Genomic DNA, 144,179 nt, shown 5'->3' on the forward strand with positions numbered 1-144,179 from the left:
TCCAAAAATGTCATTAAATTAGTTTCCTACGGATCGTTCTTTATAGAACCTATGTTGTGCATTCCCGATCAGACGTTTCAAAAATAACCATCGGTGGCGAAACAGGGCAATTTCAAACACTTTCGGAAAAGGCCTCTGAAGTTATAGGTCGGTATATAGTGACGTCACATGAATCACCAGATTAATGTACAGGAACAATTACACCGTTTTTCAGTAACTCAGGAAAAATTCCGTTCGAAAGAGAAACGTTGAAGATATGAGTCAAAACGGGCACAAATATTATGCTGAATTTTTTAACTATGCATCTAAGAATATCAGCCAAAGCGAGCGAGAACTTTGGTTTCAGTGCTGATGTCGCCGCTTCTTTATCACATTCGGAAAAAGAAAACGTGTGCAACACATTACCGCTGTCATTCGAAGGAAAAAAGGTACCATGCCTGTTTGAAGGAACGGTTTTGGTAGACAGGACAGAATGAAAATATTTCGGAAAGCAGTCAGCCACATCCTTAGGCTTGTGCATCACCGTTCCATCCTTGCCTAACGTGATGCTCGTTCGAGGTGTAAAAATACCTTTCACATCTCTCCAAAGTATTTTTGGCTCAGGATTTAAATTAGATTCAACTGAATGTAAATGTACTTTCTTATCACGTTTGTAGGCTACTTTTACTAGTGCCCGGGATTCACGGAATTTTTGGCACCAATATTCGCTTCGCGTACCTTATACTTTCGGAGATATCGTAATTTTTAGCGTTGCAAGTGTTTCAGTTCACGTGAAAACCATGGAGGATTAGTACTTTTAAAACATTTATGTTTTGGTATAAACAACCCCAATGCTTCATGTACAACGCTTATGAGGGCATGGAAAGCTTCGTTTGCATCGCTGATATTAAGAACACGTGACCAATCATAATCATGTAAATACAGGAACAGGCCTAAATATTCACCTTTAGAAAACAATAATTTTTCACCGTCAAGATAGTTCCTCTATGGACGATTAATTATAAAGTTGAAAGAGAAGAAAACGTGCCATGCATCAGGCGGGACGAGTGGGTCTGCACTCGTCAAACATTGGCTGAAAGGAAAGTTTCACAACACAAGATCAAGTATATTACCCGCTCGATTTTCTATGTTCTTGCGTTGAGTATGATTTAGCAAGTGCATGAACTGTAGTAGCGACTCCCCTTTTGCGTCTCCGCTCTGCTATGGGGTCTCAGTAGAATTCCATTGTATCTGGGGACTATTGAAGTCTCCAGCTATCATGAGTCGGCAATTTTGGTTGTTCAACGTATGACCAAGTTCAGTCATTTGCTCGTTGAATAAGACAGAAGAATATCTTGGGGGATAGTAAAACTTACCAATGAAAAGTTTGATCTGTCGTGTTTACTTCTACAGACACGCTCTCTGCATATACTTCCAAAGCTCGACGACGTCTTGCTTGAAACACCATTCTTAGAGTGATTAGGGCACCGCCCGCATACTTGACAGAAAGCGTGTCATAGTCACGGTCAACCCTAAACACATCGTACTCCCGCGGGAAGTATTCAGCAGAATTGAAATTGTGATTTAATCATGTGTCTGTGATGCAAAGAACATCATATTCATTTTTAAAAACGTTTTCCAAGAACTGATTACACTTCGTCCGAATGTCACGTACATTTTAATAATAAAGGGAACAGTTCATGTTTGTAAGAAAAGGAAAGAAGGAAGCAGTCAATTATTCGTCCTCGACACTTTTTTGGCAAACAGCTCACCCCCAAAAGGCCGAAAGATATATCCCACAGGCCACACATTTGCTTCATTAATCAAATCAAACTGCTCAGCTTTCACAGACATGAAAAGACGCATACACGGCATACCTCGATAGCAGTTTTGTGTACGTGACTTCAATTTCTGGAAGGGTTGCAGCAAGGTCGTCCCGGATGTCCGCAGCAGTCGTCGCCGGGTCCAGCTCGTTCTGTTAAAACACGGGGTACAGAAACAAGCTTGCACTTTCCTGCTATTCCCACGCTGGCTTTTTTGTAGCTTCGTTTTGGAGCGAAACAGTTCACGTCACCAAAGCTTTGTAGAGCATACAAGTACGAAGCACGAGAACTGAAAACATGTGCACTGTCATTTTCAGGCGGACACGCTCCCACCGAAAAGTGGGCGTTTTTAATTGACTTTGGCGGCACGTGCACAGCACCACCCCCTTTGCAGCTTGCCTCTGTTCAGAAAACCGAAATATCAGCCGAAGCAGCGTTCGATGCACACAATGAGCCAATATGCTTGCGCAGTAAGTCAGTGTTTTTGGCGAGGTGAAGGCACAATGACTCATTGTGACTCTTGAGTCATCGCACATCCAAGGAAAGCGCATCTATCTTCTCGAACAGGGCAACGACCAGTTCTCACAGCCCAACGTCATCACCCACGCCAGCACCTCTGGCGGCAGCTAACGACGCATGCTCCCCAGCCAGCCATAATCCTTCTTCATTGTTTCGCCGCGTGCTGGAATGGCACTGGTAGGTGCTCTCCCCGGTGACCATGTAGGACTAACAAACGTGTTTTGTTAGTCCTACTGCCGGCGTCCCTGTGCATGCGACCAGACGTGTAGCCGACCGAGTAGTCGTACTGCTGTAGCCGTAATGCCCAGCGACCAAGTCGTCCAGTGGGGTCCTTAAGAGTGGAAAGCCAGCATAACGCAAGGTGATCCCTAACTACGGCGAATGATTTGCCGTACAAGTACGGACGGATCTTGCTTACAGCCCATACAAGTGTGAGGCATTCACGCTCAGTGATAGAATAGTTGCGCTCGGCGGCGCTCAAAAGGCGACTGGCATACGCTATCACTCGGGTGCGACCGGCCTGTTCCTGCACCAATACAGCTCCTATTCCATGCCCACGCGCATCAGTACGAATTTCTGCCGGAGCTGTAGCATCGAAATAGGCAAAAATCGGACAACGGGTCAGACGGTCGGTGAGAGAGGAAAAAGCCGTGGCTTGCGCGGAGCCCCGCGAGAACGAGGTATCGGTTTTCAGAAGATCCGTGAGAGGGCGTGCTACGTCAACGAAGTGCTCGATAAAGCGGCGGAAGTAAGAAGATAGGCCAAGAAAGCTTAGAACGTCCTTCGCAGGTCGAGGAACAGGAAACTCTTTCATGGCGATCACCATGTCACGGTCAGGTCGCACACCATCAGCGTCTACTACATGTCCGAAGATCTTAAGTTTTTGGCCGCCGAAATGGCATTTGGGCGAGTTGAGCTGAAGGCCGGCTCGGTGAAAGACCGCAAGTATGTCCGATAGACGTTGATGGTGTGTCTCGAATGTTGGGGCAAACACGATGACGTCATCCAAGTAGCAGATGCACGTCGACCACTTGAAACCGCGCAAAAGCGAGTCGATCCTCCATTAGAATGTCGCAGGCGCATTACAAAGACAGAACGGCATGACCTTAAATTGGTACAAACCGTCCGGCGTCACGAAAGCGGTCTTTTCGCGGTCTATGGCGTCAACAGCAACCTGCAATTAGCCAGATCGTAGGTCGATAGACGAGAAATAGGACGCGCCGTGAAGGCAATCGAGGGCATCATTTATACGAGGGAGCGGGTAAACGTCCTTCTTAGTGATTGTATTCAAAAGCCGGTAGTCAAAGCAGAAACGCCACGAACCATCTTTCTTTTGCACCAAGACGACTGGTGACACCCACGGACTTCAAGAAGGTTCAATGACGTCCTTGTTCAGCATTTTCTCTGCATCGTTTTGGCTGATTGCTTGTTCCGTATGAGACACTCGATATGGTCGCCGGTGTATCGGGCCCGCATCGCCGGTGTTGGTGCGATGCGTTACCTCCGATGTCTTTCCTAACGGACGGTCGTCTAAATCAAAGATGTCCCGGTAGGATGCCAGTAGCTCAGGCAGTTGGCGAGATTTTGAGGCGGAAAGGTTTGACGACATCACCTTTGTTAAGTCATCGGAGTCGGCGGATGATCTTTTGGATCGTCGGGCGCACTTGGAGAGACATCAGTAGACACAGAAGAGAACTGGTATTCATTGAGAGGACAAACATGGCCAGTGACATTCGCTGTGGGAGCACTTCGCAGGACGGACCAATATTCAAGAACGGCAAGCTTATTTGATTTTGTGCGACCGTGACTATGAGGAAGCGCCACGTCATGTCGTAGGAGACCATTAGTCAGAGGGGAAACAATGTATACGCCGTCCGGGACAGGTGGGCATGGTGACAAAGGGACGTAGGTTATGGCGTTTTGAGCTAATCGGAGGTGTTCGGCAGAGCATAGACGGTGATGAGGTTCAGTGTCGGCAACAGGACCTATCGGCAGGTCCAGACGAAGGATACCGGATGCGCAGTCTACGGTCAGTAAGAAAATAGAGACCAAGATTAATGTCATGAGGGCATGCGTCCAGGACGGTGAATAGGACTGGAATTTTGTGATGCCAACTCAAGCTGTGCAGAGACCTGATACGGTGGCCGTCCGGCCGCCGTCGGCGACTCGTACAACGTTGGAAGGAGCAGGCGTCATAACTTTGTGCAGGCGGCGGCGAAAGTGCGAGCTCATGACCGAAATGTTTGCACCTGTGTCGATTAGGGTGTCCACACAAATACCGTCAATATTAATTTCCAAAAGATTGTGTTTCGTCCTATTAGTGAAGAGAGGATTTTCGGGCCAGGTCGGAATGGAATCATCACCTCCGGGAGCGGCATGAACTAGTTTCCCGGAGAGGTAGCGACGTAAGAAGCAGACAGGGAAGGGCGGCAGGGTTCGAGCGAACCAGATTGGGGAGCGGCCAAAACGGATGCTTAGAGGGCTGCCGGAAACGTCACGATGCTGGTAACCAGGAATGAATTGTTGGGTCTTGTCGCTTCAGTAGCTTGTACCAGGAAACCTTGGCGGCAGCGGCGACGACCAGCGGTAACGGCAGTAGCGAGACACGTGCCCAACGTGAGAACAAGGGAAGCAGATTGGCCGGTTGTCAGCCGTGCGCCATTCTGTAGGGCTGCGGCGGCGGTAACGGGGTGCGGCATCGTTGCGGCTGGGCATTCCGCTCCGTCGAAAGGGAGAGGAGGGGCTTGCAGCCGTGTGCGAGCACGTCAGAGCACACCCAGGGTGAATGCCCAGGCTGGCAACTTCTTCCCGCACGACTGCCTGGATGAGTGCTACAGTCGGGGCATTTCGGGCATCGCCGTATTGAGGCGCGATATCCGGAGCCATGACCTCTATTCCGCGGCGCACTATCGTCGTCAGAGGGTCGGTAGGAGTCGCCAGGTCATCGGTCGGCGGTGGGCGGGGTGGCGTTGCTGCATCTACACATGACGATGTTCCCGCTCTGTGAGGGAGGCGGGTGAACGAGTGCGCTACGCGACGACACTGTGCTTCATCAAAACTGCGGCATTCCTTCAAGACGCACTCAACGGTAGTGCACTCTTTGCAAATCAGCAAATTAAAAGCATCGTCCGCAATGCCCTTAAGGATGTGCGCAACCTTGTCGGATTCAGGCATGCTGGGGTCTACTTTTGAGCAGAGCGCCAAAACGTCCAGAATGTAAGCCGCGTACGACTCGGTTTATGACTGGACGCGAGAAGAGAGGTCTTTCTGTGCGGCAAGCAGGCGCGCCACGGAGTTTCCGAACAATTTGGGCAGATCCTGCTTGCATTGATCCCAACTGGTCAGCCTGGCTTCGTTGGTTTGGAACCACAGCAGAGCGGTTTTTTTAGATTTAAGGGTAGATTTGCCAACATGAAAGTGTCATCCCACCGGTTGTGGGTGCTAACGCGCTCGCACATGCTGAGCCATTGGTCAATGTCCTCATCGTCAGCGCCAGAGAAAAAGCCGAGGTCGCGAAGTGGAGATGGGGGGGGGGGAGGGAAGCGAATGGGGCAGGAGGTCGGCGTCGTCGTCTTGTCTGGTCGCGGCTTCTCACGTCTCGGCTGATTTGAGCTCATCATAGGCTGACGGGCTGGGGAACAGATGTCGTGATGGCTCACCGGGGCTGGGGCATGCCGACGCGGTCCAAGAGCCTGGAGAAGATCGCTTCAGGGGCCAAGACGGCGCAATGCTGGTGGACAGGATGGGGATGATCGTCCCGCAACTCACCAAATGTTACGTGGTGGCAGGACAAAGGACATAAACCATGAGATGAACGAACGATATATTTTCACTATTTACAACATGTCGGCCATGAGGCAGAACCGGCGCTGGTTGCGCGCCTGCCCAGCTTCTTCTTCCTGGTTGATCGCCTTCTCATCGTCGTCTTGTAACAATATCAACATGCTCAATAGCGATTTAGCAATGTGCACAAACACGTAACTTGTCCCATATTTTTATTCGCCCCATCAGGTAGCTATTAAGAAAAAACTTTACAACGTAGAACCGGGCTTTAGAAAGTGCTATCTCTTTCAACAAAACCACATTTCTCAACCGGCTTTCCATAACTGAAGAAATTCCGAAAAATATTACGCTAATACATTTTATATTCTGCGTAATTTATTTCAGACATTTATGGGTACGCAACAACCCAGAATTTTGTTTACCTCTGCTCGATGAATTAGGCTTCACCTTAAAATTATAATAATTAGTTAGTAGAGTGAGAGTGAACTGTGCTTCCAAAAATTACAATCCCAGAGATAGCCGTTAGGCTCGGAGTGATTTCACCCGTTCACGTTTAATACTCACGTTCAAAGCATCACTTTAAACGCAGGACGAGTGCTAAATGTCATTAAACGGAACTTTAAGCGCGCGCCAATAGATGTCAAGAGAACACTTTACCTAAGCAACGTTCGCCCGATTCTGGAATACGCATCGGTTGTGTGGGACCCGCACACACAAATTCTTGTCAATAGCTTAGAAGCGCTACAGAAACGTGCAGCCCGATTCATAACCGGCATTTACTCATTCCGAAGCAGAGTCACAGCAATAAAACGGCACATATGTTTGGAAGACCTTTCACTGCGCCGTGTTGTTTCCCGCCTCTCTTTCCTTTGAGATGCCGTCTTCAATCGCACACCATTAAACAAAGAGACTTATCTACAATCACCAACATACATATCCGGGCGCCGCGACCATTTACTTAAGATAAAAGAAATGTGCGCGCGCACAACCACATACCAAAACTCCTTTTGTCCCCTTACAATACACGAATGAAACCTGCTGCCTCCTGAACTAATCGAAGTTGCTTCTGATGTGACGTTCCCCACTGTCCTTCAAGAATATATGTATAGATAAAAATTTACTCGCCATTTGAAACTTTCTTTGATATTTATGCTTTGCAACGTTAGCCAGCGTCCTGTGTAATTGAATGTATCTTGTTACCTGGCCGATACTTGTTTTTAGTGCTGTCTCATGTGCTCCCTCAGAATGTACCACATGTGGGATTAGTATTGTACTCACGGTCTGCAGTGTGTGGCTTACTAACTCAAACCTTGTATGTTTTCTTAATATTGTTTTTTTCTTTAACCTTTCAAAGAGTGTGCAATGTTGTATTCTATATCGATTATTTGTCCCCCCTTCATGATGCCCAACGAGCGAAGTAGGTATGCAAATAAATAAATGCTTTTAAATCGCAAGGAATGTATCTAAAGTGCTTTATGTCGTCTCTTGATGGTGCATTACAGCAATATCGTAAGTGCAGAGCACTTTAGGGGCTCACCGTCTCGTCGTAGTTCGCCCCACGGTGTACCGTCGTCAAGGGGTTCTGCAAAACCTTCGAAAAACAAGCAGTTTTTCTTTTCATTACCGCTCGAAACTCGTAGACCGTGGGAGACCAAACTCGTACACCACGGGAGCTTGTACATCCCTCATTGTTTAGCGAAAACAAAGCTGCAGGTAGAATTGACGCAAAATACATGTAATAACCGGCTGCCCCCCGGTTCATTTAGTTAAGAACACTCGGTTGGTTTGTTTTTTACGATAGTAAGCGGAACACAGCGGCAGTGCAGCAAAAAGGGCGGGTTCTAGGCTGTTGAGTAAGGAGGCCGGCACACGGTGATTGAAAAGCAAGCTTAAAATGAAACACCTGCTCGCGCTGGTTGAGGTAGTGCGATGCATTGCAAGCATTACGAAGGCGGGAAATTTCAATTGGGTTCAGCAAAGCTCTGTTTGATTCAAGAGAAGAGCAGTGAGACAGGGTGGCCAAGAGCATGATGTGTGATAGCAGTGAACGCATAACGCCGGCAAAGCGCATTACGGCGAATAACTGCTCTGCACTTCCGAGAGCTTGCACCCTGAGTGCAATGCCCCTAAAATTTTTGCAAGTTTCTTTTGGTAGCATTTGGCATTTACCGTTTGGTTACGCAATGTGTTAAAATGAATTGGTGCACCCGGAAAAACACTTTGTCATCATAATCATCCTCATCACCAACACCACAAGCCTATCTACGCCCACTGCAGGGCAAAGGCCTCTCCCATTATTCTCCAATTACCTCGGTCCTGTGCTAACTGCAACCAATTTCTCCCTACAAACTTCCCGATTTCACCTGCCCATCTAACAATCTCCCGCCCCCTGCAACGCCGGCCTTCTGTAGGGATCCACTGTTACCTTAATTACCAATGGTTATCTAGCCTTAGCATTACATTCCCTGCGCACGTTCATTTCTTTTTCTTAACTTCTACTAATATATCCTTAACAAGTGTTTGTTACCTGACCCACTCCGATCTCTTCTTGTCCATTAATATGCACCTATCATCTTCCGCTCCATTGACCGCTCAGACGTTCAATTTAAGTTTAACCATCTTAGTGAGCCTACAAGTTTCTGCCCCGTAGGTTAGTACCGGTAAGATGCAGCTGTCATACACTTTCTTCTTCAGGGAAAATGGTAGGCTGCCATTCATTATGTGAGGATATCTGCCGTATGCACTCCACCCCGTTGTTATCCTTCCATATACCTCTGCCTCATGGTTGGGATCCCGGGTCAAAACTTGGCCTAAGTAGATATATTCGCTTACCACTTCCACTGCCTCGCCATCCATCTCAAACCACTGTGTTGTCCCGAGTTTATTTATCATTACTTTGGTTATCTGCATATTAATTTTCAGGCCCACGGTTCTACTCTGTTCATCCAGTGCGGAAAGTATGCTTTACAATTCGTCCCCCGTGTTACATAGCAAGGCAACGTCGTCAGCACATCTGAAGTTACTGAGATATTCTCCATTATCCCTTACTCCCACCTGTTCCCAATCTAACGTTCTGCATACTTCTTGTAAACATGCTGTGAATAACACTACAGAGACTTTATCTCCTTGTCTGACGCACTTCCTCATAGGTATTCTACAGCTCTCTTTATGGAGGGTGATCGTAGCTCTGGACCCATTGGAGATATCCTCTAGTATTCTTACATAATGCTTTCTACCCCCACGTTCCCTAATGCCTGAATGACTGCTGAGGTTTCGACCGAGTCAAATGCTTTCTCATATTCCTTGAAGGCTATAGGGTTCAGGGGTTCAGTATATTCAGTATCTCTATCTATATATTCAGTATCTATATCGATATTCAATATGTATCTATATATCTACATTCGGTATTTACATAGGGGTTCAGTATACTCAGCACACTTCTCTATCGACTTATTGATGGTGTGAATATGGTCCATTGTTGAATGGCCCTGCTTGTTCTTAAGGTTGACTGAAATCTAAGGTTGCAGAAATTCTGCTAGCGATTTCCTCGGTAAGTGCCTTGTAGACGACTAGCAGTAAGCTGATCAGCCTGTAATTTTTAAGTCCTTCATGTCAACTTGCTGATGGATTAGAATGATGTTCGCTTCCTTATAAGATTCCGGTATACTTGCGGTCATAAGGCATTGCGTATACAGGTTCGCCAGTTTGCCAGTAGATTTCAATAAAAACGAGTTGGCTATATTCGGGAACGTTGGGGCAAAACGCAGAAACTACAGTTGTAATAATTTTGTGGGAATACCTATATCAGCAAAAATCACTTCGATGTCTCATCAGATCGGGAAAATAATCACGCATATATGAAGCGGATTACCTGTTTTTCGATAATAGAATTTTCGATAATGCAGCATTACTTCCATGCTACGCCCCGACAAAAAAGTTCTGAAAGTTTATGGATCCAGGTCGTCGACTTTCACCTTGTCTGCAATGAGTCAATCGGTCAGTCAGGCAGGAAATCTGCCAGGGTGAGTCAGTCGGCGACGTATTTTTTCTTATGGGTATATATATCACGCAAACTTAACTTTGGTGTTAAAAATATCAATGAACAGAGCCGGCCAGAACTAGTACGTAATAAAAAATGCTGGTGACCATTTGAAGAATTTTTTACTCCTCCGTCTGGAGTAGGCGGAGCAAAAGGAAGCATCGCCCATTGCTGACGCCACAAGAGGAAAACAAGTATAAAATTATCAAACGACTGAAACCATATTCAGCTAGTGGGAATGACATTTTAATGTGAGTTACACAACGCCTTTATTAATAAGTGCATGTGCAGGGTTGGAATCAAAGTCGTCTAACCACTCGTAGACTCAGAGAACATCGTAGAGACTCGATCCAGTGCAGCAGTGTGTATCTTGGGTATTGCTCTGACCCCGCATCTTTTAAAGAATAAACTGTCCTTGGCTCTAAGAAGCACACCAGTACTTAGGCGTATGAGCTCTCGTATGCTAATTCTCTTGGCCATAGCGCAGCGGCTGCTACTTGAATATGCGAATACCGTGCCTACTTGCTGGCGTGCCTGCAGAAACACACACATGCATGCGTGCCACGCAGGCATGCTGCTCTATAGCCCGAGCTCTGTAACCCTGTTTCCACTTTCAAGAAAACACGCTTCTGGGCTCAACGCAGTACCCAGTGTGCCATGGCTTGAAAACAGGGCCTAGGATGGCTACAAGGCGTCCTATTCAATCAAAAGGGGTTTCAAAATGCGTGCAGTACCGCCGTGTAAATTAAGCGCTAAAAATCCACAAGCAATCGCCCACATCTATATTTATTACGAGAAGTACCTGAATGACTGACTGACTAACTGACTGACTGACTGACTGACTGAATGAATGAATGAATGAATGAATGACTGACTGACTGACTGACTGACTGACTGACTGACTGACTGACTGACTGACTGACTGACTGACTAACTGACTGACTGACTGACTGAATGAATGAATGAATGAATGAATGACTCGCTGACTGACTCACTGACTGACTGACTGACTGACTAACTGACTGACTGACTGACTGACTGACTGACTGACTGATTGACTGTCTGACTGACTCATTGACTGACGAACTAATTCGCCAAAGCCTAGCCAAGGCAGTTGCACCTAGAGAATTGCAATTTCGGGACCACATTCGCGTCTAGACGTAGGGGCTCATTAAGGCAGGATTTTCGGAAACCGTCCTCCTAAGCAAGGAAGTGGGGAAAATGGTGTTTTCTTAAGTTACCATTGCCTCGCTCACCGTTCCCATATCCATGTTTTTTTTTGCTGTTATGTATAGCCTTAATAACGTCTAAAAAATTGGGTTGTGGTTTTCCCCTAACCAACAGTATTGGGCCGAGTCTACATTTCGCTAAAGAATACACTTTCTGAAACGTTTTAAATGCTGCACTGATTGATCTGTCCAACTGGTTTTTGCTTACAAATGTTTATAAATCAAATGCAAAAACAACTTTGTTAGGAATGCGTTATGCGACGCAGGTAAGCGGGCGAAAAGAACATTTTCTGACAACTTGAATACAGCCCTAAACGGGGGACATCAATGCCTAACCAAACTAGTCATAAAACAGATTCAAATGTTATGACCATATTCTACTTATAGATTAGGCGCTGAATATTGCCGAATTTTTAAATAATTCGCACGAAAGAAACTGAAGAGCGCTAAAATATTTTTACATAAATGAATTTTGTATCGTAGGCCTGCTAAGATATTGAACTAGTTTTGGGTGGTATAGATCCCACATACAGGCATTAAACACTATTTCTGATTTTTCATAATACCCACCAAATAGGGAAAATCACGATTTTGTGGAAATAACGTTTTAACGAATGACTCAATGAGTAAAATCGGTATGAGTGAACCCATGATTTTTTTTGGCTTCCAAATGCTGCCCATACAGTTGTCCAAAAATGAGTTTCACGATTTTATCCTATCCCGCGTGTAAAGACGGGAGCGGGAATTTTTAGGCTACCCCACTCCTTGATCTGGAACATAGTTCTCTTTTCCCGCGTTCGCATAACGCTCGCCATTTCTCGAGATTTTCGGCAACCACGCCACTCTCCGTACCAGACCATGTTATTTATTATGGAAGAGCAACTGGTTGGTAACCTTCATGCCAACTGAGGTAACGCTTGCCATGGATAAGAAGTTGTAGCGTACCGGGGGGTCGCAGCGCAGCGCAAGAGACCAGGTACCAGCGTGGCAGGCTTTCCGAATCGAACTGCCCGTGCCGTGCTGGCGCACCCAGCACGCGCCGCTCGTTTCTTTATTCTTCTGTTTCATAGCCGGCGCCAAGGCACCGGCTAAGAGCACTAACCAGAGGGCGCTACAGGGCCCCCCGCCCAGGCGCTGCTGGAGAATAGCGCCGATTGCAACGCTGGATGCATCCACCATGATGCGAGTGGGGACGTCGGTTCTCGGGTGGATGAGGAGCACCGAAATGGCGACGGCTTTCTTAGCAGCGTTGAAAGCGGCTTGAGCTTCGGGAGACCAGGAAATCGCGGATGAGGAGCTCTTGGTTGTGCGTAGAAGCTCAGTCATTGGATGCAGAAGCTCGGCGCAGTGGGGTATAAAGCGTCGCGAGAAATTCACCAGGCCCTGGAACTCACGAAGCTGGCGGAGGCTGGTAGGTTCGGGGAAATCCTTCACGGCTTGAACGTGAGAGGGTAAAGGGCGAATTCCCTGCGCCGAGATGTGATGGCCCAGGAACTCGAGCTCGGACGTCCCGAAGACGCATTTCTGGGCGTTGACAACCAGGCTAAATTGTTGAAGGCGTTCAAAGAGTTCTCGAAGGTGACGCTCGTGATCTTGTGGAGTGGTACTCGCGACGAGGATGTCGTCAATGTACGCAAATACAGCCGGAAGGCCGCGCGTCACCTCGGCAATGAACCTTTGAAATGTTTGAGCTGCGTTGCGTAGCCCAAAGGGCATGCGCACATACTCAAACAAACCGAAGGGTGTAGTGGTGCCCGTCTTCGGGATATCGGCAGGCTCGACGGGGATTTGGTGATATGCCTTGACAAGGTCCACTTTGCTAAAGATAGTGCACCCTTCTAAATGGCTTGTGAAATCCTGGATGTGGGGTAGGGGATAGCTGTCGTGGACAGTCTGAGCGTTGAGTGCCCGGTAATCGCCGCACGGACGCCAGTCTCCACTTTTCTTAAGAACCATGTGCAGTGGAGACGCGTGGTTGCTGGACGACGGGCGGATAATACCGAGTTCCAGCTTGTGCTCGAATTCGCGTTTAGCAGTCGCCAAACGCTCACCGAAGAGGCGGCGCGGCCGAGCAGCGACTGGTGGACCACGCGTGACGATGTGGTCGGTAAGTCTGTGCTTGGGCGGCTGCTTTAAGTTGCAGGGTCTCGTAACCTCAGGGAAGTCTTCGAGGATTTTTGCGTACGGTGACGAGGGAAGCAGCGTGCAGATGCCAGTTGGAGCGACAGTAGACAGTACGGCCAGGATGGAAAGGCGCGTCTTGCTGTCAATCAAGCGATGGTGACGCATGCTGACGTATAGGTCAAAATGGGTCAGGAAATCGGAGCCGAGGATGGGCTGATTGACGTCGGCCACCACGAAGACCCACCGGAAGGCACGCCGCAAACCAAGGTCGAGGGTGAGGGACCGCAGACCATACGTGGCGATAGAGGTAGAGTTGGCTGCACGAAGCGTAGGCCCAGGTGACTTAGAAGTACGCTCATCCTTGGTGGCTGGTAGTACACTGACCTCAGCACCCGTGTCTACAAGGAAGCGCAAACCAGAAATGCGATCCGTGACCAGGAAAAGGCGGCCGGGTTATAAGGCGAGGTCACATGCCGCCATCAGTGATCTTGCCTCGCGTTTCCCGACCAGCTGCATGTGGAAGTGCAATGACGGGCGCGGTGCTGGAAAGGGCGATGGTACCAGCAGACAGACGAGCTTCGAGGGCTGCGCGAGCAAGAACCTCCCGGGGAAGACGAACGACGGCCAGGACGTGGGGAGGAGCCCCATCGGTGATCAGAGGACGTCCTAAGCGCTTCAATGGAAGCGGCGAGTTGATCGATCCGAGCCTCTAAGCGGGACACGGCCGATGACTCTGCTGTCGAAGCGAGGGTAGTGACTGAGGGACAAGTCGCGTCGTGAACTCTATCGGCAAGCTCGGCGGCGCGGTCGAGGGTCAAGTCCCCTGCAGCAGCCAAAACGATGCGAGTGGACTGTGGCAAGCGCTGCAGAAAGAGCTCTTTTAAAAGTGCACCGTTCGAGTCCACGTTGCTCGCGCCTACGAGCTGTCGCTTGGTGTTGAGCAGCTGGGAAGGGCGGCGATCTCCAAGCTCTTCATGGGTGAGCAGGTGCCGGAGGCGCGCGCTCTCGGACGCCGTGGTTCGGTCCAGAATACTCTGCTTGAGCCACTGGTACGGAGCATCGTTCAAAGGTGCACCAATGACGTCTGCCACTTCATCAGCCACCTCAGGCGGCAGGTTGCAAAGCAAGTAACGAAACCGAGCAGTCTCTGAGGTGACGCGGTGCAGTACGAATACGGCTTCGACCTGGGCGAACCAAACGTGTGGGTTCTTGCGCACGAAGGTGGGCCGACGGAGCTGTATGACTGCGACGTCCGGCGGCCGCGAGGAAACGTCAGGCAAAAAAGGGCCCGAGGGCGTGAGGTTGCTGGGGTCGGTCATGTCTTAGTCCGGAGTCACCACTGTAGCGTACCGCGGGGTCGCAGCGCAGCGCAAGAGACCAGGTACTAGCGTGGCAGGCTTTCCGAATCGAACTGCCCGTGCCGTGCTGGTGCACCCAGCACGCGCCGCTCGTTTCTTTATTCTTCTCTTTCATAGCCGGCGCCAAGGCACCGGCTAAGAGCACCAACCAGAGGGCGCTACAAAGTCATTTGACGGGACCATCTTGGTAGAATTTGTTTTGGGAGGGTTCTGATTGCACACACTTTCTAGCTGATTTTCAAATTGCCGCCTGCCTCCGGTACGATCACTTGTATTTGCAGCACGCGGGAATTCCTAATTGTGTCAACTTCCCGGCGAGCTGCCTAGTTATGACAAGAAATAACTGAACAGGTGTTATGCAGAATACTTTTATTACTATAGTGGCCCACCCAGACATACTCGGGTTTTAGTACTGGTATAACACACGAAGCGGTCTAAAGGAAATATGCAAAAGAGATTTAGTTTATCCTAATCGTTAGGTAAGTTTCGTCGAACTCAGGTGTATTTTATTTTTAGATAGATCATTCCACAAAAAAACGAGTCGTACTGCGCGCAGCAAGTTCCTTAACCACGCGATGTCGTCTGTAGGTGTTTAAACTACAGTAGGCACAAAGGTCCGCCAAAGTTTTGAATATTGAGTATTCCGACAACCTATACAAATGAAGCGGACATTACATATTTAGACGCATTGTTTATGTGCGGATGCCAGAGCCGCGCTGTTTATTTCCCATGTTGTATAAAGTCGCCGATCAGTTCCTAATGAATTTATTTCAGTATTTACTTTATCTCCAAATGAAAGAGCGACTTAGGCTGCCAAGGGCCATGCCCTTTCCTCCACTACGTAAGTGCGAAAATTTGAGGGCGAAAAAGTTAAATATTAATGTTTTAAGGTCGTAGGAGGAGTTAGGAAAAATCGGGTACGTGTCAGAAAAGGAGAATAGCTGCGCGGTAGGAGGGATCTAAGAACGGCGATTGAAGGATTCAGGAAGCTGAGCGAAAAGGCAACGGCGGCGAAGAAGGACACAAAGAGAGAGAAAGACAGATATATATATATATATATATATATATATATATATATATATATATATATATATATATATATATATATATATATATATATATATGTAGAGGGAGAGAGAGAGTGACCAATGGACAAACATTTTGGAGTCGGGAAGCAAGTAGTTTTCACGTTATTTTTGAACTATTCGCACTTTTGCGCATGTGGAGATACGTATTGCGATCTGCGGTGCACTATGTAAAAACACATCCTATGACACTTTTAAAGGAGTTATACAGAATCAACTCATTTCTGAAAATCCTTTCGAGTACTCTTTGTTTCAGGCGAGAAAATATTGTAAGATTCAGTAGCTAGCACGGGGTCAGTCGGAGGGCCGAATGACGACTTCACTGCAGTACGAGGTCTCTGCGGCAGCGGAGAAATGAGGGAGTAGCGCAGGTAGGGAGACCCCTATTACCTTGGGTTCTGATCGTGTTGTCCATTCGGTATTGATTCCACGTGCATCATCCTCTCTTTATCAATTGCGGCGACGAAATGAATGAGTAAAACCGAAAGCGAGCAAGAACTTCAAGGGCGGCGCCTTCTCCCTATTAGTAATATAGGACGTGAGAGAGTTTTTCTGGGAGAGTGCAGATTTTCACCTTAGCCCATAGGCGTACGCTGCTGTCTTGAAAGAATAATTTCGGGTCTTAGAATTTTCGCGAAACATTTTTGGACACAAATAAACATCTCAAGCTGCATCACTTTAGAAGCAAACATCAAGAAAGTACCCAAGGAACTCAAAAGCACCATGAAGTAAGGTACATCGGAGAGAGTTACAGCTTTGTGATGCTAGATTTTCCTCAATTGTATTACGCTTCCAATGACACCCACGACACCCATTAATGGCATACTATCGTTGGCCCTTTGCCTAAAATCACATGCCGTTGTTTTAGACTGTTTTTACCACACAACAGCTACCGTGGCTCTTTTTATTCTGAAGCGTTGAAGGTTCTGAAACAAGCATTTCCATCTGTGTCAAAATTTACTATTTTGTGGCAGTGCATCAAGCAGGACACGTACAGAAAAAATATTGTGAATTATTCCTTGCATAACAATGACTACAATTTATCCCCTCTGTGAAGGTTTTTTTAACATCTCATAGAAAACGTTCTTGGAGCGCGGTTTGTGGCAATGTGATATGATTAGCAGCAAGCGTCAGTCTTCACAGAGCTTACTTGGGACGTACACGTACACCCACAGGCTCCTTACGTACGTGAAAAGAATATCAAAAGCATATTTATCCTGTGAGGGAAATTGAAACATCTGAAGAAATAACCGAGAACTCACAAGAACGGTTGAATAGACAAGTATATTTGAATGTTTCACTCATCTTTTATCATTTCGCACCATAATCACTAGCAAGTGACCAGGCTCGGCTCACGTCTAGCTCTGCCACCCAGCCTTTTCAAGCAACAAGACACATCCGTAGGCTACCACGGTAAACTTCCAAGCCTCCTAAATGCACTTAAATACGTCCTGGCACACTACGTTTATATTACATCTGTATTCAGGAACGCAGCGCTGCGGAAACAATTGAAAATATCTTACGACTGATGATATGACGACGACACTGCCTCGAAACCACATTGACGCCAGCCGCACACCCGCATGCAGTCAGTTTGCGCAACCCAAGGTGCATGCGGCTGCCACATCTCTCGCTGCGGAGAAGGAACACTTGGTGGATTGAAGCAAAATTACGGTCCGCCGTCTAAGGCCACGGTGGCCGCTCAATATCCAAAAATGTTTTCTTGCTACAAACAAACGGTACTCCAAATGCCTTTCATACTCCCTTCCAAATGAGCCCAACCCTGTATTTTTACACAGGCGCCACACAACGCGGTTAGCTCTTGAAAGTGAGCAGTATTGAAATAGTAAAACTTTAGGTGAAATATACTCGGTTTCCGACTCTTGTATTTTCTCCCGCGCTTGCTGGAAACAATATCAAGGAGATATGCAACTGTGTTGTCACTAAAAACGTAGAACCTGGAAGCAATTGTTAAAATTTGGTCCCGAAACACCGCATTTATTCACCGAAAAGTGTAGTTTGCGCCACGGATCCGCCGCGGTGGCTTAGTAGCTGAGGCGTAACGCTGCTGAGCGCGAGGTAGCAGGTTCGGTTCCCGGCCGTGGCGGCCGCTTTTCTGATGGAGGCGAAAAACAAAAACGCCCGTGTGTGCGAGATTTGAGCGCAAGTTAGAGAACCCCAGGTGGTCAGACTTAATCCGGAGCCCTCTACTACGGCGCACCTCATCACCTCCGTTGCGTAGGCGCGTTAAACCTACAATCAAATAATTCGCGCCACGGAAGCAGCAATCAAAGCGTTGGTGCAAGAAGGCGCGTCTCCTTTTCCAACATGCGGAATTTCTTTAACGTGATGCGGAAAATATTTCATTTTCGCGAATCCATTTAGCATTAGACGTTTTGGTCGCAGCCACGATAATTAAGCTGCTGTAAGAGGAGGGAAAAACTCCTCCGAAGATCAGTTATGAGAAAAATCACCGTGTTGAAGAGATGTGCCATTATTTTGTGAATGGCATTTAGGTATGGTCCAGCGCAGCGCCTGCTACGTTCGGCATGGAAAAACACAGATAGTAGTCATAAAAGTTTGATATTCTCATCAGGTAAATTTTGCTACTTAGTTAAAATGGTAATGAGGTTGAAGCTACAGCTACGATAGGTAAATTCTACTAAAGCAGTAAGCATTGAACTTATATGTTCACTCTATGTAGCTCCCAAGGTGTGCCAGGCGTGCTTCCGTCCAAACGACCATACATAACATGTAGAAGCAACCTTTTTGTAGACCGCAGAGATATTTCACTGGATCAGGCAGATCCACTCTACGGACGTAATCCACCAATTATCGGCGGCGCAAATATACGGTTTATATGCGAGTGCCGTGGAACATCTGTCAGAAAGGGCGTGACTCATTTATGGGCTTTTCGCCATCGCCGACGACTTTTCCATAGGTTTTTTACCCCACGCCACCGTCGCCGACTCATTGAAAAGTTACGCGATGTCTAGATTGCTAGGTTAGCGCCAATATCAGCCGTCGCACTTTCAAATTACTATGGGATGAATGTGCGGTGCTCGCTTGGTAAACTAGAAACAGCGATTAAAGGAGCGTCTAAATGCACACAAACGCCAGTGGGCTCGGAAAACAAAGGACAGCCACTTCCGCAGAACCCGTAGCCAACGACATTGCAAAGTGTGATCAGTGAAAATATTATAATACAGTGGAACCCCGCTGCTACGTCAACCGGAATTATGACGACCCGCTTCTTACGACAGATCACCGCGGTTCCGGCAAACTTCCCATAGAAACAATGCATTAAAAACCCCGATGATATCACGCTCGGGTGCCCGCGAACCGCTTCATACGACGGACCCCGGCGGCCCGAATAAACCGGTGTTTTTCCCATTTTCCACCGCTTCGCCACCTTGGCCGGAACTTCTCTATTCTTTCCCCCTCTTGACGCTGCTTTATATTCAAATGTCCACAGGCGGGCCAGCCTAATGGCTGAACAGGCGCAAGCAAGCATGCGGGTCCTCATCAGCGGGAGTTACCCTGCGCCAACCCCGAAAAGTGTACGTTCAGGTGACAGGCGGACCGTGAAATTGATGCTCCTGTCGAGCTGCCGAAGAACGCGAAAACACGACGCATATCCACGGCGATGACCGAACAGCCCCGTTACCCGCCCGCTCGATACAAGTTTCTTCCTTTCATTACGCCCTCTCTCCGTATATCTCTGCACTGTGCTTATCAGTGTCTTTCAATGCCGCCTTGTCACTCCGCAACTTTATTTGCTAGAGTGCCCCAATTCACGTGCATCCGCCGCAACGGTGGAGACACGTATGTACCCGTGGCACAGCCAATTTTGGTCACTCGCTGGCCGTCGCAGCGAGTGTATTATTGCTAGGAAGAACTCTTTGTTTTCGCCGCAACACGGTGTAATCGCCCCATTTGAATAACCTTATTTATTTCGCGCTGGTTCGTCTTGTGGGAAACGGAAACAGCTAGGTGTTGAGCACTGTGACCCAATAGCGACGGCACGGGACCATTCAAAGGGTGCCTCCAACATGTATGGCAATGCCGTTTTTTTTTTTTTCATCTTCGCCTTGTACTATCTTTCGTTTTGTTGGCCTTGGCAGTTCCACAATCGCCTTTCCCCTCTCAATTAGCACGGCCACGTCGGCCGTACCTCGCATGCCCAAAAACGGGGCTGGCGGGTTAGCTGGATGCAATGGAGGGGAGGGGGGCACAACGCAGGCGTGCCTTCTATTTTAAACTTGGGATTTCAACTAGGGTTTGCAAATCACGCGGGAACACGCTAAATATAGAAATTTAAATTTAAATAAACAAGCCCTCCTGTTGTGTGACAGAGACTACAAGTCCGGAATTTACCCGCACTCCGTTCTTACGACAACCCGTTCATACGACACTTTCTCGCGGTCTCTTGGAAGGCCTATTATCAGGGTTCCTCTGTTATTCCATACAAAAAAACTGTTTATAGAAAAATACATCATGGCTTCAATTGCATCGGCTGTAATCTTAACATAGAGGAAGTGCTGTGAAATCTTTATTAAACGCAACCTTTTTCTTGCATTTAATGAAGTGAAAACCTTCGCTGTAAACATATAATGGCAAAGTAGGTGTCTCCGACGAGATGGTTCACACGCAGCACAAAATTGGGAAAACTTACTTGATTGAGAACAAGTGCACTGGGTTAGCCATGAGAGGGGCGAGAGGAGAGGAAAGAGCCTGAAGGATTGGAGAAATAGGTTAAGGCGTTGTTGAGATTCAGGAGTGGTTGGATAGTATTTTCATTTGAGGCAGGAAATTTGTAGCGAAAGAAGCGGGAGCACGTATAATTTTTTTAATAGACGGTTTATTGTGTCTCGGTGGTCTTGTGGTTGAAAATTAATTTTCTTTGTCTAGCATAAACACGCAAAAAAGTGGATTTCAACATTAAACCGCTACAGTTTAACCAACGGCGAAATAAACTCACGCATATAAATATGGCCTGCGCCCATAATATATTTTTCTTTATATTGAGAGAATATTTGGAGAATGATTGGTGACCAGCTCTAGGTGTTTTTGAGTGCCCGGGTATTCAATGGTATTGCTTCTTATAAGCAATGTAAACGGTGTAGTTTTCGTCTCCTCTTGGGAGCCTACCTTCTTTCCCTCGAATCAGCAGAAGCAGGAAACGAAAACAAAAGCGATTTCTAACACAAAATTGCGCTTTTTCAGTACCAATGGCGTTGAAAATAAGAAAATATAAACAACTACTTATTATTAGTCCCCAAGGAACGGACAAATAGCCTAGAAATGAAGAGGTACTGGATCTGCCGTAGTAGGTCAACAACAGAGACTCCGGTGAACGAGGCACCCAGCTACATCCATTGGACAGAACGCTTGTGCAATTTATATGTATTAGATGGACCGTTAATCCGGAAGTGCCTCTCTATTTGTGTAAACTACGGCTACAAATATGATTTAACTGTGCATAGTTTAATTTTCAGAGAAATATGCGGCTGACCACATAATTTGAGAATAGATGGTTACTTGCCTTGCCAGTTGCGGTGCTTTCTTTAGTCGCCAACAGGAGCAAAGAACGAGTTAAAGAACCCAATATTGAAGCAATGGCTGCTTGGTTGGGATCCAACGTTACGAGGGCTCAGTCATCGACATCTTGGAAATGACTACGCAAAGCACACCCGAAAGGCAACCAACAAGTTGTTTTATAACGAAAGTACCAGCTACCCATTTCCGTTTTAGCGCTGATTCGGGCTCGAAAGATGACTAAGCTGCTGAGAAATCGGTAATGTAAGGCAGATAAACTGAGCGCCATGGTACACCGGAAGTATGCGAGACAGCTGTGATCTATTTGGCTGTATTCAAGAAAACGAGTACAACGCTATCAAGTATCGAGCGGTACCAAGAACCAATTTCGGTCAAATTAGTCCTGCTTTCCCGAAAACCTGCGTCATTCGATCTCCGGACAACACAAAAAAAGGTTGACGCTGAATACAAGTCATTTAGTACTTGTAATCAGCCTTAACGCTTTCGTAAAGAAAAGTCATTGTCTTTTCAGTCATCGTGAGTGTTGGCGTAGAACCAACCCCTTCTGCGTAGCCGTTAAGCTTCGTCCAAAAGCGGTACCGGCTACCCACGTATGGGGAGTATTAGCATCCAGCTGCAGCCAGGAAAAAAATTAAGCATTTGAATGCACGTTTCGAGGTATAGACCATGGCGGCGGCACCTGCCTTAATGATTTCTCTCTTTTCTGCCTCATTTCAAAAGTGCTACGCGTAAAAGTGGTATCTTTGGGCTCTGGCGTAGATAACGTATTATTAGAGAGGAAATTGTATTTTGACTTCTTTGTTCCCCTTAAGTCTGGGTGGCAGCGTAGTATGTTTATATTAGGAGGACAGCGTACGTGTGCTGCCCATTTTGCAGCAAAACAAAAAAAAATAGACCATCGTGCCGTAGGAAATGCCTGAGTAGTGTGCGAAGCAGCCATGGGGTCGACTGAAGTTCCCATTAGTTTTCAGTTCGTCGTTTGCGTTGACGTTCAGCTTCGCGTGCCTTCGTTGTATCAGTAGCTTCTTGACGTAGTTTGAAAGAGTGAAGGACATAAGGCGCGTTCTTAGCACATCCTCCCGTCTCGGTTTGTAGCGGAGTGGGTAGAGCGCCACGTACCTCCCGTTGCGGCCAGAGACTCGTGGCATCAAAACCGGGCGCCACCTAACTATTTCTATTTATAGTGGACTGCGCTGACGTCAGACCAAACGCTGATGGGCTGAAGAGACGCGCATGCTCAGTAGAGTGCGGACGGCGGACGACAACGGAGGAAGGGACACAGCCCCAAGCATGAGACGCTCCGCATCTAAAAAATGCCTTCCAGTTCACTCTGACTTATCCGTAACACGAAACGCTAACAAAATAATACCAAAGAACCCCAAGTAACCCCACACAGCCTGTGAGGTGTGGTAATCTCACCTAATACACTCTCCCAGTTTTGGGACCTATCACAGAAACATTCAAGAGAATGCTTTATTATTCTAAATAATTCTACCTGCCTAGTGCTACCATGTAAAAAAAGTCGCTATGAATTGACGTTGGGTAGGAGAAAGCTATTTATGGAAGCTTTGTGTACTCAACCTTCACATCTCTCTCAGCTCCCCTGCAAATGACACTGCTTATAGTATGGCGCGCAATTTCATTCTACATTCTACATAAACCGAAATCATCAAACCATTCGTTTGAATCACGTATGCTGAGGGTTTCAGAAATTCTTTTAGAAAAATAGGTTTAAGTTGCGTAAGCCGAACAGTATCAGACGGAGATCACGAGCCAGGAAATAGTATCACGAGAACGTGAGCAAAGCAGAACGAGGGCTCCGCAAAATGTCCCCAAAGTGGCTGCGAAAGGGTTACTGCTAGCGAGCGAAACGAGCTTCAGTGGGCGCTGTCTAAGGTGTTTATTGTGTTTTAAGAACGCCAAGACGCAAGTTGTAGAAAATATTAACAACACATCAAAATTCCACTCCTGTGCGTTTCAGGAGAACAGCAAGAACTCTCCAGGCTGCTGGCCAAGGGGCTGGTCATGTGGTAACGGTGCGGCTGCACTGTTTACCCGAAATCTCTCCACCGTATATAAGGAAGTGCAGTTAAGTTTTTCCGCTAAGTAGAACGGATCTCCAAATTTTTGTTGCCTTAAGTACAAAAAGTTTTAAATTGGCCATAAGCGGCAAAATTACAATAAGCCAGGAAATAAGAGCACCGTTATTTTGAAAAATTTGTAATACAAATTATAGCGCAAAACATAGCTTGCAATTAAACAAAACGCGAACTGCGCATCTAAAAAGGACTAATGTCAAAATTTGGCAATGTAAGTTTTTCTGAAAAACATAACTTGTTTTTTTTTTACATCATTGTGTTCCCAACTACAAACAGCGCTTGTTATACTCTGTCGCTAAAGAAAAGTTTTTCACCAGTTGATTCTTATCGTACTGTGCATCGGCGTATTTGTAAGGTCCTGTGGTGCCAACGTTCCCACGATCAGTCAACGGAAGGATTGTTATACGGTGCAGTTCTGAAGATACAGTGTCTAGCCATAGCAGTAACGCGCGTCAAGCGCCCACACAGACGATTCCAAAAGATCACCTGTTCTCCTGGCCGGGATTAAAATAAAGTCCCTCGCGTTATGAAGCCCATATCAATGCACTGAGCAAAAGAGGCTCACGTCCCTAACATGCAAAGTGTTTGTGGGGATCATTTAGCTGTGGTGTAGCCACAGAGGCTGACGCTGCTTGGTCGCAAATCGAATGCCGTAGAGTATAAAAATGCAACACATCATACATTAACGCAATATTACAGTAAAGTAATGAAAAGTCAATTGATGTCAATTTACAGGTCCTCTACGGAGCTGTAGCAGTCTCCCTTAACGACTTTCAGTGTCAGTGCCAGGTCGAAAGTGAGCGACGCCAAAGCTCCTCTGGTGAATCATTGCTCTGCACTTGACAGTCTTCAGAAAGTGTAGAACACATTTATTGTTTATTTGAAATTCCTTATCTTATTGTTCAAGGTACATTCCCACGGTGCAGGCACCCTTGACATTTATAGTTCTGCCATGTGAGGTGAATTTTCCTGAGGAGATGTAAATTATCATAGACCTTCGATTTATTATTTCCAAATACCTTTTTGTTATACAGTCAAACCCGGCTATAACGAACCCGGATAGAGCGAATTATGCTATATATCGAACAAAAATATTTCAGTTACGGAAATACATGGGAAACATAGTCCTTATAACGAAGTTCACATCCGATATATCGAACTCTGCGCGCCGAACATGGCCGCCGAAATTCACGGTCTCGAAGCGGCGATTGGGATGCGGATTGGCCGCGACCGCAAAGCAAGAGTTGCGACTGAGACATTGCGCCTCGCACGGACGACGTGACGCCAGACACTTGCCGTAACTGTTTCCAACGCGCGGGACTCACGACGGAACGCGCCAAGAGAGCGAGTCCGGACCAAGACAGCAGCATCGGTGAACTGCGGGAAGAGCTCCCCCATGTTCCCGATGATGTCTCGAGTGAAAGCCGTCCGACGCTTTTAATGAAGCGCTTTCGGGAGACGATGTGCTTGGCCAATGCGTCTTAGATTTTGGAGGACGCGGACTCGAACTGAGGTAACAAGGTTTCGTGTAGAGAATGCTATGCTAGTTGAAGCCGCCAAACGAAAGTGAAAACAAAAATCACCGCTTTGTTCTTTGCAAAGTAGGCAGTTCAGGCGGAAAGTAGCTTTATTACTTGCAGTAAAGGATTATTTTGGGTATGGTACTGGCTACTTTAATGTGTTTGTTTCTGCATGCGGGGATGGTGGAGTTGGGGAGGGCGAGAAAGGGGGGGGGGGGGGCTCCCGCGGATTGCGAACTTGTAACAATAGGTTCGTTATAGGCGGCTTCCGCTATATCGAACTCTTGGATATATCGAACTAATCCCGGTACATATTTCACTTCGCTATAAACTGGTTTGACCGTAGTATTGGCCTGATTCTAAATAATTGTTTAGTTCTGCACTATTTCCGTACATGTTTTTGTACGGCAGTAGGCTGGAGTTGGGGAAATCAGATTTATTTGAGATCATGTGACCCACACCACTCCGGGTGCCCTACAGATCCCTTCGATTTCTGCCTTGTGCATCTACCCTACAAGGTATTCCTTTGTGAACTTCCATTTCGGAATATTGAAAAGGATGTACGCCGGCGATTTTCTTATACTGCAGTTCTCTTAGTTTATGCAGGTGATAGTTATCAAGTCAATATTGCTAGCGGAGTTTCTTGCGCAGTGCTTTCCCCTAAGGCTAGGGCAATGAGTGCGTCCTCTAGATGGGGGGCTCTCTCGCACTTATTATTAGTAAGCATGCTGCTTGCTGTTGGTAATGTAGGAATACAGGCGCCGCATACCCGATGGTGGTCTGTAGTGTTGAGACTGTATAACCGACGCCCGGGCACTTCCTGCACAGTTCCAGTTCTTGCATGGCTTCCGTTGTACCTAGCCTTTTATCTATGTCCAGTTTCGCGTCCTTGTTCTGGTAACGAGCCCGGCATCAATCATTCCCTGTGTTTGTCGCTCATCCGGGTGGTTTGTTGCAGTGTGTCAGATGAAAGGAACGAAAGGAACGTCCGCTCATTGAGATGCAAACCAAGTGACTGCCCCGTGAAACTCGCTCCTGCAGTGAAGTCCAGCTGGCTGTGCTCGTGGCCAGCTCCTTTCTCTTTATTCAACGCAGTGCAGCTTCCCGAAAAGTGATCAGGAACATGCGTTAAAATAACAAAGCTGCTGCACTGGTCTCGCCGTACTTTCTATCCAGATCACAGGCCGAGGGAAATCCACTAAGGGAGCGAACATAGGTTCTCTACTCCGACGCATACGGGAAACATGAAAAGGCATCAAGTTGCTAAGAGTAAGGTAAGGAACGGTCCGCTGCGCACACTACGCCCGTTCTTAGAGCTTGGCTTGCGTCTGCGCTGTCACCTCGTGCGTGAATCGAAAAAGCTGGAGGTACTTTCGTTTTTCACCTCACCAAAGACGCTCCGTGAAGGCTTGGCGTTGCCGTTATCGTAGCCTCACCTCTCTGCGAGCTGACAGGCGCTCATGAAGGCCGAGTTTCGGTGGCAGAAACGTCTTGCGTTCCCTTACCCCGAAATGCACTGGTGTTAGTGGCTATCCTCCCCGCTTACCCACAGGCATTGTAGAACCAATTTTCTGCTGTCATGACGACGCCCCATCCCTCACCAGCGTTATCACCCAATCTGCGAGCGCGACAGTTCCTGTGCCAGCTGTGCAGCACTGACCTCTCACCCAACCCAGCCTGGTGAAGATAATCGGGGAGCCAGCGCGACCGTGGGTTTTTGGAAGGGAGAGATCCCACCCTCCTGGTGCCCAATCATCAGCACCTGAAGCTTGTCGAAATAAAGTGCATCTACTCTCACTCACTCACTCAGCAACTCCTAAACGACATGTACAAGGTACAACATGCAGCTCACAAAACAGCACTCGAAAATAGATTGTATATGTTTGAGACGGCGGTTGTTTCTTGCTGTTGAACTTTTCGTGCTTTTTCGATGCCTTCTATGCACAGTCATCTTTAATGGAAAACAATGGCACACGCTACAAAAATGGGCTAAATATTGTGTGGCATTTCATCAACCACAACACCGCGATCACAATTGACAACCGGTACCAAAAGCACAGGGAAGAACTCTTTCATTTCGGAATATTTCACTGTTTTGGGGGAAAGAGGCCAAATTTCCCCCAGTCGCTAAACGGCTACAGCGTTGCGCTAACAGCGCGGCTGGGGAATCGTATTGCTGGCGGACAAAAAACAAAAAAAAAATACGTCGGTGCCCGACTTTGCACTAAAGGTAAATATTCGCTTACATTAACCTCTCTATGACATGATCAGAGAACCGGTGAAGCCTGAACGAGCAAAATATTAACATTGGACCGTAACGTGCCATTCTAACCCATCGGTATGATCATATAAAATGCCTCGACATGATTATTACAAACATGGTGAACGCTTAATCCTACACAACCCTTCCAAAAACCATGCAGGGCGGAAAGCACGCATGAGAATTCGTCAGAATCTACACAAAACATTGCGATGATATAACCATATGGACAACCACGGGGTCAGACGGAGAAAAGAAACAAGCCCTACAAGCAGAAGGGGGAGGGGCGTGCAAAAGCAGTCCTCTTAGTGCGGAATAAAATATAGGAAAAAATCAGTTACTCCAAATCCTAGAAATAACACCACCAAAACGTACGTACTGCGCGCTCCGATGACAATCAACCTAAACGGAAACCTATTTCAGCAGTAAAGACACTAAAAGTTCTCTTGCTTGGACTAGTTAAACTAAACATTCTTACTACCTTATTGGCTGAAAATGGTGTCAGCATTTTTAATAAGGATGTTGATATACGAGAAGAGGCTAGTGTCTTTCCAAAACCCTTTTTCCACTTATCCTATGTTTGTTTTGGCCAAGAAGAGTTAAAAACGTTTAGCGTGTACAGGTGGACAATGAATGCGCAAACGTCCTGGACCATGGAATGAAACAAATGGAAAAAACACTGCGAATGATTGACTCGCTCGCGGGCAGAAGGAACGGTATGAACAAAGTTGACATTCTAAAAATTGTCAACACTCACTAATTTCACGAGAGGGGTACTTAGCCCTATTACGTTTACAGCAATTAACATGAAAACGCTACACGCATCACTTAAAAAGGCAATCAAAACGGCGCTAAAATGTCCCAATGGACGTCGACACAAAAATTAAATCAACTCGGAATAACAATATTGTCGAAGCAATACTCGAGGCATATAGAATCGCCAATTTTGAAAGGTTAAAAACCAGTCACTCGGGTAGGGAAACCATTAGGCGACATGACTTTCGAAGACATTGCACCATGTACACACCTGCCCACGAGATTCCTGATTGCATATACAGGGCCCTTAAAGTAGCACCCCTACCCAAAATCAGGATCCTTGCACGAAACCACGGGAGAAGGATTGACAGGTGCCGTAATATCGAAAGATTAACGGGAATCCATCGTGCATGCGGTGCACAGATGCTGCCATACGAGTACTGGTGGCATAGCCGCCATCTGTGCGCACAACCCAATGCATTGCTGCATTGTACCACAACCGTGCAGACCATAATCTCTCGAAGCAGAAGAAGCGAAAATCACTCTAGCTATCATTTCAGGTGAACAAGATGCATGAATGTACGTTGTATCTGACTCGCAAAACGCCTGAAGTTATTGGGCGAGAGGGCGTATTGGCAAAACCGCCCACAGATTAGCAATCGGCAAAAAATCAAGTAACGCAATCAAAATCATGATGGCCCCTGGTCATGAAACTGTAGAGGGCAATCAACAGGCTAACGCCTCTGCTTCGGACTCCCTTCCCCCAGCTGAAATCTTTCGAGCAGAGTTATGCCTTTTTCTTCTTTAATTCTAAGCTACTACATAGCAGCCCGAATTATTTTCACACGTCCGAATCACAATTTTCCAGAAAAGGATGAAGCATCACTCCGTTAAATCCAAACGAACACCTTCTCCACCCCTCCCGAATACACAAAGTTTATCCAACCCAATACCGAAAGCTGTGTCCTGAGTGCAATTACAACAAGCCACCCTCTACCATATGGCAGCAGGGTACTACAAAACTGTCAAATACCCTCTAACAGCGGAGCACTTGATCGAGAGACTATCAAGTGCCGTTTACGACGAGCAGTGCCGATAGATCACCAGAACAGCCCCCGTCGCTCCGAAGACTGGAGCCCTGGAATGAAGGCACCCACACCATCGAAAAACCTAAAGAACGGCAAACTTTTTTTTTCTCTTTCTATCTGTCCTTGACAAATGGAGATTGTTATTGTGGCTCCTTGCTCCCCAGAAACTGCTGAAGCCGTACTCTACTCGGGTGTTGTGTGACTTATGTTGGTGATTTTGTCGTTTCGACGGGACGGAAAAAAGCGTGGAACTGATTCCGCACCGTTGACAAACATGGCCACAAATGATTAGGTGCATATTTAAGAGAACATACAAACCGGGATGGGCGTTCGTTTTGATTGGTCTTTAGGTTAATACCTGTCCCTTATCGACTTGGCTGGTGCTGGATGTATTTTTCCTAGTTCCTCTGTTATTTCTATATATGTGAGTGCAGGGCCGCAGCCAGGAATTTTTTTCGGGGGGGGGGGGGGGGGACCACACGCTGTAGGCCTTGACTATTTGGATAAAGTACCCATTTCAAGTAATTATTTTTGGTAAAAATCTCAGAATATATTTTTTTTAGTTTTTAAGGGCTATTCCGCTCTTTTATATCTTTAGTAATCTTCCAAATAGTTCAGTATTTTCATACGGACAATATGTCTCAACAAGTTCCGCTTATAAAAATAAAACTACGTTACTCAGGCGCAAAAATGTAAGGACGAATAGCCAAAATATTTTTTTACGTTTTTGTTTGCGAATATAACAGGTGAAAACCACTGCGGCAGAAATAAAGTGGGTTGAGGTGGAGGAAAACGGGGACCAGTGTCCACTTCTTTGAAGTGGGGCGGTCTTGAGGCCGGCTCTGCGAAGAAGCGCCCAGGTCCGTCTTCTTCCTTAAAGCACTGAAGAAATGCCTGCCAGAGCCGAAGTGTATACGATGGGCCGATGTGCGATCGCGGATCGAAGAACTCTCGGAAAGTGCGAGGTCGATGTCCGCCGAGGGACTGAAGTGATGCTCACGGAGCGCTGCAAAAGCATGGCAACCCCACAGGAGATGCTCGGTAGCGCCTTTTGCAAGGCATGATGGGCACGGTGGGGTCACATATCAACGCGAGTTAACGAGGTGCAACAGTGCTGGTGAGAGTCGTTAATAAGTCTGGGCTCGACAAAGACGTACCGCCTCTCCACTCCAGAGTATACTGGGCGGACGGCGATAGATTTCCTTTTATAGAAGCACGCTCGAGGGCTTCACCCGACGTCTGGCTTTGAACGCTATGGGGTGATCCTCCGCACTGGCGCCTTAAGATCGGAAGCCTAAAACACAAGTCATCGTGCCTTCATCGCAAACGTTGCAATTACATTGCTCACGTCAACGGACTCCCTGTAGAGCGACATCAAAGCCAACCGATTCAACCGTTCCTCAACAGAGCTTTTGCGAAGGTAGGTCTTAAGGCGCTTCAACATCGAAAAGCTTCTCTCAGCTGCTGCTGTGGTGACAGGAAGTGTAGGAAGTATCCTGAGGAGAGTACTGATATTTGGAAACAGGCTGGTGTTGCACTGCTTCATGGCCTCGGTCGCATACCTTGGCAGATCTTCTGGAGGTGTTGCTTGCCACTTCTGCTTCCATATTTCCCACTACGGCTTGATCACTCTGACATTTTTTGGTTCCATGTCCGCCATGTAGAATTCTACTAACGGTTGTAACGACTCAAAGCTGCTCTCGGCGGTGTAATTTGGTAGCACGAGTTGAATACTCTTCAACATAGCCTTCTGACCAGTAAAACGCTCGTTCAATGCAGACTGCAGATCATCCAAATACGGGATAAAACAAGTCCGTCTGTAATATTCTTAAGGAGAAGAGGAAGCATGGTTTTCCCTGTACTTCTGTGAACCGATTTTTCTGGGAATCTCTGGCTGAACGCCGAATCCTCTCGCCGTTGCTTCACATCAATAAAAAATCTCCTTGAACTGATCATTGGCATTTTTTCTGATGTCAATAAGCTGTTTCAGCACCAAGTTGTTATGCTCGAGGGCGACGCTCACTTTGACGAAATACCCTTGCAGGTACTGGGACAAACCAAGCGTAAGACTGAAAAACCTTTCGTTCACTGTGAGGGAGACGAGAAAGTTGAAGCTTCACAGACGAGTGTGAACTGCGGAAGCAGTCGCATTTCTCCCTGTTTCTCTTTCCATAAGGCCTTCCAGCGACTGGACAATGCCAGGCAGCGCTTCACTGAAGAGAATCACGGCTTCGTGCCGCTCAACCCACCTAGTCTCGCAGTACTTATGAAGGCATGAAAATGAGCACGAAGAAGACTCGAGGTGCTTCTTAAGAACATCGGTTCTTTTCGAGGAGCTTCTGAAATATGGGCAAACTTTCCCAATCGTTGCGAAAGCGTTTCGGATGTCGCTTACCTTAGATGCATCGTTCAAACAAAGGTTTAGTGAATGCGATGAGCAGTGCGTGTACACTGCTAAAGGGTACACTTCGCAAATCAGGGCCTGCACTCCACGAAATGAGCCACTCATGACGGCGGCTTCATCATAGCCTTGACCTCTCATGCTATGAAGGTCTAAACCGAGGTGAACAAGCTGTATTTTCAACGTTTCCTCCAGACCTGATCCACTGAGATCAGGTACGAAAGCGAGAAAATCTTCTTTGATCTCCATAGTTTCAAGCTCCACATACCGTACGCAAAGGGAAAACTGTTCTGTCTTTGTCCCATCAGTTGTTCCACCGGCGAGAACAGACAAAAATCCAGACTTGTTCACAGCTTTAACAATTCCATCTTGAATTTGCTTGCCAATTATGGCAATCAGCTCATTTTGAATCGTCGGGCATTTGTAGAGGGCATTTCAACCAGACGTTTTTATGTGCTCAGCAAGAACCTCATTGCCCCCCCCCCCCATTGTAATGTAGCAGTGCTCTAAAGCTTCCATCTGTTTTTTTGCGGGTTCTTCTAGTGCAAGTCTGCCAGAATCTCTCTCTCCCTTCAGCGCGATTTCTTGACGGCCACAAAAAAGTACGTTTCAATGACTGTATTCAGCATTGCATTTTCTTTTTATGATTTTATCTTTGCTTGCTTGTTCAGCTGCAATCTAATGTTGCCCATTTTCTGTGAGCCAGAACAAAATGAGTGTGCAGCGATTGTTGCGTCTCGGTGGTACTCTGTTTTCGCGTTGTTTTCGAATACTTCAATGGCGTTTCTCCACTTCGTGAAGGGTGAAGTCACGAGGCTCCGCGCAGTTTCATGGGAACCTTTTTCTGTTTCGTATTTTACGGAAAATAGGACGCACACCTTGCAGAAGGCGCCTTTTTGGACGTCTGAGTAAACGAGGCACTGGAAGCGTTGCAACCAGTCCAACTGGAATTTTCGTGTTTTCCCGTCCTTTGACGCGGAAACCTCGAAATCCTGTTTAGAACAATGTGTGAACGTGTTCGTGTGGACACGTTCTTTTGTGTCTACGGGAAGGGTGGAGCAGCGTACGTATATTCTAATATCATTTTCTTTAGGCGGTTCATTCAGCTTCACAGGAAGTCTTTCTAAAAACGACGATCTAGCGACGTTCTCGCCGTGGACTACCGCAGCAGTGGGATTGGCACCCGTCTCGTCCTCTTCCTGCGACCGCCCAGGCACTGCATGCAAAAAAATATTACCGTTCGTAAGTAACAAGTGCGCTGCTCAAGTCCTCCTCACAATATACGTCTAAAACCTAAACTTTCTGTTAATTGCGGAAGTACGCTCGGCATAAGAAATGCTCATGCATTGTATACGCGTTTTGTTGCGTTCTCGTACTTAAGGAAAATTGCACAAATCTACAAAGCTTACCTTCGGAAGCTTGTTGAAGTAGTTCATCAGTGTTCAACCTTGCCCCTGGGAAAGTTTACCAATATCCTGTTTAGCCATCGTGCCCACTACTTCTTCTACACAGTGAGTGATAATGCGTGTAGATTGTCGCTGGCTCCTTGTGTCGTAAACTCTGCTTCCTCGGTAAGAACTGAATGTCGGTACTGCAGTGCGATCCTGAATTCTTCAACTTAACGTCTTACTGTTAGCTCATTAATCGGCTTCTTTCGTACTAGCTTGCTGCGGTGCCTACTCAAAGTAGCCTTATTCGGCCTCTTACCATTCGGCGTGACTACACCTTACCTTTCCGAGCACTTCCACATCCTGCACTACGGCAGGGTTATCGGATAGTATGAGGTCAATTTCATTTTCAGGCTCCCCATTCTGGGTCCTCCACGTCCACTTCCGGCTCTCTCGTTTGCAGAAGAAGGTATTCATGATGCGCAGATTATTCCGTTCCCCGAGCTTAACTAGTAGGTCTCCGCTGCTATTTCTACAGCCCTGACAATAGTTCACAACTGCCTTCTCTCCAGCCTGATTCTTGCATACATTAGCATTGAGGTCTCCCATAGCTATGGTATACTGTGTTTTTGCTTTAGCCATTGCCGATTCCGCATCTTCATAGAGGCGTTGAACTGCCTCATCGTCTTGGCTGGATGTGGGCGCGTAGCCATCTACCGCCTTGAGTTTGTACTGTGATTGAGCATAATTACAAGACATGCTATCCTTTCGTTCATCCTATGGTGTTCTTCCGTATGTCCAGCTATGCTTTTATTCACTAGAAGTCCCACTGCCAGTTCTCTTCTGTCCACTAGACCACCTTAACAAAGGACGTGTCCATTTTTCAACGCTGTAAGGGCTTCACGTGTCCTCCTAACCTCACTAAGCCCTATGGCATCCAATTTAATGCCCGTAATTCCTCGAACAACACCTATACACCCGCTTCGCTAGATAAGGTTCTCGTGTTAGGTTTTGCCAGGTTCAGATTTCAATGGCGGCCTGTCCAGGTCCAGGGATTCTTAGCACCCTCTGTTGCGTCACGGGTCTGACCACCACCGTGATCAATTGCTTCGCCGCCACTGGAGACTGAGGGCTGTAGGTTAATTGGCGTATTCATGGGAGGTTGTGGCCGTTACTACACCATGGTGGCCAATCCTGCTCTGATGAGGGAGTGCGTTGCCGGCAATGGTTGCCGGGGTCAGGCCGCGCCCCAATCCTCATTCTGCAATGATACTTTTTTAATCCGTGGGGAATTCGAACCACAGGGATTCGAACCACGGCCCTTCTGCACGCGAGGCAGGTACTTTGCCTCTACGCCCCCCGCTCCAACTCTTGAAGTTTTAGAATGAATGTTTATTTGCATAGCTGTAGTGCCTATAATCGTCGTCATACGCATCAAAGATGTCATCATCGTCTTAGCGGCGAGGGGTAGATAAAAAGTCATCCACAGCATTGGACACTTCCATTAGCTCTTTTTCATCCACTCGAGGCAGTGGTGGCCTGATTTGCATGTAACCTTGGAGAAGAGGGGCACATTCGTAGCCATTCTACCAATCATCCGTATTTATTTCTAGAGAATGGGGCGGCCGCGGTGACGTCTCCCACGCAGTGTGTATTTTGGGCGCTGCTGCGGCAGGGCTCTATTAGGGTGTGGAGCGCATGCGCAGGACGACACGAGCACAAATGAATCAATGTGTATAAGTATGGGCTAAAGGTACCTACAGAGGTCAAAACTGTTAACAACAACGCGCGAACGCGTGGCTTTCGATACGTGTAGCGCAACCTGCTGATAGCCACCGGCGGGTCCAGCGAGATTAGGTGACGGCGCTGAGGCGGCTTGGTATTTGAAAGGCATTGCCAATGCTTCTGCATTTTGGGGGGTTAGGTTCGACTCCGAAAGTCCTTCACTACGACCGCCGCTAAAGTCTATATGAAACGTTATCTTTCGCTGATAACCAGTGCAGTCTTGTTATCGCTTTGGAATGGTTCCGATATAAAAAAGGGGAATGCGGCAACCATACCCAAGGCAGAAACAAGACTGCGCTGGTAATCAGCACCAGATATTGTTTGATATAGGCTTTGGTGGTGGTCATGGTGAGGAACTGTTTCCGAATCGCTCCCCCCAAAACATGGAGGCGTCGGCAATGGCTTTCGCATCCCAAGCCGCCGCACCGCCTTCTCCTAATCTCGCAGGTCCCGCCGATGGCTATCAGCAGGCTGCGCTGGACGTATCGAGAGAGAGAGAGAGAGAGGTAATATTTTATTCACAGGTAGAAAGTGAGGAGGAGTTGTAGGGAGCGCTGCGAGATTCAGAGGCCTCGGTCCAGGCTTCTGCTGGCGGCTTCTTGAATCAAGTCAATCAGGCCGTGTTGCTCCTCTTCTCGTCTAGGTGAGGTCAGCCACTCTCTAGTGTATTGTTTTCTAAATTGGATGTATTGGAGGCACTGCCAAATAATGTGGTCTTCGGTATTTGTAATTTTGTACTTTGAACATGATGATAAGGGTGTTGTTTTGCCATATCTGATGAGATGTAGCTTCGCAGGTGTTTCGAGTGTTCCGGCTTGTGCTTGTCGGAATAGGGTTTGCTGCTGTCTTGTTAGGTTCGGGTGGGAAGCTGGGAGTAGTCATTTCGCTGTTTTGTATTCTTTAAGGTGACGTTACGGGTGAGTTGGCTCCTGAGAGGTCGGACTTTGGCAGCCGTTGCTGGGAGCCCGGATGTATGCGTTTCGGGCAAGCTGATTAGCCTTTTCGTTTCCCAGTACCCCGGCGTGGCCACGAATCCAGTACAGCTTCACAGTTCCTGGAATATGCTTGAACAGGTGTGCCGCCGAGCGGGATATATGACCGGAGTCTAAGAGTCGACATGCCCTCTTGTTGTCGGTATAGATATTTAGGGGACGGGCTGGTTGGGAGAGGTGGATAACAGCTTTACCAATGGCGTATAGTTCCGCTTCTTCTGCTGAGTTGAACTGTTTGTTCCCTTCTGTATAGGATCTGTTGAGCACCGTCCAGTACGCGACAGCCCACGAAGTGACTTTTCCGGCCGCGTCCGTGTATACATGCATTTGCTGGGGTTCTCTTTCCAGTTTCTTATTGAAATACTTGGCCCTGATGGCTCTTCGCTCTGCGTATCTAGTGCCGTCCATATTACTGGGAATGGGTGCTATCTTTAACTGCTGTCTGTCTATAGGTTCTATCTTGCAGTAGTATCGAAAGCCACGCGTTCGCGCGTTGTTGTTAGCAGTTTTGACCTGTGTGCATCACTCACCGCGGAAGTCCAAATTTACATAAAATAGCCGTATGATTATTGTTGCAGATATTATAGTGAACGCGGAATAAACACGCCTCCATAAGTGCTTCTAAATACGATAAAACAAATGCTCCCGGCCGGCGGCACGCAACCAGCCCTAATGCGGCGCAATTGGCCTTTTTTCCAGTAGCGTAGCCCTCTGGGGGCGCCCGCCCTTACAACAGGGATTACAGAAGAACGCGTCCACTTTTTTCCGCCTGCACTGCGTAGTTCAGGAAGCCGTCTCATTCGCCGCGCAAGGATTTTGTGGTAGAAAAATGTTTCGATGGCAGCCGTCACACCTACCTGTCACCTGCTTTCATGGATCGGGCAATGGTTCAGTGCATCGCTGGCATGGCGTTCTCAACAGGCTAATGTAATATGGAGTGGTTTTGTTTACATTTTGCCGCCGAGAATGGCGGGGCGGAGGGGTCTCTGGAGCGAGATTAGCGCATGCGCCGAGCGCTACTAGAAAACGTTTCATTCCGTTTAAGCAAATTTAAGTCTGCATCTCTCATGGGATGAACATAAAGGAAGAGAGCAAGGCAAGAGAGAGAGAGGCAAGGGAAGGGGAGCAGAGAAAGTTTTGTATCAAGGACTGAAAAACACTGTCGTCTTTCGACGCAATGCGCCAAAAATAAAGTCGATATGCGGCGAATTAGTTATGAACTTCGGTTTTACTTTTGGTTTGCTTGCTTTCCCGATGCACGTGGGCGGAGTAGCATTCGTCTCGTCATCTTCGTTTCCAACAGCTGTTTTGGTGGCCTTGTTCTCAGGATGCGAAAGAAGGATAGGGTCGCGTTCATTCCCGTCACTTTCACCTTCGTTGTGTTTCAGACTCGTATGTCCACCAGGAGACCCTGAGAAAATACCATCACTGTGGTACCATCTCTGCAGAAGAGAGCATCTCTGTGAAACGCTTATCACCGCTTCCGGCTACGGCTTAAGAACGCTTGTTCTTAGCATCACGAAATGCCCCTGGAACGTGTTGCCATAAATATGCAACTGTATCTTATGTACACTTTGTTTATTATAGTAAAAAAATTAAGCATAACAGGATATGTCAAATTGGTTCTAAATTTTTACTTTTTTAGCTTGTAGTGAGGTGAGATAAAATTTGTCGTAAAATGCAGTTGAGAGGGTGGGTTGGCAGGTGGCATGAGGATGACGGCGAAAGATGTGCCTAGGTTCACCAGGCAGATATGGATCCCCGGATCAGAGCTACCGAGCTCCCCGTTCCACTGCTCGTCGCATGCTAATAAGGAAGGGAAGGGATCATAAGCGCATGCCCGTATGGAGTGGGGAGTGGTGGGTAGAGCCCCCCACGAAGGGCAGTTGGTGGGGGGGGGGGGGGGGGGGAAAGTGCGGGCTGAATGTAGTTCTGTACAGCACGACATGGAAGAGTGCGGTCTGCAAGAGCCGGCGCGTGCGTTCCTGAGAGTTATTAAAGCTGACATGAGCATGGCGAACCGAGCGGCTGGAGAGCCGGTACTGTATGACGAAGTCGTGATAGCTGAGGATTGCCGCTGGCTGAAGGAACAGTCTTTCATGTGATCGTGCCACACTTTCTCAGTCCTCAATTTTACGTGTGTGCTGTAGAATTAAATAATAGAAACTGTCTATGGCTAGGGTTGCGCAGATATTTTATTTGCATGAGCAAAACCACTGGACGATGCACGTGCTTTCAAACGACAGGCGTTTGTGTTGTGTTCGTTTTACTCTTTGTTTTTTTTTGCGTATTGGCTTGCTTTTGCATGATTCCCGCTTGCTTAATTTTGGACGCCCTCTGAAATGTTTGCCGCTGTGGGACCGTCGTCAGCAATCTCCGCACTCTAAACGTCCTCTCTCTGTCGTGTTTCCAAGCGCATGCCTGCTCAGTTTTTTACTGTTCGCGGCTGAGGGGCTCGGGCTGTCGGCGTCTCATGTCGTCGTCGGCTCATGTCGTCGTCAGCGCTGGTAGTTACAATACTAAACCATCAGGACACTTGTTCTCCAACTTATCGCACTAGAACGTAGCGTGGATAAAAGAACACACCGGGATACCCGTTTTCCTACGCGTCGAGCTAGAATGTACGTGCTTCAAAGACACGAGACTTTTACAGCCAAGCTGTATACGTCTACTCTCAACTGTTTCATCTCTTTGTGCAAAAGGCCAAGGCCTATAGACTTCATTACACACTATAAACTTTATACACAATATACACTTAATTATAATTCATTCTGAGGGAGCAGCGCAAACTAGACAGGACAAAGGGTAGGACACAACACGAGCTCGTGTTGTGTCCTACCCTTTGTCCTGTCTAGTTTGCGCTGCTCCCTCAGAATGAATGTATACCAACTGGCCCAGTTCTCGACCTTGTTGCACTTAATTATAACTTCAAAACCGCATAGTAAACTAAAACCGCATAATATATCGAAACCGCAATCATATGCCTGTACATGCATGCGTCATCCTTCCAGAGGTTTCACATTAATGGCTAAAGCCCGGTTTTTTCAAGATGGCGAGCACATAGCCAGGCGGCGGTTGCGTTGAAAGGTTACGTTCGTGTAGTCGTGTCGGTTGCTTGGGGTGGCAAAAGTGGCCCAGTGGAAGATATTTAAAGCAGGGTTGTCGTACCGGATCCAAATCGAAACAGTATTTTTTGTCGGAACTCTACCGGAACCCCATTTGTTTTCTGGATTGCGCGGTTAATATAAAATAAAACTGAATGAACATGCTTACTACTACATGGCCTAATAATACGGGGAGGATAATCTACGGGTATTGACATTGGGGGCTCTGCCATTAACTCTGCAATCCGTCACCTACTTCTCCCACATAAGATGTATCACAGGCGACCTTTTTTCGAGTGACAACACGAGGAAAAATGCGCACCAATATTTCGCGATGTTATGCTGCTGCTGGTCCTGATCTGAAAGTGCCGAGTTCAGCACCAGAGAAGTCACACTCTGGGCATCCAGAGCGGGAATTGTACATCGACTTAGTCGGTGGCACTTTGAACGGTACTGTGGCAACATGGCCACAGTAGCGCTCCGATGCCATACGGCGAAGCTCACCCATTTGTGCCAAGTTTTCTGAATTACATCATTGGATAAAAAGACCGGGCTTAACAATTCCCACATTTGACAAGTTTGACCACCCACCAGGATTTCTAAGTAGGAATTTTTTTTCACTGACCACCGACCATGCCGTTTAGTTTGCGCCCGAGCAGCCGTCGTTCTGATGCATGGCAAAACATGAAAACTGGATATCCAGGTTTTGCCATGCATTGGTAAACAAATGACAGAAACACGACAATGCTTCTTCCCCAGATTACAAAATATCACATTTTGTCATGGGAAGCTATGGCGCTCACTTTGAATTTGCAGTGGCTCTAGACGTTGTATGAAATATGAAAAATAGCACGTGAAGGCACTGCCACCCACGTCATAAAACAGCGCTTTTAAATAGGTTGATTTAAAGCAGCTGCTATCCTTGTCATAAGCCTGAAAAGATAGCGCATGATTTTAGTAATGGCATTGAAGGAGAAGTAGCAGCAAGCCTGGCGGGGCGCATGTGCTAGACGAAGCGGCCAACTAAACAACATTGACTGCTCGATTAATCGTTTATTTCAACTCCCATAGTTTATTTTTTCAGCCTATCTATAAGGGAGCCATTTCGAAAGCATTGCATTCTAATGAGGGTTGTATCACCGTCACGTATTATTTTTCATGTTTTGCGCGGTTCCTTTAGTATTCTAAAATGGGTACGAAATTAGTATGCTGCTTCAAATACCTCGCTGCACCAGGTCGCCATATTTTGCACTGGCATCATAAAACTTTGGCTATGCTGTACAACAGAAGCACACAATCCATACGCATATACAGAAGCACTTCTTTATTCTCCTGCTCCTTCCACAAATATGCACTCTACGCACCACACCACTCGCGTTCACAACGCGTCAAAGCCCTACAAAGGTCATTCAGCTCTAGGTAGGAGGTGTTCAATGTCGATGCCGCTGCCCACCCGTCTGAACCGTCCCATGCCCTCACAGCCGTTACTTTGGACGGCCAAGTTACTAAGGCATCATCAGTTTCGTACCCTCAGCGGTGGCTCATTGGCTAAGGCGTTGCACTGCTGAGCACGAGGTAGCCGGTTCGATTCCAGGCTGCGGCCGCCGCTTTCCTGATGCAGGCGAAAAGCAAAAACGCCCGTGAGTACGAGACTTCGGCGCACGTTAAAGATCCCCATGTGGTAAAAATTAATCCTGAGCCCTCCACTACGTCGCTCCTCATCGGCGGCGTTGCGTCGGGGCGATAAACCCTACAATCAATCCGCATCAGTTTCTGCCACCTCTTCCGAGGAGGAAGAAGAGGCTGCCATTACGCTTGCAATGACCACTCCTTCACTCTCACAATTGTTGGTTACTCGAAAATAGCCATCCCGATTCCAGCGCCGGTAGTAAATTTCAGTAGCCCTACCATACTGCACTTGCCATCATCTCCACCCGGTCCCGAACCACGTTAAATTATCCGGACACCTGTACATGCAGTCCTCGCCGGAAATGAGGCAGACGACACCAGCGCCCTAGGGCTTACCTACCGACATCTGGCAACTCGGCAGCCACCGTCGCCGGAGCCATCTGCCAGCTCCCACGGCTACTTCCTCACCCTTATTGACATTGCATCACAATACCGTCTCGAACGACAGAGATACCTCCCTGCCCATAGCTCTACTGCGCGACACCGAGAGGTCTTGTGGCGTCAGCTTCAGACCCACCCATTTACCACAGCAGTTTTTAAGCACTTCATCCCGCCTGCCCTCTGTTCTATCTCCAGTCTCTTCTGCCCTGAGAGAACTGACCTGCACCACATAATGGGGGGTGCTCCGGATGGCCCCCTACTAACTCCCATTAAATAACTACGTTCGAGCAGTGCGAGGCTCCCATGCGCTGCTGAACTCTAACAAGCCAGGATAAAGTATTCGACTTGGCGGAGGTGGCAATGGCATACTATGTATAGGCTGTTTCCACTTACGACTCCCCCCCCCCTGCATTTTATCTAGCCGAAAGTAATAATGTCTTGACCATCGCCACGTTTCACTTTAAAGATGCGGATAGTACTCATCGAGTTAGATAAAGTATAAAAATTACCTAATTAGATATTATACAAATGATTACTGGCCGCTCTTTTACTCTACTGCCAATACTATGAAGTAGGTTTTTTCGAGTCACACCACTGGTATTTTTTATCATGATGGTTTTACATGATGATAAGGACACCCTGCAGAGTGTCCCAATGTTGATGTCGTCTAATACATGTATTAGTCGACACCAACGGAAGGCGCGGAGGAAAACCTATAGAAAAGAGACGCTTTCGAGAAAGAAGATGCTGAGGGATCCCGTGCGAGTTTTTTTTTTGCAATGTACTTTCAGTGAAAATATTGTCATCATCATCATTAACAATACCACCATCAACAAAATATTCAGGTCCAACGCACGACCAATTACTCTCCTATTGACCTCAAACCTCTTTTGTGCAGTGCTGCTCGAGTGCATTCTTCGCTCCCGAATCTGATTATTTCTTCCCCGCTGAGTTATTTGCCATGCCCTTCATGTATACCCATCGCTCGGTATCCACTATGATACCCAGGTGGTCACCGGTTGTCGCTTTGTCTAATTACGTGGGCATCCTAAGCCCGCTTCTTTTTATTTATTGAAGTATGATATCGTCGACATGAATTTGGTCCCCATCCCGGGAGCTCGTTTCCTGTCCCTAAGTGTTACTCGATTTATTCGTCCAGTAACCCGTTAAGCCGAACTAATTTTGCTTTCGTGTTGTTTAGTAGGGCGCCAAGTTTGCGATCCATATGTCATCACTGGCAAGATGCAGTGGTTGTACGTTTTTTGGCGGTATAGAGGCAGCTTACTTTTCACTATTTCAGAGCAGTTGCCGAAAGCACTCCAGGCCACACCTATTCTACACCAAATTTCTCTCTCGTGATTGTGGTCAGCTCTGACAACCTGCCTAAGATAGATGTACTTTTCTACCTGTCTAGCATTTCGTTACCTATGCTGAAGAGCGCACTTTCAACATTGGTAATCGACCAGATTTAGGGGAAATCCCCAAGGTGGAGTAATATTCTACTCCACCTTGGGGATTTCCCCTCAATCTGGTCGATTAACAACTGTCCTTCACTTCGAGTTCTTGATCAATTCGCTCTTGCGCTACAAACGACTAACCTCTTGGTTAGCTCAGTTGGTAGAGCGACTGCTCCGGCTAAGCAGTGGTCCCGGGTTCGAATCCTCTACGAGGACGAATTTTTCTTCAACGGCGAAGTTTCTGAGAAAGCTGTATAGCTTTCTTTTGTAGCCGTATGACTGAATTTAGGTGGATGTCAAACTTTCTTTCGCAGGACTTTCAGCATATTCACGCATCCACAGTTAATAATTAGTCGTATTTAACTTTAGTCCTACGGCCTTGCTTTCTGATCGTATTTCCGCAAACATTTTTCACGCGCATTCCGCAGACTGATTTAGCAACACTATTTTGTCTGAAGACCTAAAATGGTTAAGGTATCTCCAGTTTATCTTTAATCCTATGTTGTCCTAGTCAAGCTTTCTGAATAGCCCCTCTAGGCATGCTGTACAGTGTTTCCGCCAAACGGTATGTTCCGGTCGTACGCCCATTTGGATCGGGAAATTGTCACTTTGTGAAGAATTATCCTGCCCCCACGTCCCTTAAACGTGTCGTCCAGAAGTATTATCTGGGTCTCCTGTATTACCTGCTCTTTTAATACTTCCAGCATTGCTGTTGTGTGTACTGAGTCACACGTCATTTCCTAGTCTATAAATGCCTTACAAAAAGGTTTAGTGCACTCTGAGGATTTTGGTATTACATGGTTCATCCCCTCGATGTAGTCCATTGTTGAGTAATTTTCGTAAACCCCGCCTGACCTCTTTGTTGCAGGGAATCTCGGCTGCTAGTTATTTGCTTCACTATTTTTTGGTATACCATCCGTTTTCACATGAGTTGGCCAATAAATGTGTAATTACCTGGGTCTTCGTCATCTCCATCCTTCTGAATGAGAACTATATTGCTGGTTTTTCAGGCTGTGTGGACTTTTATACGTATTACGAATTCTGAAAATAGTTCCGCAATCTGTTCCTGTACAATATATCCTCCATTCTTTAAAATATTCATTGTTGTGCCCTTGTTACCTGCAGGTTTGCAGGTTTGCCTCTTTTCAAGCCCTCGACAGCCGTTCTTACTTTCTATTTACTACTAGTGAGATATCACACATGAAATTTTACGCTTGTTACTTAAGCGTGGGCTTACTTCGCTGCCGTAAAATCTGCTGTACAATCGTTCTGATAAATTTATTATCTCGTGCATGTTGTTAGTAATGTTGCCCTCTTCGTCTCTGAATGCGTATATTGTCTTTTCCACTAGCTAGCTTTGTCTTAGTTGCTTTTGAAGTCCCCCTAATCACAGCGTTTCCTCGATGACGGCCTTGTACGCACGCGTATCATTTGATTTACCGTATTTACTCGAGTAATGATCGCACTTTTCTTTTTGAAAATACGATACAAAGTTAAGGGTGCGGTCATTTGGCGAGGCAAATTTTTCGGGAAAAAGTTTCAGCGCAGAAAATGGAAGTTAGCAGGTGAGAATGTTTACGATAAGTCTCATGAACATACTAAACATAACAAATAAATACATACTAAAAATTCCACTGACCACCGAATGACCACTGAGGCATGCAAAATGCAGTGTTTTCCTTATGGAACGCGCCGGAATTACGGAATTACGGAACGCGCCTGAACGACTTTGCGGTCAGGTTAAACAGGTCGACCAATAAGTGACTGCTGGTGTCACAGTGTGGTATATCAAGACACGGCTGCCTACGCAGCAAGCAAAGCGTGTTTCTTACGTTTTTTGAGTACATTAAGTGCATATATTGAGAGTTTTGCCCGCACCAATAATGAACTCTTGCAGGCTTGCCGATATCGCTTCTATCATTAAGTCCGCGGAAATAACGTAGCCATGTCCGCTTTGAAAGATGAGGAAAGTAACATTAAGAGGACCATGGTCGTCTAGCACTTTGAGGGTCGAATTTTTTCGCCAAGTGCGACCACCCCGGGTCGATTTTTTTATTGCTGATTTAAATGCTTCGGATGAATCCATTTCTACAAAAAAGTATCGGAATTTTTTAGGGTTACCAGAAGTGCCAGAAAAATCGCTACATATATCTGACAAATTTATGAGTAACAAAAGAAAAATAAAAAATAAAAACGAGAGAGTAACAAGCCGGCACCTTTTGAGTGAATCAAAATCGGACAGAAATAAGTTTCGCGGGCGCAAAAAGCGTGAACCGACCGGAGGACGAAACCGCAATCAGCTGCTGCGCGCGCGCTCACCCTCGCAGGCGTATGCGGGAGTGATAGACGGCGCATCGCTCATAAAATACAAATAAAAGTAGAAAAGAGCCTCATTAGTTTCGCAAGAGACCTTGGACTGTAGAAGGTGCAAGAAGCGAGAGGCGTCTGGTCGCCCTGTGGGCGATACACAGCGCGCCCCATCGTTAGCGGATGCGCAAGCGATAGCCGACGCGCCGCCTAAGTGAATCATAAAAAAATAAACAGAAGATACATCAGCGCAAGAAAAAATTTCGCGTATTTTCGAAGTGTGGCAGCACATGTCAAGCAAAAGACGTTTGGGAAAACGACGCGCTTTTTAAAGATAGCAGCAATGCCCTACATGTGCGTCATTGACCATGTTGAAAGTGTTTTCCGACGCCCTACATGTACGGCCGTGACCCTCAAAGGGCTAGACTTGGCACACAACGACATATGGTTGCGGAAAGTTCTGGGTGCGCTCATTTCGCGGAAAATAAAAAAAAGTCATATTTTGATGACGAAGTTCAGGGGTGCGATCATTACGCGAGCGCGATCATTATGCGAGTAAATACCGCACATGTGTTAATTGCGACAGGTCTCCTAATTCGGTTTCAACCGCCGTAATCTACATTGTTAAGCGCATACGGTTCGCAATGATTTTCTTCGTTTCCTTAGTTAGTTTTCCTGTTTGTTTTCTGCATGTCTCTTCTCCCGTAGCTGCTGCTGATTCTGTCACTGCCGTTGTTAGTTGGTGATAAAGCCTGTCAACACTATCCTTGTTTTCGTCGTTTAGATATCGGAACTTGTTTTGAAAGTTTATTTTCTAATCGTTCAACCTGTCCCTGGCTGACTTCATGCTGCAGTTCTTGCACTAACGAGTTATTTGTTTGAAATTTAAGAATTACTGTTAGTTTGTATCGTACCAGTGTATGATCGCTGCTCTGAATCATGCGTAACACCAATACGTCCTGCACAATACCAGCGCTGTCACTTAAAATGAAGCCAATTTCATTTTTTGTAGCTGTGTTGGAACTTGTCTCTGTAAATTTCCAGTTATGTCGAGTAAAGATAGTTGTAGTTCATTTTCCCGAAGTCCGGTGTCGATCAGGAACCCAATCACCCGGGCTCCAGTGGATTTGGCAGGAGGCTGGCAGGGCGATGGTGTTGAAGTTCTTGGGGACGCCGGTCGAATTGACGAACTCGAGGCGTTGGGGTTGATTAAGTGAAACGAAGAGTGTATATACAGCTATATACAGTAGGAAAACTGGGTACATGAGTAGTAAAGGGAAAACTTCCTACTTCAGATAGACGCTAGCTCTGAGTGCGCAGAAATCACTTGAGCTCCTCAACTTCGTCCCACTCTCCTATTCTCCGAGCGTACACAAACCGCTCGATAAACGACGGCCGAGGCTCTGTCTCGCAACAAGATCCGTCTACTTGCCCGGTGCGGCGCTGTACCCTAAACTTCCGACGCTACCTTAACCTCTAGCCTAGGGGCTCAAAAATCCCAACCTAGCTTTAACAGTCGACACTCCTTGTCCCGCCGGTAACTGCCCAGCTCAGCGCTCAGACAAGAACGATTTCTTGTGGCCAAGTTCGGCCTTATATCACCTCGAGATCACAACCTCTCGGGAACGCCCCTGTAGCGTTCGTACACGCGTAAGGGAGTGCCCAAATTCACGTAGACAGCTGTCACTCAGCGCGCTACGGAATATTCAATGAGGCGCCGGCATCTTTGGGTCAACGGCATGCTCGCAGACGAGCAAGTGCACGCGACACCGCGGGGTGAGAGCGAAAGGCGGCGAGAGTGCACTGTGCCGACTGGGGCACGTTAACAATGGTGTCTCGCGCATGGCGCGCTTCGACACCGGTAATTCCACCTCCTCGGCGCGTCACGTCGACGATTCTCGGAACCCGGCGGCACCGTCTGCGTTCTCAATGGGGGATTATCCCCGCGGTATTCGGTGGGCCAGACAATCCGTCTCCCGTGCGCGCCGTGACGAATTGGCGACGGCTGCGGCGTAGAGTCCACAGTGTTGAGCCCCCAGACAGAGTGGCGGGTTCTCACGCTCAGGCCGGGCGGCTGGCCGCTAATCTCATAAGTGGACCTTACGTGTCGTTTGCAGAAGAATGTGTTCATTATCCTCAGACTATTGGTCTCTGCAATGGCCACTAGCGTATATCTTCGAATGTGGGGACTACATATTCCAAAGTTTCCCACAGACATTTCTCACATTTGCTTCTTATGTACCTCTGCGGAAACGTTCCTCATCAAAATCGTAAGCGGGGTTTCTCCATTTGTCATGGCTGATTCGACGTCATTGTAGTTGTGTATGGCTCCGCCGTCGTAGATAACTGTTGGCGCATAGGCTTGTACTGTCTTCAACTTGTATCGCTGGTTTAGCTTGATCACAATGGCTGCCACTCTTTCAATAATGCTAAAGAGTGTTTTGTTTTTGCGGGTTAGAATTACAACTCCGTGTTCTTTGTTTTCTTGAGGCATTCGGTAGCACAGAATATGCCAGCTATTAAGTGCCGTAAGGCCTTCTCCCGATAACCTAAATTCACTTAACCCTTTATTGTCCCACCTAATGCCAAGGACTTTTTGTAGTAGAACAGATAAGCTACTTAGCTGGGCTAGGTTCGCGCGCAGTACGTCACGACGTTCAAATTCCGAAGGCGGCCTGTATAGACCTAGAGACTCTTAGCACCCCTGCAGAGTTTATGCCCAGACCGCCGCCGTGATAGGGTGCTCTACAGCTGTTGGTGACTGAGGGCAGAAGGGTGCATTGTGCGGTCATATGCACGCGTTGCTATTTGCGGCGTGCAGGCAAGCAAGGTTGGGAGAAGCTCGGTAACAGCATTTTTATTTTACTAGGTTCCAAACGCGTCGGCCGGGAGACAGTGGTTAAATAATATATTCCTGAATTCTCACTGCAGGCATTGACTTGGAACGGCTATTACGCCAACTTTGCCTTTTGTTTGGCGTGCGAGCCACACCGAGTGAGCTTCAAAAGAACGGATGGCTCCAGTTACAGTGGAGACGCCTCGGCGGCTTAAAAGTTTGCGGTTGATTAGGGCTCCCTTCGCTGGAAAAACATTGTTTTCGTGCCAGAATGACGGCACTCCCCAAACCCGACGAACCTGTCGGAGCTCCTTTATATAAATTCAAGCCTTCCCTGAAATTTTCTGCGCGGCCAATAAAGCAGCTTTACGAAAACAATAGCAGCTTCTCGACATACAGACAAAGAAAATACAGTTTCGATTGTTTAAATAAATGGAAATGCTCGAAAATAGAGAATGTCAGTTGAGCGGGCATATGTTTTCAGTGTGGTTTAAGTGGGTACATGTAAGTTTACATAACTGAAAAGCGGGTCTAGACTGAACCGTATATTGCAGGAGCTGACCAGTAATACACGAACGGGTTGTACATTTCGGTAATGATTGGTACGACCACTACACTTTAGTCGAGCACTCCAAAATTTTATTGCCAACGAAGCGAATCTGGCAAGTTTGGGATTATATTTAACAACACCTTAAGGAACACGCCGTTGCTACACAGACATTCGTCGATCCGATGGCTCCTGTTGTCTTTGGTTCCTATGGGCAGGCCTCTACCTACAAAGCGGGTCATGGTAGGCTTACGCACCACCTCTAGCAATATCAGAACACCATTAACGAGCGGGAATCAGTCCACTCATGAAGAAATGAAACGCGAAGACGAAGCTATCAACCAGTGTACAGAAACAACGCGATTTCTTTCTGCATAAGGGTGAATAAACAGGTGCTTTTGCAAAAAACACAACATACAAAGGAAGGATGGGTTTTCACGCAAAGCCCGTGTTTATTCACCAAGAGGCACCGACTCAGCCAGCAACAAGTTAGTCTTTCTATAAAAGTCAAAATGAGGCCTGACTTAGTTACACAAAAGGGTTTGGCAAATGTGACTTTCATGTATATATTTGCGCGCCATTAATGGACGTCAACGAACCGTAGCTTTCAATTTTGAGGGTCTGGTTGAGATCTCTGCTTTCGCATTTCAGTCGTCCACGACTTTACCTGCCCATGCTCTTCCACCGTTTGTTCCGATCGGTAATGTCCCACTGCCGAACAACTTCGCTTCGTATGGCTGAACTTGCGGAGATTCCCAGACGTGTGTGTCCTAACAAGCTGTGGCCGTCGATCAGACGTTCCATCTCGAATTGTATAACATGGGTGAATTGGCAGCACAATGCCAAAAAGGCAGGTCAAGTTGTATCAGGTTTGTCTGGTGCAAAAATCTGGCGCAAGAACATGATCTAATACGGCACGCACATGTTTTGCTGGGAAAGAAGAAATGATCACTGCCACGTAATGATGAAAGAGATTTCGAACGACATCTGTCATTAACACAAATGTCCTCTATCTTTTCGTAAAACAGAAAAAAAATGAAAGCATGACTAACATTACCAGATGCGAGATTAGAAGACCAATTTTTGGGGTTCTGCGCAACTATGTTGTAATACGGGGCCACTTTCCTGGTTTTATTGTACCCAGCTGCGCACTGGATTTCTAGGCCACATTGTTTTCTATTTTGTGTGCACCCCGATTTCCGCAAGAAAATATCACCTTTACTCCTCCCATTACAACGACTTCCACCAGAGTGGCGAAACAGCTTCGATGAAGTTTTCACGAGTTCCTTGCCTTACATTCTGTCCCCAATGTATGTATGTATGTATGTATGTATGTATGTATGTATGTATGTATGTATGTATGTATGTATGCATGCATGTATGCATGTATGTATGTATGTATGTATGTATGTATGTATGTATGTATGTATGTATGTATGTATGTATGTATGTATGTATGTATGTATGTATGTATATATGTAGAGAGAGAGAGAGAAGCTCTTTATTAGAAAACAGAGTACTGTTTAGCCGGCGTACAAAATCGCCTTCATGCTACTCTGTTAGGGGAGGGGGAACAGGAAGAAAGGCCCAAGAGACAGGAGGGCAGAAAAGCGATACATGATTCGAGAGGGCCAACGACCGTAGGTAACAAAAGGCATGTGCAAAAGTCTCAGAGTAAAGAGATCTAAAGTTTTTGAATTAAGCCACAGTCGCTACGCATTGCTGACAACAAGAAGGCAAGGGCACTAAAAGAGTTTTTAAAGTCACTGGTCCTTGCGTATAACGTATGCGTGCAACTTGGTGTAGCAAGATTAATCTAGAGTCGTTGTAGGCAGGACAGTTGAGTAAAACATGCTCAATTGTGTCTTCCGATGCACAGTTGTTGCACCTGGAATCCGGAGATAGTCCAATGCGGAAACAGTAGCTCTTGGTGTACGCTGCATTAAAAGGATAGTGAAATGATTTGTAAATATTGCGGCATTACTAGCGCAAATTTTAGTCCAGAGTCCATAAGCCATGTTTCGACCACTCTAAGCGCATTTCGCCAATTTATTTAGTAGAAAAATTCATTCGAAAACGCTGTCCTCTTCTCTGCAACCTCGCCCATTTTCTGTGGCGTTTTTGTGTGACGTCAGGAGGAGATAACTTGGCTTGACGGCGCTACTGCACGGCTCGCCGATGTTCCGGCCGAGTCAGTCGGCCCAGCGTTTAGCCCGCCGGCCACCGACTGGTCATCGCAATTCGTTCGCTCAGTTCAGTCGAAGCCAGGACACGTTTGTGAATTGAAGAATGTGCATTCTTTACTTTCTTAGTTAGTACAGTATATCTAGCTCCAGGTCCAGGTCGCTCCACACCAGCGCTGCACAAGCGTGCATGCGACGTGCTTCGCTGATTGGTACGCTAGTGGGAAACTCTAAGGCCAGTTGAATGCGGGAGAAGAGTCAGGGGTGTCAATATAAATACTCAGGAAATAAAATCAACTGCAACTTATACTGTACAGCATAAAACTAGAGAGCAGGAAGCACTTTTTTGCGCTAGGTGAAGAAGCACAGCGGTAAGCAGCACAACCACACATCTGGGAACGCTTTTCCGTCAAAGAAACGCAATTGATAGACGTGAGATATTGTGGAATTTTGGGGGACGCATACTGCACGATCACTATACAACAAATAGTAACATTAGTTGCATGGAATGCTAAAAATAAATAAAAGTGTTAAGTGTTGATACGTTATATACCTTATACTTCGAATGCCGACAGTTTAGGACACACAGTTTTAATTCCGGAAATGCACGACGAACAAAAGCTGAAATTGGTTTACGGCTATCGGCCAATATCACTCTGAAATGTAGATTATAAAATTTTTGCAAAACTTTAATTTAGGCGCTTTCAACTTGTCATCACAAGTTTAGTAGGACTTCACTGAACTTGCGGTATTCGAGGTAGGAGCATTCAAACAAACATAGATGTTGCTTGTTCAATATTGGAGTTTGTGTCTGATCCGGCAGACGCAAATTGACCTTTCCAAATTATTTGATCAAGTTTCTCATGATTTTCTATTCGCACTATTGGCGGCGGCAAATTTAGGGGATATATTGTTAAAAGGCATTCAAATTTGTTAGAAACAGTGCACCACGCAACAGGTCGTCAACCACGTTCTGTGTAAACCAGTTTCGATTAAGTCGTTTGTTAGACAGGGCTTCCCCCTTTCACCCTTGTTTGACTGATATCTCGAACCCCTGTGCCTTAGTATTCAGCAGAGTCTGAGTACGGGGTATTTCCTCACTATGCTGCGAAGTTAAGGTCCTTGCTCACACGTATAAGATTGCCAATTTTTGCGTTGATAAAGAAAGCGTTAACGAAGCCCTTAATCTGACCATGCCGTTTTGTGGCGCGTCTGGAGCGGCTGTGAATATGGCAATAAGAAAGGGATTTTGGTTTGGTAAATAGGGTGCGAAATCCTCAATATGTACTGGCATTACTTAAGATAAGGACGCACTTCAATACCTAGGCGTACCTTTATCGCAAATAAGAAACACCGGGCCGCATTGGTCATTGGCCCTCCTCACAACCTGAGACGTCGCATAGATGCGGGCACACAGTCTCTTTATCTCAGGCGACAGGGAGAAATTACGTTCGACGATTACGCCAAGATACCTGTGGGTCCGGGCGTACGGGAGGGCGAGCCCACTCGGCAGAATTGGGTACCGATCCATCCGCTTCCTTGTAAACGCCATTGCTATGCTTTTTTCATGCGACAGGTGAAGTCCACGAGCACCCAGGTAGGTTGAAATGGAGAAGTGGGCTTACCGAAGACGCTGCTGAGTGGTGCGTCGGGAGCGTGATGCGTACCAGATACAAATGTAGTACCAGATACAAATGGCGGAAACCTTGATGTTGACTCCCCGCGTTAGGTACCGTTTCAGTTGTTTGAGAGTCAAATTAAAGAGCAGTGAACATACAACGGCTCCTAAAGGAAGTGCGTATGAAGAGCTGACGTCCAGGAAGGTAATCCTCCATCTAGGAGTAGAGTCTTCCTCCAAAGCCATGTACTGCTAGAGCAGTAAGAATGGCTGTGTGTAACAGAGTCGTAGGCAAATTTTATGTCTAAGAAAACTGCGATTGGCACGTTGTTAGAATTGTATTGCTCCTCGACTGACGAGATAAGGGCAATAATATTTTGAATCGATGATTTGTGCTTACGGAATCTATTGATCTCTTGTGGGTAAAGGCGTCTGCTTTCGAGAAACCAGGACATTCTTTTAAGTACCATCGTCTCCATCAGTCTTTCAGTACAGTTAAACAGGACTATAGGCCGAAAAGAGGAATAACACGTTGGCGGCTGGCTAGGCTATAAAATAGAATTAATCTGCGGGACTTTCCAATCAGATGGCAGCGTACCGCTCACCCAAGAGGAATTGTAGAATTCTAGGAGACGAAGCAGGGAACTGTGAAGCACGTGAGTGAAAATTGCGTGACTAACGCCATCCTGACCTGGACACGACTTTGCTTTTGCATCGGAAATTGCTGCTGTCAGTTCATGCAATGTAAAAGGCCCATCCAGTGCTAGAACAGCTGATTCGGGAGGCATAAGAGGTGGAAGTGTACTCAGCGTTCATGAGGAGAGGATCGTGCAATATCTTTCCGGTTCCACTGTCAAAGGGAAGGGCTCTTGCAGTGAGAGGGCAGTGAAAGGGCGCATCTGCTTAGGCTGCGTACGTAACCCTTTGGCAACACGCCAGATGTGCGTCAATGGTGTGTGAGTATTTAACTTTGCTCAAACGTTCCTCCACCGTTGTCGCTGAAGCTTGTATAGGTGACAAATTTCTTGTCTTTGAGCCCTTCGAGAACCTCGTAACTCTTCTGCAGATTTTGTACCGACGGCTTTTTACTCCGCAGGGTGATCTTTGGTACACCAATCTTTGGTACAGAAATCTGTACAGAAAAAAGTACACAAATCGTTGGTACTCAGCAAAAGTGAGAACGTAATTCGGAAACGACGCTGTAGCCAAGCCTTCGCCACTAGGTATGCAGGATGTATGTATGTATGTATGTATGTATGTATGTATGTATGTATGTATGTATGTATGTATGTATGTATGTATGTATGTATGTATGTATGTATGTACGTATGTATGTATGTATGTATGTATGTATGTATGTATGTATGTATGTATATATGTATATGTATGTAAGTATGTGTAGATATATGGATGTGGGTAAGCACGCGTGTATGCCCGTTTGTTTACCTACGTATGTACGTACGTACTTAGGTATATCTTGAAAACAGGCGCAGAAATGCACAGGGTGACGGGCTACGAGCAACTGGCAACATTTACTAAGAAAGAAAAATAAATAGGGCACCCAACCGACGTAACCCTATTTATACAGATGTTATCGATGGAGAGATTATACAGATATTATCTATATGCAGAGATTATCGATACAATTACCCTAGACACAAAAGAAAACAGTCTATCAGGTAGCCTGTCCTTTCATGTATTTTTGGTATTTTTATATCTTGGGCACATACATTATATACAGAGATACATTAAAACTAAGCAGCCGGTTTAAGAGAAATCAACCGTAGAGGAGGCTTCAATTCGTGGCAAATTGAAGTGGGGCAATTTTTACATGTTTTTGATATTGTACAATGAAAGGCAGTGCAACCGCCACTGAACGTATATTCAAAGCCTCACACAGAACTATTTTTGCGGATCTCGCTAGGCATGTATTTGAGAATGTTTATTCTTCACGATTAATATTTATCACCAGAGCAGCCGTATAGGAATTCCGCACGTCAGACAAGCGAGCCTATTTTGGAAATTCATTTATTTATTTCCAATACGGTTAACCCTTGCGGGCTGTTACAGAGGTGGGAGAAAATTATTTTCCACGAACATGTAACACCAGTTCCGCGATAGAAAAGCAATGCATTCAGAGAACACACTATGAAAGCTTACGCTCAAATAATTCAGCCGTGGGTGTGTCAATAAAGACATCTGCGTCAAGCTTGTTGCACTCAACTATAGTTTTTACAAGAAAAGAAGATTTGAAGACATCAACGCGTGGCACATACGGCATCACAGCGTGAGAGTGACCTGTTCGTGGCGACAATCGCCCTGGGGATTACAATTATAGCCTGGAATCCAAGTTGAATTTATTATTATACAGTTGATACTAGAATTTCAGCCTAGCTATTTTTTCTGCGCGCTCAGAGTTTGGGCAAATGGGCACGAGATAATAATGCAGATACAGACTGCGTTCTTCGGTACGCACCGAAGATAAACCTTGCAGCTAGCCTTTGAATCTGTTCCAATTTTTATATCTAAGCCACTTGGTGCGGATCCCACACTATGCTAGCGTACTCCAGTGTAGGCCGTATAATTGATGGTACGCCTGAAGCTTGACCTCGGGTGTACCATCTTTTAACTTTCTTCTTAACAGACCGAGTTTGCGTTGAGCAGATCCGCAGATGTTATCAATGTGCTCGTTCCAGTTCACATTGTCCGCTATTGTGACCCCGAGATGCTTAAGCTTACTGGCATGCTGAAGTGGATTATTATTTATTGTGTAAGTAAAAAGCAACGGGGTTTTCTTGCTAGATAGAGTAATGTAAGCCAATTTACAAAAATAAATTTTCATGTCCCATGTATTACACCAGTGGTAAACTGTTTGAAGGCTTTAGTTTAACAGCACTTGATCTTGGACATTCTTGACGCGACAATAAATGAACCAATCATCCGCAAATAGACGTAGTTCAATGTTAGAATCAATGTCATTAGCAATGTCATTCACATATAAAAGAAACAAAATTGGTCCTACAATCAACCCTAGTGGCACACCCGACAGAACGGGTACAAAAGATGATCGTTTGCTAGCTATTTGGATATACTGTTTTCTATTGCTAAGGTACGCGTGAACCCATTTCACGATTTGCTTGTTAACACCAAGATTATATAATTTCTCAATAGGTTAGTATGACACACCCGATTAAAGGCCTTTGAAAAATCAATGCTTATACATCGATTTGCTCCTTGTTGTTAATTACAAGGCCGAACGCATGGGACACTTCAAAAAGCTGCGTTACTGTCGACAAGCGTCGGCGAAAACTATGCTCTTTTCCGTAGAATAAGCCGTTATTTTCAATGTATTCAACTAGATGGTTCGATATTGTAAGTTCTAACATTTTACACGCTGCGCATGTAATGAAATTGGTCTATAATGTTCCGGCAAAAACTTATTGCCCGCTTTGAAAACAGATACAATGCGAACAAGGAGCCAGTCTTCGGGTACACCTCCAGTTCGCAAAGACAGTGAAATATTCTCAACAAAAAATGGGATATCCATTCGCAATATCGCCTCAAGAACTGATTGGATATTTCATCGGGACCGCAAGATTTTTCGGTATCCAGTTTCAGCACCAACGCTACAATGCCATCTCGGGAAATGTCCATATCATTAGTATCTCCACACCCTGACAAAGTATCAGTCGTATCTGGGGGGCGCCTATTACTGCTAGGTGTAAATACCGAATAAAACATACTTTTAAAAGCGTGAGAGATCAAATCTGGCCTACTACAGACGATTCCGTTTACCTTGATTTTATTAATGTCGCGCTTAAAATCCCATAAGTACATCCAGAATTTTTGAGGCGAGTTTTGCATATAATCCACAAGCGTTGTTAAAAAAAAAGGTCGCCTTGGCACTTTTTAGTTAATTTCTAACTTGCGCGCCGAGGGTAGCTATTTCTTCACTTCTACTTGGCATACGTTTACGCGCACGATTCAGTCGTAGCTTCAAATGAATAATGTCCCTAGTTACCCATGGGCTGCGTCTTCCCATGCATTTGACCTTTTTAGTCCTGAAAGCCACAATACAAGCGTGTAAATCCTACGTTGTTACCTTTGTGATTGTCCTTGCAGCGCTACTGTGGAGAGCTTAAAACAAATTAGAAGAGCCGGAAAATTGCCTTTCTAAACAACATCAAGACCAGGCAAAAAGTATGAACTTGCGCCACAGATCCTTCATTGAATATATTGTCCTCCAAGATTTGACAAACTGCTGCATTGGCTGCTGCGCGACGGCGCTCACTCGACTAGTGATACCCCATCGAAACGCATGTCGTGGCCCCTCCGCGTATCTTCAAGGAACTAGTAGCAAGGACCTTGAGCCGCGCGGCAAGAAACGATAAGGCTTCCTCGTCGGCTTCGCTCTCTTCTGTGATAGCTGAAGTTTAGGATCCGGCTCTATCACCAGCATCGGAGCTGCACTCCATGTGATAGCTAATGTTTCGGAGTTTCGGTATATGAGCCAGAGAACAGTTATAGAATCCCTCCATGCCCATAAAACGTCTTCGAAAAGTAACCTGCCGGGAAACAGCACGGGTGAAACCAAATGAAGGGCGCCCTTCGAGCAAGAACCCTTCTACTACTCATCGCATGGGGTGAGTACGATTTCATTCAAATTTTCCTCGTCAATGTGATTTAAAGAAATAAAAGGGAACTTGTGCTTCGAAGGAAAGTTACAATCCAGCCCCAGCAAAGCGGTTATGGTGACCAAATCCTCGAAACATCTGGTAGACGGACCAACCTATTCCAAGTACTTAATGTGTCCCATTCGTAAAACACAGATACACGTAGAAATGTTTTATTACCAGTCTTATTTAAAAGAGGTAATGCCTGGGTAGGGAAACGTTTACCCGGATATCACCACTGCAATACTCTGCAAAGCGCCAAAACAAATTCTCCGCCTAGCATTCGGCGTTCTCAGACGAACAAATACAATCCGAATGCGGCAGTTTAAAGCCGCTTCTTTTTATTGCTTTTACTAAACTTTCCTTGCTCACGCCACACAAGACTTGAGCGCAAATTGCGCTACTGAATCGCCTAGCGGTTCAGGTCTCACTGGCAGCTGCTCTGCGCAATCTATATCTTAAGAACTGAATGGGACACAGGTGCAACGTTTACAGCAAACTCTGACAGGTTGTCAGCTTAAATTCTGATCGTAGTTACGCGATGCCCGTGTGGGCCAATATACCGATAGGTATACAGATATTCAGTTATTATTTCGTGTACACAATCTGGAATTCGGGCCTGCTATCAAAACGTACAGTCGTATATCAGAAACGTGCGTGTTAGGCGGATGGTAATAGTTTTTTTCGCAAAGAAGTTTTAGCGCAGTCTTTTTAAATGAATACATGAACTATAAAAATTAACTATGAGTGACAATTTTATACGCAATAATGTAGGGTAATACGGGGGTCATATGATTCCATAAAGACGTGCTCGCTGTCCCAACAGACCGCACGCGAAGCTGTGCGAAAGAGGCAAAACTGAATGAATTTCACTTCCTGGAAGGTGAAATTAAGAAAATTCTGGTTGTCTTTTTCAACTATTGTCAAAACAGAATCGCGACATTGGTTCCTGGATAAGTGCATGAGTAGCATTACTAATCACAAGCTGATTGAATACATCTACTGAATTAATACCAAAGTGCAAAAACCCGTGACATATCTCAAATCCTGGTTTGACAATTAGGTGGTTGATAACAAAAACAATGTAAATCTGGGAATTCGAAAGGTTTATCTCTATCCAAACCACATGTCTCTACGTGCTTGAAATAAAATGAGGATTTCTCAAAACAATATTGTGACGCTTTTCACTATATACGTAATCTAAATGAAAAAATCTGTGTTCAAGGCACTGTAGGATATTTCGCTCAGAGAGGTAACTTTTGCCTTAAAAATTCAACTATACTGAATTAGATCAAATGTAATTTCAAAATTGAACGATTGTAGAGCCAGAGAGTGCTGTTCAATAATTTTACGGGTTAACAACTATCTTTCTGAAATGGATGTAATTCAAAACACTTCCTTTCGCCTTGTGATGGTGCATTAGGATGAAATCTTCATTCTTGCTTTTGCGAATTTGTATGCCTAGCATTTGGCAGAAAAAAACATACTCGGTAACATAATCAGTCGAACATGAATTGGTGGAATTTTTACTGCTTCTGATTATGTCGGCTTTAATATTAAAATACTAAAGAATATATAAGGTAGCATTGGTCCCATACTGTCCGCCCTTTTTTCACAATCCTTATCATTAGGTTGCATCCCACATGACTGGCGAATCGCCAAAGTAATTCCAATCTTCATGTCTGGGGAAAGCTCATCGCCATTAACTATCGTCCTCTCTCATTAACCCGTACCCTTTGTAAACTTCTAGAACATATAAGACACACCTAAGTAATTACCTACCTCAAAGATCATAACATTATACATAAATACCAGCACAGGTTTCGCTGAGGACACTCATGTGACACGCAGCCCGCCGGCTTCATTTATTGCATACATTCAGCTTTTGATGGTGGATCCCAGGTTTATGCTATTTTCCTCGACTTTTCTAAAGCTTTTGACCATGTCCCTCATCACCGGCTTCTCACCAAACCTTCTAGGCTAACATTCACCCTAACATTTTGGAATGGGTATAAGATTTCCTTTCTTCTCGAACACAGTTCACATCCGCTAAAAACTGTAACTCTTCCTTCGAACCGCTAACATTTCGGAGTCCCACCCCAGGCGGCACAGAAAGTGTGTCCCAAGACCGGCCCGTCTATGGCCGCTTTGTGGCATGTCCGGCCAGCATCCAGGTTCTGGCAGCCTCTGATCATACGATGAACGGCCAACATTCGGCAACCAGCACTTCGGTATTTCTCCGGCCGCCCGTGTTCAGACGCACAACGGCAGATGCCCGGTTGTTGCCAGAAACTCAGTTGCCTTTCGGCTGCCGATGTTGAGAAAGAAATTGGCCGGGTTACGGCTTTAGGGCATCCGTTTTTTCTTCGGGAATTGGTGTTGAGCCGAAGCACGGCAAGCGACCGGCCACAGGATGTCCGTATTCTTGTGGCAGTTGGTGTTTGAAAGGAGACCGGCCGTAGCGCGGTAGCCGCGCATCCGCTCTTTCAACGGTGAACCACGCGTCCGGTGGCAGAATATTCGTTTTCTCGGGGAATTCAACGCGTTCTTTCAGTCAGTATTTACTATGAACGCATCGCACGCACACTTGAATCCTTACACGCTTCGTAACCCCTTGCCCGAAGTAAATTTAAGCAAAAACGGTATTAGTCTTTTGCGTAATCTAGACATCAAAAAGTCATCAGGTCCGGACAAAATATGTAATGTTTTTCTCAACAGATACGCAACCTGGGTGGCCGAGTACTTATATGTCATATATAAAACATCATTAGAAACCTGTGTGATACCCGATGACTGGCGCGTTGCAAGGATAGTTCCGATTCACAAGTCTGGGTCCCCTTTAGAATTAAATTACAGGCCATTGTCCTTGACATCCACAACTTGTAAACTGCTCGAGCATATTTTATTTAAGGCAAGTATGCCACATCTAGAGAATAATCATTTACTTCATGCGCATCAACATAGCTTTAGGGCTGGTTTGTCCACCACAACACAGTTAGCTGAGATAACGGATGATTTTGTAAATGCACTGAATATAAGGAGTCAAATTGACGCAGTGTTTGTGGACTTTTCCAAAGCGTTTGATGTAGTTCCGCATGCTGACTTAATAACCAAACTGTTCTCTATGGGCATTGAGCGCAATATTGTCCGTTGGATAGCATGTTACTTGTCCTCACAAAAACAATACGTGGCTGTGAATGACTGCGTTTCCGATACATTGGATGTGCACTCAGGAGTGCCACAAGGATCAGTGCTCAGTCCTTCAATGTTCTTAGTCTATATAAATGATATCTACTTATCTGTTGAATCGTCTGTGAAGATCTGGCTGTTTGCGGACGATTGTGTTGTTTATGCCAATGTAACTCCACACTCCGATCAAATAAGACTCAATGATGCGTTGCACTCAATTAGTGTGTGGTGTGAAACATGGGGCTTGAAGCTTAATACTTCTAAGACGGCGGCTATTACATTTACCAACAAAAAAGAACCTTTGGAATTTTCTTATACTATTAATAATGCTTATATAAGTAAAACCCAGGGAGTGAAGTATTTAGATGCTACACTCGCAGGCAATATAAGTTGGGAACCCCATATAGAAAACGTTTGCAGCAAGGGTGTAAAACCTACGTTGTTACTTTTGTGACTGTCCATGGAGCGCATCTGTGGAGAGCCTAAAACATTTGGAGAACCGGAAAATTGATTTTCTAAACAACATCAAGGCCAGGCAAAAATATGAATTTGCGCCACAGATCCTTCGTAGAATATATTTTCCAGCAAGATTTGATAAACTGCTGCATTGGCTGCTGTGCGACAGCGCTCACTCGACTAGTGCTACCCCATTGAAACGCAAGTCGTGGCTCCTCCGCGTATCTTCAAGGAACTAGTAGCAAAGACTTTGAGCGGCGCGACAAGAAACGATAAGGCTTCCTCGTCGGCTTCGCTCTCTTCTGTGATAGCTGAAGTTTAGGATCCCGCTTTATCAGCAGCATCGGAGTAGCACTCCATGTGATAGCTAAAGTTTCGGAGTTTGGGTATATAAGCCATAGAACACTTATAGAATCCCTCCATGCCCATAAAAACGTCTTCGAAAAGCAACCGGCCGGGAAACAGCACGGGTGAAACCAATTGAAGGGCGCCCTTCGAGCAAGCACCCTTCTACTATTTATCGCGTGGGGTGAGTACGATTTCATTCAAATTTTCGTGGTCAATGTGATTTAAAGAAATAAAAGTCAACTTGTGCTTCGAAGGAAAGTTACAATCCAGCCCCAGCAAAGCTGTTATGGTGACCAAATCCTTGAAATATCTGGTACACGGACCAACCTATTCCAAGTGCTTAATGCGTCCCATTCGTAAAACACAGATACACATAGAAATGTTCAATTACCAGCCTTATTTAAAAGAGGTAATGCGTGGGTAAGCAAACGTTTACTCGGATATCACCACTGCAATACTCTGAAAAGCGTCAAAACAAATTCTCCGCCTAGCATTGGGCGTTCTCAGACGAAAAACTACAACCCGAATGCGGCAGTTTAAAGCCGCTTCTTTTTTATTGTTTTTACTAAACATTCCCTGCTCACGCCACACAAGACTTGAGCGCTAATTGCGCTACTGAATCGTCGAGCGGTTCACGTCTCACTGGCAGCTGCTCTGCGCAATCTATACGCTAAGAACTGAATGAAACACAGGTGCAACGTTTACAGCAAACTCTGACAGGTTGTCAGCTTAAATTCTAATCGTAGTTACGCGATTCCCGTGTGTGCCAATATTCCGATAGGTATACAGATATTCAGTTATTATTTCGTGCACATAATCTGGAATTCGGGCCTGCTATCAAGACGTACAGTCGTATATCAGAAACGTGCGTGTTAGGCGGATGGTAATAGTTTTTTGGCATACAACTTAAACCATATGCGTTTCGTGGCAACGGCATTGCGATGGGATGTACGGAACGTTTCTTGTATTTTTTTTGCTCGTTGTTTGGTTACGAATACGGCATGTGCAGGCTTTGAATCCCAGTCGTCTAACTGCTCGTAGATTCACCGAATGTCCTACCCACTAGGTCTCCTGCAGGGTTGTCTCTCTTGGGTATTTCTCCAAGCCCCATTTTTGTGAAGAATGCTTTCTGTTCTTGGCTTTAGCAAAAGTCCCTGACTTAGGCGCATAGCCTCACCTATGCTAATTCTCTTGGCCGTAGCCTGCCGTTCTTATGGCCACAGCCTGCGAACACCATGCCCCCTTGCGGCTGTGCCTACAAGAACTCAACGCGACCTGCGTGCCGAGCAAGCCGGCCGCTCGATAGCCGGAGTTCTGAAAAACTGTTTCCGATGTTGAAAAACCACACTTCTGGTTAGGACGCGGTTTTATTGTGCCGTGCCGCGCTAACAGGGCCGAGGTTTACTACAAGGTGTCCCATTTAATTGAAAATGTTTTATACATTAACAAAATAACGAGTGCTGCCCCAGTGCTAGAATTTGGGCAAAAGGGAGAAGACATTCATCTACCTATTTTAATAGGGCATGAGGCTACTTGAGAAAATTAGCCAGGAGGATGTCATGGTGATCTTGATCGTTTGCTTAGTTTCATTGGATTTTCTATGCGTAATTCTCAAATACATCAGCGCAATTCAGAAAGGTGACATACAGTGTGCAGTTAGTTGCTTATTCCCGCAGTGTCCTTTACTGGTGGCTAGGCGACACCACAGACACAAATGGTAAAACATTTTGTATCTTTACTTTGACGGCCCTCTATGCGAAAGAAACTGATCTATCATCTTTACACGTATTGGCTATGAGCGGATGGCCCAGTCTCGGCGCTTCTGTCTTTTCATAAAATTGCCCTGCACACATATATGAATATATTTGAGTGTTTGTTCCGCGCTCAAACCGGTGAGCGGCTTAGGCTGTTTAAAAGCGCATAAACTTTCCTCGTCTGTCGATACGCAAACGTTTCAAGGCGAACGACTTAGATACTTACCCGCCGCTGCTTCCCAGTACAACCAATACCGATAACATATTAATTACCCGTTACAATATAACAATTTAATACAACAAAACCACACCATAGCAAAATACAACGTCGCTATAGCTGCGCTGGCTTTCACCTTCCCTTTCACCTTTCACTTTCCCCTTCACCTTCGCTCCCTTTCCCTTCACCTTCACCTTTCACTGTAGCGGCCCATCTCTTCACCAAACGATTCATTGACAACCCGTTTGGTTTGGTTCGCACGGACGTTTTTATTGAATGCTCCGACGCGTGCAATCCATTGTCTAACGTTGATGCGTCTAACGGTGCCATACTGACGAAATATAAATAGCGACGTGCAAGTTCATATTGATGCGCAATACACATTCAACTGCTCCTGTGAAGGCACATTTTACTTTCGTGATTTACCGGTTCCTATGGAAGAGGCAACAACCACAGTTTTTATACTGCAGAGGTGGCGGTTGTGGTACCATTGTCTTTCAAGGTATTTCGTAGTAGAGGAAGCAGGCACAGGACCATTTTTGATTAGCACGCCCAACCTACTTTCGGCATTGCTAAGGTAAATAAGGTAAATTTTGATCGTCTAGAATTAGGAAAAAAAATTGACAAAAAAATACAGCCATTATTCACTTCAAATTTAGCAATCGGCAAAGTTAACCTGTGCAGCGAAGTGCGCCATTCACATATAACATTTGGCTTTTCACATTGAGGGAATACTTTGTGATTCAGCACACCCTTATTGAAGTGATTTGGGTTTCAGGAAGAGTGAACGTAATTGTTTTGGTGCCTTCTAACCGAAAATTAGCAACAGGAGAAAACTGGAAAAAGCAAAGCCCCTTATTTAAGGCACAAATAGTTAAAATGAGATAATTTCTCCAATGCAACCTGAGTCAACGTGATAGTCTACCATCCACAATGATTCCACCGTGTTAGAGTGGCGAAACCACTGAGACGCCAGCTTCATAATTCGAGGGACGCAGTTTCGAACCTGACCAAGAAAGCGTTTCTTCCTTGAGTCGATTGATGTTCCTTTGCAGAAACTGGTTTTAGTAAACTGGTTTCCCTGCTGTGCCTATTGGGCCTAATGATTTGGATTTCGCAATTTCACATTAACCAAGATATTGCAATTTATCATGGATCGGAGAACATACAGTTCTCGACAGAAGTTAAAACTTTGGGGGTAATTTTTAATAAGCATTTAACTTGGGATAACCACATTGAGCGCACCGCTAGATTTCTGGCCAGGACGTGTGGTGTATTGGGCAAATTACGACAGGTGTTACCGTCCAAGATTAAGCTTTTAATTTAATTTTAAGGGGGGATGCCGCCAGGGGGCCAAGCATGGCGACCGCGTTTCACATGTGCTCCCGGGATTTTTCCGCATAACACGGTGAAATCGGCCTAAATGGTGCTTCTTGCCCGCCCCGGGGCTCCGGTATCGAAAGCGATGGCCCGGGGCGACTCACGCTCGAGCTCTCCCGAGCGCGTGGGCATCGCGGAGAGCGGCGACGGCGGCCCCGGCACACCGGCGACCGTGGAGCCTGGCGACGAGCGACAGCGGGCCGGTGCGGTGCCCATGCTGGCCGAGATCGAGGGCTTTCCTGACGACACCGAGGAGAGCCTGAGCCCCACAACTGACCCGACCGTCTCGGAGGTCTCCTCGTGGGATATTGGGAGCTCCCCGAGCACCTCAGTGGACGTGGAGCGCGCGGCGGTGGACGCCGAGCGGCAGCAAGCCTACGCCGCGGTGAGGGCTACGCTGGAAATGCTTCGCCGGCAGCTCGAGCACCTGCGGAATCTGGATGGGCGTCCGACAGCACAGGGCGAGCGCGGCCGGCGGGCCATAGCGCTTGCCGCCGTCGTCATGGGCGAATTGGACGCCGTCCACATCGAGCAGGAGCGGGGCAGTCGGCGAGACGGCGAGGCGACCAGCGGCGCCATGTTCGACGGAACGGGGGAGGATGCCGCAGTGGCGGCGGCCATTCGGTCCGTCCTCGCGGCTGCAGCGGCGGAGGAGCCCCGCCCGGTGGTGACAATCGGCGCGCGGCCTGGGGACGTTCCGGTAAGCAAGCGAGCCGCCCGCCGCAACTACGCGGACGCCCTGCGGGCAGAGCTACGGAGGCAGCCGCGGGGAAAGGGACGGCCACCACAAGGGAGAAGCGAGAAGGTGGCCAGCTCCCGTCGGGACCCTCCCGCTACCGTCGGAGGTGAAAGCAAGCAGACGGGAACCGGCGGAGCGAGTGAGGAATCCGCAGGTGGCGCTGCGAGCTCTAAGAGCTGCCCACGCGAGGACGCAAGCGGAGCGCGGCCTCCTGCCGAGGCGGCCAGCGGCGGAAGCCGTAACCAAACCACACAGGACGGCTGGCAGGAGGTCGTGTCGCTTTCTAAACGTAAGAAAGCGGCACGAAAGCTTCGCAACGAGGGGAAACAGCTTCCCCCATGCCCCACAGCCCTCGGGACAGTCCTTTTTGGACCGAAGGAACCGAGGGCAACGTTCGCGAAGCTGGCGCGCGACGCAATCGCTGGGCAGCTCACGACGCAGCCTGGTGTGTTGGACGTGCGAGTGAATGCGCGCCGTAACGTCGTGGCGGCGGACGCGGGCACCGAGGAGGCCATGGAGGTGCTCCTGGCCATTACCACAATCTGCGGCATCGACGTGAGCCCGCGAGAGCCGTCGTCGAGCAGCACGGGCGTCATCGTGGTCGACGACATGGCGATCACGGCCGAGGCAATTGCCACCGGCCTCGAAACGCCCGTGCCGGTGCAGTCAGCTGTTCGCAGGGGAACTGCAGTATACCTGCGCTTTTCGGCGACCATCCCCCCCTGCGGAGGTTCGCTGCACAAGCTCCGACAGCCGGTGAGAATGTGCCGACCGCGACCACTACAGTGCCGCAGGTGTGGCAGGCTGGACCACGCCACCGCGAGCTGCAATCGCGAGAGGAGGTGCTGGCGATGCGGGGGTTCCCACCTGAAGGCGGCGTGCAAGGCCGCGAAGCCTTATTGCACCAACTGCGGGGGGCCCCACGTCGTGCTCGACCACTCCTGCCCGCGCTGGCAGGAGGAGCGCCGTGTGTGTGCAGAACTAATACGAGCCCCGGCGCCTGCCTCTCGCTTTGACGTCCGTGCGGCCCTGCGAGCGGCCACTCAGCCACAGCCAACGCCTGTCGCTCCCGATACGACGCGCCAGCAGCCAGGCAGCAGCAGCAATGCCGCCGGGACGCAGCAGACAGCCCAGCGACAGCCCAGCAGCCAGGCAGCCTCGGCGCGGTCGAAGCGAGGTCAGAAGAGCGGATGCAAGCAGCCGCCCTCGCGGCCACACACCGAGCCCCCCCATGGCTAGGAGCCACCGCACACAGCCACTCGTGCCTACAGTGCTGCAGTGGAACGTCAATTCTCTGCGATCGCGTCGTGCGGAGTTGAGTGCGTTTCTGCTGCAGCACGAGCCCCATGTCGTGGCTCTACAGGAGAGCTGTGTGCGTGCGGGAAGGGACGGCTCGGGGGTATTCGCCTGCCGGGCTACATCGGCTATCACAGCCCCACGGCGTGTGACAGTGCCCAGTGCTCGGCGGTGGTGTGTGGCGACCCGTCCCACCCCCCAGGAACCTCGCGTGCCTCATTGTTTGTGAGGAACGATGTGCAGCACGCAGAGCTGGATACCAGTGCGGTGACGACAGTTGTGCAGGAGTGCGTGGCAGTGACGTTAAGGCTGAGTGCGGGTGGTGCAGACATTACAGTGTGCAGTGTGTACGTGCGCCCTGGTCAGCGCTGGGACGCGTGCCTCCTGGATCGGCTGGTGTCCCTGTGTGCAGCCCGCCATCTCCTCTGTGGTGACTTCAACGCACACCACACTGCGTGGGGAGATGGCCGGATGGACGCTCGCGGTGAGCATCTGTTGGACGCCATGCTGCGCCTCAACCTGTCTGCGCTGAACACTGGTGAGAGCACTTTCCGGCGTGGCAATTCCGCAGCCAACGCCATTGATCTCACCCTAGTGTCAGCCGGGGTTGAGGCCACCCGGAGGAGGGAGCCCAGCACGTGGGGCTCCGACCACTACCCACTGCACATCGCACCACCCGACAGTACAACCAAGCGAGCCGCACTGCACCACGTCACCCACTGGGACCGGTTCCGGCGCTGCCTCGCCGAGCAGGACCTGGGGGAAGGAGCCGAGCTGTTCCGGGGCCTGGTTTGCTGCTCCAGGCAATCCACACAGAGCTGCACAGTAGCCGAGGGGGCCACCACGCCGGACCTGAAGCTGCTGCAGCTGCGGGCGGTGCGCAACCGCGCGGAGAGGAAGGCTCAGCGCTCGGGGGAGCGGGCGGACTGGACGGCCTACCGGCGAGTGGATGCGGCGTGCCGCCGTCACGCCAATCGCCTGAGCCGGCAGCGCTGGGCCGAGCTTTGCGTCAGCTCGGAGGCCGACCCACGCTGCCGCCACCTCTGGGGCATCTTCAACTCCATCCTGAAACCCCAGAGAAACCGCAACCCCCTGGCTGCCATGGCCATCCGCAAGCAGGCCAGCTTTGCGGAGTTGGCTGACCTCTTTGCTGCACAATTCCTGCCGCCACACCAGGCGGAATCAGGGCCCGCTGCTGCTGTTGCTGGGACGGGGGAGGTGCACTACCCCCTCAACAACGCCCCCATCACAGAGACTGAGCTCCGCAGTGCCCTCCGCAGCTGCAAGCGTAAGTCGGCGCCAGGAGCGGACGGCCTCACCTACCAGATGATGTGCAATCTGGATGAGGTGGGGTTCGGCCGACTCCTGGCCGCCTACAACGTCATATGGGACACGGGCCAACTGCCACCTGAGTGGCTGCTGGCCATCTTGCGGCCCATACCAAAGCCAGGCAAGGGCCTTGTGGCAGTCACGGCGTACCGGCCTGTGGCCCTCACATCCTGCGGCTGCAAGCTGCTCGAACGGGTGGCACTGCGGAGGATGGAGGCCATCGCTGCGGAGGAAGAGGCCATCCCCGAGCAGCTGACGGGCTTCCGGAGGCACCGAGCAGCCACCGACTCCATCGCCGACGTCGTGGCGGCCCTTGAACACGCCAGGGCCACCAAGCAGGTGGCGGCCCTGGCGCTGCTGGACGTGAAGGGCGCCTTCGACAACCTGCAGCGTCATGCCATCTCCCTGGCCATAGAGGAGGCTGGCATTGCGGGCAAGCTGCGGGGCTTCGTCGAGGCGTTCCTGACGGGCCGCACAGCGCAGGTGCAGGTAGGGGACGCCCTGTCGGCTCCCCGGCCGGTGAACGTGGGCACCCCACAGGGCTCCGTCATCAGCCCCTTCCTCTTCAACCTGGTGATGGCAGTCCTGCCAGGCTGCCTGCCCAGAGGAGGGGGCCACCGAGTGTACATTTCGGTGTACGCCGACGACATCGCCCTGTGGGTGCTGGGGCCGAAGGGTCAGGGCCGAGCCATTGTACAGCAACTGCAGGCGGCCATGGAGGCAGTTCGTGCCAAGCTGGCAGGCGTCGGCCTACAGCAGTCGGCGACAAAGACCGACGCCATGCTGGTGCATCCGGATGCCGCCGCCCGTGGATGGACCCGGCGCCTGACCATCGATGGCGAGGAGCTCCAGTGGAGGACCAGGGTGCGGTACCTGGGGCTCACCCTGGACCACCGACTGAACTTCCGGCAGGCGGCCAAGGAGCTCCGAGCCAGGGCGCAGCTGGCCACCACAGCAGTGCGCAAGATGGTGGCCCGGGAAAGCGGCTGCTCGCAGCGGACGGCCCTCCGGCTGTACAGTGCCTCGACGGTGGGTCTCCTTATGTACGCGCTCCCACTGGTGACCCTGCGGAAACCCACCTGGCGGCAGCTGGAGGGAGACCACCTCAAGGGGGTCCGCGCTTGCCTCGGCCTGCCCCAGAGCTCGCCGTGCGAGAAGACGCTGTCCGAGGTGGGGGCGTGGACCCTAGAGATGACAGCTGACTTGCGGGCACTTGGCCAGATTGACCGGCTGAGACGCGCCGAGGGGGGCGGTCCGCTGCTGCGGCGGCTGAAGAGCCACCACCACTCGCGCATGGGGCGCATGCTGATGCTCTACGAGGAGGTGGTGGGCCCCGTGGACGCGGGACCTCGTAGCCGCGCTCCTGCTCTGGCAGCTGACGTGCGGCTGGACCTTCCGGGGCTGCACAGCAAGCGGCGGACACCCCACTGCGGGCAACTGCAGCTGGCCCGGGGTGTCGTCTGGGGCGACCTAGACGGCCACGCCCTAGTACACAGAGATGGCTCGGTGCGGGAGCAGCAGGGGTCAGCCGCAGCGGCCGCCGTGCTGGGAGAGGCCACCCGACAGGCGCGGCTGTCCTATGCTTCTTCCTCGGCCACGGCTGAGCTGGTGGGGGTCGGACTGGGCCTGGACCTGCTGCTGGAAATGGAGCCCTTGCCCGAGCGCTGCGCCCTGCTGTGCGACTCCCGAGTGGCCCTGGTGCGTCTTCAGGACGGAGACTCGCACTCCCTGTTGGTGCGTGGCATCCGGGAGAAGGCGGCACAGCTGGCGGAGCGGGGCACTCAAATGTGCCTGCAGTGGGTCCCCGCCCACATTGGTCTGGATGGCAACGAGCGGGCGGACGAGCTGGCCGCCGGGGCACACGCGCTGCCTCCGTCGGACATGGTGGCTCAGGCGGCAGCGGACGACGCCCGCCTGCTCATCCAGCGACACATCCGGACCAAGCATCCGGACCCGCGGCTGCGTGTCGGAGGGGGCCTACCGCCTGTGCGGGCCTCACGCCTGCCTCGACGACTGCGCTCGGCCATCCTGCGCCTCCGAGTGGGGGACGTCTGGACGGCGGAGCGGAAGCACCGTCTGGGGCGGGCGACCAGCCCCTCCTGCACCCACTGCCGAGCGCCCGTGCAGTCCCTGCCGCACGTGCTATACGAGTGCCCCAAGTTTGCGGCAGGGCGGGCAGAGCTGCTGGTCGTGCTTCACGGAGCGCGGCCACTTGAGGATCTGCTTTGGTCCCCGGGCAGTGCTAGGGAGCGAGACAAGGTGCTCGAGGCCCTGGGTACATACCTGCGGTCCTCGGGGCTGCACAGCGCACTCCACTACAACTCTGCCTAGCTGCCCAGATTGTGGAGGAGTGCTGCTGCTGAAGCAGCTTCTGTACTTGTGTGTGTGCGTGTGTGACCCCTTTTACAAGTGTGCTGTGTCCTTTGTAGATTCATGTGTTGTCTATATCTGTAGTGTTTCTCTGTAATGTTAATTTTCCCAGTGTGTAACCCTTTTTTTTCTCTTCTGTGTTTTATATTTACCCTTATTCCCCTTTTTCCTTTTTTTTCTCTTTTGTGTTTTATATTTACCCTTGCGCGAGTTACATGCATTGTAATGTCAACCTTCTCCCCTATCCTCCTATTCCTATGTATTCTTTTCTCCCTATCCTCCCCCTCCCCCGTACACCAGCAGGCGTTCCGGTGTCCGCCCCCTAGGCGAGACAAATTACGCCTGTTGGTGGCTTTTCCTTTTCTTAAGTACAATAAATACATACATACATATCATGCATTATTTTCTTCTCAGTTAAGTTATTGTTCTCTTGTATGGGGAACAACATCACGAACCAAAATACACAAGCTAGGTGTACTGCAAAAAAGAGCAATCCGAAATATAGCTAACGTACCATATGATGCGCATACCTACGAAATTTTTTGCAGCCTTAATGTAGTACCGATTCAGCATTTATATGAAACTAACCTCATGCTCAAATGAAAACAATTTTTCCAATATAACAACAAAGCCTTTATAGACCTGTGTAACCTAAATAAGCCAACTCTAGTACCGTATAGCTTTAGGGATAGAAACGTGTGGTCACAACCTTTGTCGCGTACGAACTACGGATTTTCAAGATTGCAGTATCGTGTACCGTGTTTATTAAACAAATTACACAGAATTGGCGTAGATTTAAGTAGTATTTCGAGGAAACGATTGAAATCGCATATGATTAAAAATGGAGGCCTTGCCTAAAATCTTTTGTGTGTTTGTCATTGGCTTGTTTTTCGGCGTTTCAAGCCTATATACCTGTGACTCTGGCTGCGGCCTATGTAACTTTGTATAATTTCAAACACCCAATTTTCTCTGGTTGATATTTCGTGAAGTATTGCTGTGCATTATATATAATGTATGTGCTTTTCAATTCTGCCCTTAGTGTGCAAAGCCTAGCATCGATGACGTATCTGTATCTGTAGTATTTGTCACACGTTTGTTGTAGTTTTACTGTATTTTTTGTATCTATGACGAATCCATACGCTGGACCCGTTGCCAAGACAACGGGGCGAGGACCTCGTCAAGCTGCTATACTGCGGCTTTTTCTTCTTGTCCCAGCACTCTTTTATGAAAAGATGGCTATATAAAAAGATGGCCTCCTCTCTTAAAGAAATTGGCTTTCAACTTGAGAAAGCTTAGCGTTTGAGCCATCTTTCGCTTTACCCTCGATCTTCATGTTAACCAGAAAAAGTGGGCCTTCGTGCAGTGCGTTCTTGCTCGTTTTGTTGCAGTGAGGCGTACGTAGCTTCTGGTTATAACTGTATTTACCCGAAGAAAGGTTCATTTCTGTGCCCATGTCAAGTAATTAAACAGTAACGCAAAAATCGCCGGAAAATAATTATGCACTGGCGGACCAGCCGTAGGTCACAGAGACCCAGGTAAACAAGGAACGTAAATACAAGAATCCGCAACAAAGACGGAACTACAGATACGTCTTAGAATTAGCGCTGTGACTGCAGTGCATTCGAAGTTGTGTACCGGCAACATATATTATTTACCCGTGATTTGTTTGCTAGTTGGAGAAGCACGCCACTGACCACCTAATTACAGAATATATTCTTTGCATAGCGGTGCCCGGAGTGCGGCCGTCTTTCGACTGCCCCTGCCGCGATGCGAGGGGTTACTGAACCAATTTTTAATGCAATGGCTGCCTGATTGTGGACTAAAGTTACAAGCGCTCACTGGTAGAGTTCCTTTAAATTAACAATCGAAGTGTATTCCGAATTTCTTTAGGCATGGTAGTGGGACACTGTTCTGGCGGTACGAGGACAGCATACGCAAGCCACGCAACTTGTAGTCAACAGAAATGGTTCCTGCTTGACCCTGAGTTATATAAGTAACCAGAAACGCTACAAAATGATTTGGAATGGGCGTACATTCAACAGATTACAAGCCGCCGCCGCTAAAGCCTCTTCCCTCCATGGTACCCCGAGCTGCCCCAGTTACTTTTTTATTCTTCATTGTCTTTTCTTTTTAATCGAGGGTCGATGTTCGCACTCACCAACCACCTCTAGGCAGCATGCCTCTCTTCTTTCTAACCACGGGCCCCGGTGGTCTCTTTTCTGCGTGCCGTCTCGATCATTGGAAGGGAGGTGCTCCTACGGGCACCACTTCCGCATTCCCCCAGCCCTCGACTTTTATCTCTACCCGCCGTTGCTGTTCTCTCAGCCTTTTTCGGCATCCCTTTCGCACGACGTTCATTCTGCGCGCACTCGCAATGCGGCTGCGGTACTCCCCAGTTGCAAACTCTCCCTCTTACCACTTTTAAATTTCCTCCTAATCTTTTCCGCTATCCACTTCTTTTATGTCCCCTTCTCCACCCCCCACAGGCCCGATAAGGTGTCAGCATCCTAAGCAAAAAAAGTTTCGCGCCATTTTCTCACATATTTCCCCTTAAAACCTCACAGCAAAGCATATTCACCGCTTAAGCAAGTCTTGGCGTCTTTCCGACCAAAGTTTGCGCGGTGATGTACAAAATCACACAGCCTCTGCGAAGGTTCTAGATGTGAAAACATTAACATTAGAATAGAACAGAAAGGTACCCTTTTACTATCTTGTCTACTTCACGTGGTGTAAAGGAACTTTGGTTTAAATAAAAAGACCACTCCACGAAACATATTGATTCGTTTTAAAACTGCAAATGTTTTAGCGCTAACAGTGCAATTCCTCCCTTCGCTTGGACTTAGCAGACTTGCTTGAAGGGAAAAGTGAACTGTATAGATTAGTGCACTTATGCTGAATTTACGAAGTGAACTTTCTTGTTCTTGTTCACTATTTTTAGGTTCATGCTATGAGGAGCAAGATTTTCCGTGCGCATACTCGGACTCATTCATTGAGAGCACTTCCGTCTGCGATGGCGTTGTTGATTGCGCAAATCAACCAGGAGCCGCTATTTCTAATGACAATTCAGATGAAGACGAGAAAATATGCGGTAAGTGTATGCTGCGCCTTTCTGGCGCAATAACGCCATCCCTCAGGAGCATATGCTGCCTGTACTAGAAAATAGACAGTTTACTGACAGGGAATACTACCAAGAGGTTCGCTGGTTTTGCCCGAATATTTAGGTTTATTGTTCGTAGCCTTAATGAGCATCATAATAATTTCAGAGCTTATAACACAGTGGTTAACAATCAGTCAGAATAATTTTCCTTCCCGGTAAGCAAAGAAGGTGGAAACTTCCTTCGGGTACACCAAGATAATTGCGAGAGTGACCGGCTACGCTACGTAAAAACGGCTTGCGCCAGCGCTTATTGTAAAATATTATCCTCCAATAGTGGCCCGGAGGTGCTGTACACCTGAAGAAATATCATGTTAATTAAGCTACAAAGTGAGGGTAATCTTTCCATGTACGTAATGTTCGCTTTAAGTAGTAGTCTGCCTGATTGGCTGAATAGGGCACTAAATGCACGAATTTGTTCAATACATGGTTCCACTGTAAGTATTTGGCTAATGAATGCTACTCACAGTGTTTCAGCTGCAGCGCCCGCTTTGGAGGCCCAGATTTCCCTCACAGCTACAAGCGTGCGAAACACGTCTCTCTTTCTAAAATGGACGGGGGTGGCTGATATTACAGCAGCAAAAACGGAAAAACTGGCTGGTTTCTTCATCAGCTGGAAGTCTGAACTGCACTCCTTCCAGAACCGGGCTGCCCGTCACATGCGGGAATTCGAAGTCCAAGGACTGATGCCGTGGACCTCTTATACATTCATAGTGCGGCCATTCTACACTGCCAGCGGCGACACTGAAACATTGTACAAGATTGGAAAAGCCGCAATCGTGCAGAGGCGTACACTTCCTGCAAGTAAGTGCGCCAACTAAAAAGTAGTCTTCAAGGTACTTCTGTAGGAATTATATGTCTGATGAGTCAATCTATCGCTTCATGCACAATATATTTTTCTAACGAGTACAAGTGGAGTAGAGATGCACTTATGGGCAAATGAGTAATAGAGAACCAGCTAGCGAATGAAACACAGTGTTGTCTCTATATTTGTGATGACTACATTACATTATATCTGTACATGTTTTCCGCTGCGTCAACATCCGGTTTTTTTTCTTGTACAGCAGGATATAAAGAACCTAATATCAGGAAACTCGGGGTGTTTGTGACAGTGTCGAAAACTGTATAGGAAAAATTAAACGGATACATGAATGGCTGCACGCACGTACAGGTGTGCGGAGTTTAAAACAGAAAAAAAAACTCATTTCTCCTGAGCGGAGTAAAATTTCGTATTTTTTCAATCTTTTGGGTATTCGTACATGGGTCGAGCGGCGTGCGAGTAAATGAGTGAGCTTATGTATTTCTCTGTTTTCTGATTACATCCAAGAAATAAAATGGTATACACGACGACATTGCTGTAATGATGAACTGTTTATTTGAGAAAAAAAGCCGTGACATCGTTCAACTCTACGGAAATTACATCCACTATCTCGCTTCAAAAATTTTAAAGTTGGAATTCAAGGTTTATTATACCATGATATAGAACTGCAGTGGCCTGGTTGAAATTATTTTAAGATTTATGTCAATCTGCCACATTTCACCGCACCAGGCGGACGACCTTTTGTCGTTCTCAAAAACCATGCGGACGAAAAAAACTTAGAAAGGAGCCGTGTTCAAGTTTTACAGAAATCCAGGCAGTTTTATTTTCATTCTCCTGAACGTAGAGGGACACCTTAGGTATGTCTTGGACACTACAGTCCTTTCGCTGCTGTTGCTGTAGTCCGGCTCAGATAAAAAAATTCGAGTGGTAGCCTTTCCATTACGCTCTGTAGTTCTGTCCCCACATGTCTAAGAGAGATTTACAGCAAACGTTTTCTCTGGCTGTTTTGTGAACTATTCCATTATATATCCATCACCCATAGCCCACTGTTCCCAATAAAATAATAAATATGCGATAAAGACCTACATTCCATCTCTACAATGAATAACATACATGATAGGTAATAATAAATTGAAAAATAATGGAAATATTTCATTGCTCTGAGAATGCTCTTCCCACTTTGAGGATGTCCTATTGTTTTTATTTTAAGCTCAACATAAACGACGTTCGTAGCTTTTTGAACTGACACAAGTAGCTTAACTGAATATTGTATTGCCGCCTTCCTCGCAGATGTTGGGCTCTCTGCTTATCACGTGACGAGAGGTTTTCAGGCATAGTATTCGGGCCCAAGTGTACTAAAGCTGGTACAGCTTTTGCAGATACAATAAAGCAACGAAAGCAAAGGAAGTATTTCAAAGGGGTTATTTCTACTAGTTATAACAGTTAAGCCTCTCAAATATATTCGCAAGAAGTTATGCCTCGTTTTAGAAGCTGTTGCTGAAGAAATAACCATGTAGACTGTTTTCTGCGAACAGGATATATTAGGTTTGCACATAAGATGCCTTCATGAGCTTTATTCCGCTGGGACAAGTTAGTGGGACACCTGAGCCTTCTTTATGGTGTGATCGCCAAAGCTCCGGTTCACTCTCCCAGATTACTGTCATGTTCACTCAATAGTAAAATATATACACTTTGCTATTTCCGTATTTTTGTTCTTTTGGTTACAGGGGCTCAGAGTTCGCCCACTTTACGCATGCTTTAACAAATGTACTATTTAGAGGTAGCATTCCTTGCTACCCTTTAAACCTCTTTAAACCTCTTTTAGGGTAGCATTCTTTGCAACCTCTTTAATCTGACCTTTTTAAACGTAGTCCTCAATTTTCCAGTTGAATGCGGTGTTTGATTTAGCATAGATGTTATACAGGCGTCATCATACAGAAGGAATAAATTGCAAAAAAAGGCGGTTTTCTTCACTGAATTTTGCGAGAATTTCAAGAGTAGTCCAAAACAACCTTGGTTTGCGTTTTCTTCGACTAGCACAACTGTTCCAGGCTGTGGCTGTTTACCTTTTTACTAAGCCGTCGTAACAAATCAATAAACCCCTCTTAAGCCACCCTCGGGACAACGGTGGTTCACTTTGCTCATAGACGAACCACCGACCAGTAATTGGCGACCCACAAGTTACTGGCAATCCTTTGTTGGGTGCACGATTGATACATGGGTCGCCCACGAATTACGGGAGTTGAAGTCGGAGACAGGTCGAACAGAGGAAACCATAGGAGTGGAGGTGGGAAGCGAATTAGGAAAACGGGAAAATCACAATGGGTGTAGGGGATATAGGGGAGAGGAATAGAATGGTCACACCTCAGCAGGGGCGGCCGAACCAAATTATTTTGATGTCATTTCTGATGGTGTGAGCATGTGAGCCAGGTTCCTTTTATACACAATGGTTTTATAGCACCCATACATTCATCCGTTACTTTTTTCGCTTTGCCAAGAAACTTTGACAATATACTCGTGGAGCTCAATAGCCGCGTGTGTAGACTAGGGCCGTTTTCTTTCAGTTTTTCTGGCTGCTTCCAGATTGGTGAGGTAATAAAGTAAATGTATAAATTTGTATCCCTCTCGTACTGTTGCGGTGCAGGTGTAGAGAGAATAGATTATGCTAGAGTGCAGTGAAGTGGTCTGTAACAGGGCTTTTTCAATACTTCTGAAGCAACCAGGAACTTTGAACTGCGTTCATGCTAAGTATCGACTAGCTTAATGTACTGACGATTAAGACTATGTGATCATTTGCCAGGTTTTGTAGTGTACATTTTGCTTGGGGGTGAGTTTTGGCCAAGGTTTTATGCTACAGTCTCTTCTAATTCAGTTAGCAAATCTCAAATCTTTGTACGACTTAGGCAAATAACAATTTTTGTGAAGATGTCCAAAATAAAATCATTTTCTTTTGGTTTCTTTTATTCTGGTAGCTTCCGAAGACATTGCGCTACATCGCATTTATGCTTTCATTTGTAATCTCTCACAACGTGAACTTGCAGACGAAGACCATTACAAACAAAAAAAATACCAAAGTTGGGTTTCGTACAACAATTAAAAGTGCCATGCCATTATCGCAACTGAAAGGGGAACCTTATGACAAAATATTGCCACTTTTAGTGCTACACTTGTCGTTTCTTCCCTAGCAGTAAAGGTATGGTACCACGTCAAGGTCTACTGAGGGGGAACGCGCAATTGAGGCTTCACTCTGAAGCGAAGCGCCGGTGTACCAACCGTAGCGTTATCGCAGAAACTGTGAATGGCTCTTCTCGTACGGTCTCCTCACTTTCGAGGACTGTTTGCGTCTAAGGATTATGTCAAAGCAGATAGCGCGTTTTGGATGTGTTACCTAAAGAAACGGTCATGTTGAGTGCTACGCTAGTTAAAGGCGTGACGATCCATGTTAAAAGTGCAATACTACTTTTCACACTCCTGTAGGAAGAATTGTCTATGGTATCGGCTCCAGTTTTGAAGATGAAGTTCCTAACTCCGACTTGTTTCAACAACTTGAGGCTGGTGATCATTCTTTAATGATATGCATTTGAAGCCACAGGCGAAGGGACTGCAGGCAACAATCGAAACAATTTTCCCAGCAGAAGTACGTGCAAGTACATCCGGGTTTCAAAATGCTGCGGCCCGAATAAACTGCTAGTGCAATTCGCTTAATCACTAATTGTCAGTCGGTAACCAATGATTTCTCCTGCCCGCAAAATTATACATTCCGACCGAGTTGAAAGTACAATATGCATGGCATGGCTTACTATTCACGATCACACAGTAAGTTTAGCAGAGCGCATCAATTTGATGGTTTGCATGAGAACTTCTGAATATTCATCCTTGAATACAGCCTGCGCTCAGTTAATTATTACACCTGCGTGCTTATAGGTGACAAGTTTACTGTGAACTTGGGACGTATAAATATTTAATAACTTTGGTCCTGCAGGGAACCTTCCAGCAGCAAACTTTCATTTAATCGACCTTTCAAAGCTGTGTCATACGTAAAGTTAAAAACACAGTACCTTCGCAGTCATCTAAGGAAAACGTCATGTGGAACCAAGGCACCTGTATTGTTAGTTCGTTAGGCAAAAAATGCCGTATTTGCTCCCCGAGCGCCACACTTGTGGCAAAAATATTGATTGCAGAAGCCCCACCCATGCAGCTGACTTTGACCCCTTCCTTTCCCACCCCTCATGCTGCGTCCCTCGCGTATCGTTTCTCCTCAGATAAAGGCTACATTGGTTTGCTGTTTTAAGCTGTTTTCAATTCATATTTTACATCTTCGCGCTGGTGGCAAGCCATCAGCTGCCCCATTTGGTTACCAGTTAACTTGCCACCCCAGCAACAACCTCGGGGCTTGCGCGGAGGCTGTTTTTTGTTTTTTGTGGATAACATATTTGTCAAAGGTGTTATGCTTAGCTATAGGAAATATCAAGCCACGTCCATTACAGTAAAGGAGACAGTGTGTGTATTGTTTCTCTATTTATAATTGTTTTTTAAAATATACCAAAAATTTTGCGGTTGCTGAACAATGCTTACAAGTGTGCATTCTGCTACCAAATTAAGGAATTTGGCGATGTTTAGCCGGTTCAGAAATTACTAAACTGCAGTCTGAGGCAGAATCCAGGAACAGTCAACAGACAATTCAGAAAGACTAGCATTTTTCGTTAAAGTAGCCGAAGGATGACAATCGTTTTTAAAACGCTCATAGCAGGGAAAGAGCCGACGAAGAGGCTTTACTTTTGCTTGAAACCTGAGTAATGACCATGTCGCCTCCTTTTCCGCAGAGCCCGAGCCCCCGCAATCAGTGTCTGTGGTGTCAACAAAGCAAAGAAATGTGGTTCTCCAAATCGTAGAGCCGTCGGTGTGGAACAGCGCCCCGCTCAATTACCACATTGAATGGAAAGCCACAGGCCGGGGCAGAGGCCCGCATGGAGACATGACCGTGGTTTTGGCGAACATCAACAGCTCCACCATCGAGAAGGCTATCAACGTATCGGTGCCCCTGCCAGGAGGCTGGGAATACATGCTTTATGTCAGCGCGCGAGGTCAATCTGACTACGGCGCCCCCCTGACCAGCCCCAAAATCGCGTTATCGGTCTCAGTGCCTTTGGGTAAGTGGTTCATAGGAAAGCTCGCCATCTAAAATCGGCGCGAAATAAAACTGAAAGTAGTTAAATGGGATAACAGGAAGGGACAAGTATGCAAAAGAAACTGCGCAAGCAGAAACAACGCGGAAGATGACACACGAGTGATAGCTCAGCCAAAAGCTTATTCGAAAAAATTCCCTAGGCATATGCATAAGTGAAAGGGTGGCCAAAATGCGAGGCGCAATTTTCACGCTTTGCCGGTTGGTGCATAAACAATTCAGCTCTTTCGCTGATAGGGCGACCCAAGGGACCTCACACATATGCAGTTAAGCCTGCATACTGCTTGCCAAATAAGCTTCAATTACCTGGTGTGTGGCAGAATCGGCGTTCTCGAGAACAGCTTCTTTATCGAAGTGAGGCGTTCGCATACGCGGCGCAGCGGAAGGACCGACAGCCGTTGCGGACATTATTTCCAAGAGCGTTTGATTAGGACCAAGAGCGTTCGATCAGACATCTGGCTTAATAGTAGAAAGGTTTCGACAATGCACAGGAAGACTACGTGAAATATGTGCTGCCTTATTATTATTTGTAGCGGAAATTTGGAGAAGATACGCATATCTGTAATTGTCATCCCTCCAAATGTGGACTAAACAAGTGGCCGTGTGCTTTCTTTGAACCTTCACAGAGTGTGAGGCAAGTGGACATAAAATCACAATTGATGTTGATTTTTTTCTGATGTTTTTTTAAAAACGTAGGTTTTATGCAATTTACAAACCGTGTTTTGAGCTTCTTCTCATCGAATCAGAAGGACCTGTGCCTATATTTGAAGGGCTTCAAAGGGGTGGAGGAGGCAGTCGTCTTGTTCGACTTTAGAATATTGCACAGGTCTCCGTGTCAAGAGTTTTCAAAGGCAAACCACTCTCGAACGCGACTTATAAACACAAGTCGGTTAAAATGCACTATAAGTTTCTCTTCTAACGTCCGGAATGACATCGCACGTATTTAAGACCCTTAACCTGTCTTCAGCAGCAACCGTTACACTTGTTTCGCCAGGCTTGTCGGCCGCCTTAAAACATAGGCGATGTGTTCTTCATTTTAGGAAGAGTGATAATACAGAGGCACTTTTAAAAATGTTCAGTTTATGAGAATCGTTTTGGGGTACCTGTTTAGGTGTTTGGAGAAAGTGAAACAATTCCATACGATAAAGAAAGAAGTATATGGCTCCTCCCGCTCACCCGACCCCCCTTGATTTTGTAGTCAAGTCCTTTGAGCAAGCCGCTTCATCTAGCCATCCTGCCTGCTAGCTGGGCCTTCAGTACGATTTCTGGCAACCCAAAATATTGTATACGCCCATTTTGTTACGTCTACGTGATGCCGCGTGACCAGAATTATTTACAACGTACTCTCTCAACAGCTGTATTCAGGCAGATGGATTAGCCTTGACAATGGCTTCTACAAGACGTTGTTTGTCAAGCGTGAGATTAGTGAGGCTGAGACCAGGTACAAACTTGTAACCGCGTGCCCTTTGGGTTTACAGTAGGAGTCAGGTATACGCCCATTTTTGTGTCTTAAATTCTATACATTCCAATAAATACTGGAAAGGTCCAACAGTGTTTTTAAGGCACGCATGTGTTACAGCAACCATGACTGCACAATAAGGGCCCGTTTTACAGATTTCCTCGTAATGGATTATTTGAAGCATTCAAAATCTGTTGCACCAACCTGTATCAAAAAGTGTTGGCGGCCTGTGACCCATGCCAAAATTAAAAATGGAGGTCAAAAAACCCACATGACGATGCAGGCCTTATGGTTGGCAATTTAAAGTATAAGAAAGGCATATCAATCTAGCGTTTGTGATGATGAGTACAGACGAGATTTTAGGCGAATGTCTGTTTGGTTTCTTGCATTCCTACAAACCAGCCTTGCATATGAGCACTGATTAGTGGGTATAAGGCCTTTGTGGTGTTCTTATAGTGCCTTTACAGCGTTTAAATGCCTAGTTACGAATGAGCGCTATCTGAACACTATAGTTACCCTGAAGTTACGCTTTAGTGTGCAGTTCGAGTTCTTTTTTCCTTTACTCAGCTTATAAATCGTTTTTCTTGTGCATGTCGTCGCGCCCTAATATTCAACTTGCCAATGACCTATAAAGTGCGCTTTGCCATCTAAAATTTGTTGGGCTCGTAAACCCCTCTCGAAGACTCCCCTTCAATTATGAGAAAGTGCATTTGGCGGTGTTTAGACGTATTTTTTAAGAAGACGGATTTTATTGACTCTTGTAAAAGAGGGAGGTTACATGTGAAGATGTATACAGACGAGGGCCCCTTAGTTGATACTACACCGGGACCATCGATATATAATTACATAGGAAAAACACAGTGAAAGCTACTAAAGACACTTTAAATAGTCATAAGTCTCAGAGAGGTAAAGTAACAACAGAGCAATACAAACCCAGAAGTCATGTCGCAACATTACTAGGCAAACTCAATTAACAGAAAAGAATGAGAAAAAAAAGGAAAAAAGCGAAGGAATGAAGAAAAATGAAAAAAGAAAAACTGTACAAAATACACTATTTTGTGCGGGATATGTCAAGTCAAAATTTTAAGTGAAACAAGAATTTAGAAAGTGCACAAAAAAGTAATAGACGAAACAGCGCATTTAAACAAAATCTCTAAACAATATATTGCAAGAGAGGACGAAAACTAACGCAGTTCAATGGGCGAGTCTTGCACACCTTCATATAAAAAAAAGAAAAAAGAAAGAAGAAAGAAGCCGTAGAGCCCTAAAAACACATATTTTTAATGAACCTACAACAAACAAGCGTACAACAAACTGAAAATAAGCACACGCTAAGTCACACATTTCTAAAACTAATATGTACGAAACAAAACTGCAAAATAAACTCTTTAACATGCTATGAAGATGAACGGCTATGAAGAACGGCTATGAAGATGAGCACAATTTATGCCAAGAGAGGCCAAAAACTAACGCAGTTCAATGGGCGAGTATTGCACACCTTGAAAAAAAAATCGAAGCAAAGGGAATTTGAATGTAGCTGACGCTGAAGCTAAAAATGTTTAATTTAAAAAAAATATTTAAAAAAATAATTTTAATATTCCGATAATATCATTGCTATTACTAACCGTCACCTTGTGCGAACATGGTATTTTCTTCACAATCGTATTTCCTTTTGCGTTTCTTATTTGCGTGCTTTTGTTGTTTCGTGAATTATTTGCACAAGTCAAATATAAATAAGGGTTTTTTATCACTATGTCAAACTTTCAAGTATCCTCTTCCATGCCAGTTTAACTATATGCAACGAATGGGCAAGCAACAGCGACCATTGAACATGTAGCGTAGCAATGCGCTTGTTTAACTAAGCCATCATAATTATTCCAGCAGTTTTGGGACAATAAACGGTCATATAAAATATAAGTGCCTTTCGGCCTTCCTAAACAGTAACATTGTTTGTTTTTGTTGTCGCAGACACAGCTTGCGCTCTTTCGTTTCAACCTATTTGCATTGATGTAGAAGTAGATGCGCCTATATATACGACGCTGGAGGCGTAAGACGTTGCTTTACTGGACAATGTTGGGCGCCAGAACGCGCTTTCTAATACCTACAAATGCGGTCTGTTGAGATGAGTGTATCATGATCCGATTTATCCCAACTTCAACACAAAGCTAGCTTATGCTTAAGAACAAAAAGCCATTACTTATTGACAGTTCAACTGTTTGTGCATAGTAATGGTGTTTCGGCAGCCAATGGGTGTATTTTTACGTAATGTTGATTTCTTTTCCCGAAAATATAGATACCTACGAAGTATCTGCATCCCCTATCGGCCCCCATCGTGCAGTTGTTTCGTGGCGAACGGCGAATGAGCACTCGTTTTACAAGGTACGTAACCAAGAGTAATTTGTGAGTGTGTTTTATTAAACCACGAAATCTATAGTTTTGCCCGAATTGCGTCTCGCAAAATTGCCCTATGGCTGTCACGGCGGGAACTGGCACATGCCATCATGGAGGAATATTGGAGCGCAGAAGTTACCATACTGAATCACGGGCATTGTAGCAAAGACGGCATGATGGCGCTGAGGTAACGGGTCACGTTGGCCAATAAGGCTATAGTTGATCTCTATTAGCAGCAATGGTCGCCGGTGTACTTTATTGGTAGGATAGCGTAAGAATTGGTATATAACTTCGCCCTGTAGCTGGTTGTGGCCATGAAGAACACGTGAGCGTATAAACACCACACCACGGTGTATCCTAATCAGTGTGTCGAGCCAAAAAAAATACGAGTTCGGTGACGGTTCTGGTTCAGGAGAAATGATTTCTCTCCGGTTCAGTTACGGTTGAACAAAATCACGTACCGAACCGGTTCACGAACCGGTTCGGTGAGTTGAACTATCACTGAAATTAGACAAAGCATTTAGTAGTTTAAAACGACAGTCAAATCAAAATACAAACAAAAATCCGAATGTTGCTGTTCCCCAAGGGCAGGAGCACAATTGCAAAGCAAACTTTAAACAATTCCGAGATATTAGAAACACAGATGAAGTGGTGACGATTTAAAACCTGCTTTCTCGCCCTGACTTTGTGTTGTCCTTGCGACTATTAATCAAGCAACAGCCAGCGGTAATGATGGCGGGATAAATTTTCTGCCCTTTCTCTTTTAGCGTAAATCGCCATAATCGTTATAGGAATCGCCCATCATGCGAACCTTCAAGCTATAAATTTATGCCTGCGTACTGGCGCGTTCAAATATCAGCGCTTAATACCAATGGCGCACATTTTTATTTTTGTAACAAAACAGAAAATTCTACAACAGGCATATAAATACCACCAATCAATTCGAATATTTGGTCACCTTGAATAATTTATTAGCTCTCACTTTATCGAATGTGTTAGCCAAACTTTTGCTAAAAGTAAGCATTAGTTAACGCTCAGTCACTGCATTACTGCTCTGACCACTGCGATTCTTTCTGTGATAGCTATAACGGATGTGTGCATTACAATAGGTATGCCATCGTACTGCCTCACCCCCGGCCATCATTCCGTTTGCTACATTGCGGAATCTTATTAGAGATTAGCTGTAACAAAATAAAAGGGAAAGTTGACGCGCCGAGCACGAGAAGGAACTTTATTGGGTAGACGCTCTTTAATTCGTCCACATTAGTGCTCCCTTCTGGAACGAGTAGCAGTAGAAGTAATGTAGCGAGTTGGGCAGTCAGGACAAGAGCACCTTCGGAAAAAAACCAGATCTGAAAGAGGCAAAACTGCAGAACAAGCAGAAAAGGTGATCGCTGAGCTAATGGGACAGTGTGAGGTACTGGCGTGCCTTTCTGCACGTGTCATCGGCTTTATTACTGTTTCTTCCTCCAAGACAAGGTCGAGGACAGCAGTTTCGTGCCAAGGGTTTAAGTGCGCACCATAACAGTTTTCCCTGACAAATCTGTTGTTACTTGTATCTGCAAAAAAACGGAACTTGTCCACTGTACTCTCCTCAAAAACACCGCGGAACTAACTCCCTGCATAGTTGACTGGTTTGGTTGTGAAAGGCAGGGCAAAGAAATGTATAGAGCAATATCCAGATTTTGGTGCTTTTTTACTTATTCGGTTTTAATTACTATTTCCGTAATATTTTTAAGCAACGTGATTCGCCTCTTTTTTGTTGTTTTCCCTGTAAACACATTAAAAAAACTGACGTATTTCATGCCCCGTGCTATATCTCTGCTCCGAGGCACAGCTTATGTTGCAGGCCCACAGACTTGTTTTAAAAAAAACTGGTGATATTAAACATGGGTAAAAATCTCGATACACGGATATTCTGTATTTCCGTCCACCTCAGAAAAATGCTTGTTGGCAAGGGAGATCGAGGCCACTTGTGGTGAGCAGCAAACGGCTTAGCTACTGAGCAGCTCTTCGGTCAAACTTGTCAAGAATTGACAATTTGCAGGCGATTGATTGATTGTGGGGTTTAACGCGCCGCCGCAACGCAGGCGATGAGGCGCGCCGTAGTGGAGGGCTCCGGCATAATTTTGACCACCTGGGGATCTCTAACGTGCGCCGAAATGTCGTACACACGGGCGTTTTTGCCTGTCGCCTCCATCAGAAAAGTACAATTTGCAGGTGTCGGACCTTTTAAACAAATTATAAAATACAAAAAGTCTGCTCACATCGGGTGTGGGCTTTCGCTGTTGCGCAGGGGAGCATTTTGGCAGCCTGATTGCTGCTCCAATACAGTCGCAGCTAGGGAAGGGCAAAGTCGTTTTACATCGTCTGCAAGCTGCCCAAAATGACATTTCGTTTCGTCAGCTTGCACTACGCTCACGCTTCCAGCAGTAACAGACCATCACTACATCGGGGCTCATTCATTTCCCAGGTTGCCACATAGAGCGTGATATTGTTCAATTGTCTGGAGAGGAAAGTGCGCGAGCTGGTACGAAGTTGATAGTACCTGAAAGAAAGAAAAGTCCTGAAGGGCCGAACAGTTTCGGCATGAACCGATTACCGCAATTTCTTTCTTCGGTTCATTTCCGGTTCGGGTTCAGCCTCCTCAAAAAATAACAGTTTGGGTTCGGGTTCAGCTCCGGCAAAAATACCGGCTCAGTTCCGGTTTTCGGTTCGGTTCGGTTCTGGTTCGATACGTCGGGTTCGACACCATGATCCTAATAGACGTGTATAAAATAAATGTGGATTGGACGGGTGACATGAGAGAAGGTAGGGTGCGTTGGCACGATCAATGAAAGAAGATCGGCCACGCTCACGTGCTCGAGCTAGAGCGTTCCGTGACCACCACGAGAACCAGACGCATGGGTCCTGCTTTCCCTGCTTGATCCGCCATAAGGTGCGTCATATAGCTTATGGGACAGAGGCTGACAAAAATTGTGCCCTTACTTGACTGTGTATGGTGAAAAACTTCACATGTGTATGGTGAAAAACTTCACTTACTTGGCAGCTTTATCTTAGTATTGGGTAGCCATTTTTTGGTTGCGTTTTCTCTCGAAAAAAGAGGTTGGCAAGGTGCTTTTGGGAGTGCCGATACCCACTTCAGAAGGGGATCGAAATTGTAGGTGACAGGCAAATTGCGCGTTAAACCCCACAATCAATCAATCGCCTGCAAATTGTCAATTCTTGACAAGACTGACCGCAAGAGCTGCTCAGTAGCTAAGCCGTTTGCTGCTCACCACAGGTGGCCTCGATGAAATTGTAGGTGACCTGGCAAAATAAACAAAACAGTATCAGCCAGATTCACCTTCCAGATATCTAAAAATTATGTGGGCGAAAACAACCTATGAAAATACACTAAGAAGCAATGTGCATCACCCCCACAAACATGCACGGTATATTCGAACAAAGGCACAATTGAGTGGGAACTTTTGAAAGCATGACCAAAAAATTCAAACCTGCCAGAAGAGACCACACTGCATTTTCGTTGTTTTCTTTGTGGTTGGAGACGTGGACAATGAAATATTTATTGAAATGAGACGGGTGACGATCAAAATTTACAGTTGGAGGCACCTCTGCGAACTGCAACAAAACTCACAATTGTTGTGGTTTGTTAAGGTTTATCTTAGTGAACGTCGATCAGCTTTTGCTATGGATGAAGTTTGAGAAGTCTCTCGCTGCATGGTACCTTCTAACATGAGTTGTCTCAGTCCACAGGCGTAGCTGGAAATAGTTCTGTAGTCGAGGACAGATTGATACGTAGAATCACATTTATTGTAACCGTGGTGGCATTAACAAATGCCGTTGCAACTGGAGGTTTAGATAATTGAGTGAGGAGGCAGTGATCCGATGTTGCATGTGATATCGAGCTCTTCGGATCCGCTACGTTTTATCTCACGCCTCAGCTGGCACTTTTTCATTGATAGGGATCCCTGCAGTACAGTTTTGAAGGCCTCAGCTAATAGCCCATCTTTAGCGTGGCAACGATATCGTCGTAGCTTACTCAAGTTGGGGTGCTTTGCTGAGCCAAGTAGCAAGTGATGTCGCAGGTTTGTCATCATCATAATCATCATCATCACCAGCCTATCTACTCCCACTGCAGGGCAAAGGCCTCTCCCATTAATCTTTAACTACCCCGTTCCTCCGCTAACTGCGACCAATTTATCCCTTGGAACTTTTTGATCTCATCTACCCATCTAACTTTCTGCCTCCCTCTACTACGCTTGCCTTCTCTAGGGATCCATTCTGTTACCCTCAATGAACAACGGTTACCTTGCCTTAGCATTAAATGCCCAGTTCACGTCAATTGCTTCTTCTTAATTTCTACTAATATGTCCTTAAGACGTGTTTGTTCCCTGACCCACTCCCCTCTCTCCTTGTCCCTTAATGTTACACGTATCATCTTCCATTCCACTTCCCGCTGAGCCGTTCTCAATTTAAATTGAACCCTCTTAGTGAGCCCCCCACTTTCTGCCCCGTAGGTGAGTACCGGTAAGATGCAGCTGTCATACACTTTCTTCTTCAGGGACAATGATGGGCTGCCATTCATTATCTTAGAATATCTGCCATATGCATTCCACCCCATTCTTATCCTTCAAAGTATCTCTGCCTCATGGTTGGGATCCGGGATTAGAACTTGGTCGAAGTAAATATGATGTTCGCGTTCTTCCGAGATTCCGGTACACTTGCGGTCATTAGACATTGCGTAAAGGATTGCCAGTTTTTCAGGTACAATTTCTCCGCCATTCTGCAAGAGGTATCCGGTTATCTGATTCTCACCATGTGCTCTGCCTCCTTTCATTTCTCTCAAAGCCTTCCTTACTTCTTCTGTCATTGCTGGGGCGATGTCTATCTCCTCTGAACTATTTTCTCGTTTGGCATTATCTTGGATGTCCCGGCTACTGTACAGATCCCTATAGTACTGCTCGGCTACTGTGACTATTTTATCCTTATTTGAGATGGCATTGCCTTGCTTGTGTTTAAGTGCATACATCTGATTTTTCCCACGCCAAGACGCCTCTTCACTGCTTTCTGGCGACCTCCGTCCTTTGCAGCGTATTCGACCCTCTCAATATTATACTTCCGTATGTCAGCTGTCTTACTCTTATTGACTAATTTTGAAAGCTTCGCTACTTCTATTAGGTCAGCTGAGGTGGAGATTGTCATAGTTTGCCCTTCCCTAATTAGAGCTTTCGGCTCCTGGGAAAGTTTACCAGTATCCTGTCTAGCGATTGTGCCCCCGACTTCTACTGCACACTCCGGGATAATGCGTGTAAGGTTGTCGCTGGCTTCCCGTGTCGTAAATTCTGCTTCTTCGGTATGAGCTCAATATCGGTTTTGAAGCACGATCCTGAATTCGTCTACTTTACGTCTTACTGTTACCTTAATATTCGGCTTCTTTCGTACTAGCTTGTTCCGGTTCTTCCTCAAATCTAGCCTAATTTGTGATCTTACCATACGGTGGTTACTACACCTTACCCTACCGAGCCCTTCCACATCCTGCACGACGCCAGGGTTATGGCATAATATGAAGTCTATTTCATTTTTATGATCCCCATTCGGGCTCCTCCACGTCCACTTCCGGATCTCCTGTTTGCAGAAGAAGGTATTCATGATGGGGCAGTAATTCCGTTCTGCGAATGCGACTAGTAGGTCCTCCCTGCTAATTCTTTAGCCTTGACCATAGCTCCCAACTGCCTTGTCTCCAGTATGATTCTTGCCTACTTTAGCATGGAAATCCCCCATAAGTACGGTATACTGTGTTTTTAATTTAGCCTGTACCCCGCAGAAAATAAGCGACAGCCTGTTTTTTTTCCCAGCTTCGGGATTTTGTTGGCATGAAAGTACAACCGAGGACGTCGGAATTATGTTCTTCAAGAAGTGCCGTTGAATTATCAGGACGTATCAGACTGTCCTGGCGCGTACGCCACCACTTTTTGGCACATTTTATTTACAAGTTTGTTGGGAATAATGTTTTTCTTCACAACGCCGTGGTCAGGTAATAGCAATCAGCGACAAGCAGACGCGCGGGGACGCTTAAGGTAACGTGTATTTTGATGCGAATACAGCCCTTTTAAGAGCCTCTTATGCGCCCGGTCCGGTGGTTTCTTGTCGTCCGTCGCTGTTGACCTCCTTGTAACTGAGAGCACAAAAAGGTATTGAAATAGAGTGAGCAGAAAAGCTGAGTAGGAGAGTATGTCAGAAGTTTCAGGGAAGATAGGCATATCGAGGGTGCAAGTGCTGCGCAACGATTGCGGGATACGAGATAACGCGAGAGTAGAGTGCTCCGTCGTGCGTTCACAGATGACGGGACCACTTTTCCTGAGGCGAAGTGATGCCAGAGATATGGCTCGGCATCGCCGAAGACACAATTCCGGAGTGCGCGCCACCAAAGCTGAAGGTATGCCCCGTCACCGAGAAGACACGGCAGTTCGCGCTGCGCTAACATTTCCCATAACGGATCATCGCAGCTCTAGAGAACTTTTCTGGCAAGGCCAAAGCCCGATCCCACAGCCTACGAACGCCCATTTGACGTCTTCCGGGGTAGGCGGTAGGCACTGGCGAGGGTGTGAGCATGAGGTTTTTGCTTGAACCGGGCTGCCAGAACGCTCCTGGAATTGACGCTGCCATACTCTGGCAGAAGAAGAACATTGGTTGGCCCTAAATATTGTTGTCACGATGTATACAAAGCAGCGGCCCATCACCTGTGCCTGTCTGTAACCAGCGAACTGAACCTAAAATGTCTAACTTGCTGTAAATATGTTCGAAATGGGTGCCACGATTCCAAATGGGGTTTCATTGTGTGTCCGAAACATGGCCACGAAACTAAAGTTAATGCGAATGAATTATTTCACAATTGGGGTAACAAAGGTTGTAAAGTATGCCGAAAATGGCCGAAATGTGAGTGGCTAAATATCCGAGACGCACCACTCATTTTGTCCGACTCCTGAAAGCATAAAGAACACGACAATGAATATATACACTTGTAAATTATTGAGTTAGTGAGAAAATTCTTCAATTGTGCGCTTATTGAGATTCGGATAACGGTTTCGAGTTTGAATTTGAAAATTGCGTCAGAAGTAATAGAGTCAATACTTCGGGATAATTTGGCATAAAAAATACTGAAATAGGTATCAAGGGTGTAAACAACCCCGTTCCCGCTTCAAGCGTATATGTACGCTTAAAATAGCTTTAGTCAAGGCTCCGGTCATAGTAGCTAAATTAGGAAACAAACATCGCAAAGGAAATATAGTGGCACTGACAGGACACATACGTATCACTGAACACGTTACACTACATCGAGAAAGTAATTGCCCACAGAAACTGAACGCACTGCTGTCCAAGCGACCCCGGCCTGTGTTCCCAATTTTGTTCCTGGCGTGTGCTCTCTATGACATCTGGGCTAGCCACAGAATGCAGGCCAGCAGCGGTGAAAACGCGGTGGCGGCGGCAGTAGCGGCATAGCTGTTTCCAAAATCCAAGCCAAGTTCTCTCGTGCTCACTCCATACCTCAACGCGACCTTTGTTCATGACCTCGTTTTGTGGTACCGACGGTACACGCTAAATACGATATGTTGCTGGTCACTTATACGTTCTGTTTGGCTCTGGCCTTCGATCCGTATGAACAGTTTTCGGTTAGTTCATATAGACAAAAGGAGTCTCTGTTTTCGAAGTACCAGGCTTTTATATGTGCTTTTAAAAGCCACTTCTGGTAATTTTTTCTGGACTCTCCCGTTTTTGTACGTTTTTTTTCTTCAGGAACGCAGTTGGAGAATTGTATTATTGATGCTGTATTTGGGCATTGCAAAGATACACGATGTTTACCCAGCTGGTGAAACCAGACATACGACCACCCGTGCCTTGGGCTGGCCACAACCTGTGACCACTTTCTTTACAAAACTGATGGTGATTGTAACATTGCATCTAGCGGAGGAGATGCTACGTGCCGTGTAATAGTTATGTTGTGTATTTGCGCTTGACATTACTATTTACCTACGTCATCAATTATAGCCGCAAAGTCCGCATAAAAGATGATATTATCCGATAGCCAGCTCCAAACTATTGTCGTCGCAGGACTTTCACAGAACACTATACAGTCAAATTCTGTAACTGCGAACCTCAGAGCAACGATTTTTCAGATTAACGAACATTTTGAAAATCCCCTACCAAATCACCATTATTTTATATGTAAAAATATTTCACTACTACAAATTTCACAACAGAAAATATTCCAGAATAACGTATCCAATTTTATCATCCTCTTATAAAACAACCCTTCAAAATAACGAATTCAGAGTGCACGAAATTACTCGTGTTGGTGTGAACGACGACTAATGTTGGGCATGCACAACTATTATCATCAGCACACTAAATGGTTGTTAGCTGTGTCGCCATCACCTGCTGTTGGGAGGTCTCGCCGCCATGCTAGCCAGTGGCAGCGAAAAGACAGTGAAGAATGAGATGCATGGGATGAAGTCGCAGAAAAGCTCGTCGTGAACGCTGCAGTCACCATTAAGATTACGTGCAGTGCGACGATGAAGCATGCACGTCTGCTGAACTGAAGACTGAAGACATCGTCAACACCGTTCGTCGCGATGAGGTAACCAGCGACGAGGACGCCTAGAGCGACTACGACGACGCTGAGACAGGGCCTGCAAGCCAAGGCGAATAAGCCGTGTCTAACGCCGATGCTTTGCAGTGCGTAGCAAAAATTCGCACTTTTCTTAGCAGGTGCACCAATGCCACCGAGGCAGTACACAAGAACGTGGACAGCTTCGAATCGTTCGTTTTGCAGTAGTTGAGTGGCACACGTCTGGCAAAGATCACCGATTTCTTCAAATAAACGTGCATCCAGACCCGCGATAGAGGCCAACGCGCTGGTGCACGTGTGCCCAGTAAAGATAGGTGGAGGCTTTTGTTACGTTCACAATTTTTACCGCGCATTTTTTATTTTTCCACCATAAGGATTATCCAAAATGAAGAACTATTTTTAGCGGTCCATTGAAATTTGTTGTATAGAGATTTCAATGTAGCCCGTTTTTTTTTGTTTGAAAATGCAGCATCAACCTATCTAGTTTCAGAATTTGGATGTAGCAGGAAACATATATTTTATGTTAGAATGACCGAACATATCTAGTCAATTTATCTGTTTCAATCTTTTTGAGTGCTCGAAAAGATTTCGCATTTTCTGAAACACAAGTTCCCACCTTAAGTACATACGTATACGTGTCGTCACTCTGGCCATAAACAACGCACAGTCACATCTGTTTGTGTGGAGGTTGCAATGGCTGCATGCATTCTTGATGTCGAGGAAAGGACACCACCTGGCTTTGTGCAGCTTTGATGCGCCACGCCGTCGTTTAGCGGGTGGTATTGGAAAACTTCTCGCCTTGTGTGCAAGTAGCATGCGGTAACAAACACGCACGCCATTCGGAATGCGATTTGGACGTGAAGCTTACACATGTCTTGTGACTTGAATACCTATCTTGAGAGGATTATTTTTAATACGAGGCGCTATCTGCACAAAGAAAAGGTGACTTAGCTGTCAAGTCACTACGTGTCAATGTATAAAAATGCAATTTTGATTGGAGTGATAATAAATAGGTACCATTTCCAAGAGAAATGGAATAAAAAAACGGCCGTGTATCTGCTCCTTTCGTTGCAAATGACGTCAAAAGACGATAGTCTTTATCGGCTTTTGCGAAGTAAATGCCTCCCTTCGCTTTACCGCTCACCTCTCAAGTTGTTCCTCTTGCGTCGCGTCCTCCCAAGGTAAAGACGCCAAATGGTTGCTTAAATCATTTTAGATTTCCCGCGTTCCACTGCTCCAAACCGGGTGTCTCGATGCGAACGCTGCCGTACGGCGAAGACGCGCGTTAATCGAGGCACCCTACTTCAACATATATAGAACAGCGTTTCCCTACTCCACGTACGTTGCAAGCAGAACGTGGAAACTATATAGTGGAACCTTGCGTAACTGTTGCCAGTTGATTTCTTAAAATGGCGCCAGCAGCTATAGTGGCGCGGGCGACAGCAGGCGACGGCGGAGTGAATTCTTTTTCTGCAGTTGATGAAGTATTTAATTTCGCAAAAGTCAAGCATATTTGAATTTTTATAAAGGAACACTGCAAATATCACTTCTGTATTGATTTGTTGTCTCATATTTGCGTAATGTCTTGTTCGTCTTCAACAATGTTGACAAGTACGAACATTACACCGGACCAAGCCGGGTAGATTTAGCTGTGACTATATAAGACTATTGCGCAAACATTATTTTCTTTGGCCGGGTGGCTGAATCGAGTCACAGACAGACAGACGGACCGACAGACAGATATACAGACAGACCAAAATTTCTGATTTTAAGTAGCCCAAGAAAGACTATCGTCTTTAAAACTTACGGCTAGTATGTGCATGGGTCATTGCTTGTAATGATCATCCAATGCCAAAGAGGAATAGAATTTGCTCCTACCTATCATCGAAATGTTTCGTCACTTCTCTGCCGTGCGCTAAAAAGATTTTGACCATTGGCCAACACAAGATGAATTTTCTTAAGACCCTTATTGGCACACTTAAAAGGCCTTAATTAGTAAATTTCTTATAGAAGCACCTCACATAACCGGGAATTCTTTGGCGAAATTTGCACAAAAATAAAATTTACACAAATACAAAATATAATAGAACCGGAGAAAACGCAATGCTGGTTCTCAATGTTTTACGTTCAGCATTACACGACCGGAGGTTTACTTTTATTTGACAGCGGTAATGCAACTTGTTCTTCGTGAGCTTTATGAACATGAATTTTGATGCAATAACGTCTGTGATATATATTGCGTGTTCTTTTCTCCTAATATCTTTCGCAGGTCACAGTCTACACTGATTTGGTGAGTGATATTCACGTTTCTAAACTGTCATGCGGTAGAACGCCGATTACTCATTACGGAATCATGTTTTTTGCCCAACATTTTAATGGATTTTAGCTTTAAAGATGACCGTATGACGTTTGCTCCGTGAAGCCCTCAAGTCAAATTGGTAACGTGAGTTTCAGAGTGTGAACAACACGGCCGGTGTGCGAACGTCCCGAAGCATGTCTAACACGATGCGTGAGCGTACGTTCGGAGAGACATATAAAGGGTGGTGAAATGAATCACCCGCTGCGTTCCCTTGCGGTGAGTCCGCTACCAAAAGAATTCGTTTTAGGGAATGTTCCCGGGATATCCCACGACCTGGTTTGGAATCGAAAAATGATTTATACACCAAGAGAGAAGGCGGAAACAAGAAAGCGGCAGAGAGGCCCGATTGGCCGCTTGAAGTGAAGGAAATAGGGTAATGAGCGTGGAAAGACAGGCACACACATATCGATTTCTCGACGCCAGAAGTGCAAGGTGACATGGCCGGGAGATGCATTTTGCTGCGAGCTCTAGTGCGCTTGCTAATTTTACCACCGGGTTTATATAAATACCCGCTTACAAAAATGCATACATAGACACGCACTAACATACATACATACATACATACATACATACATACATACATACATACATACATACATACATACATACATACACCCGCCGCGGTGGCTCAGTGGCTAAGGCGTTGCGCTGCTGAGCACGAGGTCGCGGGTTCGATTCCCGGCCGCGGGGGCCGCTTTTCTGATGGAGGCGAAAAGCAAAAACTCCCGCGTGTACGAGATTTCGGCGCACAATAAAGATCCCCAGGTGGTCAAAATTAATCCGGAGCCCTCCACTACGGCGCGCCTCATCACCTGCCTTGCGTCGGCGCGTTAAACCCCTCAATCAATCACATACATACATACATACATACATACATACATACATACATACATACATACATACATACATACATACATACATACATACACGCACGTATGTAGGTAGCGGTCCACTCAGAGGTAAACGGAGCACGGTTGCGGTGGCTGGAATGCATGGCTGCGCCGCCTAGGTAAGTCATCGGGTATGAGGGGCCAACGTCCTGAGAGTGTGTTCGCACTGTCGCCGCTCCCCAAACTGATATGCTATATCGTCGCTCTGTTGGCAAGTCAGACTTGGCGTAACAATTTTAGGAAGCGAAAGCTACGTTATAAAGTGGCATGCTGGCAATGCCACTCTGAGCCATTAACGAATACAGAATCCCTCCCCGTTTAGCTATGCAGAAGGTGGGCGCGCGCGTTTTATTTGCGTGCGATAAATTTCAAAGTTGTCAGAATTGCGTTCATGGGAGGCTTAGTAATGCGTGCCTCTCCACTTTTTATCGCATACCTTTGAGATAAAATGCATCTGACGCCTATTCTAAAATTTCCCACGACAACATGGAACGGACATTCACAGGATGTATCACTGGGGAAATATCCTTTAATATGGACGAGAACCTCGCTTTAATGTTTTTTGTGGTGTTTCCTGGCGATTTCTTACTGTAACTGAGTTAAGGTATTTTAGACTAAATAAAAATAGAAACCGCTAATGCCGAGAGAATTTGCTCCGTTTAAAGAAGAGTGGGGTAGTGGGGGAGTAAAGTCGCAGTGTTCTACTACAGCAGGCCTTAGAAGCCGCCGCATGGTTTTTTTTTGCAAATGAATCCCAGGTTATTATAAATAACGAGGACATTTTAACAGTTGACGAAAGGGTAAAGATTTCCATTCACGTCTCTGGTCCGGTTATGTGAATGGTAATAAGGTAACGGTAAAATTAATGCTTCCAAACGCCCGTTAAAACTTACAAAAGCGGGAAGTAGTGCTATGCCGCCCTTGAAATGGACTTCAGCAGTGCTACAATTTATTGTGTGCAAAACGCAACCTCTTAGCGACAGCCTATCAGTGCCATAGCGCTTTCTAGTCCGGCACACCACAAGAGCTAAATTAATACTTATTATAAGAAAGCGGAGATAGTGGAAGCGCACCGTCAGAACGCTTCCGGCGGGTTCATTTCATCCTAGCCTGGCGGGACAGCGATGCAATTCTACCACCCCTCTTTTGCTCGGTTTACTTCGGCGAGGACTGTACGTACTTACATACAGCTCAGCTTGTTCTCTAAAAGGAATAAATGAAATACACGTGGATACCTGGGGCAATAAAGCGTCCGCGTTTATGCACGAACTACGAATGCTCTGTTATCAGCATATGATCATCACCGTAAGAGTATGAACCAGTCCTAACACAAGAAAAAAGACTGACACGGGGCACGCTACAGCACAAAAGATACAACTCGGTTACGAGGCGGAAAATTGAAAAATAACCGTTATGACATATACTGTCTCAATTCATTTCGGTCTTCACAGTAATGTCATTGACAGCACGATTTGAAAGTTCTGCCACGATGCAACTTAGGCGCGTTTATCTGCGATGTGAACCTGATGCTCCGTGCTTACAAAGGCACAGACTACTTGCAGGCCTCGTTGTCCTTCAAGCCGTAGGCGTTTCCTCAAAACTTTTACTAAAGGAGAGATTTCTTAACGCACAGGCTGACACAGGGAGCCACGAGTGTTGATAAAATGTGGAGCATTGCAATAATTTTGTTGTTATTTGAAGGCGTTAGTATTCTAGATGGCCATTTTGTGAGATCTTTGGCATTCTTACTGCCAGCCTAACCGTGGTACTTGTTATCAATATGGCATTTCCCGTTGGGGCAATTGCAAAGTGTTTTGGGGGGTATCTGCGTTGTAACTATATGTACTATTGCCATTGCGTCGATTGCAATTCTAAGGTCATGTGAAGACTTTTAAAGTTAACACGTTATGAAACATTTGTTTAAAACGCCATCATGGGTCGTACGGCAACACCTCTGATTAAACAGGAGATGGGTGCACAAAACACCTGCTTTATTTCAGGGTAAAGGCCTGCAGTTCCAAACTCGAAGGACATTTGACGGAGGAATGCATCATTTTCGTAGACACAGCGTTGTAATCGAGGGCTTATACTCTTGGAGATATCATGTTATCAGCCTGGAAGGTTGTCACCTCGAAAGCTGTGAAGGGGCTGTAAACACGACGCTTGTGACGCCACCTAAAGGTAAGCATTTCTTGTGATATCACTAGCGGCATTCCACAATTCACTGCTCATCGCGTACCATGCACCGTTCACGAGCAGTATGGGGATTTTGTACTCTAAACGACGTAAAGCAAAAAACAAGAGCGGGAAGAGAAACCGGCAGCATGCTGGCATGCACACCTATTGCAATGGTGATGTCATGCGTCAACTGTGTATGCAGCGTTAGGTTTTGAGCTACGCTGGTCCCTCGCTGTCTGCACCCGATTTCAGTTTCTGTGCTTTCGGATTCTATTGCGAAGCGCTATAGGCCGATCGTTAACAAAGTTGAACGCAACGAACCACACCTAAGGGGTATCCCGGTGGTGCGACCACATAATCGCATTGGTCACCTTGTTAACTAACCCTGTAACCTTGTCTAAGGTACAACAACAAACGGGATGGAGTTGTAGGGACAATGCCTCCGTTTCGAAGCGCTTCCGTGAATCGCAGCGGATTGTCCGCAGTGCTTGAAGTTATAAATATCAATTTCCAATCCCAAATTGTATTACTACAACGCCTCTCCATCTCTTTCCCATACGTCGCCCACTTTACGGGCCGGACCAGATTCCCCATTTTCACTCATTCCTCCGATCTGAACGCTAGCTGCGTGGGGTGGGAAAAATTTGTTAAATAGACGCTTAAGTGAGCACAATGCTCTGAAAATAGCAGCCGACTTTTTATGAGCGCAGTAAACCTAGAGACAGACACAGCAGGTGCAAAGGCTGTAGTGACTTTTCAGCCCTCCGCCTTGTTTTATAAGCCTTGAGATTAATGCCAGGGAAACCAAATGGGTGAATCTACGTAAGACGAATATATGTGAAAACGTTAGTTCCTCTCTGCGTAAAATTTGTGGTATCGGCACAAGTTAAAGGCGCGCAAAAAATGCATGGACAAATAGGCGGAAATAGAGCAGCTTAACAATGGATGGAAATGACGATAAATTATTTGTTTAAGTTCATGATTACAATGAACCGTTAATTTGTAGGTAAATTGGGCAATGAATAACAGACCTCAAGACTCTGGTGTGCTTGAAAAGCACGCATTTCAAACCTTATGGCAGACCTATGGCTCTAGCGGAATAAGCTTGAATATTGTAAAAGTATTTGGCCGTGCGTCTTAATGAGGCCTACAGGACTTGTAGGCATTGTGTTGGGGGGGGGGGGAGGGAGGGAGAGCTGTCATTGCAGCCAAGTAAATATTTGAGAAGGGACCCCAAGCTTCTAACGGCGGCGGTCATATTCAATGTTAAATCTCCTTGAGAGTGTATGTGGCAAGTTTGAAGACAATAACAATGACCTACCTATGAGCTGAGAATTTCACTAGCGGGACACGCACGCAATGAAGCAGTTAAGAAGTGTCAGGCTAACACCACAAATTTTGCAATCGGGTGTTGTAAACATAGCGAAAGGCTATATGGAATAAAAATTTCGGCCTCTTCAGGGCTCCACTTTCCTAAACTCCACCGGAATGACTGAGCAATAGAAGATATAACTGTCTAAAAACCCTTCAGCACACCGGGAGCGAACAGCAAAAATTACCCATTTTTAAGCTGAAAATAAGACGGTCACGTCCATGACATCGGGGTTAAAGTGATGTTGATGTCGGCCAGCTAGCGGCCAACGAACTCGGGTAAAATCCTGGGCCAAAAATGTTTCCCCATGCATGGCAAACATCATACAGGCTGACACTCATGTTAGAAGTGGGTGTTCAAAGTTAACAACTTCAATACAGGTGATATCCCGGTCCTGTTGGTCTCAATCGTTCCTCGAAAGACGTCTGCCGAGCGGTGAAAGCGTACAGTGTTTGGTTACTTGCATATTTAGCAACGCTCGTACCGAAAATGGTCCCCATTTGTATAGTTTTATTTAAACCGAAATTATGTGGAAATTAATTGCTACCCGCTTCCAGAAGCACCGGGTTTTCTTTTTTAAAGGGCCAGAATGCTTTTGCAGTAATCCTATTTGAAGCCTTTGTAGGGACGACGGCCGTGTTATTTTAAACAGCGGGGAGGTTTATGGGGACAGCGGAGTAACAGGGGTGATTAGAAGCCTTCTGCAGTTCTCAGCCTCCGATGCGGAAGTTTTACGTAGACGGGAGAATGAAGTATTGAAGGGTTGGTCTGGTGTTGTGCCAGAGCGCCTGGCCCAAATGCGTGGCACGAGGCGACGCGCCGACAGCGAGGCTGAGTCACGCCTCTCCCTTTAGTCGCTGCGGCGCGGCCGAATCCCGCATCTCAGAACGACCAAATAAGGGCATGTCGCTACGCCCGGAGGCGATGTCACGGAGACGGCGGGGGCATCGCCCTCCCTTTCCCCATTGGTGGCACAGATGACTCACCGCTTCGCTACCATTCGTCGGAATTCAAACTTCAGGCAGCGAGAGCCCTGGTTGGAGCTATTTGAACTTCTCGGAGTCACAACAAACTTCCCGGGGTATAAAAGAAGCCAGGAGGCTCTCATCGTCGGCATTCCTCGGCGGCTTCTCTCCAGCGGCGCTTCCGGAGGCACCGAGTGAACGGGTGCTGTCGCCTTTGTGCGAGTCATGTAACGTTTGCTTACCCTGTACATACTGTAAATAAATGCTGCTTTAACTCTTCGTCGGCTCGAGGACTCCATCGCTCTGCTCTGCGCCGCGTCGATAGCGGACGGAGCAAGACGACGTCGCTACACCGGTGACTGCGCTCGGACGGTGTGTCGCAACAGTGGAGGCTGCGGTGAGAGGGCCCAGTCCCAACAGCGGTGACAGCGTCGGGATGGTCATTCCCAACACTGGGGATTGAATTTACCCCAGAGACGTTTAACACGAAAAGTCTGGTGCTTTGGTTGAGTTCTGCGTATTGGCAGAATGACGTGAGACCGGATTCACTAGAGATGGGGTTGGAGTGCTTGTGAAGTGGCTTTAGTAGCGTAACTAAGTCTGAGGGATACGGTTACAGGTAGTATAGGGAAGGAATCAAGAGTTGCCTGTTGCATGGGCGTGGAAGATTTCTTTGACAAGTTTCTCGAAAGTGTTTTGAAGTCCAAGTTTAGGAGAAGGAGATTTAACGGTTTTAATGGAGACACAGACTACTATTTTGAGGCTTTTTTGAAGAAGGCAAAGACTATTATTATGTTCTTTATGTTCCAGAGTGACATGGGGCGTAACGTAGGAAATGCGGCTTAGGGGCGGTGATTAGACTGGTAGGGCTATATTGTCTTCTTTGACGGAACGCTGTTCGCCAACGTGCTGCAAATTGTAAGGATACTCTGTCCTCCGACCTGCGGAAAAACCATGCAAGTTTCATCGTCACGATAGCAGTTATGGAAGCACTCAGCGATCAACACGTTCTTTGATATTTTGATCCACAGCTCCATCCACAGCTGAGAAAAACTACTTTTGTAGTATGCTGGCCTCTTGTAAGTTACGACCAGTTATTTCGAAACTAGAATTTGAATAACTTGGTACTGTTTTTTCCACCACAGCAGAAATCTGGCCACGTTAACTTGTTGGAAATGAAGTCACCGTTGCAACAAGACGACCTTTAAAATATACTAAACGCTGGTATAAGAATAACAAATGCCTTCGCCCTTTGTCGGTACTTCTGCAATATTGACGCGCCAGTTGATTTTCGTACTTAACACGATTCCCCATTAATTATTTGCCGTCATTTGAATGTTAAGAAAGAAGCCCGCTGATCTATGTCGTCTGAGAACACTGTCTTTTACAGTTTTTCCAGCTCCCTCGTTGACTCATGCAGAACGAACTGGCGTGGACTCCTTTGAAGTATCCTGGACGTTCGAGACCAACGACGTTCGTTTATTTGACGGCTTTGTTGTTCGAGCCTGCTTCACAGGACACAAACAGTGCTTTCTAGGGCATACTGACGATACAAAGTTTCACATGTCACCACTTCATTACTCTGACGAATTGTATGTGCAAGTGCGGGGAAAATTCCAATTCGTGGACGGCATTAACCAACTGGGACCGCCTGCAACGATCGCCATCCCAGAATACACAAACCGTGAGTGCGGATGTTTGCGTTCCCTCAACTCAAGGCGCTTGTTTTTGGAGTGAATGGTAAAGACATTTCAGTGCAAAAGAAAAGGCGCTCTGTAGCGGGCGCGTTTTAGAAACCTGGCTCTGTCAAACAAATATTAAAAATCTGTTCTTAAAAGTTCCAGTCACGTTACGGAAACTTTCCCTGGTAGAATCTGATTTTGCTGTCATCCTGTTCTTTCGTTTAGAGATCACTTTTTTTGCTACACAAAACAGCATGAAATATTGCGTGTAGTCATTCCACAGCATTAGAGGTTTGCAAAATGTTCGCAAAAGCAATTTGAAGCCGTTTATATTTTTGAGAGCACCTTCAAAGGATACTGCTCTGGCCACCCTTTTACGCAGTTCCTAAGCTGACGCTGAGACATGAAGGAAACATTTATGACGGACTGGGAACTTGCATCCTCGCCTGGAAAAGCAGCAGCCACGTCGACTTGCTTCAGGTGATCTTTCAATACACACCCACGCTGTGATTATATTGCAAATGAGTTATTCTGTTAAAAAGCTTGTGGAACGTTCGACTACATGTCGGAGCACCTGCGTGACATATCAATCCGAAGGGAAATGCACCCGTTAGTAAAACATTTAGTGCCCTTCTACTCTGTGAAGAAGGATTGCCAGCAAAGCTGCGGTGCCGAGCCTCAACGTGAGCTTTGACCGGGTCGTAGTCCAAGGGGTGCACGAAGCAAAACCCGTTTGTTTGTAATTTGTGATTAAGCATTGTTCCTGGTTGAGTAGCTGAAACAACTTTTGATGAACTAGAGTTTTGTTCGCGCGGACAAGCATTGGGCTATCCGTTTCCTTCCCCTGGAATCCCATATGTATTGACAGCGGACAAGAATTCCACAATATTTACAACTTCCCTGTGAACCATGCAATTTTGAGTCGCAGTTCGCGGTCCCTTCCTGGGACGCACTTCCCGCCGCCGCCGCAGAGGCTCACTGTCGACAGAACTGACGAGTGAGTGCTGCCCCAGCGCATGGCAGCCATCAGGAGTGAGTGCTGAACTGCGAGTGCAACAACCGGTCATGCGCATCTGAAGCGGATGTTGTGGAACGCGCACATGTGATCTCAGCCAGTTCTTACTGAGCAATGAGCGACGCAACTGGTGGAACTGCGTCGTCTGCCGGGGGTGGTAAACGATCCGCCCGAATAGCTGCTCCCAAATATCGCATTAAGGAATATCGTAATCACCAGCCAGTTTTTTAAACGAAATATAAGCCGTTTTGTACTAAAATATGAAGGCCCTAAGACCTGTTTAATTTTGTATGATTTTTTTCCATGCCCCGGGGGTGTGGTGCGCCGTTTTACGATTCCGGGGTCTTTAGAGGGCTCCGCAACGTGGCGCTACGCTCGCTAGCGATTCCTCCCTACATCGCTCTGAGACCGGAGACGATCTTCTGGATCCTAGCCATTTACAGCTTGCTGTATTATTTCACTAGAGATAAGCCACCAAGGCTGCCCGAGATGAGTCTCCCGCCAAAGCGTCGTTATGGCATGTAGCGCCGGCAGGGTGCGTTATTTATATGTCATATATGTGTTCAATGTACTAAACGATATCCTTACAGGGCATACAGGCATCACGATGTTTGGTATCGATGAATAGATACGTTGGCAAGCAGCAATACCGAGGTTGCGCTAATACGATGACCGTATGGTTTAAGAAGGTGCAAGAAAAGAGAATAAGGCTGTTCCCGTCCCTTGATCATACAAAGATTTAACGCTGTCGCCCAAAGAGTTCTAGAAAAATTACTAGTTCGAAACAAAAGCTTACTATTTGTACTACGTCATCCGGAAGCTTTCTTCTTACCCGTCTTAAAAGATGTATCGTTTAAAACTTTGCAAAGTAGTCACGCTTTTGTAGACGCCACAAATATGCAAGTCTTTGTCGTTAGTGTATTGCTAAGGTGTAAATAATTATTTGCGGGTATTTGGGTTGCGGCGCATAATATTTTTTCACGTTGACACCGGCAGAATGTTGGTGTTTGTTTGGGGTTGCGTATTTAAGAGAATTTGTATCGAATACTTAAAGTTAGGCAGAGAGAAAAAATATATTTCACGAAATTCTCCTACCAATTAAAATATTTGCCGAGTCCTATTACCTAAAGATATTTGGAAACAATGTTTGCGGCCTAGTCTGTGTTTTTAAAAATATAGTTATTTGTCTCGCTTGGCAGGAACTGCCTTCTAACTGGTTAAAATGCCGTTGGAACAGGTCTAGAAAAGTCTACACGCAAAGGGTAAAAAAAAAAAGACTTGCTAAGACCATCGTATAAAAAGTGTTGCAGTGGTTGCAAATCTGCCTGGAGCAAATATTTTGTTTCGCTTTCCAATGCGAAATGTCAATGCCGACAAAGTGTAGTAGGGTTTAACACAACTCAACTATCCTTGCTTTCCATTTTTCGATAGCTTTTCTTTTCACACATTAGAAATGTGCTCATATCCGTGCTATATATGATGGAATTCGAGGCAGAAAAAAAAATAAAATAAATATCGCTATTTCGCGAGGAAAAATAGGAGACCAGATTGCCTGCAAACGCGGTGCCACCCCAACTATTTCCGGAACGGGGAATACTTTGAAACTTCAAGGCACAAAACCAGAGCGGAATAAATGTACAGATTGAGTGGAGCACGAACAAAAAACTGAGGTTTATTAACAACTGAAAGAACATATATACAAACGGAACATTTTCACCAACTACTTTGCATATGCGTCAAACGCATTTATTTATCTCCGAGGAAGTCTGTTTGCTGCAAGGCAATGAAAGGAGAGGTAATGCATTTGCCATTTATGGAGAGCGTCGCAATATTTATTGCAACGCTGTTGCAGCGCTGAAACACCGAACTGACAAGCCGGAAGTTCGGTGTTGCAGAAAAACAAATATGTCCATCAATGCCCACGCTAGTGAGGGCGTGCCTCCCGGCGACCGCTGAGCGTCCCCGGCAAGCGCAGTGGATTTAGCAAAATAAAACAACAAAGAAACTGCAGCGCTAATGTTAATCACGAAAAGACTCCCTGCTTGTGACAGATCAACATGGCCGCAATTTTCTCTGGAAGCCATTATGCATATTTGTAAAGATGGCTACGAGTGTTCGCACGCGCCCCGGGCCCCTTGCAATTCGCGCCACTGCCGCCTGGAGTCGGTGACAAAGAGGTGCCGGAAGTCTAAAATGTTGGGGATGACTTAGCGTCCACCGCTGGCCGCGAAGAAGGCGTCGAGCCCTTCGATGCATTTGACGACAATTATGTGCACCGAAACTATGCGCATAAGCAATGATACTGAAACTTAGATACGTGTCCGGCAATACTGGCCAAGAACAACTTTGCCATTCAGGTATTTTGCCTGAGTGGAGCTTGCCTCAATATTTCCCGATTCTATGGAAAACATTTTCCAGACTTATCGGGTTTTATTACCCTAAGCAGAGTACTTCAATGCTTCTCTGGTCATGAAACTCCCGGCCAAGTTTCGTACGGGGACAAAGGCTACCGCAAGTGGCGCTACCGCAGACCGGAGGACATCGGGTGGCAGCCGCTGCTCTGTAGCCGGATCGCACCAAAAATGTTTGCCACTAACAAAATGATAAGTCCATCTGAGCGCACCATGACACATAAAGCGAAAGCGCACTGCTGATAAGGCGGCTAGCGTCTGTTTTATCTTACTCCGTGGTCCGTTCCCTGTCAAACGCGCTCTGACCACGCCACCGGCTGCCCTCCGATCGACCCCAGCGCTGCGGCGCGGCAGCGAACGGGGCTCTCCGATAGCGTGACGGCGACATTTCATGACCAGAAAGGCATTGAAGGACTCTGCTCTTAGATCAGACGAGGTCCACAGTATTTTCCAATTGCGGAGCGCGTTTTCATTTGGCGCAGTGCATTGCAACGTTGCTAGAAAGGGCAGTCTTATAGATTGTAAGATGATCCTTGAGTTACTAGTTAAAGCAACATCCCTTTTGCCCTAGGTATGGCTTCTTGCCGGAACGGGGATTTTCTGCATAGTGCTCAAGCTACAAAAACAATAGTGCGCTACTCCAAAACTGCGCTCAACCGTCGATTATAACCTCAGGCATGCTACCTTTTTAAATATTCCGAAAATTTTGCAAAGCGGTTTGCAAGATATTGCTAATGGAGTGCAAGATCCTGATATCATTATGACTGCCTGGCAAGCGTGAAACACAGAGTTTTTCCAGGATAAAAAATAAATTAAAAAATACGTACGCGCCCAGTGGTCGGCAAAAGTGATATCTGATGTAATCCGCATCATAAGACCCGTGTCAAACCGCCACTTTGGCTTGCAAGAGTCAGGCATCGTGTGCATTGCCAACGCCATACTTATAAGGCGGGTAGCTCACGGAACCCGTTATTTGGCCTTGAACGCATCGGAAAAATCCAGGCTCAATGTTATCATTTGCCAAGCATATAAGACAGCCTCAGGACTGCACCAAAAAACATCGACGAAGAGATTATTGCATCTTGGACAACATAACACATGGGAGGAAATACAGGAGGCGCATAATAGCTCTCAACTGGAACGCTTACGCCTAACACCAACGGGACGAGCTACACTGCGACGGCTGGGATATTCATACCACCACTGCAAGACCACAAGGAGCGGGTTCCATTCCAACTTAGACAAGCCATGACGGTAGCCCCCATCCCAAGAAACATGCACCCACTGCACAACAAAGCTCGACGCATAGCAAGAGTACGAGCCATGAATAATAATACGGCGAAAATCCAACAAAAAGGTATACAGACGCGCCTCCATACAGAAACAAGCGAGCCCACGTCGTGCGTGTCACCAATGCAGACGGGCAAGTAACAACCGCCCTCACCGTCCGCACAACATCAAAGGAAGCTGCTGAAGAAGCCGCTATGGCCCTGTCCATCACGATAGGAAAAGATGCAAGTACAATTTTGACGGATTCGCAGGCGGCGTGCCGCAGTTACCAAGGTTCCCGCATCCTCAAAACGGCGCTTCAACATCTTAAGAATACTGCCCACATACCTGAAACCCGGCTCATCTGGATACCTGGTCACGAATCTCTCGAAGGTAATGAGGCTGGTCAGGCCGCTGCCCGCGCGCTTATACACCGGCCCATTACCATAGCTGGACAAACAGCGCTTGCGGCCCCCAAAACAGAACCGCTTGTCAGGTATGCTGACATTTTCATTTACTACCGTCAATGCCGAAGAACCTTCCGGACTCCGCATTCCCTGATAACAAGAGCAGAAGCCACCACCCTTCGAAGACTACAGACAAATACGTGCTCCTACAGAATTCTCCTCTATGCGGTTTACCCCACACAATACCCGTCTACCTGCAATTTCTATCCAATGCCCGGTACGCTGTACCCCCATATTGTGGAGTGCCAGAAGACCCCAGGCCTTGCTCCAATAACCTCCCCCTCGTACAAGCAGTGGGCGAACCGCCTGACGAGCCCGGACCTTGGGATCCAGCGTGAACTGGTGAATAGGGTCTTGAACGCCAGCCGAGCTAAGTGTATCACGAAATAGCCCTAATATGTCTGCACCAGCTTAACAAATAATGGTTTATTCATCATCATTCGCTGTGAATACACTTGAATTGCCATTTGGCGCTTTATTTGTTCTGCGTATTTCCCTGTACTATATAAGCTCTCTCCCTTGGAGTATGTACCGTTACCGCAAGCCTAATATAAAGCCTTAGCCAACGTAATTAACATCATTGGTGGATTGGCTTGACGCTGGGAAACTTCCTTCAAAGTATCTGCCGCGAGACTACGAAATTGAGCTGCTTGTTTTCAGCATGATCATAAATTATATACTGCTTATATTTCTAGGCAAAAAATTCCACACGCAACGAAAGACTTAGAAAAAACTCTCGAATCTTTTCTGTCGCTAAACAAATGTTCAAATGCTGACAGTTTTCTATGTTAGTTAAGAAAGGTTTAAATAATTCAAAGCGGTTTAGGCACATTAGGCTGCGATTATGAAGCAAGACATTATTCGGCCGTTGTCGTCTGTGAAGGTTGTTCACCAGCTGGAAAGTTGAGTGAGTCGGTGCTTATAACTTTGTGCTTTCATGGCAAGAATGTGGACGCGTCGCTATTGAACCAGAAACTGTCGTACAAGTTTTATCTGAAGCCTCCAAGACGATTGAGAAATACTTTTTTCATAGAGCGCGCGCTCATCAGCTGTTTCAAGTGGGACCAAAACATTCAAAAAGGTTTGTGGCATTCTCATCATCGCGTGCGTGTGATTTGATGGGTACGCTCATCGGATGCCGCATTTTATCGCCAAGGCATGAACGCAGCACCCCTATCGCGGTTACGAGTCTCCTTTACCTCGCATTTCTCTATATTTATTTATTTTTATTTGCAATACTGCTTACCCCAGTCAAGGGGTCGTTGGAGGGTGGAGAGAGGAGTGTGATACATTTCCAAATAAAACAGACAAAAGGAACGCATATACATAAGCGAAAAACAAGATTGAACTGATTGCCAATTCACACTGGCGCGTGGATAAGGTGTGGCGAAGGGCACAAAAAAAAAAACAGAAACCGATACACGCATTGAAACAACACACACTGCAAAAATAAGAGTACACATCAATGCCCGGCGCACACAATATACACCGAGAACCAGGCCATGTTTTGCACATATCGATTGGGAACAACGAGAAAGAAAAGTTTCAGGTCAAGTAGGCCTTCAAATTTGTTAATATCAGTTTGTTGAACCACATGACTTCCAAGGTTATTTCAATCATTCACAATTCTTGCAAAAAACAATACTTAAAGACATTGTTTTTTTGGCTCGAATAAGGCTAAGTTCATCGAGTGACACTTCAATGTGCAACACCGAAATTGGAAAAGTTCTCTTACAAAGACGGAGGAGGAGGACGAATAAACGTGTATCTGAAGCTGTCAGCCCTGGGGAAGAGTCCTCATTCCAGGACCCCTTGAGTCCGTCCGGCTTCTTGGGCTCGCTGCACCAACCAAAGCTGGTCGTCAGGGTCCGAGCTGGACAGTGCTCTCTCCCAGTGCTCAGGGGAGGGGAAAGGCAGGGGGGGTAGGTGGGGGTTCTTATCACAGCCCCAAATGATATGGTAGAGGGTGCCCGGAGCCTCGCCGAAGCGGCATTGCGAGGAGTACAGGGTGGGGGCCAGAATGTGGGCTATAGTTGGGTGGGGAAATGTGTTTGTCTGAATGCCTCGGAGGTGGCGCTCTTGTTCTTTGGTGAGGCTTTTGTGCGCAGGAGGATATAGCATTCGTTCCAGACGGTAATGCTGAGTGACTTCGTGGAACGACAAGAGAGGGGAGACCTGCCACTGCTCGCCGAACTCCTGGCTTGCCCGGTGGGTCAACTCTCGGGCATGCTGATGGGCAGCTTCGTTGCCAGACACGGCGGAGTGCGCTGGAGCCCAAATAATCCGTACGGGATGTCGAGGAGGATGCTCGAGTAGAATTTTTCGGGAAGGTCGGGATATGAAACCGCTGGAGAAGGTTCTACAGGCTTGTTGGCTGTCTGTGATGATTATTTCTGCCGAAGTTAGTGCAATCGCTAGGGAGATGGCCGCTTCCTCCGCCTGCAGAGAGTGGATGGTGGGAATTGATACGCATGTAACGAGGTTTTCGGTAGTAGAAACTACAGCGGTCATAGCTCTTCGCCCGGGATATGAAGCGGCGTCTGTATAGACTGTGGCAGAGTTTCGGCCGTATTGATTAAGAATAGCTTTCGCTCTGGCTTCCCTACGAGCCTCGTGATGTGTCGGATGCATGTTGCGTGGTAGTAGGGCCACATCAATGAACTTGCGAACCTCATCGGGAAGCTTAGTCGAATCCGCCTGCGGGTGTTGCAGAGGAGAGCGCAGGTGTAGTTGAGATAGAATGGCTCTACCGGTAGGGGTAGAGCTCAGGCGTAAGAGTTGGCTCAAATTCTGGGCTTCCAATAATTCATCTAAGGTATTGTGGGCTCCCAACCGCAAAAGTTTCTGCGTTGAGGTGGTAACAGGCAGTCCTAATGCTAGTTTGTACGCCTTGCGTATCAGGGCTTCCACCTTGTCCTTTTCGGTCTTGGAGAGTATGGCGTAGGGGAGGGAGTAAGTGACCCTAGACACGACGAAGGCTTGAACCAGCCTGAGTATATCCTCCTCTCGCATACCCCTCGTCTTGGTACTAATCCTGCGGATCATGTGCGATACTTGCTCTGTGGTGTTCTTAAGTCTATTGAGCAGTTGGGTGTTCGAGCGATCCGCTTGAAAAAGCATGCCTAAAATTCTGACCTGTGGAGTCGGAACAATTACATGGCCGTCCATGTGCAGGGAGATGGTTGGCGACCCAGGAGAGAATTTCTTTCCTGAGACGATCAGCAGCTCCAATTTCTGCGGCGAGCATTCTAGGCCACACTGCCGTGCATATTGAATGACTATGTCAGCCGCCTGCTGTAGATTGTTCTCCATGTCCCCTACTGATCCATTAATGGTCCATATGGTAATATCGTCCGCATATAATCCATGGCGTATGCCTGGTACGTCAGCCAGGAGCGGAGGGAGACCAATCAGGGCTATGTTAAATAGCAAGGGGGACAGAACGGCACCCTGGGGGGTGCCCTTGTTGCCGAGGAAAACGGGATCTGATTTCAGGTCACCCACCTTGAGAATAGCTTTTCGGCCTTCGAGGAAGTCTCGAACGTAGGTGTAGGTACGTTGCCCGCAGTTTAGGCCGTTTAGCTGTTTCAGTATGGCTGTGTGGCTGACATTATCGAATGCCCCTTTTAAATCTAGGGCTAGTATGGCTTTTGGGTGGTCCCGGGAGGCTTTAAGCATGACCTCTTTCTTGAGTTGAAGAAGTATGTCCTGGGTACAGAGGTGACTGCGAAATCCACACATGGTGTGAGGGAACATGTTGTGCTGTTCGAGATAGTTCTGTAGCCTTTTGTGGATGATGTGTTCCAATAGCTTCCCCAAACACGAGGTTAGGGAGATGGGGCGTAGATTATCTGTGCTCGGTGGTCTTCCAGGCTTTGGGATAAGGCGCACTTCTGCCATCTTCCATTCTTCCGGGAGTCGACCTGACCTCCACACCGTGTTGAGATGGCCCGTGAGCTCAATAATAGACTCGTTATCTAAGTTAGCCAGCAGCTTATTTGTTATGCCGTCCCCTCCTGGAGCCGTGTTGCGCCTGATGATCTGAAGGGCTGCTCTGACTTCGTGGATGTAAATGTCCTCATCCAGTTTAACATTGGGCTGCCCTGTATATGGAGGTAGTGGTGTTTTGGGATAGACCGGGAGTTATTTATCCTGGAGAGACTTCATGAGGTGAGCGGAATCCCCTGGGTGGGTGTGAATCACCTTTCGCATGATGTGATTGGATTCCGTTTTGCATTTGGAAGGGTCGATTAGATATCGGAGCAGTCTCCAGGTTTTTGATGTGGTTAGTGTTCCCTGTAGACTGTCACAGAGGGACAATCAACTTTCTTTGCATAAGTGAGCCGCATAGCGGGCTGCTTCCTCCGTCAGCAGAGCTATCCTTTTTTTCAGACGACGATTAAGGCGCTGGCGTTTCCACCGTTTGATTAGGCTCCTTCTTGCTTCCCATAAGTGGAGAAGGTGTGGATCTACACAGGGGGCCATCGTGGTAAGCTGAATATTGTCTGTAACGCGATTCATGTCTTCGCGAATTTGGGCGGTCCACTCCTTTAGCGTGATGGGCTGGGTGGCTGCACCGTCAAGTCTGGCTTGCTCCCTTTGTTTGCGAAATTTCGGCCAGTCCGTTAACTTGGCTGCACCTAGCGGGGCAGCGTATATATTTCCATGTATTGTGGTGGAAAGGACGAAGTGGTCGCTTCCCAGGGTTTCCCCCGTGTGAGACCACATAGCCTTGACGTTCCCTGTGGTAATCGTGAGATCCGGGGACGTGTCTTTGGAGACACTATTGCCTAAACGCGTGGGAGCATGCGGTTCCGATAGCAGAATCAAGTTTTCTTCCTGGAGGAGGGAGTGCAAGGTGGTTCCTCTTTTGTTTGTGTAGCTGTATCCCCATAAGGGACGTGCAGCGTTAAAATCTCCCATGATAACCAGTGGGTTAGAGGATGCAATGCGCTTTGCTTGTTTGATTACATGAGAAAGGTTACTTTCTTGGCCTCTGGGGCGACAATAAATGTTTAACACGTATAAGCTCTCTGCCACTTTAACCTTACTCGGTACGATTTCAGTGAGTATTCCTATCTTCTCGGATTGCTGGAGTGGATGCTGTATAGCTGTGAGTCGTTTGTTTATTAGCGTGGAGAGAGAGCTCGTGGGTCCATCTTCATAGGTGACGAAGCCCAATCTCACACCGACGTTCATAAAGCGCTGTTCCTAAAAATATCGATTTATTGCTGGGAAGACCAATTTTCAGGGTCAATATACGTAATGAAATCAAAATCTGAAGCCCTTGATTTTTTATTCGTGTAAGCTTGGGATTTTAGGCCGACGAATATCACACTGACTGCCGTAAGGTTGGCTTGAGTTCTGAACACAAACGGATTGGGGTGAAGTCATTTTTTGCGGGGTCGGTATAAGTCGTCTTACGTGAAATTATGAAAGGCTTAGTACCGTATCGCTGTAAGCTTGGTCTCTTTAAGCTGGCTTTACGGCGCTTCATTTGTCCGCGCGGACGGCGTTAAATACCGTATCCCACGGATGGACACGTCCTATGGGAGAAGTTGGCTGCTTCTACTGGTGGTCTTGTCGATCGACATTTTGCAGTCAGAAACCCCCGCCATTTGAAGAGGGAAAAAAAAGAATAATTCTGTACATATGAAACAACGCATCGCTCAAAATCAAAACATCGGAATCAATGAGAACATTTCCTTTTAATAGCGACAGCCAGATTTTTCAAGTGGCCTGCCCCACGCTTCTTTGAGAAAAAGATTCAAATAGCGTGCCCCCCTCCATCCCCCCCCCCCCCATTCAGTAGAATCACGGGCCACGTATTTATGCGAGATGTTCGCAGGAACGTTTTTAACGCGTTGACGGGATGAAACAAATGTGGCTCACAGACATGAAGATTTCATGATATATAGCGTGCGTATACTACAACAGCGAGTTTCCGAATAACTATATGCCGTAGACACCTACCAGATGCGTCAGTTTTGTTATGCCCACAGTGGTACCTATTTATTCCCTGACTGCTTCTTCACACAATTTGGACTATAAAAGTAAGCATGTGTTTTGAGATTTCGGTGATTGGTTTCAAAGAAAAACAATTCTATGTGTGCTCCATGGAGTTTTTGTAATGCATCTGATTTAATTCTCTAAATACATTTTTGTCTTGATTTGACATTTGCCTGGTCAATTTTGCTTCTTCATTATTAATATTCTCAACTGCCTACTTGCAGGACAAGCCCGAATGTTTCGGCGTTCCATCGTGCTGCAGCTAAGGAATAGGCTGCGATGGCTTAAGTCCTTGAAAAAATATTTGATAAACTAATGTCAATCATGTAAACTCATGGAAGCACATGCTGTTCTGGCATTTACCTGTACCCAGTGTTCAAGATGAGTTGCTTTTATCGTTATCAACACGCCACACAAAAATCTCGACATCTCATAGGAAGTGAGCGTGCCAATAAATTCACCATCTGTTAAATGTATTTCACTTTCCGTTTACGTGCAGTACTGGTTACCCGACAGCTCCAAATGGATGGACTGTAAATCAACAGAACAGTGCGACGTCACTACCCAGCATCGGAGCTCGTGGCTGCGTACCAGCGGCTACATGAGGATTACGCACTACAGAAAGTATTACGGTACCATGTCAATAAAAGTCCGTGGTTGTAATTCTCATGGCTGCGGAGCCGTGCATTCCGTATCTGTGCAAGCGCACATACCAGGTCAGTGTCAAACTTCGTTTTAGTGCGTTACTAGGAGAAAGAACAGTTTTTCTCTGGCAACACAATGAACCAATTGTTGTTTGATATTTTACATGCGTGAGTTTAGAGCATATAAACTCAGAGTTAGAAAAAGCTCCAGTGCCTAATAACTCATAGCTTATATATGGCTTAGAGTTGTTCTTTCGCTTCGCCGGATAAATCGCTTCAGCACTTTCTAAATCCGGATACTTGAGCGAAGGAATAACTGCCGTTTTGAATATTGAATGTGCAGAGCAGGAAATTCAACCTAGGATCATTATTGAGTCAGTTTTAGCGACGTCTACTGATCACCTATTAAGTCTCCGGTTACAACTGATTTTGTGAGACGATGAGAACCGGGTTCCGGTCTCCTGAACTTGCTTTAGGTATCCCAAATAGACCATACTCTCATAATTTCTGTTGTTACTCCGAAAAACTCAGCGAAAACAGAAAACTCTGCACTAAGCGATTAGATATGAGTGCTGATATTCAATGCATGCGGTGAAAGTCCCGGAAGCTTTACTTTTGTTTCGTCAATCTGAAGTATGATGGGAAGATCCAAACAATTATTTCGAAATTACGTGTAGCGAATAAAGCTAGGTGCGAAATGGGGCAGTTAAGGAGGCTTTATAACACCAGGCTTTACTAATATAGGAGTTATGCTTGCAAAAGTGCCTGCTGGAATGTCAACTATGGAAGACATAATTATGAATGATCAAACAGTCACTGTGAGAAAAATGCAATCACATATTTACGAATGAATTCGTTGCGTCATTTTGTCACTAGATGGCCGTAACCAATTGGCCTAGTTACTCGCGGCCAATGGCACGGATACTATAACTTCAAATGTCGTGTAGCCTTGGAAGATCGCAGCATTGAGGGCCCTCATTTGGGGAATAGAATACTATTTTATTAATGCGGTTTCGAGCATTCCCACTATGGGCGCAGTTATGCATGAGGGCATCGCAGCGCCAAATATATAAGGATATACAGAGATATCACCAGTTTATAAACCGGTGGGTATTAGGATATTTTAAATCCTGGTGATGGCGTCGACAGTGTTTCGGTTCTAGACGCTCTGGAATTCGCTTTGACGCAGTTATACAGTCACAAAAATGAACTGGCAAAGACTACAGGCATCGCATAAATGTTCTCCACAACATACTGGGGTACTACCCACGGTCGCCTTGGGTATAAAGGGAAGGGTCCGGATTGCGGATGTGCTAGTCTCGTAAGTGTCTTAGCTTCCAACAGTTTTGCGAAAGTGAGATTCACGAAAACATAGTTAAAATAACCAAAAAACTCTTAAGTTACGTAAAAAGGAAACTCAAACAAACTTTACCAAGAAAAAAAAAGGGACATATTCTCTTCTCTTGTCCCTTTTCCTGCAAAGTACATATGTGCACTCTGCAGATATGCACTCTGTATATGTATATGTAAAAAAAGTCTAGCTTTCAATATGTATGTGTAAAAGGCCAAATGGTTTAGGCACATTTTTATTGCTCATATTTGTGAAGGGTATCCCGGCTTTCGTTATTTAAACTCTTCATTCGGATGTTCCTTTGAGAGTCGTCTGCAGTTGTGATGGCCCTAATGAGCTTTTACAAAGCATTTTGTCTATCGCACTGCCCCATATAAACACATTTTTATTTGCGCGAGAGCTTTAACAAATAAATAACTAAATAGTAGGTAAACTATTCCATTCCTACAAAAACTGCACGATGGAGAACCGATAGCTGGCCGAAAGGCAGTCAGAAATTGCACATGATATGCGCCAGTGGGTAGACCATGGTGACCACGTTTAGTTGCACGCATGTTGAAGTTAGGTATTTGTTTTATATTCTATTTTTACAAAAACTCTACGACAAATAAATTCTGTCAACCTTTGGAATCCAGAAAGTCGAACAAGGTGCCTGTCAAAGTCGAACAAGATGCCAAGACGGAAACTGCAGACGCTGGCCAGCTGCTGTAAAATGGAAATACAAAACATACGAGGCTTTCTGCTTGTTATTGCATTTGCGTGTTTGGCTCTGTCGCATATTTACTGAAAGATGTTTATATTTTTTTTGGCTGCAAAGTACGCGTTTTTGTTCTTCCAAAAATCCAAAAACGTTACTATTTGTGAAAATCTGGGCGCTAACGGCCGTTAGTGTCAATTTGATAATTCCCGCGGAGATGCAGGCGGACTAGTGTGAATCAGAATTGGAGGTAGCTTAAATTATGGATATGTAAAAAAGGCTACCTTTTACATTCATTACAAAAAGTCAATTGGTTCAGTCTCGTTTTTACTTGCAATATTTCTCAAGGGTTTCCCGGATCTCGTTATTTTAGCTAGCATGCGGGTGTTCTCTTGCGTAATTTTTTTTGAAGTTGCGATCATGCAACTTTACACTCATTTCTTAAGGTCTTATGCGTGATGGAAAGTTATGGCTGGCTTGTTACGAATCACGGGGTAGTGCTTTTGAAAGGTGAGATAACTGCACAATAATTGTTTCTTATGTCAGGGTTGCCTGCTAGCTACTCCTTTACAAGTAACCAATGTGTACGCTCCTCTAAGATCGTCAGCGCAAAGGGCTCAAAGCGCTGGCAATGTGCGCAGTTCAGTAGTCTGCAATGTGTAGGAATGAATTGACAGTACTACATATAAGACTTGAGGAAGATTGTAACGGTACGGAGAAGCCGCCGTTTGAGTAGTTTACTGTTTTAATGAATTGTGTTACCAAATAAAAGGCTTCAAACGGTTGTATACGAGCACTTTCCCGGAGAGATTATGGTTGCAGAAAATGGTTGTTATCTGCGAAGAGATTATGGTTGGTTTAAACTAGGCTATACCAAAACAAATAAAGTAAAAAGTGCCCCTGAGACGAATCTACCGGTACGCCGAGTTTCTATTACTTGCGCAATACATTACATCATGGTGATGTTGTGAATGTTAGAGAATTCACACCTTTTGCAACACCTGCTCGTATACGGATGGGTATGCGTATAGGATACATGGGCAAGTACTCCTATGAAACTCTCCGAAAACAAATTATATCACAATGGGCAACTAAAACGCGGAGCATTTCTCCAAGTTTTATTTACTTGCATAATTATTTTTCTCACACTATTGTTGCAGGCGTACGGTCTCGTTGTACACTGTGCCAATAGTGTTGCCAGAGTGCGGCCGTTTTGTGGGAGAGCAGCCAATCGTGATATTTAGCCAACCACTCTCACCCGCTTGAGATTGAGCTTACGGGCCAGATCCAGTAATTGTAAGAGGGAGTGGCTATAATCAATTCAAAGTTTCTGTAGCCTGTCAGTGAGCGTAAGGGGTTAAGAGTGGTTACCTGAATATCAAGAGCAAATAAGATAAGCGCTGGCCGTACAAGCCTAATTTTTTCCTCATTTTGTTGTTTGCCGGTTCTGTAAAAATTAGGCTCCACCTCGAACTCAATCTTTCTCAACCGGCAACCAACTTCAGTCCGGTGATGTTTGCATTAGGCCTGTTACGGTTATTTAACACATTCGTAAACGTCACTAAAAAGAGGGAAGTTATAAGTGCTTTTATGTAAAAAAAATACCCATTATCCTGAACGCACGAACAAAAGTTTTGCGGGAGAAAGTTGGTTCCTCGGTTTTGTGCAGCCGCAAGTATGCAATTTCGCTTCCTGGGATAGGTCTTGAGTTTAAATAGGGAATACCTCGTACTCACTACACGATATAAATCTATGTGAGCCGGCTTTCTCAAGTGTATACTTTGGGACTTCAACTGGGGTCTGTGCTTGAAACAAAATTTTATTTCAAATCTTATTGGCATCGTTCACGCCGCTAGTCAATAGCAAAATAGGCGAGCAATAATTCTAGAAAACTTTCAGTCAGAATTCCTTCACTTGCTATACGCTGCAAGACATTTAACCATAATCACTCACGGTGCTTTCCGGGCTTCCCCTTCACTCATACGACAGGCCTTTGCACAAAAGGCAATTTGACTACTTGTTAGGTTTCATCTCTGATGGTCCAAGAGCTAAAAACAAAAGGACGAAAGAAACGGCGTGTCGTCGTTCCACCATCGCGATCAAGGCTTTCACTCGTGAATGCGGCGATTACACGGAGTTAAGTTATATTTTCGCCATTGATCTAACAAACTAAACACTGAGAGTGTGGCTGTTGTCAGGAAACCGAAAAAGCTTTTATTTCTGTTAAACCTAGTAGCTATATGAACCCGCAGAGGTCGTCGGGCAGCTGAAGGATTGCTTCCTGTTTCTCTCTATCCTTGTGCGGGTGCCTATCGCCAATACGAGAACTACTATTGAAACAGCGTGTTCGACTAGAAGCGCAAAGCGCACTGGACACAACGTTGATTTGATTGATTGTAGGGTTTAACGCGCCGACGCAACGCAGGCGAAGAGGCGCGCCGTAGTGGAGGGCTCCGGATTAATTTTGACCAACTGGGGATCTTTAACGTGCGCCGAAATCTCGCACACACGGGTGTTTTTGATTTTCGCCTCCATCAGAAAAGCGGCCGCCGCGGCCGGGAATCGAACCCGCGACCTCGTGCTCAGCAGCGCAACTGGACACAACGTAAATATAACGCCAAATGTTTCACATTTTCAGGTTCCGCATTACCATCTGCGGTCAGTGTCAATATCGAGGCGTCCACCACGGCACTAGTTCGATGGAAAACACCTTCATTTCCAAGTCCAAGAGGTGCATTGGTTACATGGCAATGCCCTGGCGCCAGTAATTTCCAATACCAAAAAATGAAAGAGAGAGGATTTTTTGACAGCGACTGTTGCCGTCACACACACCTGAGAGGTGAGGTTTCCTATAACACGACATCGTTCGTTGCGTCCTGATGACACCGCGAGGAATTGCAGAATTGACCGAAACCGCATTTTATTATCTAGTCCAATTTGTAGCGCACGCCGCTTGCCCGCTACAAGGCTGCAATAAACGCCACATCTGTGGTGGATTTTTTGCTAGCAATTTGTTGTATGACATATGGCAGCAAAACGCAGTTGCGGCAATGACTGAAGACAAGAACTAACACAAGAATAAGGGCCTTCAACACTGCCTGAAACTTGTTGTGCCAGCTATTTTGTTTTGCACTTCTATCTTGAATTCCGTGTTTCTGTAGGGTCATTAAAAGGCTTACAACATTTCTTTAATTTTTTCTCTAAGAAAACACTCTCAGTACGAGGATTTTTTTACTCTAAAAACGATACCAGTAGAAGTAAGCTTACACGTGTTGTGCATCGTCGTGAATATTCTTGGATCCAAATTGCATGACCAGATTGAATGGTTTTTGCCATGTTTGGCTACTTTTTATTAAAACCTCCATTGGCCTAGAAATCGTTTATCATAAATACATGGTTACTTTTCTTTCTACATGAGCTAAAGGTGTGCGTCTTGTAGCTGGGCTGCATTGGCAGGGGTCGTTTCGTTGTATTAGAGCGTTGGAAATGCACCCTGCCTGCTGCATACCGCCACCACTGCGTAAAGAAAAGCAAAAACAACAATGGATTGTCCGCCGCATGATCAACCTTATGACAGTTAAGGAGACACATTCGCTAGTCAGCATAAAAAACACAACCTCTGACTCCACTTCAGATTGTGATCCGATCATGCCGTGTCTCTTTCTTGCTCACTGGAATCGTTTATTTTCATTTTGTGCACAGAAAAACGATTGTAATGATACTTCAACTCATATTGCTATTGCACATCATGGAATTGTTTTTTGTCTGGATGTTGTTTTTGATACCAAATTAACCAATACTACACCTTAGCTTGTTCTAGGCTTCGTAAAGAGTATATTCCCCATTTTGTTTGCAGGATTGACGAAACCAGAGAACTGCGTATTTCAAGTCGCTCTTTACCAAGAATTCGGCGAACTTGTGTATTATGGTACAGCAGTGGAGGCCTCGGCGACGTAGTTCCAACGTCAGACTTTTACACCATTCCGACCATTGCTTAAGCATTTCGCCATTTACACATTACGGGACAACAAAATAAAACTTGTCGTTGTTGGTTGCTTGTATCGCATATTTATTGCCCCCTGAAACGTATCATAATGATCGCACTGCTTCACATTCCGGTGGTGTGTAGTGGCCAGTTTTTCACAGATTTTGCCTTTTACCCTTTGGTAGCGACTCTACAACTGGCAGAAGAGTCCTAATTTCCTGTTTTTTAGTAGCCCACAGCCAGCATACAGAGGCGGTACTCGTTTACGTACACCATTTAGAGCGAAGATGTTCTTATCAACGACGCAGTGCCTTCACTGCATTCATCGCTGCGCCGAGAAGACAGCACTTTCACGGTTTTGTCTTCGTTGGAAGGCCGTGCGCTCCTCAGATTGAGTTCTTGTAAACCACGAAAAATCTAGTTGAGCGTAAACCCTTTGTTTGAAAAAGCTGATTCTGTGAGTACCATTAAAATGATAAAAGCACCTTCGTCCGCTTACGTAAAACAATGTTAGAACAAGTAGAAACGAAAAACTACATTGAACTAGTTGTCCGTGCTGATCCAAAACACGCTGACGCAAAACGGGCATAGGCTGTGGTGCACTGACCAAGCATTCCGAAGGACAGGTAAGGTTCGTCTGTCACGCACAATAATAAAAAACCATTGTGTGCTGCGGCCGGTGAAAACTAAGGAGCGGATAAATGCCGCCTCTCTTAAATGCATTGGTGGTTGAACGCAAACGTAGGTGGGCTCCACAAGCCATGGAACGAATAATGATCGGAGTACCAGTTAGGGCAAGGAAGCAAGCTTTCTGGATCAGGGGGCGAACTTGAGTAGAAGATATGCGTTTAAAATAAGAAAACAGAAACGAAATTCGGCACGCCGTGAGTGAGTTGAAGTATCGACCGGTGGACCACCAGGCAACAGAGTGGATACCGAGAGACGGGTTTAGAAAAAATAAGTCGTCCTTAACTAGATGGAGGGCAAAATAGGAAAATGCGAAGGCAAGCAATAGTCTCTGGCAGCATACGATAGGAGCGAGTAGAGGTCCCTGAGAACCCTTCGTCTTGTAATGAACATAAGAGCCTGATAATGGTGATTATGGTGACGATGAATGAGAGATTAGTGCATTTTGGGCTCTTTTTGCAAGGTATTTTCTTACTTTGCGGCATGGCTCCAACCACACGTATTTCTCGCGACTCCCGGCATTCTTCAACCAAAAAATTGCGGAAGATTGGGGAACTTACAATAGCACAAAATATCATGGCCGGCGTAAGTTACCGGTACTCACCTACGGGGCAGAAACTCGGAGGCTGACTTAAAGGGTTCAACCTAAATTTAGGACAATCCAGTGAACACTAGAACGGGAAGATGATAGGTGTAATGCTAAGGGACAAGAAGGGAAAGGATTGGGTCAGGAAACAAATGCGGGTTCAGGATATATTGGAAGAAATTGGCAAGAAGAATTGGGTGTGTGCAGGGCATGTAATTTTAAGGCAAGATAAGCCTTGGTCATTAGGGTAACAGAGTGGAACATTAGTGAAGCCAACCCCAAAAAGTGAAGAAATAAAATATGAAAAACTTGATTATATGTTAAACAATCCAAAGACTTACAATTTAGACAGCCGATTATTCCGAAACAACTCACTAAAGCTCAATCACTCTTTATTCACTCATACTCAGACTCAAAGAGCTCGTCTGTTCCCAAATCACTCGTGCTCGTCATGAAATACGATATTTGTAATCCTGCACAGTTGTAGTGAAACTCATTGGTTCTCACGAGTACTCGTACTCAACTCGTCGGTGCTCACGAGTAATCGTACTTCATCTCTACTCATGAGTACTCAATATGTGCTCATGCGTCCTCGAATTCAATCTCTACTCTTGTGTACTCACCTTATCTCTACTGTTATGTTTAAGCGATGTCCTGGCTTGAATAAAGACTAAATAAAAAATTTAAAATGTGTATTTGAATAAAAAAATTCAGGTTACGTATAGATAAAAACAGAGGATCACGGGAAGAAAACTTCGTAGAGCACTGTTGTAGGGTGACTCAGTGTGCGAAGGCATGTAAATGTGAGAGAGCGAAAAGGAACTTTGTCACTCGCGTTGCGTCAGGCGGCTCCTCTTGTTTTCGGCTAGGGGGCCACGCTGTGCGAACGCACTCCACGTCGGCTCCGGAAAATTTTCTCTGTTGTGGAAATGCGACGGAATTCCGCCACTGCCTTTGTCGACAGTGGTGACTAAGATCTACCCGAACATCGTGGATCGTCGTTTTGTGCCTCATCTGTGAACTGTTCTACTCAACGGACGTTCGAAGTGCCAACCAAGCCACCACCCGAGATAAGCCTAATCTAGGCCTCGCTCGAGCTCGGCGCCGGCCGGGCACCGCAGCAGCTGCACCTCTCTGCCGTAACCACGGGCCGCCATGGCTGACGCGACAACCCCTCAACCTGTCATCAACTCCTCCGCCGACGGCCCCATGGAATACATGGTCGACGGTGAAGAGATCGACTCTTCCGAGCTCGCCGACGACAGATGGGCTCATATTCGTCGGAAATAGCATTCTTACGTGGCCGCCGAACAAGCGGCTGCCACTATAGCAATTTCCCGTCTTCCGGCCTCCGGCTCCCCACTGAAGAGGCGCCCCCCTAAGCGCCAACCCCCGGCGGCCCCACTACCGGAGGCGGACGTGAAAATCATTCTACGGCCCCAAGGCGGCCTTGCCCTTGCCACTGTGTCAGCAGCCGCACTACCAGACGCCATCCAAAAGCAAGCCGGAATCCCACTGAACAGTGAGGACCAAGTACGAATTCAACACACCTCCAACTTTGTGATCGTCAGCACGCCGTCTGAAGCACGTGCACGCTCTTATGAAAAGCCCACGCAGCTCACTGCAAATGAAAAATCGTACCCTCTAAAACCATGTTGCCGCCCCGGGCAACACAACGACTGGAATCATTTTCAATATCCCGCCCGAAGATTCTCCTGAGAAAATTCTCGACAGTGTCTGCCGCTTTAACCCGGACCTTCAAATCTTGGACGCCAAGCGCTTGAGCACGACGAACAATGCCAAGATTTTTTTCCACGGCACTCGGGTGCCATTTTGGATCCTCTACCGTGCCGCCACGTATCGCTGCAAGCCCTTCCGTCGCAAATCGGAGGCATGCACGGTGTGTTGGCGAACCGGCCACAGGCAGGATATATGCCCCAACACACAAGTTCCCCAGAGGTGCCCTAAATGCGGCGTCGCTAATCCAGCAGATGACCATCCGTGCACCCCCAAGTGCATCGTGTGCGACGGACCTCACGTTACGAGTGCTGCTGAGTGTCCGCGCCGATTCAAGCCCCGCCTACAGCCCCTTACATACGCACAAGTGACCAACACCAACGCAAGCTCTCCAGGCGAACCACTACCAGGACCCCAACCAACGAGGAAGCTTTTCCACACCTTCGAACCAGGCTTCCACCCCGCAACATCGGGGCAAAAGGAGACACCAAGTCAAGACAGGTGAGCTGCCCACGCACCCCCTCTAGTAGCCCACCGTCTCACACTCTCCTCTCTTCACAAAATTCTTTACCCGATCCTCAATCGGAGCTGCTTAGGGAGCTTCGAGCCGTGCGGGCGGAACTGGCTACGTTGCGACAGGAAAACGCTGCCCTAAGACAAGAAATATCAATTCTCCGCAACCAACCCACACCCTCACCCCCTAGTGCGCCCTTACAGGTTGACCCCTCTTCCAATCCGGCAATTCCCCCTAGAGGCAACGACACCGCTTCTTCCCCATTTAAACGCAAGGCGCTCTCGGCCAACGACGCACCAAGTGGGACACACTGAACCAAAAATTCGCCACTCTTGAGCGTACAATCGATAATCAAAGGGATGAATACTACCGCCTCCACAACACGCTCCTTTTCAAGCAGGCGTCTATGGAATCTACACTCGACCAAATGCGTGCGGAACTACAAGACTACCTCCGCCAATTTGCCGCTCACAATAGCCCCCTACCCCACGACGATATGGACAACGATGTGTAAATCGTCCGAATTGCTCGTGATTTTGCAGTGGAACTGCAGGGGGTTTAACAAAAAGCGCAACAACTTACGACAATTTCTAGCTGCCGAACCTAATCCTCCGTCAGTTATCGCTTTACAAGAACCGGGAATAAATGTCAAGATTACAGGTTACCAATCATTCCAGTCTCCTCAGAACCCGTTTACAGCTGTGTTCGTTCAACGAAATATCCCTGCCTATCATCAGCAATTTGACAGCGTAAGCATCCCTCATGATTTAATCACACTGTACCCTGCAAAACGAGCTGCCGCCCGACTTGTGTTAAACATATACAGCAGCCCAAAGGCATATACACATAACTTTACTAGGCTAACAGCCTTGGCAATACGCGCAGCTGAACATCATCCGCTAATCATCGTCGATGACTACAGTGCTCCCTATACCGCCTGTGGGTACGAACGTTGTACCAAAAAGGGTCGCCTCTTGTGGGAACTGGTCCAGGCACGACGACTCACTGTCGAATCGGACCCAACCATACCCACTCGTGTAGGCAACAGTGCGCAGAGGGACACTAATCCAGATGTGACACTGTCCCACAAAATAGCGGGATTTAAATGGTACTGCACGCCCCACACACTTCGCAGTGATCATTTTATTATACTGACAACAGTTCAGACCTCTGCCACACTTTCCCGAAAACTACGACGGCAGTACTTTACGGACTGGCACTCCTTTAGGGGGACTTGCCGCGCGCAAGATCCACCTGCAAATGATGTTCCCGTACAAGAATAGATTAATCGTCTAGTGCATTTCAAGACTCAACACGACCAGCCCCTTGACCCCGACAGTCCAGCCGACACCGTCGACACCCATTTGCAACATGTGTGGGAGGCTTATTCCAGCATTCAAAAACGATGTAGACGGCAAAAACACAACCGGCGCCTTCGACCTAAACTTGCTCACCTAAGTAGCACGATCGACGCATATGCCGCTGAACTGGCGGCTCGAACGCATTGGGGCCAATTTCGAGATGACATGCGGGGAAACCTCAGCATGCGCCGCACATGGGCCATACTACGGCATATGCTTGATCCCACTCAGTTTAAGCAGGCCAGCAAAAACCAACTTACCAAAATTATCCAACACTTCCCCGGCTGTAACGACCAACTCATGACTAGAATTAAAGAACTCTACTTCGCCAAAGGCACCTGTGAGGCCCTTCCCGACTACCATGGACCTGCCAATGCGGTCATGGATCGGGCAATTACCGTGGCCGAGGTTCCTGCAGCCTTACTCAAAATCTGTCCCAGATCGGCACCCGGGATAGATGGCGTCACTAATCAGCTGCGTCGTAATCTTGACGATCGCTCAATCGACATTCTAACCGCTTACTACAACCGTTGCTGGGAGGCTGATGACCTACCATCCGAATGGAAACACGCTAAAGTTACTCTCCTCCCAAAACCAGGCAAACCCCTGGCGCTTGAGTACCTCTTGAGTACCCCTTGAGTACATCTTGTGTGGGCAAAGTTCTAGAGCATGTTGTTCATGTAAGACTTGTGAACCACATGAATCAGACTGGGCAATTTCCGCACACGATGTTCGGCTTCCCGGCAGGGCTGTCAACTCATGATGTACTCCTGCAATTAAAACACGAAATTATCGCTTCCCCTTCAAAGATAGATAATTCAGCGATTTTGGCACTTCATCTTCAGAAAGCTTCTGATCGGATATCCCACCAGGCTATATTGCGTAACGTTGCCACTTTGGCTCCTGGTAGCCGCACGTACAACTATATCCGTAACTTCCTTTCGAAACGCACGGCTGTTATTCAGCTGGGCGACCTACAATCCCACCCTATCTATCTCCCAACCATTGGCACGCCTCAAGGCGCAGTGTTATCCCCTCTCCTATTGAACATTGCCCTGATCCACCTCCTCAGTAAGCTCGCCGCGATCCCTCGCTTACGCCACAGCATATACGACGACGATATTACGCTGTGGACCACCGGAAGCAGCGACGCTCAAATCGAGGAGGCTCTCCAACAGGGAGCTTACTTAGTTACCGCCGCCGCTCGTGAAGTCGGGCTTGGATGCTCACCGCAAAAATCTGAGCTTTTAATTCTCCCCGTCAAACCATCCAGCAAACTACCCCAGACACCCACCATTGAGGTCCGGATTGATGGTAGGGATGTTCCCCAAGTGGCAGTCCCGAAAATACTTGGGCTCTGCATACAGCGCAATCGCGCTAACGCTAAGTACCTAGCACACCTGACTTCTCAGGGGAATCAGACGATCGCCCTCATCCGCAGGATTGCTGCCCGCAGGAAGGGGCTCAAAGAAACGGAACGTATCCGGCTGATACAGGCATTTGTGCTCAGCCATCTCACTTACTCCCTCCCGTATCTCTTGCCCTCGCGTACCGAACTCTCTAAAGTCAACTGCCTCATTAGAAAGATCTAAAAAACGGCGCTACAAATCCCTCAGAGCACTACCACTGCCAGACTAGAGAAACTCGGCATTTACAATACGGCGGAGGAACTCATTGAAGCCCACCTTATCGGTCAGCTAAATAGGCTCTCATCCACGCACACCGGTCGCACTCTCCTTGCTACTCGTAACCTTAAAGCCCCGATTCTCTGTGACGACAGGCTCCCGATACCACCCGACATTCATGGCTCCCTCACTATCCGCCTTTAGCGCGCAATATGCACCCTGTTTTCAATGAGCAGCGTAGGGAAGAACGGACACGAGCGCTTACAGAGAAATACCCCGTCCACCCCACTACATTTTACGTGGACGCAGCTTGCTATCGACGGCAGGACGCATACGCTGTCGCACTAATCAGCCATCCCAATACTCCTCCTCTTAATTCCCTAACAGTCCGCACCATCCGACCCGCTGAGGCGTAAGAGGCGGCAATAGCCCTAACCCTTAGACATAGGCCTTCCCCTACCACTATTATATCGGATTCGAAAACGGCCATTCCAAATTACGCCGGACGCATGATCTCTCCCCTGGCGCTCGGAATTCTCAAAAATCCCTCTACCGTACTCATAGAGCTGATCTGAACTCCGGCCCACACGGGCGTGGGGGGAAATGAGGCAGCACATAGGGCCGCTCGAGAGGTCACCGTCCGAGCAGGCCCTAGTCTCGAACCCTTTCACGGAGCCCTATCAGCTCGGGACAGCCTCTTAACCTTCCAATACATTACGGCACATTTCCGCCTCTCACGCCGCCAGCTCCCTCCCGCACACCCGGATTTATCCAACAGGGAAGAACGGCTATGGCGACTGGTGCAAACCCATACCCTCCGCTGTCGCTACCACCTGCACCGTATTTATCATTCCGTCTACCCCTCCCCCAACTGCCCGGCCTGCGGAGCAGAGGAAACCCTGGACCATCTCGTTTGGAATTGTCTCAACAACCCCTTTCCCCCATTACCAGAGGGTGGGCACTGGGCTGAGGCGCTGGGCAGCTCCGACCTGTCTACCCAACGGGTGGTCACGCCGAGGGCTGCTGCGGTCACCGGTACGCCGGTCACCACACCTCCCTGAGGGGCCTTTAAAGGCTAAATAAAATGTTTGTCCTCCTCCTCCTCATGTTACAATGAACAATGAAGTCTGGGCTGCGTCGGGCTCTCGGGGGGCTTGAGGCTTCTCGGCGCGGCCGTGACCGTAAATTGAGGTTTTCGGCGTGTTTTGTGGCGGCAGCTTTTGTCGTCCCTTTTTGGCGCGCTGATATTCTGTGAATTGTGCTCCTATTACGAATTGTGCCTGCCCCCGGGCACAATCAAGAATCTGATAGGTTGACATCTGTTTGTATCCAAATCACTGTCCAAAATCCAAAAAACATAGCTCGATGCTTTGTTCCGGATACAAGAGGCTTCGTTAAGAGGTTTCTAGTTCTCGTTAAGAGGTCTTGATGATGTTCGGTGTATTTGCAATCGGCTTGATTTTTTGTTGCGTACCGTGGAATTGTTTTTGTCAGACCTGAACAAGACACCGTTTACGGAGTCGCGTTAGTCACGTCGTTTCCGTCTGCGATTGTGTTCGGGTAGCTCGTTGCATGCTTCATGAATATGGCAGGGTAGGCGACAGTTTTATCCAGTGGCGAGCTGTGGTGTGCAAGGATGGCATAGTCCGGCGTGTTGAGCACATTGCTTCGATTTATGTGGGCGTTTCTTTTGGTGTATGAGCCGTTTGCGTTTAGTTTAGCATGCTGTGACATAGCTTTGTTGTAGGGTGGCGTTCCTGATAGGTCAAATTCGTTGCAGCTCCGCGTTCACTTCTGCCGTGGTTGCCTCGGAATTGAAGCCGTTACGGTGGTAAAGCGGGCGTATTTCTTCTCATTGATTCGGCCGCACAATCCTTGGCGTCGTAAGGTAGACTTCATCGGTACGCCATTCGATGCATTGTCTAAAACTGGTTCATTCTTTGTGGTTGTTGCCGCCTTTGTGTCGTCCCTTAAAGGCAAACTGCACTCAAAATTTCGAACGCGCGAAATCACTGTTCCTCCATAGTATGACTAAAAAGACCGCGATGTACGAAGTATGGCGCCTAAAATGTGCGTAATCAGGTCGCAAGCGACGAGCGAAAATCGCCGATTTTGAAAACGAAACTGCGCAAAACGCGGCCATTACGGGCAGGCGGAAGTGACGTATCAGCCGTCGGCGCGAGCGGCCAGACGGCCTGGCCCGGCGCGAGCTGTGCGGACCGGCCGACGCGGCCGGCTCGGCTAGCCAGGAGGAGAGTGTGAGCGCGCGCGTGCGGGTGTGGGAGGCGCGAGGAAAAGCGAGCGCTTGTCCCGCCACACCGCGTAGGCATGATGTCGCGACGACACTCGGGGTCTATTCGATTCAGCCTGCACCTCTTGAAGCAGTTCACGGCGGTGCAAAGCGGGTTCCACCATTGGCGGAACCACACCTCACATTTTTCGTCTGCTTCTGCACCTCCTCGGCATGGAGTGCAGGCAAAGCCATGAACTCGTCCTGCACCCGTCGGCACCACCGGTGAATCGAACGGCGTGGTTCAGGTGTAGCGAGCTGCACCGCTCAAACGAACGGCGAAGTGCAGCACCGCTGAACTGGTTCACACGGTGCAGGTGAAACGAATAGACCCTCGAAAAGGAGAGAACCGCACGTGCGTGTTTCCGTCTCCAAAACGCTGTAACACCAAAACTTCCGGTGACGTCACACAAAAATAAAAAACAAAAAACAAATACGCAGAAGCCGTCTATGCATTAAGTAGTAATAAGGATAATCATAAAAAGTAAAAATATTGCTGCGCGTGTAAGCATTTGCATCGAAACGTTTCACGCATTAACGAAAGTGGGGCGGATGCGCCACGAGCGCCTACTAGGGGTAGAAAGCACCCGCAAAAAAAAAAAGAAACAATGGCGTTTTCTGATGTGTGCGATTTGTCCACGAAGTTTGTGAAGGAACTGTTACGAATGTAGTGCATCATAAGGCTCTAAAGTCGTCTGCGCCGTGTGTGTCTTGCCAAGTCGTCATTTGTACGTGAGGAAGTCGTGGTGGGCTGTTTTTACTCGGAGCGTCGTCACCTATCTCCTGCCGAGAACGTCCTGGCTTCATTTGTTGCTGGTGTGTTGTCCCTGATGGAATTTCAGTGGCTCTGTTCTACGACAGCAGTGGTGACAAGCTACAAGGGTTCTTTTTCGGGCTGTGAACATGGGCTCACCCGACGTTAAACGTGAGGCCTACGTAGCTGGTGTTACAACTCACATTCTAGTTCACTCTACTGACAACGGAAGGTATCCTTTACGGAGTGGCTTCGCAGGTTGCTCTGGGTGGTAGTACAATCGGAGCAACGATGCGTTTTTATCCTGTACACAATCGTCTGAGGCTGCGTATCTTACAAACAAAGGAGTATGAATGAGCGCGAATATTGTTCAGGTAATCAAATGCGCTGGCGTTATATAGAGTGTTTCATGACTGCTATGGACTATGGTTGTTCGTAAGCATAAGTAGCTATGTCGGCTGTACAGATACACTGCACTGCACATCGTGTGTGTGTGTGTGTGTGTGTGTGTGTGTGTGTGTGTGTGTGCGCGCGCGCGCGCGTACGCATATTACAGAGGTGATACCACATGTTGGCATCGACGGATAATATGGCGGCACCTGGGGCTTCTGCGGGCCACTACATCTTTCCCTCCCGGGGAACAAACAATCATTAGACTAGACAGTCCTGTCTGAACAAATCACCAATACGGTCACCGTTTGTGTGCGGTGGTACAGCGCGTGAAGACTCAAGTTGATCTGCGGATGAACTCGCCGATTGTGTTTGTGGCGGACCCCCAGGTGCAGTGATCCAAGTCTTCGATGGTGCAGCTCTACTTTGGTAGTCCGTCAACGGGGGCATGTTGTACGTGCAAGAGTGGTCCTTAGTTTCTTGCCCTGGTGATGCCTCTTTTGGTACCGCTGATAGCTGTGAAGCGTTCCAAGTTCTACCGTCTTCCAGATAGAAGGACCAGCGGCCAATTTTTTTGAGGATCTTTAATAGTGGTCCATAACTTGGAGCCAGGAACTGGTCTAGGAACTGGTTTCTTCACTCGTATGTAGGTGCCAACTTGGAACTTGGGGACTCTTGCAGCTCGCTGTTGTTCAGCGTATGCCTTACTTTTTCGTTCACACTCTGCGACTCTTTTTCCGAGTGGACTCATCTCCCATGAAGGATTTGTGCTGAAGTTAGCTGTTAGCTGACCAATGACGTCCAAAGAAGTTCTCATGTGTCGGCCATGTAGAAGAACGGCCGGGGAGAGACCGGTGGTGCTGCGAGGGGTGGCTCTGTATACTCCCAAGTACTCAGTCACAGTTTCCTTCACTGGACGCTGCTCCAGCAGAGCCAGTTTAATGTATGACTTCAGTACACGATCAAATCTCAACGAGATCACTTGCCTGTGGGTTGTACACGGCAGAAAAGATGTGATTGATTCCACGGTCTTCAAGGAAGGACTCAAATTCCCTTGATGTGAAGTCGACCGTGAACAGACACTATTTCAGTAGGGTAACCCTCACGTACGAAGAGTGCTAGAAGCAACTTCGTCACCGTGTGAGTGGTAACGTCAGTGCAAAAAGCCACTTCTGGCCATTTTGAAAAATAATCAACTACTGAAATGGCAAATCGGTAGTCTCCAGGTGCAGGCTGAAAAGGAGCAACAACGTCAATAGCTATCTTGTCTCAAGGTTTGTCAGGAAGAGGAATTGGCTGAAGTGGTGTGGGTGAGATCTTGGCACTTTTTTCCGCGTGCTGACAAATGGAACTGCGGATAGCTGTTTCATCATGTTTGCCTAACCCTGGCCATCATACTTCTCTCATAGGCATTGTTTGGTTTTCACGATACGAGGGTGGGATTTGTGAACCAGCTGGACAAAAGTCGCTGTGAGTTTGACAGGAACTACGATGCGCTTAGTACGGAAGAGCATGCCATCAACTGCTGTCAACTCCTTTTGGACTTCATAGTATGGAGTCAGCTTAGGTGCCCGATTCTTGCGGGGCGGCCACGATGTCTGCACGTAACGGGAAACTTCTCGGAGAGTGTTATCCTCCACTGTCGCTTGTCTCAGTTCATCTTGATGTACAGACGTCACCAGAGACTATTTCAGACTCGCGTGGTTTCGTGGTGGGCGGTGACAACTTGTTTGAGTGCTGTGGATGCATTTTGGGGCCTTGTGTCAACGTTTTACTTGGTTTGTGTCAATGTTTGGCCATAGTAAGGCAGTGTAATTCTGTGCCCACAATCTGGAGACCAAAAGCTTGTACGGCATCAATACCCAGAAGTGATGTTCCACCTTTGGTAATGTGGAAGGTCACTACAGCTGTTTCCGATTTGTGCACAGTGAGGGCAGGGAACTGTCCACGCACAGGAATTTTTCGACGTGAAAAATCCAGTAATGTTGGTTGCGATTTCTTCAGCTCAACTTGGTCTCTGAATAGGTTTTGAAAGCTTTGTTCTTTCATTATCGATACAGCTGAGCCAGTGTCCACTAAAAATTTTATGATGCGCCGGGGTGATGCCAGAGAAACAGGTTGAACCCCGACATAAAAGTAGACACCCGTACGCTTAATTATCAGTGTGAACAGTAAGAATGTTCATGACTCTCAGCGTCTTCCTCTGGAACAATTTCGGCGACTCAGGCCGGGCGTCTTCCACGCCCGCGACGCAAACTTCGACAGTACTGTTGAAAGTGACCTCGAGGTGGCCACACGTGAAGCAGGTTCAACCGCTGGCTACGGAGGTAGACAGTTGTCAGTTTTGTGCGCCGCAATTTCCACACGCGGCTGTGTTTCCGGAGTACGGGATGACAGCGCCACTACATAGGGCACTACAGTAGTATTCTTTACAAGTTATGAAAAAGGAACCAAAGACATTGCTGGATTTGGACCCCGTCATTGCAGAAATCTGAAAGTATGTGGCCCCGCGGCATTACTTGATGTGTTTTTGATAAACTGATTTTAAAAATCCACATACACGCAGTGTTTTATTATGCCTGCTACGCTGCTGGTTCGTTGTTCCCGTTGCTAATGAAGGTGGCATCAAAGGGGCCGACTAAGGGTGTACTGATCTCAAATTGCCGTTATTTTGTTGGCAGTGTTGGATTCTGTCTGAAGTGTTGTCAGCTATTAAAGTTATTTTGGAATTGTGCAGTGCATTTCTGAGGAATGAACCCAGCAATTTATCTTTCCTTTATTTTTCTTCAGAGTTTGTAGAATGACCTTCGTGAGCAATAAAAATGTGCTTTTGAAATTGTGCTTCATAGTGATGGCTGGAGTTTCATGATTACATTCTGGTGCTTGTGCAGTTTAACAGTAGAGTATAAATTTTTCCAAAGGAGTTTACAAAGTGTATTGGCAAACAGTCAGGTGTCCAGCGTCCCCTTACAACGATAGAGCCATTATTCTACCAAGTGGGACAATTTTTTCAGAGACTTCCCATAAATATAAAGTTTGTTTAGATTCAACACCTCTTCCATACACTTGGAAGTTATTATTGTTCTAGCAACTATGACGAGTTGGAGGGGCTTCAGAGTGCTGTGTCACTGATTTTCAAGCATGCACAGTTGCATCTGTTGATGCAGCTGCGGTAAGAATAGAAAATGATGCGGCATATCAGAATATTTCAGGACCTAAGTGCTTCATGTTGCTGCATTTCAAGAATATTCTGGCTGTACAGCTGCAGTAAGAATAGGAACCAGTTGCCCAGCAGGTTGCAATGGTTTGATGTCAGTCCTTCGAGGTGCTAATGTTGCTCCTTTGCAGAGGTGGGCTGTTGCTTCTGACTAGAAGGCTACGGCAAGAATTGCAGACTTATGTAGTACACTGGAATGGATTCATGTGAGGCCCTCGGGCTGTAAAGCCGCTGCTTCTCAAGCGCACCTCTTGTTTACAGCCATGAAGCCGCGGTGAGAGAACATGCCAGAGACTGTGAAATTGGTGCTTCTCACGAACGCAAGTGTAATTTTTGTATAGGACCCACACCTCCACCATGACCTTTGCCAGCTCTCCCAGTATTGGCGTTTTCAATGTGCGTGCACAGCCTGGACAGCTTTCATGGTGCGGAAAACACTACTCGAACACTGCGCCATGAAATAATTTTCGTTATGTTGTGCGACGGCTTATGAAGATACGGCATCACTTTCACCTTGTTTTCATCGGGCATCTGCACTTTCGTTTTGCCTTTTAAACTTGATACGGAGGCAGTCTGCAACCACCTTAAGCACTGGTGTCAGAAAACCCTATGAGTCTGGCGGTCAATGTGTTCCTGGATTACGTGGACACAACTTTTCTGCAGTGCACTGCAGAAACGTAATGTGGCTATGCCTCATCAGCGATGGCTCAGAGGTACTGCACTCCCCTCATATGGGGGAAGTACTGGGTTCGAATCTGCACACCGCCGGGCACCCACTGGTTTCTTTAATGGGTACAGGTGTCCCTGGTCAAGTGCGGACCTTTGAAAGGATAACTCACGCCTGGAAAGCTGCCTTTACCCGTGCGAGGGGCTTCCGACCTTTGTCAATCTGGTGGGGCCTTCTTCTGGCCTTCTACATTGCCGATGGGAGGAAGAGTCTGGCGGCATGTCCTACCACAGGCGGATACTGAGTAGAGTGTGCAGCGTAGCTGTGGAAGTCGCCATGTGCATTCGTGTGCCTTGGTGGTGCCGGCCACCTATTGAGAAAATAGGTACAAGCCTGGTGCTCGGCCCTTGTTACCACTAGAAGATGCTCCTGGTGTGTGACTACACTTGAAAAGTTGACCCAGCTTGTACAGGAAATCACCTCTATGCAATGAGGTGGCTGGAAAGTGCAATTTTTTTTTTTGGTTTGTGTCCCCACACGATTGATCAAATCAATATAAGAAAAAGGGACTGCTAGCTCACATCTTCACCTCAAAAATTGCAGTTAATAGGACAGAGAGAGAGAGAAACAACATTTATTCATGCCTGCGTAAACCCGGTGGGTTACCTACTGGCGCTACTCGCCGGACCCCGTGCAAGGGGTGGTGGAAAGTCGCACTTTCGGCCGCTGGCGTTAATAGGACAAAAAGTCTACGCAAATTGTAGCGAAAACTGGAAAGCGGAATTTACTGAAACACTGGCACTGTCGCCAGTTACTGAAATTTTAGAAATTGGAGCTGAGCTGGTGGTAGATAGTGGCATTGGAGCTGTAGAGAATAAGTGAAAAAAGTTTTGTCAATTGCACCTGCATGATTTCGGTGACACAGGTTTTGGGAATTACATTCTCAGATGTAGGCTATAATTTATATTTTAAGCACCTGCAATGCAGCCTACTAGGGAATGGTGCTATGAGATGCCCCATACCCTACACTGAACCAACAAAGTGACGTGACTCTGGTCTCTGAACCACTGTTAGATGGTACAGACAATAAACAAAACCGTTCGCGAATGACAGTCAACAGGTGCAGTTTAATTTTAACGCTCTCTTTATCTACTTTTGCTGCTAACCTTCCAATTTTGACACATACGCGTTCTGGGGAAATAGAAATTTCGAGAAATTTGAGCACGGCCCCTGCAAAAATGGTCCCAACTCAGATGCTGCAGTATTATTCCAATATTATTCCTGCGATTATATCACCGTTTGTTAGCGGGCTGAGAAAGAAATCGTGCAATGTACTTTCCGCCCTTGCATTTCAGAAATACAATACCCAGAACTACAACTTTTTCGGAGGCTGTGTTTTTGTTCGTGAACTTCGATTTCGAGAAAGCCCTTGCTTATATCGTTCCGTCCAGGCGGAACGCCAAACAGCGTTCCCGGCTCACAACTCCCAGTGAAGGCAGTCTGTGTGCATTTTTACCACACCGCTACCGCTCACTGTTAATTAGTAAATACCCTCAATAAAAACATCGCTAATTACAGCTTCGGCGACGGGCCTCGGGGCAAGCAACCGCACTGAAATGGTCCATGTGAAAAGCTTGGCATACTGCTGAAAAACAATGCGATCACAACCATTGTCACTCGAGAATGTAAACACAAGCAGCGCGCCATCGCCTCCTGTACGATGATCGCGCTCGCCCGCTGTTTATTATTATTATTTTTTTGATAACTGCTACAGACACACAACGCACCAGCAACAAATGAAGCCAGGACGTTCTCGGCAGGAGATAGGTGACGACGCTCCGAGTGAAAACAGCCCACCACGACTTCCTCACGTACAAATGATGACTTGGCAAGACACACACGGCGCAGACGACTTTAGAGCCTTATCGGCCTTATGATGCACTACATTCGTAACAGTTCGTACACAAACTTCGTGGACAAATCGCACACATCAAAAGACGCCATTGTTTCTTTTTCTTTTTTTTTTTACGGGTGCTTTATACCACTAGTAGGCGCTCGTGGCGCATCCGCCCCACTTTCGTTAATGCGTGAAACGTTTCGATGCAAATGCTTACACACGCAGCAATATTTTTACTTTTTATGATTATCCTTATTACTACTTAATGCATAGACGGCTTCTGCGTATTTGTTTTTGTTTTTTATTTTTGTGTGACGTCACCGGAAGTTTTGGCGTTACGGCGTTTTGGAGACGGAAACACGCACCGCACGTATGGTGGCGCACGGCTGACGAAGCCTCTTCGGAGCCACGAAGGCCAGGCGTACCGGCGGCGCGAAATACGAGTTTCCTGGATTCTCCCGCTGCGAGGCAGGCCGATTGGCCTTGACGGCTGGCATGTCGCTTCCGCTAAATGGCTGTTTGCGCGACACGCCGGCAGGTGCTTTGTTGTCTGCAAGGGCGTTATTTTGGGTGCCTGATACTGAATAACCACGCATTGCACAGAGCTACCGGTCGCGTCGCAGTAGTTCTCATGGTACCTACTACACATTTCGAAGGTATTTAGCCAGGGTGAAATTTGAGTGCAGTTAGCCTTTAAGCCCTCGTCTTGTTACCGTCGTTTCAAGAATGCTGAGGTCGGTATGGCTCCCCTAAAAGCAGGATCGAAACCGTTCCGTTTGTTAAAAGTACTTTTGCTCGCGGCTGCGCCCGCCTGAAAGAAATTGTGTTTGTCGGGTGAGCTTTGATCGGAGTAGCGCGTGCCGGGGATCTTGTTCGTTCCGGCTCTGACGTGCCACACGCGCTGGATGAGTCGCTGCTAATTCACTGAACTACCTGCATTAGTGTGATGTCGTTCGTTGGCTGGACTATGGTTGGAGCAGCGGGTGCCGGAGAGCTCGTACATTCCGGTAGGGTTGAACCGCGTGCGCTGGATTTTTTTTGCTCGTATCAAGGTTGATTTCTGTGTTTGTGACATTCGATCACCATCTCTAGACAGCAGCAGCGGGAGTGGAGGATGTTGCGAAGAGCGTTTCCTACGTGTTGCGGGCTAAGTCGCGTTCCAAGCGCTGTGCATTTCGTTCGCCGGGGTCAGCTTCACAGGTCTAATTTCTGTGTCCTTCAGCACCTCTGGTGCGTTTGGTGTGTTGTGCGTCTATTCTCTCGTAAGAAACTCCCCTAACATTCGTGCGCTGTTGTTCTCCACGTAAAATGCGTTTCCTGCGCCTTGCGTCTCGCTCGTTGTGGCCATGTCCACCAATCCGGGTGTGACATTGTTGGTTGCGTGGATCAGAGCCGGGACAGCACTACGGTAAATGCCGTACGTATTGGCTACGTTGCGTTCCGCGCTTTGAGTGTTTTAAGTGCGAATGCACTTTATAAGCGACCCCAAACCATCCACCGCCGGCGGCGGCGGCGGCGGCGGCGTCGGCGTCCGCAGTGCTCCTCTATATTTAAAAAAGAAACAGCATCCGGCGCCAGGTTTCGATCCGAGGCCTTTGCGGCCGCAGCGCGACGCTCTACCGACTAAGCCACGGACGCCACGCTGATATCACTGTGAGTAACCCGCCTTATATCTTTAACGCATTCAAACTACGTCGTCAGCGGCGTGCGTTGGCGACTCAGCGGCGTTATAGCGGCTTGATAACTGCGTGGTGTACACGTGATACTACAAACCCGATGGAAGAGATGGAAGAGAAGGCGGCGAGGCGGTGGGCTGCGGGGGCCGAGCGCAAGCGCCGCAAGCGGGCCGACAACCGTGCATTCGCACTTTCACATTCTCCCCCTCGGGAAAATACGGGGGAATTTTTTGTTCGTGTAAGTCTTGACCGAAAGATGCTGGTGCCTGGCACGTGCTTAGTTAGGCACGTGCGCGCTGCGTTTGTTCGCGTATCGTTGCTCGTTGCTGGAGTTACCTGCACGCCGGTGATGTAGCTCGTCCATTGGCTCGGTGTCGGAGCAGCAGGTTTTTCTGTTCTTCACTAAAACGATACTTTAATAACATGATAGTTTCTAATGTCAACAAGCAGGCAATTGAAGAGCAGAAACAGTGTCTGCGAATCTGCTCATGGACATTTCATCTAAAGACGTTAGCCTTCTGTAGCCCCTGCCGCGGCGGAACGCTCTTAACGAGGCTCACGTGGTCGTGCGCCTTGTTAAGAGCGCTTGGCATTATCTAGGCTTACGAGCTGGCTCCCGCGCCATGAGGTGCTCGAAAACAAAATACCAAAAAAAAAATTCCCCCGCATTTCCCCGAGGGGGAGAATGTGAAAGTGCGAATGCACGGTTGTCGGCCCGCTTGCGGCGCTTGCGCTCGGCCCCCGCAGCCCACCGCCTCGCCGCCTTCTCTTCTATCTCTTCCATCGGGTTTGTAGTATCACGTGTACACCACGCAGTTATCAAGCCGCTATAACGCCGCTGAGTCGCCAACGCACGCCGCTGACGACGTAGTTTGAATGCGTTAAACATATAAGGCGCGTCACTAACACTGATATCAGCGTCGCGTTTGTGGCTTGGTCGGTAGAGCGTCGATCTGCGGCCGCAAAGTCCTCGGATCGAAACCTGGCGCCGGATGCTGTTTCTTTTTAAATATAGAGGAGCACTGCGGACGCCGCCGCCGCCGCCGCCGCCGCCGCCGGCGGTGGATGGTTTGGGGTCGCTTATAAAGTGCATTCGCACTTAAAAGAGCGAACTTGAGATTGCGACTCATGAGGAGCGCCCGACGTCGGCCAGATCGACCGTTGGGAACACTCTGTCCAGCGTTCGTGGCCTCATCTCTCGCGTTCTCTTAACCTTGACAGTTCAGTGGCAGTCGCGCCTGAAGTGGGGAGCACAGACGCCCAGTTGCCGCTAAAGATGCCGAGTTGACGAAGCCGGTTGCCGTGGGCGCTAGTGCGTGCTATGGCGCCCCACTTCGGGAGAGATGCGAAAGGCTGCGACAAAACGGTTTGCGCCTGCCAGTCATGGAGAACTTTCTTCGGCGAGTTCTAAAACCTATGTCAGGTGCAACAGCCGGGCCTACAACGAATGGAGAGGGGACGCCAGATCTGCTTTTTCTCCAATCTGGCACCGCTAGTGCAAGCTGCTCCAATTTTTTGTTTGTGGTTGAAATATTGGTTTTAACGGTTTTTGTCGGCGATTGGAATAGTTGCACCCACGTCTGATCTTCATTAAAGGAACAGTGCGAATATCACTATCGCATGTATGTTTGTGTGTAAATATCCTCAATGTCTTACAGTTGCTGAACAATGCCCATAATAGGAAAACATGGTACCACATTTACTTGCTAGGGTGTATTTCGCAGATATAAAGCTCTCGTTTAGAATTTTTATCTTTTGGCCGAGCGGCTGAATAGCGGGACAGAGAGTTGTCCAGTTGTGGAGAGTGCACATTATATACATAAAACTACCTTGCACCGCACGTGTAGTCACCGTGAATACAGCGGGACGTTATATTAAGTTGTAATGAACAATTGTCTCTATGACAGGACATAGGCCGAGAGACAGGCCGGCAGGCCAACATTTTCGCGCCTGAGTAGGCGCAGAAAGACTATGTTGTTTAAACCCAGCTGCAAAGAGAGCCTGCCGCCACTGTTCCGCATGCTGTGAACATTGCGGAACTGCCCCCTCGCCATCGCTGCTGGCCCGCAGAAATAAAAGATGAAAACAGTCGAGCATGCGATAAGCCAAAGAGGAAAATGTCGCCACACGAAAGGGACAGGACAGTGGCGCAAGGTGACGATATGTTTATTTCCGTTAGTAGCCCGGCAAAAACCCACTCGTGTCAGAGTTTAACCAGTGAATTTCGTATGCGTGTGTGTGTTGTGGTGCAAGTGCGCCAGACCTAATTGGCTGCACCTGGCGACGCACCGACGGTGGGGCCGATTTGTGGCTCGGCAAACCGCCCACGGCAGACATGCCGCAACTCGATGGGTAACGGTGCAGCGGAGTCTGCTTTCTTTATCCCTTCGCCTTGGCGGCGCTGAATCATGCCTTGGCGAACGGCCAGTGGTGCACACGCAGCGCGTTCCACCAGCAGAGGGCGCCGCTGAGGCGCCTTTCCTTTCCCTGTCGTTGTGGCTCCGCTGACGCACTAACTTCGCCTCCGTTCACCGAATTCAAACTGTGGCCAGTAATAGTCCTGATTTGAGGGATTTCAGCTGCTCGCAGCTGCAGCGCAACACCGGGGGTAGAAAATCAGCCTGGAAGCAGCGGAGGGACGGCGTCATATCATCGGAGCCACTAAGTTGAGAAGTGTTGTCGCGTTTGTGGGGAGCCATGTAACGCTCTCGCTGCCTTTGTATATTTTGTATATAAATGCAGCTGAAACGCTGAAACTTCCCATGGTCCGGATTATCTTTCTCGAGCGACGTACGACTCAACCTCGCATGGGGTATGTGCAGTGTGCGTGGCTAAATGCCATCTCGGCTTGTGCGCCAGAGTTAAGTAACTTCCTGTTCGTCCCCTCAAATTGCGCGCAAGGTGAGTGCCGAATTTAGGGGAGAGGCAACCCATCGTCTGTCAGTCACGGTTGAGACTTGCAACGCATGTTGTGACGTTGTGTTCGTTCTAAACGCATGTCTGGATTGTTTTGAAGTTGAATAAAATGTGTGCGTCAAACCCTGGCATTCGGCTCAGGGCGTTCTCTGCGATAGCACGTGAGAAGTGCCACGGGGCTTCAACGCTTTCTTTATGGAACGTACTCAGGTAAGAGAATATCCATGTCATGTTATGGCCGTGTTGCATTCAATACAAGCGGTTAAGCGTTTGTTAACACTTGTTTCGTTTGTCGTAAAATGTCCAAGCACTCCGGCACTACGCTGGCAGATCAGCCGGCGAGCCGACGCTGAGCAGACGACTCATCTCTTTGCCGAAAGTGCGTGAAAAAGTCGCCCAATAGCAGGATGTCTAGCTCATGACGAACATCTGGGAATCGTTGACGTAGACATGTGAAGATGGCGGCGTCCAAAAACACGAAGGGAAGGGTGAGAAAAAGCGACAAACTTTGCTACAAAAGTGTGAGCTTTCCGCTGCGCGTAAAAGAGTAATACTTGGCACAGATGACGTTGACGACCCAATCTAACGATTGCGCTAGTTCATTTAGTGTGCTGAAAACGCCTTTCAGGGCCAATTTAAACTTCTTCTGTGGACCTCCAGGTCGGCCGAAAGCACTGATGGCCAGATCGACTTCGCCTATTGCAGCTAACTTGAGCTGAGACGCGCCGTCTTGTCGCATGAAAGTCCGCTGGCTGCCATTGTCAAAAATTCCATGAACGTAGCACAATGCGACGAAGCCATAATCCACGCCCGGAACGTCTGTAGTAGGACGTCGCTGGAGAGTCGCGGGATGGCTGATTTGCGCGTGTTGACGTGCATCGCTGCATGTCGCGTTTTTGCAGCCGATTCCGATGGTACCCGAGCGGGGTCAGTGGTGCACATCGTGCTAGCATGGCGCCGCTTACCTGTCCGACACCGGACCTTCTTTTCGAAATTCCGTATCATATGTCCCTTTGCCCTACATCTGAAGCATCGGCCGTCACTTGCTAGGCGGGTTTGCTTGTCGGATAAAGGGATGTCACTCGGACATTCTTCTGTTCTGTGCTCGTTGGCGGAGCAGAAGAAGCATGAAAAAGTTTGTGCCCTGTTGTGCAGGACGGCAGGGGTCGGAATAAACTGCTGCTTTTTGATCACTCGGTCAGCCTTCTCACTTCGTTGAAGCTTGCTCATCTGGAAGCTTATTTCCCTGCACTCGACTTCCACTCGCAGGAAAGGCAGTAGATGTTCTACGTCCTAGGCAGAAGAACTCTGACTGCTCGTGGAAGCGGCGCTGGCTGCAAGGCTCTGCTGTTTGAAGTAATCGAAAATAATGTAGCCAGGTATCACCTTTAAAAGCACTTCATTCAGCATAGCCGCGTAAGAAGAAATTCCAACGCCCAAGCTTTCCAGTCGTCGCCGGTTCATTTGCACGTGGTAGTACAGTTTCCTCAGAGCAGGCACGTTGCTGGGTGAGTCGACAGGTCGAGCTTCCGCAGATTTTCAAAATGCTTCTGATCTATCACTTTGGAATTTCCAAAACAATTCTTCAAAATATCATGAGCATCTTGATAGCGCTACTTTCCCGCCTTTGCCGGGTTTCGGCTCAAATGATACGAAAAGAGAAAGCCGATCTTCAGTGTTTATTGGCGCCGTGAAAAGAGCGGTGCAAAGCCGTGCACGGTGGTCCAAGTGCCACGTTCCGAACTCATCCGCGTGCTCCTCGCAGTAATGCGTGCAAACGTGCCACTTCCTTCTCGGCGCCTCTGTCATCATCAACATGTTCGCGGTAAATTGCAAATCCGCAACAGATGTCGCCAACTACTCCCCTTGTAAATTTAATACTACATATGGCCAGCGCGATGACAGTGAAACCTAAGTAGTGTTAAAGCATGCACAGTGCTGTAGCCTCACAGTATTAAACAAGGAGTTGGATCTCGAAAGTTTCAGGTGCGCGAAACTGTAATCGTCACGTGCAGCACGCTCTTTTGTTCATGCACCTAGCTGTTGGAGACAGCACTGACAAAGCATTGTGAAGTGGTGAACACAGACGTCTTTTAAGTATACAGCATAGTTTTGTATCCCATAAGGCGATGACTCATCTCACGTTTTTGATAGAGCACGTCTCCGCCGGAATTTCTTAGAGGGGCCAGTTGGACGTTGCCTGCCGTACAGTGTAACATGATACAATTTGGCAGTCTGGCGTTAGAGCATTGCTCGAGATATTTTAGGTAGTTTTTTGAGAATAGGTTCCATTTCGTAAGCGATAACGGGTAGTCGTAAGCTATGTACAGATCAACAAGCAATGTTCCCCAAGGTTCCGTGTTGTTTCCTCTTCTTTTCCTCATTATTTAAAGGATGCGTCCGCTTCAATTTGGAGGTATTTTTTATTTCACAAGGTGACGCCATAAAAATATTTCAAAGAATTGAGTCCATTGAAAACAGTGTTTCAAGAAAGCAAGTTTTATTCTTATTTTCTATATGATGCTGTGGTAACAGATTTAGTCCTATTTATACAAAAACAGTCAGTCGGGGCACGTCACCACGAGGAACGCAGACATGAGAGCGCCTTTCTTGACTCAGGTTAGTGACCCACAGCACGCTGCTTATTGTGTTTGTTCTGACGACCCTTTCTTTCTCGCGGTGTCCTGGCGAAAATTTCTGTACCAGTTGTTGTGCTCTGCTACTACAAATGCTTACCTTGTATATTTTATGCTTGTACTCTCGGGAGACGTTGAATTGAACCCCGGACCCGCTCCTGTAACGCTTGAAACTAAGATGGCCGAAACACTTGCTTCTATCCTTTAAAGTATGGGCAAACTTGAAGCAGGGCAGGATGCTATTTTAACTGAACTGAAAAGTCTGAAGGAGAGGCAAGATGCGACCGATAGCGAGCTCAAGCGCCTGGCCGAACGGCTGGGAACACTGGAGAATAAAGTTGCGTCGCAGTGCACCACGACATCTTCTACACCTAACGACACTTTAAGCAGCTTAAATGACAGAATAACAACTATCCCAGCAAGGTATGACGACGCGGAAAACAGGGCTGGGCGGTGTAACTTATTGTTTTATGGTATTGAGGATGACACCAAGGAGGACTGGCCTGGCTGTGAGCAGAAAATAGTCAACTTCTGCTCAGATAAGCTTAAAGTTACCGCCGACACCCTTAAGTTTGATCGCGTGCGTAGGTTGGGAGGGTTTGCTCCCGATAAATGCCGACCCATAATTGCAAAATTCTGCTTCTTCAAGGACAAACAAACCATTCTAGGTTCGGCGCACAGGCTTAAGTGGTCGAATTTTTCGATTCGTGAAGATTTCGCCTTCTCAACCAGACTAGCCAGAAAAAAACCAATAGCTTTCGCCAAAGAAGAAAATAAGACATTTAAGCTATCGGTGGATAGAATGCGCATGGATAATAAACCATACACATATGACCCCGTAACTGAAACTGTTATCGCTTCTAACATATAGCAAAGGACAGGCGTCCACCCTTTGCGACCTAAGAACCACTCAACTAAAGAATTGCCGTCGTTATCGGTTACGTACACTAACATTCGAAGCTTACTTCCTAAACGCGACCAGTTATGCTATTACTTGGACGACAGTAGTAGCGACATCTTGGTGCTAACTGAAACTTGGTTACATTCTGACATCAGTGATAGCGAACTTTTTAACGACAAGAGGAACTACAGCGTCTACAGATACGATAGAACACACAGGAGGGGTGGTGGTGTTCTGCTCGCAGTTAAAAACGGGATAACGTCGTTTTCCGTTGAAACGAATGCTTCTGTTGAAATAACTTGGGCTGCATGCGTGACGGCATCCGCTAAGGTCTTGATAGGCGCCTGCTACCGTCCACCTGACTCCAAACTATCCTTCTTGAAGGAACTGCGTGAAAGTTTATCTTGTGCCTTGAAAAAATACCCTGCTGATATAGTCTACCTTTTCGGGGACTTTAATTTCTCTGTCATTCATTTGTCGCTCCTCTCAGCCCCCTGTAGCACTTCAACCGAATTCATTAACTTAACCCTTGACTTCAACCTTGTTCAAGTTATAGACGAACACACTCGAGGGTCAAACATCTTAGATCTTGTATTAACCACTGCACCGGAAAGCATAGGATTCGTATCATACATCGATGGGTTCAGCAATCATAAGCTCCTTCAGTTTACATTTCTCACTCCTTTACAATTTCTCGGTGCCACCATTAAAAAAATACGCGATTATAACAAAGGTAAGTACAGGGAAATGAACGCAGAATTGGAGGAATTCTTCAATAAATCCTTCCTACCCTCATTCAGTTCCCGGTGTGCAGATGACAGCTGGGTGCTCTTCAAGAACAAGATAGCCGAACTGTTCGACAAACACGCGCCTTTAATAACAATTAAAAATGATCAATCTAATCCTTGGTTCAAAAGACAACTCAGAAACATGCGAAACAAAAAAGAAACGATTGTATATGAGTGCTAAATCGACTTCCAGTGCGTCGTCATGGGCCAAATATAAGGAATTTCTGAAAACTTTTAACTCTGCAGTACACAGTGCCAAACAAAAATACTTCTCTGAGGATCTACCTTCGCTGTTAAAACATAACCCCAGAAAGATTTGGAAGATAATTTCAAAAAATTGTTCTAATAATGGCATTGTATTACATGGTGACAACGGTGTTCCCCTTCAGGAAAATGCGTGTATGCATTCATTCAACCTTTTCTTCTCGTCGGTATTCACTGAGGAAGATCATTCCACCATACCCATGGTTCCCGTATCCGATTACAGATATATGCAGCCAATTAATATTACTCCTGAAGGCATCGCTTCACTAATTGGCAGTCTTAATGTCTCCACTTCATCTGGTGTCGATAAAATCAATTCAAAAATATTAAACAACACTGTGCACATCTCTAGTCAAATTCTGTTCCATATTTTAAGTAAATGATTGACATCAGGTCAGTTACCTGCCGACTGGAAAATCGCCAAGGTTGTTCCCATTTTCAAATCCAATAACAAACATGCACCCGAAAATTATCGCCCGATTTCTTTGACGTGCATATGCTGTAAATTACTGGAGCACATTATTGCATCTAACGTGTATAACCACCTCGAATCCAACAACTTTTTTTTCGTCCATCAGCATGGTTTCAGAAAAGGCCTGTCATGTGGTACACAACTACTTGAATTTACAACCGACCTTTGCTCTAACATTAATGCTAACAAACAAACAGACTGCATTTTCC

The 144,179-nt window shown here is 47.0% G+C and overlaps 1 protein-coding gene across 6 annotated transcripts; it reads left to right on the forward strand.

Annotated features, from left to right (window-relative positions):
- Positions 1-56,351: 56,351 nt before the first annotated feature.
- Positions 56,352-118,651, forward strand: LOC144148807 (uncharacterized). 6 transcript variants are annotated; one of them, XM_077680318.1, is made up of 13 exons: positions 56,352-56,552; positions 67,148-67,249; positions 72,599-72,748; positions 73,292-73,618; positions 78,458-78,784; positions 82,572-82,657; positions 93,568-93,588; positions 96,548-96,728; positions 100,453-100,746; positions 101,127-101,224; positions 112,415-112,631; positions 117,246-117,446; positions 118,464-118,651. In XM_077680318.1, the coding sequence occupies exons 1-13, from the start codon at positions 56,504-56,506 to the stop codon at positions 118,562-118,564; spliced, it is 2,154 nt and encodes a 717-aa protein (XP_077536444.1). In that variant the 5' UTR covers positions 56,352-56,503; the 3' UTR covers positions 118,565-118,651. The 6 variants fall into 6 exon arrangements, with proteins under 6 accessions (XP_077536444.1, XP_077536445.1, XP_077536447.1 ...); XM_077680319.1 differs by having other exon boundaries at positions 73,391-73,618; XM_077680321.1 differs by lacking the exon at positions 117,246-117,446.
- Positions 118,652-144,179: the final 25,528 nt, after the last annotated feature.

Source organism: Haemaphysalis longicornis, unplaced genomic scaffold (genome assembly GCF_048455015.1).
Source record: "Haemaphysalis longicornis isolate Haplotype H1 unplaced genomic scaffold, Haemaphysalis longicornis Haplotype H1 scaffold_8, whole genome shotgun sequence".
Lineage (NCBI taxonomy): Eukaryota > Metazoa > Arthropoda > Arachnida > Ixodida > Ixodidae > Haemaphysalis > Haemaphysalis longicornis.

Bases quoted from the DNA above. Each gene is read 5' to 3' on its own strand.
- LOC144148807 (XM_077680318.1), top strand. From the start codon at position 56,504: ATGAAGGGCGCCCTTCGAGCAAGAACCCTTCTACTACTCATCGCATGG. The intron at 73,619-78,457 runs GTAAGTGCGCCA...CCTTTTCCGCAG, and splicing joins GAGGCGTACACTTCCTGCAA to AGCCCGAGCCCCCGCAATCA. The intron at 117,447-118,463 runs GTGAGGTTTCCT...TTTTGTTTGCAG, and splicing joins CCGTCACACACACCTGAGAG to GATTGACGAAACCAGAGAAC.